The sequence below is a fragment of the Antechinus flavipes genome, chromosome 1, assembly GCF_016432865.1.
Source record: "Antechinus flavipes isolate AdamAnt ecotype Samford, QLD, Australia chromosome 1, AdamAnt_v2, whole genome shotgun sequence".
Classification (NCBI taxonomy): Eukaryota; Metazoa; Chordata; class Mammalia; order Dasyuromorphia; family Dasyuridae; genus Antechinus; species Antechinus flavipes.
The window spans coordinates 695,863,714-696,007,892 of NC_067398.1; the positions used below are offsets into that span (position 1 = coordinate 695,863,714).

Sequence of the window (144,179 nt, forward strand, 5' to 3'; positions counted from 1 at the left end):
AAATGGATCCCTGCTGACCACATATTGACTTAGAAAACCACAAATTAACATTATTTTTTATTGAATTTTTATTTGATTTGTGAAACATTTCTAAATGACATTTTAATCTGGCCCCATGAGAAAGAGAGTTTGAAACCTTTGTTTCTGGCTATCAGGATCCTGATTCTGGCAAAGCTAGTCAGTCAGGAAACATTTATTGAACACCTACTATGTTCCATTCATTATACTTAGCGTACAAAGATTCAAAGAAAGGCAAATGACAGTGCCTATTCTCAATGAGCCTACAATCTGAAGGGAGAAACATGCAAACACATATGTACAAAAATAGTTACAGTAGGTCTCTTCTCAGGGCAGAGAGTTGAGAAAGGCTGAACGACTTGTGCTCCATGATTAGGATTAGGATTAGGATATTATTGTTCTTTGGGAAATGAACAGGATGCTCTCAGAAAAACCTGGAAAGTCCTCCATAAACTCAAAGTGAAATATACTGTGTATAAAATAATAGCAACTATTATCAGCTGTGAGTGACTTTGTTATTCTCAGCAACACAAAGATCTACAACTGAAGGACTTATGAAAAATGCTATCCATACCCAAAGAAAGAAGCAGACTTTTTTGTTTTAAACTTTTTTTTCTTGAGAGTTTTTTCTTTTATTTTTTTGGGGGAAGATCTATGTTTTCTTTCATAACATGACTTTTTTTTTTTTCCCCTGAGGCAATTGGGGTTAAGTGACCTGCCCAGGGTCACACAACTAGGAAGTGTTACATGTCTGAGATCAGATTTGAACTCAGGTCCTCCTGACTTCAGGGCTGGTGCTCTATCCATTGTACCACTTAGCTGCCCCTATAACATAACTTTTATGGAAATATTTTGCATGACTTCACATGTGCCTTCTTACTGGGGATAGGAATGAGAAGGAAAGGAGGGAAACTGGAACTCAAAGTTTTTTTTTTTTTTAATGTAAAAATTGTTTCACATGTAACTGGGGAAAATAAAATTAATAATATTAAAAAAGAAAAAATAAATCAGAGTATGCAGAAAAGAAAGATAAGTACAAACAAACTAGATACATGATAAATTAGAAATAATTAATGGGGAAAGGCATTAGAATTAAGAGATTGGGCAAGGTTTTCTATAGAAGGTGGGATTTCAGCAGATTAGAAGGACATCAGAGGAGTCATTAAGCAGTGATAAGGAAGGAGAGCATTTCAGGGATCAAAGACAACCAGTGAAAATACCCAGAATTAGGAGAGAATATCTTGTTTGAGGAATGTTGAAGAGGCCAGTGTGATTTATGAAAGGATTGATGTTACAGGGAAGGGTGTAAGATATAAAAAGGCACGAATGCGGGAGGGAAGGACAAGTTGTGAAGAGCTTTGAAATCCCAAAAGAATATTCCATATTTGATCTTGGAGGTAAGAGGGAACCATTGGTGCTTGTTGAATCAGGGAGTGACCTGGTCAGATAGCATGTTAGCTCATCTTTCCAGGTTTGCATCATCTACAAAATTCCTGAGTATTTCATCTACACTTTTATCTAAGTTCTGGTAAAAGGAGTTCACACACAGAACTGAACACAAATGCTTACAATACCTCATTGGAACCTCTCAACAAGATGACATTGAACCATTGACGTGTTCAAAATTTATCAACTAGTTCTTTTCTCTTCTATCTTTTCCACTATCATAGTATAAGATACTTTATCAAATGTTCTGCTGAAATCTCCACCATATAAAGGATGCTTCCCCTGAGTTTCTAGGCTAGTAATCTTATCAAAAGAGAAAAGAAGATTGGCTTTTTTTCGACTTTTCTACATTGCCTCAATAAGAGAATGAATGAGGATTCTGTAGGACTTGACTGAATCCTTCTGTAAGAATTTTCTGGAGCTTAATATTATTTTGTGAGAAATCATAGAAGTGGTAGTAAGTCTTGATAGCCTCTAGATGTCTTTTTATCACAAAAAAGGGAGAAAGAAACAAATATTTCTCTTTTTTAAATTTAATAGTACTTTTCCCCAATTACAGGTAAAGATTGTTTTCAACATTCATCTTTTTTAAATTATAGCTTTTTATTTACAAGATATCTTTTGGGTAATTTTTCAGCATTAATAACTGCAAAACCTTTTGGTCCAACTTTTCCCCTCCTTCCCTCCACCCCCTCCCGTAGGTGGCAGGTTGACCAATACATGTTAAATATGTTAAAGTATAAATTAAATACAATATATGTATACATGTCCATATAGTTATTTTGCTGTACAAAAAGAATTGGACTTTGAAATATTGTACAATTAGCCTGTGAAGGAAATCAAAAATGCAGTGGACAAAAATAGAGGGATTGGGAATTCTATGTAATGGTTCATAGTCATCTCCCAGAGTTCTTTCCCTGGGTAGCTGATTCAATTCATTACTGCTCTATTGGAACTGATTTGGTTCATCTCATTGCTCAACATTCATCTTTATAAAATTTTGAATTCCAAATTTTTCTTCCTCCCTCCCTTCCTTCCCAAGATGGCAAGCAATTTGATATAGATTGCACAAGTTACAATCATGGTAAACATATTTCCACACTAGTCATGTTGTAAAAGAAGACAGAACAAAAGAGAAAAAGTACAAGAAAGAAAAAAAAACAAAGAAAAGTGAAAATAGTATCCTTCAATTTGCAGTCAGACTCCATAATTCTTTTTCTGGATGTGGTCAGCATTTTCTATCCCAATTGGAATTGGAATTGTCTTAGATCATTGCATTGCTAAGAAGAACTAAATCATTCTTAGTTGATCATCATACAATGTTGCTATTGCTGTGTACAATGTTCTCGTGGTTCTGCTCACTTCAGTCAGCATCAGTTCATGTAAATCTTTCCATGCTTTTCTGAAATCTACCTGCTCATCATTTCTTAGAGCAAAATAATACTTCATTATATTCATGTACCACAATTTGTTCCCCATTCCCTAGTTAATGGGCATCCCTTCAATTTCAAAGTTCTTTGTCAACACAAAGAACTGCTATAAATATTTTGTGCATGTGAGTCCTTTTTTTAATGATCTATTTAGGATGCAGACCTAATAGTGGTATTGCTGAATCAAAGCACAGTTTGATAGCCCTTTGGGCCCAGTTCCAAATTGCTCTTCAGAATGGATGGATCAGGACAACAAGCATTTCTTTCTTTCTTTCTTTTTTTTTAATTGTATTTTATTTTTCCAAATACATGTAAAAATAGTTCCCAAAATTCACCCTTATAAGACTTTGCTTTCCAAATTTTTCTCCTTCCTTCCCTCCCTTTCCTCCTCTTTCTCCAAGATAGTAAGCTCCACTATTCTCAGCACTTAGAGCAGTGCCTGGTACATAGTATGTGTTTAATAATTGTTTATTCACTGACTGATTAATTTTCCAAGAATTATTTTCCTTAATTGTAATACTAGGAAGTTGGACTAGAGGATCTCTGTGATCCCTTCCAACTCTAATTCTACATTCTTCCTCCCCCCCTCCCTCCCAAGGCAATTGGGGTTAAGTGACTTGCCCAGAGTCACATACCCAGGAAGTATTAAGTGTCTGAGGTCAAATTTGAACTCAGGTCTTCTTGACTTCAGGGTTGGTGCTCTATCTACTGCACCACCTAGCTGCCCCCTCATTCTACAATCTTAATATAAATCCATGATAATCTAGAAATCATAAGAGCTGAAATCATAGAGCTGAAAGGAACCTTAAGAATTCTCTAGTTCAAATCTCTTTAAAAAATACATGTATATGCATGTATATCTGCGCTTTTACTTTATATCACAGTTATTTGGATATATGTGTATATATATATATATATATATATATATATATATATATATATATATATATATATATATACACACACAGACATACATCTGTGTACATGTGTATGTGTATAATTTGTTTCCTACAATACCACGAGTCTTCCTTTGTTAAAACAATATCAACAATTAAAGCATAAGCAACAAATACATTTGAGAACGCATGCTGCATATCACATCCATAGTTCTCCATATCTCCACTGAAAGAAGAGAGATTCTTTATATCTTTATCCTCATCTCTTTATCTCTTCTTTGGGATCAAGACTGGTCATTATAATTAATTTTTTCATTTCATTGTTATCATTAGATCTATTCTTTTTCTGGTTCTGGTTCCTTTTTATCAGTTTAGTGAGTCTTCCTTGCTTTTTATATTACTTCTATTTGTCTTTTTTTTAATAGCATAAAATATGCCACATCATTTATACATTACAATTTGTTTAGCTAGCTCTCTATTTAAAAGACACCACAGATCAGCACTAGTTTCTCCAACAATTTATTTATCTTTCTGTTAAACCCACTTAAAATTGAGAGAGAAATGTCTCCTGTCTATGTCTTTTTGTAATTTTTTAATAATGTTTCTTATATGAATTTATATGCTAAGAAATTTGAAATATACACGTATTCCTTCCACATCATAAGGGTTAGGAGCACGGTGACCTCACTATCTGGAAAGTCCATGTAAAATTTTTGGCCATCATTTCATACCAGAGAAGAAGTCTGAATTATTATGGTATTAAAAGATAAAATATGTTGATGTTATACATTATTATGCATATATTTTATGCATGTCTGGTTTTATTTCTAAGAATATCTGGAATGCCTCTTATTATTGAAGTCTATCTTTTAAATTTATGGTTAAGCTCAGATTTGCAGGGTAGGTCACCCTGGCTGACATCCTGAACTCTCTTGCTCTTCAGAACACATTATTCCACTCCCTCTGATGTTTTATGATAAGGACAGAATAGTCTTATGTTATTAACATTTCATTTCTTTTATATTTTAAGGTCTTTCTCCTGGTTGTTTGGAGAATCTGTTATTTCGAAATCGAATCGCCAAATTCAATCACTATATGTTTTGACAATTATAGCCCTAAATATTTTTTTTTCCTGGAGGCAAGCCAAGTATTCTTTGAAATGGTATTTATTTTTTTGCCCTCAGAAGTTTTGGACAGTTTTCTTGAATTAATTTTTTACATTATGATGTTCAGATTTTTTGACTTCTCATGTTCTTCTGGAAGACCTAAAATTCTTAAATTGTCTCTGTGCATCCCATCTTCAAGGTTGACGTTTTGCTTAAATAGAGAGCGCATTTTATTTTAATATCATTGTTTTTTTGCTAGATTGTTTTAAAATTTTATTCATTTTATTTACAGCCAGATATTCCCTCCTTTCCCTCCCTCTTTCCTCTCTCTAGCCTCAAATTACCATCACAAATTTACATTTTTTCTATTTTGGTGATTATTTTACTGTGCAAGCCATAAATTGTACGCTCATAATTGTCATATCTCTTTTAAATCATTTAGAAACAGCTTATTGCAGTTTCATATTCTCTTCAAATTCCATGGTGTCCTCTGCCTCATTGAGTATTGTTTTATTTTCCTTTATTTTGCAGTATTTATTTATTTTTCTTTTTTAAATTATAGCCTTTTATTTTGAAAGTATACACATGGATAATTTTTGACATCTACCCCTACAAAACCCTATTCTCTAATTTTTTCCTTCCCTTCCCCAGTCCCCCTAGCCAGCAAGTAATCCAATATATGTTAAACATGTCCAATTCCTCTATACATATTTCCACAAATACCATGCTGCATAAGAAAACTCAGATCCAAAAGGAAAAAAAAATGAGAAAAAAACAAGTAAACAACAACAAAAAGAATGAAAATACTATGTTGTGGTCCAGACTCAGTTCTCACAAGCCTCTCTCTGGGTGTAGATGGCTCTCTCCATCACAAGATCACTGGAACTGGCCTGAATCACCTCATTGCTGAAGAGAGTCACATCCATCAGAATTGATTATAGTATAGTCTTCTTGTTGCCGTGTACAGTGATCTTCAGGTCCTGCTCACTTCACTCAGACTTATTTCATGTAAGTCTCTCCAGGTCTCCTGCTGGTCATTTCTTACAGAACAATAATATCCCATAACATTCATATACCATAACTTATTCAGCCATTCTCCAACTGATGGGCATCTATTCAGTTTCCATTTTCTGGCCACTACAAAAAGGGCTGCCACAAACATTTTTGCACATGTGGGCTCCTTTTCCTCCTTTAAGATCTCTTTGGGATATAAACCCAGAAGAAACACTGCTGGATCAAAAGGGTCTGCACGATTTCATAGCCCTTTGGGCATAGTTCCATATTGTTCTCCAGAATGGTTGAATCGGTTCACAACTTCACCAGCAATGTATTAGTGTCCCAGTTTTCCCACATCCCCGCTAACATTCATCATTATCTTTTCCTATCATCTTAGTCAATCTCAGAGGAGTCTAATGGTGTTCAGAGTTGTCTTAATTTGCATTTCTCTGATTGCAGTATTTATTCAGACACAGCTGAATTTGTTTACTAGATCTGGAGGATAAGTTTCCTTTTGCCAGGTCTTTGATTTTTCTTCTTCAAAGAAGAAGATTTTTGTTTTTTTCCCCTTATTATTCTAATTTTGATCTCCTCCCCTCTTAGGATTATTTCTATAGGGGCTGAATCTCAAAGTGTTTTAGCCTTATCCTATGCTGGATATTATTTCATAGTTTACCAGCCTCAGTCTCTGCCCCAGGTGACTTTTGGGGAGATAGAATTGGCTCCAGAGAGATGCTGGACTCCTTCACTAAGACTTATTAACATATCATAAGCCCCACACAGCCCCTTTCCTCCACACCTCCATGCAATGTGTTTGCTCCCAATCCTTCTGATTCCTCAGATCTTTCTCTGTAGCTGAGGTTAATTTCTATCCTTTGGAGTTTGTATCTGAGGCAAAATGATGGTGATAGTTGGGAAATGGGACAATATGTGAGATTGACCTTTATTTCAAGCCCAGATATATTTCCTGTCCCGTCCTCTCTGTTTTCCTGTAGAACTTTTTTGCAGCACAGAATGCTACAGGGACATTCATTGGCTCCTGAGACCTCAGTAAACTTCTACAGCTTGGAGTTCAGATTATGGCACTGGACAGAGGGAGGAAGGACAAGTATATGGGATTGAATTTTGTCCTTAGGGCAGTTAATCCAGCCTTATTGTTGCTAGCTAAATAGAGAGGGAAGGAAGGCTGAGTGAGCCCAAGGTGGGGCAGTAATTCATGGACTTTCATTTTACCTTTTGGGCGTCAGGAAGAACTGAGTTCAAATGTAGCCACAGACACTCTCCAGCTGTGTGACCTTGCAATAGTCATATAACCTCTGTTCGCCTCAGTTTCTGCATCTGTAAAATGAAAACAATAATATCTACCTCCCGGTATTGTTGTGAGGATCAAATAAGATCATTATAAAGTATATAGTGCAATGTTTGGCACATGCTAAACCTCACGTAGTTTAAAATTTATGACGTGATGAAGTTCATAGACAGACCTTGGAGAGACTCTAGAGGCCATTATATTCAAACCCTCATTTAGATGAGGAGACACTGAGGTCAAGAGAGATTAAAGAACTTCCCCAAATTATATAGGGAGATGTGCCAGAGCCAGGATTTGACCCAGGTCTTCAAAAAACAAAACCCCACAAACAAACCCTGCATTATACCTGGCTGCCATATCGTTCGATGTCTTCAGGACGGAACAGGCCAAGGAAGCTGGGGGCAGAGGGAGGAGAGGGAACAAATGAACAGAAAGCATTCTGAAGCATTTGTGAGTTTGTTCTATGCAATTATCTTGGGAGAAAGAAGAGCCCAACTGCCTACTTTTGGTCAAGGAGAATACAGGAGTGGCTGAGTGGGAGGGAAGCGTGTACAGACTAATAAGGGCCCGAGATTCCACTGGGAAATTCTCATCGTCATCTCTGGTCAGAGGATGTTTTCTGAGGCTTTTCGATAGTCAGAGCATGTAGGTAGGGATTTAAGGTAGGGATTCTTCAACATTTTTGTCTGCTGGAGTCGTTGGGCAATCAGCTGATGGAACCCACGGACCCCTATAGACCGCCTACATTCACAGCAGAAGGACATGATTAATTTCACTTGGACATCGGTGAACATCTTTTACTGGCCAAGTTCTTGGAATCCCGAAATCCATAAGAGACTCTACTTTAAGGAGACCCCTTAAATGATCCTACATATCCACTGGGACTTTGGACTCCTTGCTGGTCTAATGATTCCCTTCTTCTTCTCTCCACCTTTTATTTATGTGATGTATGGTTTCCTTGAGGCAGAGCTCTCCCGGTGAGGAAATTCCTTATCTAATACGGGTCACTGTCACTGCTGCAACTTACAGTTAGAGGGGAGTTACTTAAACCTCTGCTTGCCTCAGTTTCCTCAATTATAAAATGGGAATAACAACAATACCCACTTCAAGGGGTTGTTGTGAGGATCAAATGAAATAATATTTGTGCACAGTGTCTGGCGTATAGGTGCTTGATGAATACTGTTCCCCTCAACACAGGGAAGCACTGAGGATAAATGACTTGCTCAGTCACACAGACAATATGTCAGAGGGTAGACTTAATCCCAGGTCTTTGATTTCACTGGCCATACAGTGAATATGATATGTGATATATGATAAAATAATTCACCTTTACTTGATATCTTCTCTCATATCACCTGTATGAAGTAGGTCATAATGGATGACATCCAACATTTATTTCAAATTTCAAGGTTTCCGAAATATGCTGTCTCATTTTATCATTACAACAACCTGTAGAAGACCTACTACAGGTTTCGTTCCCATTTAACAGATGAGAAAACTGAGGTGGAGAAAAGGGAAAAGATTTCCACAGATCACACAGCAAGTGAGTGTCAGGGACAATATTAAAAACCAGATGTCTCCGCCTCATATTTAGAATGCTCTTCCCTCTGGTATCTTTCTTCTCTGCAGTTTTCCTTGCCACCATGCTCTGGCACAAGATTCCTGAATGTACCAGTCTATAACTCCCAATGCTGTCTGCCTGCAGTAACTCTGGTTCTCTCTGAGAAGTCAGTGTTCCCTAAGAAGAACAGGCCAGAAGGACTGAAGATAGTTCTTCTGGGAAGCTTGAGCACTTAGCTGGGGGTAAGCTCAAGAGCCAGGGACACAATCCCGAGATTGTTTTTGCCAGCTGGGCAGGGATTGCTGTTTTGATCCTGTCTTGATGGGTAATTAAGTTACATGCAAAGAGCCGGGTGTCGAAGGCTCCAGACAGAAAGGGAGTTTTGTTCTCTGGCTGGGCTCTCAGCTCTTTCCAATGCCCTGGACTTGGCATTTGCCGCTCTCCAGGCTCACCCTGCCATTAGAGATGGAGGGATGGTGAGGAGGTGGCTGGCTGTACAGATGGCCAGATGGTGAGAGATATTGGACTTGTTGTTGTTAAAAAGATGAACAATTTGGCAGCTCCGACATGAAACCAATCTGCTCCAGTTTCAACAGAACAAGTCGCTAAGTAGGGGAAGGTCACTAACTTTTTCTTTGTACTTACATATAGATACATACACATATATGTGCACACAAATATATACATACACTTGTGTGTGCGTGTGTGTGTGTGTGTGTGTGTGTGTGTGTGGTGAGTGTTTTTACAATGGCATTTCATCCCTGTTGTGAGTGGACACTTCCAGACAAGGGAAAAGGAAATTGGGTGATTCACTGAAAAATGGAAAGAAGTATCAGGTAAATAGAACCTTGAGCGTTCTCATTTTCTCTTTGATTGTCACTTCTCCATTGGTCAAAAAAGCACAGGGGGCAGAAAAATAGTACCTGCAGAACTGGATCTCCATGTCTTCCAAGAAGAAGCTTCTGAGTCTGTTTATCTCTCCAGATTGGAGGGGAGACCAGCCCATTTCTAAAAACAGGCAGATTTTGGAAAAATCAGTGAACTGGTGAGTTTGGGAAGAGTGGTTTCTTGATACTTTTTAGCTTTTACTGTCCTAATTTGGACCTAAGAACTAGGAGACTAGGTACAAACATCTCTCCTCTGTTACACTAATTTTACACTGATTTATTGTACTAATCCAATACAAATTCTAGCTATAAGCCCTTGATCTTCAGGAACAGCATTTAGAATAGCACCTGGCATGTAAGTGCTTAATAAATACTCATTCACTGATTGGACATTGAATGCTTTGAGACTCTACCAGGGGTCCTCAAACTTTTAAAATAGGGGGCCAGTTCACTGTCCCTCAGACTGTTGGAGGTCCGGACTATAGTAAAAACAAGAACTTTGTTTTGTGGGCCTTTAAATAAAGAAACTTCATAGTTCTGGGTGAGGGGGATAAACGTCCTCAGCTGCCGCATCTGGCCAGCGGGCTGTATTTGAAGACCCCTGCATCCTAACTCAAACCTATTCAAATCCTAACTCTAGTCCTAATTTTTATCTCTGTATACACTCGGAAATCAAATCAGGCAGGGCCGTCATGAGGATTAAGTTGCTGATCGGTTTCCCTCTGTAGTGCTAAGGGATTATGTCCCTTACTTCATGATTTCTGCTGAATTTTTCCAAATTGAAGAAACCATGACTTCCTACATCCTATGAATGCTTAAGGGAGGAGCAAGAGGGATGTCAGTGAATGAAAAGGGAAAGCCCAGGTAGAGGTTGGGGGCACAACCATAGAGTTTTCTGTATAATCACAGTAATTCTGAGGCATATTTCATCATCTCCTACTCTAGATTCAGAGTCTGGCCACCACAGTTTTTAATCTGCCCCAAACCTTCTAATCCTAATCAGTGCCTGGGATTTAGCAGGGTGGGAGACTTTCGTATTCTCCAATTACAGAGACTATGACACAATTGCTTGTCTGGAGGCTTGAGGAGAATGCCACCTGCTGGACAAATCAAATATTAAGGCAAAATCCTCCCTTCTTACATTTATAAAAGGGCAGCCCCTGAACTATTTTTATGCCCAGAATCACAGCTGTCCTCATCAAGTGCCCATAAAGCCCATTTTTTTTTTACTCACATACACATTAGCTGTGGGAGGGAAGAAGATTTGGAGGGGGAGAATCAGGAAACTAGATAACTCTTGAATTGATTTTTCAAGAAATTTAGAGATCCTGAGAGGTAGAGGTAAGGAAGGAAAGTCTTCTAGGGTTAGGGAACAACTTGTGCAAAGCTTCAGAGGATGGAGATTGAATGTCAAGCTTAGGAAAAAACAAAAATTTCAGTGTGATTGGGGTTTCTTTAATGAGATGGAGTAATGGGAAATCAGTTTACAAAGATAAATTGGAGCTATAAAGAGTTTTAAAAATCAATTCAAATCTGACTGCATGTCTCTGGGCAAGTCATTTAACATCTGTCTGACTCAGTTTCCTCAACTGTAAAATGAAGTTAACAATAGTCCATGTTTCACAGGATTGTTGTAGAGATCAAATGAGATAATATTTGTGAAAGATTTTGCAAACCTTAAAACATTATATAAATATTATCAATATTCTTAGTATGCTCAACAGAGGATCATAAAATATTAAATTTGGAATGGACCTCAAAAGTCATCAGCTAACCCTTGAATGTCCCCATTTTACAGAAAAGGAAATTGAGTCTCAGAATTAAGATTTGTCCCAATCCCTTCACTTTAGCCAAAAAAAAAAAAAAAAAAAAAAAAAAGGAGGAGGGGGACTGAGGCTCAGAAAGAGTTTAATTCCTTGTTCAAAGTCCTCTAATCCTTTCATTTAAAAGGGAATTGAATCTCAGGGAGGATTAAATCACCTATGTTGGCAATCAGATTTTGAAACACTTTTCCTACTTCAGATACTGTGCTCTTTTATTAGGCAGGGTGTGGCTGCATTAAGGGATCCCAGTGGAACATCCCAGTATAAACAAAATGCAGGCAATTTTTTCTTGCATCTCATTAGGGAGGTCCCTAGAGGAAGGTGAATAGAAGAGAGGGACAGCTGGGGGTGTGTCGAGATGAATTTTAAGGCCCCTCCCAGCACCAACATTCCATGATTTTATGACTGGAGAATATCTGAGTTTCCTGACCACTTTAGAGTTCTGATTGTAAGTGAGTTGAGAGGAAGCTTCCAATTAACTCAGCTCTGTTCAGTCTCTAAGATCTCATTATCGGGTTTGGTCCAGGAGGGCTCTTGTCTTAGTTCTGCTTGATTTTCCCTATATTTCCAACATTTCTTGATTCTTCTACCTAAACTGCTACATATAATTTATCCAATAGAATATAACCTCCATGCAGGCAGGAACTTTTTTCTTTTTGTCTATATAGCTTCAACAGCTGGCACATAGTAGGTACTGGAAAATTTTTATCTGGGGGAATCAAATGATTTTCTTTCCCTCAGGAGCCATATCTCTTCCCTGTCTGAGAACTGTCTATGGTGCTGATAAGCAGAGATGTCTCCTTTGAGAAGCCTGAGGTAGCTAAGAAGCTGATCCTATGTGACCTGGACTTCTCAATCTCAGTTTCCCCATCTGTAAAATGAAGATGATTGAACAGGATGTCTTACAAAGTCTCCAAATCTAGTATCCATGAATTTTTTTTTTTTTTACTTTCTGGGTCTCAATCTCCCTATTTATAAAAAGGGATTGGACTAGATGATCTCTAAGGCTCCCTTTAGACTCTTCCCCAAAAGATAGTGACATGATCAACTCAGATCCCTAGATTTTATGAGGCGATTTGGAATTGAGGTTTGTGGGTCTCCTAACATTCCCTCCTTCTGTGGAGGATAATGTGGAACAATGGAAAGAATGTTGGATTTAGAAGTTAGGAGATGGGTTCTAGACTTGGCTCTACCATTCATTCACTGAATCACTTTAAACAAGTCACTTTCTTCTGGATCTCAGTTTCCCCTTCTGTAAAAAGTGGAGGAGTAGGTCATGAGAAATGAGTAAGTTGATGAATTATGGACTATGAAGTTAGGGTGTTTGGGGGAGTATAAATATATAAATATATATAGATATAGATATATAGATATATAGTGTGTGTGTGGCTGCATTAAAGGTTCCTAATGGAACATTCCAGTTTCAACAAAAAAAGGCAATTTTTTCTTGCATTTCATTACAGAGGTCACAGAGAGAAAGATAAATAGAAGAGAGGAAGAGCTAAAGTTCTCAGGGATGATAATAAGGGATTGGGAAGGACAGATTATGAGCCAGGTCATTAATTCATTGAAGAAAGATGGGGAGTATCCTGAAAGAATATAGACAACAACAATCAGGATTTTGATTTTGGGTAGATATGGATTGTGTAAACCTCAAAAGATGAGAGGACATACAGTTAATAAGTGATAGAAGTGAGATCTGAACCTAGATTTTCCTGACTTCAAAAGCAGTGCCCGATCTGTGGGAGTCAGATCTTGTATTTTTCTTCAAGGTTTCTTTTATTGTTGTTGATGTTCAATCATTTTCAGTCATGTTTGATCACGTTATGGGGGTTTTCTCAGCAAGGAAACTGGAATGGTTTGCCATTTCCTTCTCCAGCTCATTTTACAGATGAGGAGCCTAGAGAAACAGACCCAGGTTCCCTGGGTCACACAGTAAGTGTCTGAGGCTAGATTTGAACTCATGAAGATGAGTTTTCTTGATTCTAAGCCCAGTACTCTCTACCCACATGGTGCTATCTAGCTGTCCCTTCAAGGTCCTTTGGTCTCCCAGAAAAAAATGAAAAGGTAGGGTAAAGGACCAGAACAAAAATCCCAACTGGAACTGGGAGGCAACATGCTCTCACTTAAACCTTTTGCTCCAGATTCCGGACTTTATTACGGATGTGTGGTCGGCAATAACACCCCTTTTCCCAGCCCCAGGTTTGGAACAGCTCCAGAGAGTTATATTTGTTCCTTTTTGGTCCTAGAGGGCAGAACTTGGAACAATGGGGTTGATGGGAGATGGAGGTGGGGAACAGAGTTGCAAAGGAACCGGAAACACTACCTAACAATTGGAAGTGTCAAAAAGCGAAACTATCGGTCGATCGCCTCTTCTGAAACCTTCAAGCACAGACTAGGTGATCCTTTATTCGGCCTATTATAGAGTGATCATAGATTTTGAATCTGAAGGGACCTTAAAAAGTCACTGAGTCCAATCCCTGATCATACAGATGAGGAAATGGAGGCTCAGACTTATCCGGGGGTCACAGAGCTAAGAAGTATCTGAGGCAGGATTTTGACACTGGTCTTTTTGATTGTGAGTACAGTGCTCCATGCACTATTCCAGGGCAAACTAAATGGCTGCTGAGGTCTTTTTTCAGCTCTGTTATTCTGCTGTTCTATGGATCCAAGATGTTCCTGCTAAACATGATTTGTGATGTCAGCTGGGTATTTAAAGGAAAGATATATCAGCCAGTTCCATACTTAGCCCAATGACTCACAGGTTTCAAATGTCAATGTCTGAAAAATGATTAAGTGCAATTATGCTCCAGACTCCTTATAAATAGGAATCCAATAGCAAGAATTTATTAACTTTACATCAGAGGCAACAGACCTCCGTGGCCCCTAACCATTGAAGGACAGTCATTTTAATTAAACAAAACAGCGATCCTTTTTGTTAAATGATCCTTCAGTATCTATCAGCTCTGGGCACATGGAGCCCTGTGAAGCATCAATGTGCCAATCCAGTGAGGAACACTGAGGCTCTTTGGGTAGCTGGCACTGGAGAAACTTGGGCAGGAATTATAAACGGGCCCCGGGAAGATTGGACAAAGTTGTTGTGCATAATGGGGTCTTGGCTGATAGTTTATCGTAAAGCTAATTTTTATACAGCACCAACTTTGTGCTAAAACACTTTACAAATAATATTTCTTTACATCCTGACAAAAACCCTGGGAGGCAGGTGGTATTATTATTATTCTGATTTTACAGATGAGGAAACAGAAATAGGCAGAGGTGAAGTGACTTGCCCCATCAGGGTCACCTAGCCAGTTAATAATAGAGACAATATAGTACAGTGGCTAGAGCACTGGATCTGGAGGGAAATACTCAAGTTCAAATCTTGCCTGACACATTACCTTGACGACCCTAAGCAAATTACTTTCGTTCAATGAATTTCAGTTTCCTTTTCTATGAAATGGAAATAATAGCATCTTGTTGTTGTTCGGTGTCAATTCTTCATGATCCCATTTGGGGTCGTCTGGCCAGAAGTGCAGGAAGAGTTTGTCATTTTCTTCTCCAGTTCATTTATTGATGTGGAAACTGAGGCAAACAGGGTCAAGTGACTTGCATGGCTAATAAGTATCTGAGGCTAGATTTGAATTTAGGAACATTTGTCTTTCTGGCTCCAAGCTATGGCACCACTTAGCTGCACTCCATGTTTATTGTAAATATAAAATATCATGATATTTCACAAAGCTCTGCCTTGACATGCTGTATAACTTGAAGTGTTATATAATTGCTAGCTATTCTTATCGAGATTTTTCCAGGTTTACAGAGTCTTTTGTAAACATTAACTCATTTGATCCTCATTAACTATCCAGTGAGGCAGGTAATACATACGATTTAATTGATGTGGAAGCTGAAGCGCAGATGATTCAGTAAAGGAATCGGAAAGACCCGAGTTCAAATCTGACTTCTGACACTCTGTGACCTTGGGCAAGTCCTTTAATTTTTGCCCACCTCAGTTTCCTCATCTGTAAAGTGGGCATAATAACAAGTCCTACATCACAGGTTTGTGGTGAGGACTCAATCAAATGATATTTATACCTGTACTTAGTAGAGTGCCTGGCACATAGTAAGTGCCTTATAAATGTTAGCTGTTCTCATTATCTGTAAAATGAGCATAATAACAACTCCTACATCCAGGGTTTATTTGAGGATCAAGTCAGATAATATTTATAAAGTCCTTAGTACAGTGCCTGGCACATAGTAGGTGCCCTATAAATGTCAGCTATTTTCATTATCTGTAAAATGGGATTAATAATTGCGTCTACATCACAGGATCGTTGTGAGGATCAAATGAAATAATAATTGTAAAGCTCTTAGTACTGTGCCTGGAACGCAGTAGGTGCTATATAAATGCTATCTATTAACAAGTGACTGGCTCAGGAGCCCAAAGCTGCTCCCTGGGATATCATGTTCAGATAGTGGCCACGGGATGTAAATAACCAAATGGATGGAAGAGAAACCATAGGCTCAGAGGGTTGGATCTAGAAAGGGCAAAGGTGGAAACTGAGGCCGGTGGAGGTTAATTGCCCCAAGGTCTCACTTGTAGCTTTAGAGAAGACATTTGAACCCAGGTCCTCTGATGGCAGAAGCTGGTGTATCCTCGGAATCTTTGGCTCCAAAATCCAGCATTTTTTTTTTTTTTTTTTTTTACACTGCAACACACTACCTTCCTGACATGGCCATTTTCCAGATGAGCAAGCTGAGGCCATAAACCCCTCATTTTATTTGCTCCCCCCAGTCACAAGGCCGGGGAGTGTGAAAGCTGAGATGTGAGCCTCTCCTCTCCAACTTTATCCGGGGTTTTTTTCTTTCCCCTTGCTCCTCTCCTTTCGGATTGGGTGGAACGCTGGGGACCCCCGGAGGAAGTTTGGAGGGGGCGGCAGGGGCGGGGAAGGTCGCGCGCGGATCACAAAGGCGGCCTGTTCCAGCCCCACCCCAGAGAACGCCCGGATTCCAGGAGAGACTGGGCCGCGGCAGCCACCGCGGAGGAGGGGCTCCTCGCCTGAGCCGGGACTCCAGATCCAGAGCCGCAGTCCAGCCGCCTCCTCCCTACGTTCTCGTGTAAGCGCAGCCCCCAGCTCTCCCACCTCCTCGGGTTCCTCAGCGTCCAGATGTGCTCCGCCAACATCCAGAGGTGGCCGGCCCCTCCACCGCCAGCTGCTGCTCTGGGCGCCCGACGAAGGAACAGGGAGGGTCGTCACCAGTCCCATCTCCATCTCAGACCCTAGGAAGCACACTGACCACCACTGTGCTTAGCAGCTTGCTTTCCAACCCCCCCCCTCCCCTTCTCTCCCTCCAAGAAGCACAATGTGTAATGGAAAGAGATTTGTCTCTGCAGTCAGAGGAGCCGGGTTCAAATCCTGCCTCAGACCCTTAATTACTGGTGAAGTCACTTAATGGAATAGCTAGCCTTTATATTGTCAATGCTTTGCATTTATCTCCTTTGATGCTCACAACAACCTTCTGAACTATTTAGAGCCATTTTACAGATATAACTGAGGCAGACAGCTTAAGTGACTTGCCTAGGGTCCCAAAGTAGTGTCTGAGGCAGGATTTGAATTCGGGCTTTCTGGCACTGTCTGTGCTGTATTTCCCTCAGTATTAAAACAAGGGCTTCAATACGATGGATCCTTCCAGTTCTACGTTTATGTTCTGTGACTAAGGTTCAAACTCTTCTTGACACTGCCTAAATGATCTTGGGCAAGTCAATTAATTCCTCCAACCTCAGTTTCCTCTTCTGTATGCTGAGGACTAGATGATCTAGGTCTATTCCGGCCTAGTTCTATTACCTTGGTTCTGCTTTCTGAAAGGCCTGGGTTTAGGGAGTCCATTCACCAAATTTATCTTGGGCACCTCCTGTGTGCTGAGCAGGGAGGCTCGATGGGCAGAGACAAGAATCAGTCAGGGTCTCATTTAGCTCATTGTCTATTAGGAGGAGAAGGCCCCTGTGCTGATAAGACAAAAAACATGGGGGAATAAAGGCAGGGCCTATAGGAGGATGAGCTGAAGAAAATGGGGATGTTTAACCTGGAGAAAAGAAAATGAGGTGATATTTGGGTAATGAGGAGGACATGAAGAAGGGAGAGGAAATTTGTCTTCAGGTACTTAAAAGACTGTTCTATGGAAGACAGGGTAGACTTCTTCAGCTTGGCTCTGGGGGGCAGGAGTAGGACCAATGGGTAGAAGATGTACAGAGGCAGATTTAAGCTTGATGGAAAGGAAGACTTTTTTTTTCTGATAATTAAAAAAATTTTTTAAACTATACATCATTTTATGAATCATGTTGGGAGAGAAAAATCAGAGCAAAAGGGAAAACTAGATTAAAAAAAACAGAAACAAGAAGTAGCATGTGTTGATTTACATTACGTCTCCTTAGTTCTTTTTCTGGATGCGAATGGCATTTTCTGCCCAAAGTTTATTGGGAGTGTTTTGTACATCTGAACCATTGCAAAGAACCAAGTCTTCCATAGTTGATTATCTCATATTTTTGTATACAATGTATTCCTGGTTCTGCTTGTTTAGCTTAGAATCACATGTAAATCTTTCCAGGCCTTTCTAAAATCAGCTTGTTCATCATTTCTTATAGAACAATAATATTCCATTGCCTATTAATTTTCCAAGTCTTTGCTACTTCAAAAAGAGCTGCTACAAACAATTTTGCACATGTGGGTCCTTTTCCCTCCTTTATGATTTCCTTGGGACACAGACCCGGTAATGGCACTCCTGGGTCAAAGGGTATGCAGAGTTTTCTAGCTCTTTGAGCGTAGGTCCAAATTGCTTTCCAGAATGGCTGGATCAGTTCACAATTCTACCAACAATTCCCAGTTTTCCCACATCCCCTCCAACCTTTATATTATCTTTGGAAGGGAGGACTTTCTAACAATGTGAGCTATCTAAATGTAGAATGGCTGGTCTCCTCCAGCACGGATTGTATGATCACTTAGGAGGATGGCTTTAGAGGGGGGGTCTGGGTTGGACTAGATGGCCCTGAGGTTCTTCCTAATTTGGAGTTTTTGCAATTCTGTTATGGATGCAAGACAGAAAGGCTATGTAGGATCTGAGAAGATCAGGAAAGGCTTCGAGTAGGAGGGACATTTGAGCTGAGTAGCCAAAGAATGAGGAAGAAAGAATTCAACTGATGAAGAGGGGAAGGGAAACTCGAAAGTTTAGAGATGGAAAAGATTTAGAGGCTTGCTTGTCCAACCTCCTAATTTTACAGAAGAGGAAACTGAGCCTGGAGAGGTCAAGTGATTATTTCAAGATAATATATATTGTGGGCATAGGAAAGAGTGTGAGTGAAGACACAAGAGTGAAAAAACATGCCCTGTGTTTGGGGGTGAGGGAAGGAGGAGAGTAGTCCAACTGGGTGCTAAGAAAGTAGAATGTGAGGAGAGAATTCTAACTAGAAAGGTGAGGTGATGCCAGATGGTAGAACTCCTTGAATGCCAGTTTAATGAGTTCAAATGTCACTTGTATATAATTTTACTTTGCTTAATATAGTCAAATTATCTCACTGTCTACATGCATCTTTCAACTGTCTGGTCTTTTCTTATACATGAAGTAGTTATTTAAATTAGAAGTTAGGTAGGGCAGTGGATAGAGCGCCAGCCCTGAAATTCAGAAGGACCTGAGTTCAAATTTGACCTCAGACACTTAACACTTCCTGGCTGGGTGACCCTGGGCAAATAACTTAACCCCAATTGCCTCATCCCCCCAAAATTAGAAGACAGAGATAAGTCTATCTTCAAATATCTGAAGGGAGGAATTATCTATCCATGGTCGCAGAGAACAAAACTTAATAAAGGTTAGATATTACCAAGAAGGTATAGATTTTATTTGCTCTGTAGTTTCCTAACTCTTGTTCAACATTAGAATGGGGCTGTCTTGTTAGACGCTAAGCTCTCTGCCATTGGGGATGGCCAAGAAGAAGCTAGGTGACACACTTGTAAAGGGGATCTTGTAAAGAGGACTACTGCAAGGGATCATCTTCCAGCTCTAAGGGATTGAAATAGGTATCATGAGAGACAGTGTGGTGCAATGGATAGGACACTCAACTTGTAACTGGGAAGACTTGGGTTCCAAGCCATTTTCTGACACCAGCTCAAAACATGGTGCCTCTCTGGGCCACATTTGGCCCATCTACAAAATGGATCAGATGGCTTCTAAGCCATCCATTCCCTTCCAGCTCTAGAGCTGTAGAGATAATTCTATGACCTAGAATCCTACAAAGTCTCTCTTAAGGCTTCTTTTTGCTCTTAGGTTCTATAACTTTGTGAAGTCACTGAGGAACTCCACTGTTGACTGAAAAAGTTCTTTCCCTTATAACAAGTTAGATTTCATTTGTTTTCCATTTCCCTTTGGTCCCCAAGTAGGGGAGGATTAGCCTGTGGCAACTATAGATGGCTGGAGAAGGAGAGAGTGTATTCTACCAGTGACAAAGTTGGTGACTTTGGATTCCTGAGACCGCAGCCTCAAGGGAAACGGTCAAACTTAGAAAGTTTCAGAGAAGTCTAGACAAAAGGGAAAATGTAAGTTTGTTTGAGAATGCTAAAAAGAATTATGCTGTGCAATATGACACCTGCATGAGTTGGATTAACAAAAAGACAGCATCTTCTGGCTTACTTTGGGGGAGCCATAATTTCTTTGAAAGTGGGTGCTCCCTCCAACAATGTAGAGCACCCCACAAAGGCCTTGTTATCCTGTGTGACTTTTAACTATGCCTTTTCAAATATCCTCTACAAAGGGTCTGTCCAACATGCTGAAAGCCCTTCTTTAAACCTTTTCATGGGCAGCTAGGGGGCTTAGAATCAGTAATATTCATCTCCATTTAAATCTGCTTTTAGAAACTTACTAGCTGTGTTATCCTGAGTAAATCACTTAACTGTTTACCTCCATTTACTCATCTGTAAAATAATCTGGAGAAGGAAATGGCAACCTATCTTTGGCAAGAAAATTCTAAATGAGATCAAGAAGAATTGGACACTATTGAAAAATGATTGAACAACGGGCCTTCTAACATCTCATGAATTAGCAGAAAAAACGCCTTGTTTGGCCATTGGTTCTCCTTCCGTCTTTTGGGGCTTTTCCTTGGGGCCAAGACGTATACTATTCATTCCTGGTAATACAACTTATATCCTCAAGTCATCTTTTCATTTTCTTTTGGATTTGCTTGACATTGGGATACTTTGGAGCTCTAATTGTATTTTGTGATCCATGATTCCATCTATCCATGCTTGGAAAGCAGATGCTCAAGAGATGGATTTTTATCCCATTGAGGGATCCCTGAAAGTGCTTGTACCATTCACATGGCTTTCTTTCTTCTTCCTAAGCAGTTCTAGACCCAGATTCATATTCAGTGTTTGTTCAACATATTCAAAGTGAAACTCAGTCTCTTTTCCCTCAGAGAGGCAACATACTGACTACAGAAGATCTGATTCAAATCTCACTTCTGACTCAGGCAAAGTCACTTTTATTCTTAATGCCTTTTGACTTTAAATGGCTGAGCAAGGACCCATTTTGTATTTCCAGGTATTTCCTCATCAGGAGTTCCTTATATTAACGTAATTAATAAGTTGATTTAAAAAGTTCTCCACTAAACTTAAATCTCCATCTTTCTTATTCCTTTGGAGAATACCACAATCCTTTTGGCCACCCTGGCTTGCAACCTTGGACCTATTCTGGACTCTTCCTTTAGCCAATCACTTCCAAGTCTCCTCCATTCCACCTCCATAAATCTCTTGAATTCATCTCCTCTTAACTTGCATGACTGTCCACACTACTTCATAGAGACGCAAAGACTCCCTAATTTCCACAGACTCCTAATTGGTCTCCTTGCTTCATCAAATCCACTTCAATCCATCCTCCATCTAATTTTCTTTAATGTTTATGTCTTCTCTCTATTGATTCTCACATTTATCATGTATGGACGTATGTCTATATCTATCTTTGGATATTTCTACATCCATCCCCCTCTCTCTCTGTCTCTCTCCGTCTCTCTGTATATGAAGGGCAGCTAGATGGTGCTATGGATGAGATTCTGAGCCTGGAGTCAAGACTCATTTTCATGAGTTCAAACCCAGACTCAGACACTTATCAACTACCGATCCTGGACGAGTCACTTAACCCTGTATGTCTCAGTTTCTCATCTGTAAAATGAGTTGAAGAAGAAAATGGCAACACTTTCAGTATCTTGACCAAGAAAACCCCAAATGAGGTCACAAAGGGTTGGACACAAATGAAAACAATTGAATGACAATTACACATGTATACATACACGTTAAAAATATACATAGATATACATTTATACACACACACATGTCTTGTTTATATACATAGTTGTTTGCACATTGTTTCTCCCATTAGACTATGGACACCTTGTGAACTGTCTTTTGTTTAAGTGCTTACCATACCCTGGCACAAGTACGTGCTCAGAAAATGCTTGTTGATCGATTGCCCACCCAGCCGCCAAGGTCTGGTCAAATAATTCCTTGTTTAGGAATAATCTGTGCCTCCTCATCGCCCACAGGTAAAATAGCCACTCCAGCTCAGCATGAAAGCCCTCCTTTGACTGGATAATATATCCTTTCACTTCCTTTGCTCTTATTCTTTAAACATTCTATTAAAAACCCCCGGACACCTATCCTTTCAGCCTGCTGTTGCATAACTTCCTGGCATTTCTGTTTCAGCCAAATTGGCTCATTTGGTATTCCCTTCCCTCCCCCCACATCTCCTGGACCACCCTTCTGTCCTCAATTCTGTCTGTCTCTCAGCAGCTTTAGCTTCCCATAAGGAAAACTTTCTTGATCTCCCTAGTATTCTCCTGCCTATTCAAATGTATGTGACATACCACACACACACACACACACACACACACACACACACACACACCCCAATGTATATATATTTGTTTGTAGTAGGTTCTATCCTCCAAGAGACTGTTAGCTCTTGGAGGGCAGAGACTGGTTCATTTGGGTCTCTGTATCCCTAGCAGCTGCCAGCATAGTGCCTCAAACATAGCATATGCTTAATAAATGTTTGTTGAATTGATTTTGTGGATTATCTTTATGATCTGTCTGTAAAATTGTACATCAAAATCTGAGAAATGGGTCTGTCTCTATCAAATCTTATTTTGTGTCACTCCCTCTAAGCCAAACCAAATCAATAATAAAATTTATAAAATGTTCTCTATGGGGGGGGGGAGGGTTATGATGTCTCAGTTTACAAAAAGAATCTGAATAGAATTTTTAAAAATTGTAAGTACTTAAAATTATTCCATTTACATAAAACTTTTTTTTTTCTCAAACATATCTGTTACATAAAGTGAAGTCTGCCTATTTTGCTTGGCATCTCTCTGCTAAACCACATGTAGCTGCCCCTATCTTTAGATGATTTCCTATTTAATGACTTGTGCCCTGGTCAGCATGGATCAGGCATTATATTATACATATGGGCAATTTTTGGCCATCCACATCCTACCCTCTGAGCAAAGGGGCGAATCCTATAATTCGGGTGGGTAGTGAGAGGGGGCCGTTTGTCCTGATTTGAACATCTCCACCTCTTCTTTCCTTTGGTTCAAGATCTCATTTCTGAAGAGGTATGGTCTCCAGGTCAACGGTCCCTACCTTCTGGGAGCTTGGCATCTGGAGTATTCAGAGGAAATCATCCAGGATGGAAAACGTCTTAAGTTTATGCCATATGAAGACGGATTGGTGGGGAATATGTACTGAAGAAGACTAAGGGGAGACACGATAGCTATCTTCAAGTATTCAAAGAACAATGAAAGGACAGAGAGGTTACACTTGCTTTGTTTGGTCCCAGAGAACAGAACTTATTTGTGTGAGATGAGACAGATGAAGATACAGAGGATAGAGGATTATACCCAGAGGCAGAAAGCTTCTTACCTGCCTAAGTCATTTTGTTTTTCTGTGCCTCAGTTTCCTCATCTAAAATGAAAGGATTGGATTCAGTGGCCTTTCACATTATTTCCAGTTCTAAATTTATGATCCTGTGAAAGACTCATAATAATGAGAGCTGATCCAAGGTGGAATGGGGTACTTCAAGAAGGAAAGCATCCAGCGTATCATTCAGATTGTGTAATAGTCACATCAGATATTATGTTTATTTTACAAGTGAGGAAACAGGCTGAGAGAGGTTTCATGACTCCATTGGGGTCACCCAGCAACTAATAAGGATCAGAGGTGGGGATTCGAATCTAGAAACTCCAAATTCTAAGTCTTTTTTTGACCATGTCTCTTTAAGGGTCAGTGAATCTATTTTATAGATGAGGAAACTGAGACCCGAGAGAATTGAAGCAATTTGCTTGCTGTCACACAGCATCTGAGACAGGATTTGAACCCTGATATTTCTGCTTTAAGTCACTCACTCAATCTATGCTTGACTATCTACTGTCTTCCCTTCCAGGAGAACTACGGGATGTCACACTGGGATGAACCACAGGAGGGAGGCAGTTGGAAGTGTAGTGGAAAGAACAGACACCTAGCTTTGAGTTCCACCTCTTTTATTTACTTGCTGCATAGACTCAGAGCTGACCTCAGTCTTCTCATCTGTAAAAATGAAAAGCTTAGCCAGGTTGTCTCAAAAATCTCTTCCAGCTTCCCTCAGATATTCTCTTATGATGACTAGATGACAAGCATCTCTAGCTCAGAGACCAGGTCTCCACTTTTCTTCTCCTCATATGGCTAGTCACAAGGGAGGTGTCCAATAGTATAGAAAGAAGAGAGTGGACCTGTGAGTGGGATGGGGAACTCCTACATGAAGCTAGTGCTCATCCAGGATCATACAGCGAATATTCATCAGAGAGGACTTGAAACATGATCTTCTTGGCTCTGAGTCTGTTCAGGTCAGTTAGATGGTACAGTGAATAGAATGCTGGGCCTAGAGTCAGGAGATCTGAGTTCAAATTCAGCCTCATATACTTATTAGTTGCATGACTGTGGGCAAGTCACTTCATCTGTTTGACTCAGTTTTCTCAGCTATAAAATGAGGATGATAATAATCAGCATTGTTGTGAGGGCCAAATGAAATAAAAACGATGAAGTACTTAATAGTGCCTAGCACATAATAAGTGCTTTAGAAATACTTGTTCCTTTTTCCCCTTCTCTAATCATTATTCTCTGATGACTTTCAGAGCATTTACAAAAGAGATCAAATATAAAGCTTTCTATTTGGCATTCAATGCCCTTCCTGACAGGATTCAATCTTTTCAGTCTTATTACACAGTAGATTCCTTTGCATATGATCCAGACATACGGCCCCGATGTTCCTCACACAGAATACTCTATTTCCTGCCTTTCCACAGGCTGTTCTCTTTGCCTGAAATGCAGTCCCTTCTTACTCTTCCCCCTGCCCTTTAGAATCCCCAGTTTTCTCTAAAGCTCAGCTTCAATGCCACCTCCTCCATGAAGACTTTCCTGGTTCTATCTGCTAGCCCCTCCCTCCTCAAATTACCATGTTGTTATTTTAATTATTTTCCCTATGGTATACTTCTAGATGCATACATTATCTCTCTCTCTAGAATGTAAGCTACTTGAGGGCTTATGTCTTTGTATTCCCGACAGAAGACTGAGGTCAGCTCTGAGTCCATGCAGCACAGTTCCTGTTATATGGATTGTTTAAATGAAATGAAGAGAGCCTCTGGAGTCTTCTGATTTGCAGACACTCAAACTGTGGTTTGATTTCATGACTCAGGATCATAGATTTAGAACAATCAGAGACCTCAGAAGCCACTTAGTCCAATGCCCTCATTTTATAAAGAAACTGAGGCTCTATGGCTCTAAGTGATTTTGTCCAAGGTCACACACATCATAAAAGGCTGAGTCAGGATTTGAACACAGGCCATTTGGAACCCAATCCAGAGATCTCTCCATGCTACTTCACCTTGTTCAAGATTTATTGTGACAAAGCTTGATTTTGAAATTAAAATGAATGGAAAATACTCTTTTTTAGCCCGAGACAATTTCGACAATTTCTCAATATCCCTTTGGATAATTGGAGATGCTTTGGAAGCTGCTGCAAAACTTGGTTTGGAAATTCTGCTTTAGAAAATCTTGCTTACCCCAAAGAAGAGGAATTTTACCAGAAAAGGGTATCATAGCTTTCCGCCCGATATCTGAAGAGTTATGGCATGGAAGAGTGTTCACCTTGGCCCCTGATTAAAGGCACAAGTAACAGCAATAGATAAAAGATGCAAAAAGGACAGTTTCCAGCTAGTTGTCAGGAAAAGGCCACAGGTGGAAGAGTAGTCAGCTTTTTTATCACTAGACTGAGCATTTTCACAAATTGGAGTTTGAACCTTGGGAGGATTGGGAACCTTCATGATGAGGGAATTGGAAATAAATAATGGAGGTTTTGTGCACATCCAGATTACCTCCGATGACATCACCCACATGGAAGACACTAGGAGATCTATGTCTGGAATACGGAAGGACTACCTTGTGGTTGATGTCATGTTGGGAGGTTTGAGCATACACCAAAACCCTCCATTATTTTTTATTAGTTTATTATAGCTTTTTATTTACAAAACATATGCATGGGTGATTTTTCAACACTGACACTTGCAAAACCACCTGTTCCAACTTTTCCCCTCTTTCCCCCCATCCCCTCTCCTAGATGGCAGGTAATCCAATACATGTTCTATATGTTAAAGTATATGTTAAATCCAATATATACATATACATATTTATACAGTTATCTTGCTGCACAAGAAAAATTAGATCTAGAAAGAAAGAAAAAAATCTGAGAAGGAAAAATGCAAGCAAAAAATAATAGAAAGAGTAAAAATGCTATGTTGTGGTCCATGCTCATTTCCCATAGTTCTCTCTCTGGGTGTAGCTGACTCTCTTCATTACTAAACAACTGGAACTGAAAACCTTCCATATTTAATAATAAAAATAATTAACATTTATATAACATCTCCTTTATGCCAGACATTGTGCTAAACACATAATTCTCCCATTTGATCCTTACAACAATCCTGGGAGGGAATGATCCCCGTTTTACAGATGAGGAAACAGAGGCAAATAGGTTAAGTAACTTTCCCAGAATCACACAGTTAACAAGCATCTGAAACTGGATTTGAACTAAGGTCCCCATCTAGCACTCTACGTTTTATTTCTTGTTGTCTTTTGGCTATGAATTATCTTGGACCTGGTAGATAAGTGGAATCACCTCTTATTGTAAATGCTATAGCCTGAAGGGATTCTGGGTCGAAACAAATTGGGTCCCATGGCCCCTGATGTATCTTTCAACGCTGAGATTCTGAGAAATTTATGCTGTTCTGTGAAAGTCAGAATTTGAAGGTCAGAGCCTTTAGAAATAAACGCATTAATACTGCTTTGAGCTCCTCAGATTATATAAGGGCAAAATGTGATCCAAATGCAGATTTTTGTAACAATGATGATCTGGGTTTGTCGGCAGCAGATTTAAATAAAGGAAAAATTAACACCCACGGAAAAAAATTAGACTAGCAGCAAAGAAGAGTTTCATGTTAACCCCTTTGAGACTGAGCCTACTTGGGATGTGTCCCATTGGTCTTGTCCCAGTGTTATGTGAGCATTCCTTCTTTGTGGGATCCCTGTTATTAGGAGGAGAGGCATCCCAGAGCCATCTGCTCTCTCCCTAATAAGAAAGTCAATAAGATGAGCAGATTTCACTCTTAATACTGATAAAAATGTGTCTCTTCTATATGCCCAGGGAACCACAGAGGATGTTGTTTTTATGAGCTAATCAGGATCTGAAGAAGGAAGAGTGGCCAAGAACGAAAAACTCTAGACCTGGACCTCAGCAGGCTTCTAACTGCTGACCTTTCTTCCATTCTCTTCCATTGCTGAGAAGAATTGGTTGGCTTTCTCTAGTCAACATTCTCAGTGCAGACAAAAAGTGAGAAATCTTCAAAATGTCCCAGGTAAGAAGAATAAATAACGAGAATAATTATGTAGGAAAATATACTTGACAGCCATCTTTGTTTTTTTGGAACCAGTGAGGTGGGAGGGCTATTTGGGAATTAAGGAGGGAATTTAGGTTTCAGTGAATGAACAAAGACATAATTGAATAAGTAAATAACTTTGATCTTTACCTCTTCTATTTTAGCAACCAAGGGGGCCATTCTCTTAAGTCAGGAGTTCTTAACCCAGCTGTCCATGGATAGATTTTAGGGGGGTTGTCAACTTGGGGAAAAATGAAATCTTTATTTTCCTAAACCTCTAACTGAAATTGAACATGTCTCCATTATTTGTAAGCATGATTCTGAAAAGAGACCCACGGGCTTCACCAGAGCGCCAAAGAGTCCACAATACCAACAAGGTTAAGAACAGAAACCCTTACTCTTAAGTGCAAACCCTACTTGGTATCCATAGGGAAAAGGTGGTGCAATCTCAGGATAGCTTCTAGGCACTCAGTCAGAGCCTAAGATAGAGCAGGATGGGGGATAGTCTGTCTTAGACTTTCTATGGATAGAGTCAGTATCACTCTGTTATTTTGTTTATCTACGCAAATATTTATATGGAGTCTTCTCTCTCTTAGAATATAGGTTCCTTGAGGCCAGGGATGGTTGAATTTCTGTCTTTTTATCTCCAGTTTCTGGGGCCTGGCACACAGTAGGTTCTTAGGAAGCACTGATTGCTTCATTACTTCTACCAAAGACTCAACTTGGCCCCTTTGAATGGTTCCTTTCTCAGTTTTGTCTAATTTCTTCATTTTCTGACCTCCTCTCCCATGTTCTCCCTTCCTTTCTTTATTGAAGGAAGTGAGGGAGAGAGAAAAGAAGGAACATGGAAGGAGATAAGATTAAAGGAAATTATTTTCTCACCTTGACTCCCTCCCGTGAGCCATATTAAAAGCAGAAATTTTGGTGGGGTTTTTTTTTTCTTATTCCAGCCAGCGGGGAAGGGTCATTCGTTTGCTTCTCCCAAGTCAAAACAATACTCGAGGGACTACAGTGGAAACCAAGACATAATAGAAAAAGAAAACCAGAAGATGGCTGAAGCGCAATTACGGACACTCCAGCAACAGTTCAGGAGAATGGTGGAGCAACGGAAGTCTTTTAGTGCTAAGTCTCAGCAGCAGATAATGAGCCAGTGGTAAGTTCGTTTGGGATTTTGTGACCAACAAAGGCCAATAAGATGTGGCCCTAAGATCATGATCCTGAAGGAATCAGGGACATTGAGTCTGGAAAAGAGATTTGAAGGGGGAATGATAACCAGAGTTGGAGTTAGGGTGAGACAGCTGGGCCTTGGCTCCAGGGCAACAAAGTGAAGGGGGGACATTGCAACTAAACTTAGTGCTCCAAGTGTGCTCCCTTCTGATCAAGCTCCCTCCTTCTCCCAAGCAGTAGGTTTACTCAAATCTCTGTTTTTCTCTCATGGGGGTCTTTCCTTTATTTCTCTTACAAGTGGATTTGTCCTAGAAGTTGAATCTATTTGTATTCAGAACAATGGGAAAAACACCCTTCTGGATTTAAAGACCTTTTCTCTGAGACTCTTCATCATGGAATGACAGAATGCAAGAACTGCTTTTTGAAATTTTGATAAGTTGTCTTCCATACAAAAGGGAGGTTTAATCTTACTGTTCTTGTCCCTAGAGTGCAGACCTCAGGGTTAGGGGTAGGGGCAATTAGAACTGTGAAGTCAGAATATGCTCTCTAGCCTCAGAATGAGAGCTGTCCAAGGTGGAGTATTTCTTTGGGAGGGAACAGGTCTTCAAGCAGAGGCAGATGAATATTTGCCAGGCAATGGATTCTTGTTCAGGTCTGAGTTGGACTAGATGCCTGCTGACATCCTTTCCTACTCTGAAATTCAGTGATAATCTTCAGAATCTGGACTCTACATGGTCAGACTCCTATTGGGATAGAAAGGAAACTGATAACTGGAATGCCTTTTTTGGTATGAAAAATCAGTAGCAAATGGAGTTTGTAGGTATGGGATTTAAGAGCTGGAAGGGAGGGGAAAGCTTGTTGGACCCAACTCCATTTTACACATAAGGAAATTGTTAGCCAGAAAGGTGAAGATACCCAGGCAGAAATAAATAGCAGTGTTTGCTCATGTTCCAATAACGTTTGAAAAGGTAACGTGACTTGTCCACAAGCACATAGTTAATCACTGAGTTAGGACTCAAATCTAGATTTTCTGCCCCGAAAAATCAAGCTAGATCCCCTGGATATGTTTAAATAAAAAGAGGAAAAAACCGTTCAGATTAGTGCCTGAGGTTCTGGGTAGTCTAGGTATTCTGAGGAATTCTCTGTCACAGCAAAATTTGAAGAATGAATGACACTAATACATACAGCCAATTCTCAATTACCCAGTGGGCAGGGGTTATCCAGCTGGTGAATTACCCAGCTTTGAAATGTTTCCCTGGCCCCCCTTCTTTCATTTCAATCCAATAGGCATTTATGAAGCTCCAGTATTATGCCAAGCACATTGCTTTGGTTGTTCATTTGTGGGACCTTTTGTGATACCATTTGGAGTTTTCTTGGGAAAAATTACTGGAGTGGTTTACCATTTTCTTTTCCAGCTCATTTTACAGATGAGGAAACTGAGGCAAACAATGTGAAATGAGTTACCCAGGGTCCTACAGTTACTAAATGCCAGAGGCTAGATCTGAATTCAGGTCTTCCTGACTCCAGCCCCAGCATTCTATCTACTGGTCTACCAAGTTGCCCTGGATTTCATTGTATTTGTATTGCCTTTTTATTTATTTGCTGTTCCTCAAACTTCGCCTCTGGTTCTACGCATTTTCACTGACTATCGTCCATATCTGGAATTCTCTTTCTCTTTCCTCTCCCTCTCTTGGTTACTCTGGCTTCCTTCAGGTCCTAATTTAAATCACACCGTGTACAGGAAGCCATTCCTAACCCCAATGCCTTCTCTATGGGATAATCTCCAATTTATTATATATCTTGCATATTGTCTCCCCCATTAAACTGCAAGTCTATAGCAAAAGACTATATTTTGCCTTTCTTTGTGTCCCCAGCATTTAGCATTGGGCTTGGCACATAGTAGGTGCCTAATAAGTGCTTGTCAACCTGACTTTACTATCCATTTGCATCTCCCAAAAGAGTGCATGTGGGTGAGGAGGAGAGAGAGATTAGTTAGGGAAGAAAATGGCATATAAACAATTTGGTAATTTAGTAGTCGAAGTTGATGACAGGTGGTAGTTGACATGCAGTTTTTGCCTATAGGTTTATAAATTTAATCTAAAGCCCAAATTGAAGTTTTTGTGTATGTGAGAAAGAGGCTAAGCTGTGTAACGTCATTAGAACGATATCTGGCATATAGTAGGTGGCCCAGTGGATAGAGATTTGGACCTAGAGTCTGAAAGACTCCTCTTCATATCAAATCTGTCCTCACTTATTAGCTGCCTGACCCTGGGTAACCTGTTTGCCTCAGTCTTCTCATCTGTAAAATGAGCTGGAGAAACAAATGGCAAAATCGCTCTAATATCTTTGCCAAGAAAACTCCAAATGGGGTCATGAAGAGTTGGACATCATTGAAAACACCTGCATTCAATAGGCACTTAATAAATGCTTATTGACTTGACATAGAGGAAAGATTTGGAATCAGAGGACAGCATCAAATCCTGTCTCTCTTGCTTGTTACCTATGTGATTTTAATCTCTACTCCTTTATATCTTCACAATCGGCACCATGTTTGGAATCAAATGGCTGGCTTTGGATTCTGACTCTGATGACCATTTCCAGGGTGATAGGGAAGTGATTGTCTATAAAATGAGAAGACTTTATCTTTATCTTTAAAGTTCCTTCATAATTTATGATGAAAGGTGCTATTCATCTTCAGAAAAAAAAAAAAAAACTGGTGGAGCCTGAATGCAGATTGAAGATAAACAATCTTTTTTTTTTTTTTAATCTTTATTTTTTATTTTTTTTTCTCTTTGTTTTGGGTTTTTTTTTTTTTTTCACAGCATGACTTACAGGGAAACATATTTTGCATGACTACACATGTATAACATGCTTGCCTTCTCAATGAGAGGGGAAGGGATCAAGGGAGAAATTTGCAGCTCAAAATTTGGGGAAAAATCATCTTAAAATTATTTTTACATGTTATTGAGGGAAAATAAAATATTAAATAAAAAGGTAAATAAAGTGCCTTCCTGCTGTAAGGATCTGTGGATCGGGGCTAGCCACAAACCTATGATTTTGCTGATATTTGCAATTTCTGAATGAAGAATCTTCCTCCATCAATGCAGGTCAGTCCCTCCCCTGAGACTTGGAACCTTAGATCCAAGAAGTGAGAAGTGAGATACTTCTCTCACAGTCCGTGTTGTGTCAGAGACAATATGGGAACCCCTGCCTTCCTAGTTTTGAGGATAGGTAGTTAACCATTGTGCCATTATTGTCCCTAAGGCTATGATAAACAAATAGCCAATGTAGCCAAGACGGAGCACATAATGCTTGATTTTGTTTTGTTGATTTTATTTTTGTTTTGTTTTGTTACAGTAAAGAGATAAATGTCTTGCAAGAGGAGCAAGATGAGATCACTCTGCTTTTGAATCTTGTAAGATCACCCAAGAACTTGAAGCTGGATGATAAAAATTATACTGAACTCAAATTTTTGCTACAAACCAAGGACGAATATGATGCTTTAATCAAGGCAATGAAATCCCTATTAGGAGAACTGGATGAGAAGGTGCAGTCTTTTTCTTAACAGCTAATCAGGACCTATTAATAGGGATGGGACTATGGGGGAGCAGGGGAGGCAGGGGAAGAAAGAAACCGAGGATGACTTGGGGAAAGACCCATTTCCAGAACTATGACCAGAAGAGGGCAAAAGATATTTTGGTAAAAAATTTGAAATGTGTAACATCTAGTTAACAAGAACAGTTAGTTAAAACAGAAAACTACAAGAGCTATAGAGGACAATTGTATACATCTCATTTCAACTCCCCATTCCTTCCTCTTAACCAAGGGCATAGTTTTTGGTGATTATCTTGGGTACAAAAATTTTAAGGTCAAAGACTGTCTTATTTGGTGATTATCTTGGGTACAAAAACTTTAAGGTCAAAGATTAGCATAGTGCTTGACACACAGAAAGACTTCAGTTCTGGTTTATTGATTAATTACAGAGAAAAGGGTACTGTCAGAACATCTGGCCTAGAATCCTGTGATTTATTCCCTGTGTGACCTTGGTCACATTTCACCTGTCCTAGGTCCTAATTCTCTTCTCTCAGATGAAGGGGGTGGGCAGAATGGAACAGTGGCAACAGTCCTAGATTTGGAGTTGATAAACCTGGGTTCAAATCCTGATTTGACTACTTACTGGAGTCAGCTTGGTACAGTAGAGAAAACCTTAGTTCAGGAGCCAGAATATCTGGGATTAAATTCCTCCTTTGGTGCTTACTTCCCAGGGGAAGACATTTAATTTCCCTGAGCCTTATAGTTTCCTCATTTGTAAGTTGAAGATGACTTATATAGCCACTGAGGTCCTATCCTGATCTAAATCTATGAACTTGGGAGGCTCCCTTTCTCTTTCCAGACTTCCAATTCTTTGTCCACAAAATGATGGCCGTGAACTAGGTGCCCTCTAGCCTGAAATCCTTGTGAAAGCTCCTGGAGTCTTCTCCATCCAAGAAGAATACAGAAGGCACTACATAAATGCTAGCTAATTTTGTTGAGAATCTTTGATTTAGTCTCAATCTTTCAATCTTGTGGTTGACTGTGGACCTCCATTTTTCAGAATGTATATTTGCCCATATTTCCCTTGGCACTGAAGCTGGGTTCTCCAACTTGTGTGGAGTGACATGGAGGCATTTCCTCTGCGAAGTGACCACTGGATGATAGAATGGATAGAACACGATCCTTAACTCAGGAACTAGCTGTTTTTATTTTTCAGTCATGTCTGATTTTTTAGTCATGTCTGCTTGGGGTTTTCTTGGCAAATATTACTGGAGTGGTTTGCTATTTCCTTCTCCAGCTCATTTTACAGATGAGAAAATTGAGGCAAACAGGGTTAAGTGACTTGCCCAGGATCACATAGCTAGTGAGTGTCTGAGACCAACTTTGAAATCATGATGATGTAGGTCAGGAAAACCTGAATTCAAAATCTGACTTCAGATACTTAATAACTGTAAGGGCAAGTTAGATAATCTCTGACTGCTTCAATTTCATCATCTGCAAAATGGGGATAATAATAGGATCTACCTTCCAGACTTATTGTGAGGATTCAATGAGATTATAATAGCAAAGCACTTAGCACAGTGCTTGGTGCATAGTAAGTGCTATATAAATGTTAGTTATTATTTTTATTTTCTTATAGGAGAAATAATAAGCTGGATATAGGGAACCATAGCTGGCTCAGGGAAGGAAAAAAAAGCCCTCTCTCTTTGCTGCAGTCTTTGCCAACATCCCTCATTGGCTGACAGTGTAATTATTCAGAGTATCCCAAGAGCAGTGCACAAGGATCGAGCTGCCCTAGGGGATAAACTTCAGAATTTAATCACAGGAGTCTTCAGAAAAATTGATGAGTCTGCAGTTTTCCTGGCTGAGGAACCTGGGCTCGAAGAGTCTGATTAGAAACAGTATGAAATGCTGCTGTTTCCTTCTTAGTCAAAGATGCTGCAAGCTGGAGACCCCTTTGGGGATGGGCCAAGGACAGAACAGAGGAGATGATAGAGCTACAGAGAAAAATGAAGACTGTTTTATATAATCACAAAATCTGGAAACAAACTTGGCAGCCATCTAGCCCCTCCCTTCCCCCATTTTACAGATGGGGAAACCGAGTCAGGGATGTTGACTGACTTGCCCAGGGTTCCATAGCTAGTTATGTTAAAGGTGAGATTTAACTTCAACTCTCTGATTGCAAATCTAGGCCCAATTCCCCTGTACCACATATATCTGTTTCTAGTGGTTGTTAACCAAGGTTTAAAACCTTGTTTTAAAAGATTTTTTTAAACTTTATTTCAATTGCATTTTTTTTTACTTTTTATAATCTTAAGTATTTTCTCTTATTCATTTAAAAACATAATTTTGAGAAGGATTCACTAGGCTGACAAAGGGTTAAGTTGAGTCGGCTAGGTGATGCCATAATGCCCAGAGCTCTGGACTTGGAGTCAGGAGGACTTGAATTCAAATCCAACCTCAGACATTTAACACTTGCTATCTATGTGACCCTAGGCAAGTCACTTAACCCCAATTGCTTCCTCAAAATAATAACAACAACAACAACAACAATAACATCTGTCTCTCAGGATTGTTGTGAATCTCAAATGAGATAATATTTATAAAGGGCTTAATATACATATATAACATAATATAATATAAAATAAAGGGCTCATTGACTGGCATATAGTAGGCACTATATAAATGCTAATTATTTTTATTAAGAACCTCTGATTTAGTCCAACTCTTTCATTTACATATGAGGAAACTGAGACTGAGGGAGTCTTCATTCCTAAGTACCTGTCCAAGGTCCCACAAGCAGTAAGTGTAGGTGATAGGATTTGACTGGAAGCTTTTTGACTCCAGAGTCAGTGGGTTCTCTAAAACCACATATAAACATTATCTATGTTTTATTGTATTTTGATTTTGTTAAATATTTCTCAGTCACATTTTAATCTGATTCCGATTTATGGGCCCAAGGCCACCATGTTGGAACGCTTCTCTTGGAGTAAAAAGAAGACTGGGCTGGGAGCCAGGAACCTGGATTGAAATCCTAGCTCTAAATTTCACTAGCTGTGTGACCATAAGCAAATCATTATACTTCTCTGTAGACTATAAAATGGAACCAATGATATTTGCCGCATTTGCTGTTCCAATATGGAGAAGGAAATACTTCATAAATTTCAAGCACTCTGTGAGTTCCTAGCATGGCCATGGGGCAAGCTTCATTACTGGAGAGAGTCTAAATGAGGAAGTTAGGAGAATTACTTCATCCTCCAGAGTATTGGCCCCTGACCCCAAGATCTGGCTGATAGCCTCCTTCCCTTAGAGAGAGGGGCAGGGTCACAGGTTAATGGAACATTCATATTCTTATAGCATTTTACAGCTTAAAAGTGATTTTAATAGCTAACATTTATACAATCCTTTAAGCTTTATAGACTGTTTTCACACATGCTAACTCAGTTGATTCTTAAAACAGCCCCTGTCAGGTAGGTGCTATTGTTATCCTAGTTTTACAGATGAGGAAACTGAGAGTGAGAAAATTTAAGTGACTTGCCCAAATAGCTACAAAATATCTGAGGTCAGATTTGAATTCTGGTCTTTCTGTTTCCAAATTTTATGCTCTATTTGCTACAACCACCTCCCTGCCTAATCACAATAACATTGTGAGATGGATAAGATTCTAGATTGATAGCTACAGGACACTGGAAAGATATCACTGTGTTGTATCTCCTCATTTCACAGATGAAAAAACTGAGACCCATAAAGGTGAAGCAACATAGTATCTGAAGCACAATTTGAACCCATGTTTTTCTGTTTCTAAGACCCATCTATGATATTATGATTCCTTGAGTAGAGATGGAACTTTTCCAAGATGTTTGCTTGTAGGAATGTTCTTGATAACTTTCTTGTCCGCATAACTCATTTTAATCATGGGAATTTGAAGTATCAGACATTCATAGCCCAATATTGAAAAATATTTCTCAGTCACATTTTAATCTGGTTCAGATTTATGGGCCAAGGTTGCCATGTTGGACGTTTATTTTGAAGGGGGAAAAATATTGGGGTGAGAGCCAGGAGCCCTGGGTTGAAATCCTAGCTTCCTGGGACCACATGATCCCTCTCAGGTAAACTTTCCTTATGCTGCATTCAGGAATCATCCAATTTATCCAATCTCCCTGGGCCATCTTTCCTTCCCTTTCCACAAAGCCCTCAATCCTAAATCCCTTATTACAATGCATAGGCAATCCCTCCTTATCACAGCTTATGATGCCTCATCTATCATTTTTGGAAGCAAGCTTCCCCCTTTCTCCTTGGGATTCCAGTTTCTCTTTTTAAATTAATGATAGTTATAACTCCCCATTATCCTCTTTTTTTTTTTTTTCTTTTTCCTCCCTCCTTTTCCCAGATCATCCCATTTAAGTAGCAATCAATCCTTAGGAGATCACTATATTTTCTTTCCAAGTCAGTGTTAGAAAGAAAATGGAAGAAAAGTTCTTTTAATTTCTCAAAAATCACCAGATATATGATCAAGTTTTATACCTTAAACTGAAGGTCAAATTAAAATAGAATTATACATAAGGGTCTTTGCAGGCCACATATTGACTTATAAAACCACATATTAACATTATTTATGATCTATTGTCTATTTATTTGGTTAAATAGTACCTAATTACGTTTTAATCTAATTTTTACCCCTACTCTGGAGAGTTGCTTTCTGATACCCCCCTACTCACCAGCTTAACACTTTGGCTACTATCATAGGAGGAAATCTTTTGAATATAATTGAAACGTTATGCTAAGAGGTTTGTCCAGAGGTGAAATGGGCCAGAACAGTAAAGAATTCATACTAAATATCTCATAAATGTAGTCTCTTCCTATCTTACCTTCCATGGGGATTCTTCTAACTCTTTTCTTTTGTTCTCAAGTCCAGAATACCATCCCTAAGCCCTACAACCAAAGCACATAACTTCCAACTTCACTAAGCGAATATCTGCTTTCTGCTTTGGTGGAATGTGTCCCCCCTAATTCTACTCTTCTGTTCAAAACTTGAACCGAATGGAAAGATCTCTGATTCGGAGTTTAAGGACCTGAGTTTGAAAAAACCTCTACTTAACAATTGTGTGACTCTGAAATAATTTCTTCCCATCTTCATTTTTCTCATCAGGAAGTTGAGGAATTGGAACACATGACCTTGAACATTCCTTCTAGCACAAAAAAAAACTTAGCTTAGACCCAGTATTTCTGACCTACATGAATTTTATTAAATAATGTTGAATTGAGTTGGTATGGGAATGCTATAGAGGAGACTCTTATTCAGTCACCAGTTGGACCTGGTGGTCCCTTTCAACTCTGTGATTCCATGACTCACACAGGACCCTCTATCTCCAGGCTCCTGGACTTTTTCTCTGACCAGAGTGCTCTCCCTCTTTATTTCTATCTCTTGGCTTCCTTTAAGTCCCAACTAAACTCCTACCTTCTTCCAAAAACTCTTTTCTGATCACTTTAAAAAAAAAGGTAATTAGGATTTGCTCAGGGTCACACCTAGTTAGTGACTGAGATTGGATTTGAACTCTGGTTCTCCTGACTCCAGAGCCCATGGTCAACTTGCTTGCCCCTCTTGATCACTATTATCTATCTATCTATCTATCTATCTATCTATCTATCTATCTATCTATCTATCTGTCTATCTGTCTATCCATTCATTCATTCATCTATTTGTCTATCTTTTTATTTGTTTGTTCATTTATTTATTTTATTTTGGTCACTCTTAAAGACAGTTCTTCCCCACTAAAATTCCTTCCTTTACCTTGCATACATATATACATAAAAGAACAAAAATATGCAAATCATACATATTCGTATATATATATATTTGCATATCTTTGTTCTCTGTTTCTTGTACATAGCTGTTGGCATGTTATGCCCCTATTAGAATGCAAGCTTCTCGAGTTCAGGGTCTGTTTTTTCCTTTCCCTGTGTCCCCAGCACTTAGCGTGTAACCTGGCTTGTAGTAAGGGCTTCAGAGGTGCTTGCTGGTGGACTGCTTGCAGCTACAGAAGAGGTTATAGGCACAGGCAAGGCCATTTTATTTGCAATTGGGTGTACCTATCCAGAATGAGGCTTTTAATCATGTCTACATGTGGAAAATAAGGGCTGGTTTCAAAGCAAGATTGATTAACTAAGCTTGTAGCACAGGATTCAATCTGGGAGGGGAAGACTCTCGAGGTTTCTGACCCAAACATAAACAATTGCTATTTACAATAATTCTGATGTAGGCTTAATCTGGGACCACTTTTGGCCAATCTATGCGAGCCAGAGGGACTTGGGTTTAAATCACCAGATTAATTTTTTTTTTTAGATAGGTAAAAAGGTCATTCTCTTTCTCATTTCTTACCTAACTTTAATCATTGGATGGGCACTGCCTCAGTGAAATTGAAACTTGTTAAAGAGCTTAGTTTTAAAAGACTATTGTATCCAGGGCCATCTCCAGTCATCCTGATCTATATCTGGCCACTGGACACTATATCTGGCTCTGGAGGGGAAAGTGAGGCAGGTGATCTCCCTCTCCCCCCACTTAAATTTAATTCACTTGCATGTCATAGCATCCCTCCCTGATGTCCCAGTCTTCTTCAAGAACTAAAGACAAAGAACAGCAACAACAAGAATAACAATAACAGAGAATTATTAGGAGTCCACATGTTGAATATTCACATTTGTGATTCACACAAAACAAGGACAGCAATTAAGAGTTACATGTGAGGAGATGTTCAGAAAGTGTTGCTGAGTCAGGAATATTGAGAGCAGCACCAGAATTGTTTACTACAGACTGGTCTTTGTTTCCCCTATTGGTTTTGAGTGGCTACTATTCGTTTGTTGAATAGATTCAAAGGTGCATCCCACTTCTAGGAACATTTTTGGCACTGACTGTGAATGAGCTAGTTTGTACCTGCAAGTCACCAGATATCTACACAACACAAAAATAAAATTCCGAGTTGCATAGGTTTTCCATTTTAATAGTCACTTTGGAGAATTCAGAAGCTAATTCCCCTTTCTACTGATGGCAGCCTTGGGGGATTCTGGCTTGAATTCCACTCCTACACTGTTTCTTTTTTTTCTTTTTGTGTTTGTCATACAGAATAAATCAAAAAAGGCAAAAGTGAGTTTAAATTTCTTTTATTTTCTCCCATAGCTCATAGATAAAGGACTGGATTTGGAAGACCTAAGTTCCAGTCCTCTGTCTGATATTTATTCCATGAGCTTCAGCAAATTACTTCTTTGAGTCTTAGTTCCCCCACCTGGAATAAAGGAGGGTATACCTTCCAGGTTTGTTGTAAGACTCAACTGACATCTGTAAGGGACTTTGCAAACTTTAAAGCACGATAGAAATTTGAGTTTGATGAAATAAAATGCATTTAGTAGAGGTCAGTAAGTGCTAATGATACTAATTGCTAAGAATACAAGCACAAAATCCTGTCCTCAAGGAACTAAAAAGTTGTGTACCAGAAAAGTATGCTTTGGTCTGGGAAGTGATCAGCATGGTGATGTGCATCCGAGTACCCCCTATCACCAGGAAGGTTGAATCTGGTCAATTTCTTGATTTTGTGTCCACGTTAGATCTAATACCAATGATATCCTTGGAGGGTGGGGGAAGATGATGTTAGGCTGCTTAAGGATAAGCACACTGCCAACTACACCCAGAGAGGGATTGTGGGAACCGAGTGTGGATCGTAAAATAGCAATTCACTTTTTGTTGTTGTTGCTTGCGTTATGTTTTCTAACTCATCTTTTTCCTTTTTGATCTGATTTTTCTTGTGCAGCAAGATAATTGTATAAATATGTATACATATATTGGATTTAATATATATTTTAACATGTGTAACATATATTGGAATACTTGCCATCTAGGGGAGAGGGAAAGAGGGGAAGGAGGGGAAAATGTGCAACAGAAGGTTTTGCAAGGGTCAAATGTTGAAAAATTATCCATGCGTATATTTTGAAAATACAAAAGCTTTAATAAAAAAGAATAAGCAGACTGAATGCCATCCCTGCCCTCCAAATGGAGTAGTTCAAAACTCTCTTGTCAATTAATCAGCAGTGGGATCTGGTTTATAAATTTCTGCTACATTTTCAGACTGAGTGAGTTGGGGAGACTTAGCCTCAGAAAAATTGGGGAGGAGGAATCTAATGGTAAATGGAACCATAGGGGAATAGACTGACATGCCTTTTATTGGAACAATGATCGAATTGATTTCATAATGGTTCCAGAATGGGAAGATGGAGGGGGCAGCATTAAGTCAAAGCAAAAGGATGTGAGATGGCAGATCTGGATATAGTAGGTAGCTCAGCTTCCCTCTCTCTCTTACCCCCATAACAAATATCAGGACATTACAGCAGGAAGTCCAAGGATACAAAGGCTAAATCTTCTAGCTTCAATGGATTGAGAGTTCACTTTAGAATTAGGAAGACCTAGACACAAGTTATTTTGGCACCCTGTGGCTATAGCCAAAGAATAGGCTTATTATTGATGAGAAGTATAATGCTAATAGCTGGTATTTATATAGTGCTTTAGGTTTAAAAAAACTCTTTCTTTAAAAATATTAACTCATCTGATTTTCATAACTCTGGAAAGTGCGTACTGTTATTACTGTCATTTTATAAACGAGAAAAGTAAGACAGAGGTTAAATGACTTGATCAGAATCACATAGCTAGTAAGTATCTGAGACTGGAATTGAATTCAGGTTTTCCCTTCAACACTTCTAGCACTCTATACACTCTGCCATCTAGCTGCCTTTTGGGAGCATTTCATTCTTTATCCTGCTTTCTCTCAATCTCTCTGTCTCTCTGTCTCTGTCTCTCTTTCTCTCTCTTTCCCGCTCTCCTTCCCTCCCTCTCTCTCCATTTATCTCTCCATGGTCTATCTAGCTATCCATTTGCCCATTGATCAGCCTACTTACTTATTATCTCTCCCCATCCATCCATCCATCCATCCACTCATCCATTTATCATCTATCTACCCATCTGCCTATATATTAATTTATTTATCATCTATTCATTCATCCATCTCTAAATCATTGATCATGTATCTATCCAGTATCTATCAAATCTATCCATCCATTATCTATGTAGCTAGCCATTTGCCTACCTTCCAGTCTATCAACTTATCTATCATTTATCTATCTGTCTGCTGTCTGTCTATCTATCTATCTACCTATCTACCTATCTATCCATACATTCATCTATCAGTCTCCTTTGGGGAACTTTGGGGGACAGAACTAACAAACTCTTTGGGTATCTTGTTTCTTATTTCTTTATTAACCTTCTCCCCTAACCGATTCCTGGTGCTTATAGTCATGTGTTTTCAGCAGATTGAAATAATCTTATATTTTGCATTTTCACTAACAAACAAAAGGTTTTTCTTCACATAAATTGAAAGAAGGAAGTTGGATATTTTAAAAGTTATTTAGCTTGAAGAATAAAATTCGAGTTCCTACCTAGCATTCCAGATCCTCCAGGATCTTGGAATAATCAGTATTTCTGACTGCACACTTTTCCCCACATTTCCCATATACCTTTATGGCTTGGTCTTTTCTGCCTCAGTACTTTTGTTCTCTTTACCTGGAATATTTTTTCCTCCAAGATTCTTAACCTGTGGTTCTTGAAACTTTAAAAAAATTGATGGCACAATGGGCTTCTTTTGTATCCCTATATATTTTATGTTATGAATTTAAAAATATGATTCTGAGAATGATTCACAAAGTTGCCAAAGGATCTAAACCCCTAAATGTTTAAGGCTAAGTGATCTATAAACTCCTTTCTAGCCCTCATCTTCTAGAAAAACCATAGTGGTCAACTCAGGATTTCCATTTGATGTTACAATTCCATAGATATGTGCTTAATCATAGAAGAATAGATTCAGGGTCTCCATCTTCCTTAGGTTGTCTGAAAGCATGAATAGTGTGCTAGGCTAGAAATATAACTAAGATGGGGAAACTGACACTCATGGGGTGCTGACAATCTTTATACTCCTTCAGCAAAGTAGATATGCTTCAGTTTAGCATCTTACCAGCAGGAATAATTAGTTAAAATTATAGACTTCCAGGTATATCATTTCCTTTAGGTCCTTTCCCTTGCAGTGCTATGGGTTTTCTATTTTCTTCCCCCCAGAAATGAATTTATCTTCAAGAGTTGATTTGACCCTAAGGGCATTTTGTAAAGCTTACTCTGAAGTGAAAAAACACTAGTTACAATTTTCTGCCTGGAATTATTGTTCCGTGTGGATTTGTCTTTGAAGCCCTTTTCCCCTTCTTTTGTCTTCTCTGCCTCATTCCCAGGCCATCAGTAACCCTGAACTCCAGAGTTTACAACCACATCCTTTCCCAGGGACTCAGAAGTCAGAAGGGATCTCAGCCAATCTAGTTCAACAAAGTATACCTGCTTAAGTATTCTCACCAACGTATCCATCCAGCCTTCAGAAGCTTAGAGACATAACTTAGAGAGGACCTCACAAACCATCTCACTTACCCACCCATCATTTTACAAATGAGGAAACTGAGTCCCAGGGAGGAGAAGCCCAATTTCACACAAGCATTATGTAGCAAAGTTGAGATTCCAAAACTAGTCTTCTGACTACTTCCCACTGTACCGAGCTACCTCTTAAAAAATGATTTAAAGGCTGCCTCTCACAGGAGAATCCACTTCCTCCCCAGAAGGCCCATTTTACTGTGGGATAGTCATCCTTATTAGCAAGCTCTCCTTTCTGTTGAGCCTAAATATGCCTTTGTACAACCCCTACTTATTCATTGTGCTTCTGTCCTCTGGGATCAAGTAGAGCTACTTGGATTCCTCTTCCAAATGTCAGCCTTTCAAATGCTTCAGGATGGTGTCCACGTACATTACTCCCATCCAAATTATCTCTTCTCTCCACTAAACATTGTCATTTCCTTCATTTGATTCATGTAAAAACTCAGAGCTCTTCACCATGATTTTTGGAGGCCTTAAGTGCTTAGTACATAGTAGGGGCTTAAAAATGCATAAGTGAACTTGACCATTTTGGTAACCCTCTTCTGAATGCTTTCTGGATAATTCATGGGAGCCCCAGACCTCTGTCTTAGAGACCTTATGTGTTTGGATGTTTTTTTTTTTTTTCTGTTCATAATAAAAATTTTCATTTCAAGATATGTCCCTTTTCTTTAAGAGATCACTAAGGGGTACAGTGGATAGGGTGCTGGGCCAGGAATCAGGAAGACCTGATTTCAAATTCTACCTCAGATACTTATTAGCTGGGGCAGATAATTGGTGCAGTGGATGGAGTACCAGCCCTGAAGTCAGGAGGACCTGAGTTCAAATGTGACCTCAGACCCTTAAAACTTTCTGGCTGTGTGACCCTGAGCAAGTTACTTAACCAGAAAAAAAAATAAAAAATAAAGATACATAGAACTGTATGACTCTCAAATCACTTAACCATGGTTTGTCTTAATCCACTGGAGAAAAATATGGCAATATGGCAAACCCCTCCACTGTTTTTACCAACGGGCAATATGATCCACCAAAAGATTTGAACACGATGGAACTGACCAACAATATTCCAGGCACTATGCAAAGCCCTGGAGATACAAAAAAACCATAGTCTCTGCCCTCATGGAGCTTACAGTCTCATGGGGGAGACAATACACAAACAAATATCTAGAAAGCAAGTGATATACAATATAAATAGGAAATAATTAACAGAGGGAAGGCACTATGGAGAAGTCTTTCTGGAGAAGGTGGGATTTTAGTTGGAAGCCGAAGAGGTCAGTAGTCAGAATGTAAAACCAGAGAAACTGAGGCAAGATAGAGATGAGAAATTTTTAAATATTTTATTAGGAGGAGAGTTTGGACTGGCCAAGCCATCTTAGCCAGCCGGCTAGATCAGACTCTTGTCTCAAAGCATCCAGCAATGAGGGAGGGATTCCAGAGACTCTTACAGGGCTCTAGCCATCAAGGAAACATAGGCAAGGTAGTAGAGCACTGGTGGATGGTACTTTCCAGGAAAGGACCATAAATTCAGTTCTGACAGGTTGGGGGTAAAGAGGAAAGATCATAAATTCTGGTAAGTTGGGAAGAAGCTAGAGACAGGACATCTGGACCAGGAGATGGAGGGGGGAGGTGCCATCTAGGTATTTGAGATAAGCCATCTGGAGTTTTATGACTCTTTGGAATGCTAGTGGCCAGGGCTCCCAGTCCTAATTATCTCAGTCCTAATGGCCAAGAAGGAGAGTTGTCACCAGGGAGACTGAGGCAGAATAATTCAGGAAACCGAGGCAGAACAATTTAGGGAAACCGAGGCAGGGAAACTGAAGCATAACATGAATTGAGGAAGGAGAGAGTTCTTGTAATGGGGTTCAACCAGAGAGAATGCTTGGAGTCTAGAATTAGAGTCTTATTAGTGAAATAGCCAGAGGTTGGTCACAGAATAGAAGAGTACATGGTAGGGAATAAAGTGTGAGAAAGCTGGAAAGGTAGGAGAGGGCGGGTTATAAAAGCTTTGAATTTGCTCCTGGAGGTGATAGGGAGCCACAGAAGTTTATTGAGGAAGGGAATGGTACGATCAGACTTGTATTTTAGGAAAAATCATATCGGGGCTAAATGGAGAATGGACAGGAGTGGGGAGAGACTTGAGGCAAATACAGCAGCTATTGCAGTAATGCAGGTATGAGGGGATAAAGCTGTACACTAGGATGGGAGAGGACAGTGTTAGAGGAGGGATGTGGCAAAGTAGAAATAGGTTTGTCTTAACAATAACTGTTTTTTACAATGCTGTTATCACTGTATAAATTGTTCTCCTGATTTGCTCATTTTATTCTTCAACGTACATATGTTCCCCAAATTGTTCATTTTTTAAGTAATATTGACGTTAAACCAGTTCTGCTGTAACACTTGTTTTGAAAATGAGAATTTGTTCCAATGCAACATAATTCCAAACTTCAAGTTTGCTCATGAGCAATTTCTTATTCAAGAAACAATGAGAACACAGAAAATAGCACAATTTGACAGCAATTCACAAGCTGTTTCCCTTCTGAAGCCCACTTCCACAAACTTTAGGTCTTTGTCAAGATAAAACACCATTTTTACCCTATGTCATCTGGTGCCATGAGGATTGTGGGCAGAGGAGGGCTGGACTGTATCACATTTCTTTTCACCATGGCTTTTGCCCTAAGACTCAGAGCTGTGGCCTTCCAACTCTGAGAAACTTTTCCAGCTCAGCCCTTCTGAGAATCTAAGAGCAGCAGCCAAGGCCACAGATGCAGCCATTAGTTTCTGCTAAATTACTGTATTTATTGACCAGTAAACATATATAAAACTACAACTATTTTAATTAGGTTCCAATCTTTTTTTTTTTTTTAAGTGTTACCAGCTAAATTTTGGAGCATTGTGTTTCTACTTCCATTTCTCCCCCCTAGACTCTGTGGTTTTTATTAACTAATATTGTCTCATGTTGTATTTTTGGGGAATGTATATGTCATGTTATAGCAGAACTTACCATAGTTTATATTGTTCTCAGGTTCAGTTTATTCAATATGTGTGTATTCCCATGTATTTTTGTCTTTTTAAAAAATCATTTCCAGGGGCAGCGAGGTGGTGCAGTGGATAGAGCACCAGCTCTGAAGTCAGGAGGACCTGAGTTCAAATTTGACCTCAGACACTTCCTAGCTGTGTGACCCTGGGAAGTCTTAATCCCAATTGCCTCAGCAAAAAAAAACAAAAACAAAAACAAAACATCCCCTTCACCATTTTTTAATAACAATCACATTCATTTAGGATAATCTATTTAGCTATTCCTCAAATGTTAGATTCCCTTTAGTTTCCAGTGTGTTGCTACCACAAAAAGAACTGCTATAAATATTTTTACACTTACATGACCTAGACCTAGCAGTAATAGAATTTATTCAAAACATATTCCCAATTTAGCAACTTTTTGTGTAGAAATCTGACTTACTTTCACAATGGTTATACCCATTCCCAGGTCCACCAGCAGTGCAGCAAAGTGCCTAATTTTCCACAGCCTCTCCAACATTTGTCATCTTTGCCAGTCTGTTGAGTGTGAGGTAGAATTTCTGAATTGCTTTAACTCGTGTTTTTTTAATTATTAGAGATTTGGAGCAGTTTTTCCCATTTCTAAAGATAGCCTTGTTTTTGTCCCTTAAAAATTGTCTTTTCATACCCTTACATATTATCAATTGGGGATCAGCTTTTATTCTAATAAATTTGAATCAATTTCATATATATGCATATGTTTGTATTCATACATATGTGTATATGTATATGAATAAAATAAGGCATTTATTAGAAAAACTAGCGGCAAGATTTTTTCCAGTTGTTTTCCTTTTGATCATGGTTTTATTTGAATTTTATACACAAAATCTTGCTACTTTTGTGTAATAAAAATTATCTACTTTATCTTCTCTGATCCTCTCTATCCCTTGTCTGGAGAGATCCGAGAGGTCATTTTTTCCATGTTTCTCTAATTTTTTTTTATGATGTGATCCTTTGTATCTGGGTCACACATCCATTTGGAGCTTATCTTGGTATACAGTGTGACGTGTTGGTCTAAATTTATTTTTTTTTAATACCACTGTCCCAGTTTTCCCAGCAGGTTTTTTTCCCCCAAATAGTGAATCCTGGTTCCATTTTATAGTTGAGGACAGAAAGAAATCGACAAAGATGGAGGAGTAATGGCTCTGGTGTTTGAGGGCCTGGGTTCAAATCCTTCCTCTGGCACTACTTTACTACTGATATTTATATGTTCTTGGACAAGTCACTTAGTCTCCTTAGACTTGTTTCCTCTTCTGTAAAATAGGGGTTGGACTAGAAGGTTTCCAACATCCCTTCCAGCTCTAAATCTACTATCCTATAATGAGACAAAATGAGAAAGAGAGAGACAGAGAAAGATACAGAGAGAAGACAGAGACAGCTACACATTGAGAGATGGGCAGAGAGAAACAGAAACAAAGAGACAGAGACAGAGAAAGATGGACAGAGAGAAACAGAGACACAGAAAGAGAGAGTCAAAGAGGGAGAAAAGAGAGACAGAGACAAAGAGAAGACAGAGATAGAAAGAGAAAGAAGAGAGAGAGACAGAGACAGAGACAGAGAGTCAAAGAGGGAGAAAAGAGAAACAGAGACAAAGAGAAGACAGAGATAGAAAGAGAGAGGAGAGACAGAAACAGACAGAGATGGACAGAGAGAGACAGAGACACAGAGTCAAAGAGGGAGAGAAGAGAGAGAGACAAAGAGAAGACATAGACAGAAAGAGAGAAGAGAGACAGAGACAGAGAGAAAAACAGAGATGGACAGAGAGAGACAGAGACACAGAGAGAGAGTCAAAGAGGGAGAAAAGAGAGACAGAGACAAAGAGAAGACAGAGATAGAAAGAGAAAGAAGAGAGAGAGAGACAGAGACAGAGACAGAGAGTCAAAGAGGGAGAGAAGAGAAACAGAGACAAAGAGAAGACAGAGATAGAAAGAGAGAGGAGAGACAGAAACAGAGATGGACAGAGAGAGACAGAGACACAGAGTCGAAGAGGGAGAGAAGAGAGACAGAGACAAAGAGAAGACAGAGATAGAAAGAGAGAAGAGAGACAGAGACAGAGAGAAAAACAGAGATGGACAGAGAGACACAGAGACAGAGATATGCAAAGACAGAGACAAATAGAGACAGAGAGATGGGGGTGGGAGAAAGAAGGGAGAAGTTGTAGAACCGATGGAAGTGAGGTCTTAGGCTCATATTATAATGGAGGAATGAACATTCTGAAGGTTGTACTGTTCTTATCCTTTAAGACTCAGCTCATCTCTCTAATGCATTTCCCGATTATCTCTAAAGCCTTCCATCCTCAAACATCCTCCGAGCACTCTGAGTGTCTCCCCCCTTCCCCTTGTATCTTTGATGACAAAAAATAACATTTTTAATCTTCACTGTCCAAACCTGGAGCTCAGTGACTGGCTCTGAATGAATGTTTGTTGAATCGATTTGGGGTTGAATTTGTTTAAACAACAGTGGTCTTGGGCTGTCCCCTTCCCTATTCTTTTCCCATTATGTTGCTTCTCCATAAGCCTTTCATTAGAAATCTTCAGGCAGAGGAAGAATGACCACACATTGAGGAGGCAGGAGGGGAAATCTTCCTCCTAATATAGACTGGATTTAGATGAGATGCAGAGTCTCTTACAACTGAGTATAAACCTGAATTACTCTATCCTAATCCAGTTGCTATAATCTCCCAATTAGCCACATGACTACATGTAATTTAGGAAAGTATACTCTCCATTATGATTTAATATTCTCCTTCATGCTCTTTCTTTACTTTTTAAATCTAGGATCTCATTTTTTGATTCTGTGAGTGAGCCCCTTCTCACCAATGCTGATCTCCTCCATCACTCATGTTTATGGCCCAGGATACCTGTGGAGAAGATGCTGGATCCAGAGGGAAAGGATCTGAGTTCAAATTCCACTCTTGCCACTGTCTGCTACAGTCTGGCTTCTGATCTCATCATTCCACCAAACTGTTCTTTCTCCAAAGTTACTAATGATCTCTTTGTTCCCTGATCCAAAAGCCTTTCCTTAATCCCCATTCTCTTTGACATCTCCCTTTGACACTGTTGATCACTCTCTCCTCTCTTATACTCTCTACTTTTTAGGTTTTGGGGACTCCAAGGCCTCCCTCCTTTTCTATCTGACCCTTTCTTTTCAGTCTCCCTGGCTTCCTTCAAGTCCCAGCTAAATCCCATCTTCTCCAGTGAAGATTCTTCAAAACTTTGTTAATTCTAGTGCGTTCCGTCTGTTGATTATTTCTTATTTATCTGTATATTGTATGTATATAATTGTTTGCTAGTTGACTGACTGACTATATAGTCCAGGGGTCCTCAAACTACGTCCCGCATGCCAGATGCAGCAGTTGAGGACGGTTATCCCCCACACCCAGAGCTATGAAGTTTCTTCATTTAGAGGCCCACAAAATAAAGTTTTTGTTTTTACTATAATTTGGCCTTCCAACAGTCTGAGGAACAGTGAACTGGCCCCCTATTTAAAAAGTTTGAGGACCCCTGATGTAGTCCCTTCACCTCTTTGGGATTTAATTTCCTCACCTGTAAAATAAAAAGGCAGGGGGTTGACTAGATGACCTTGAAAGTCCTTCCCTTTTGTAGATCTTTGAGCCTGGAATTTTTACTACAGTGTCTTATATTTCTTATCACACCTTCACAAAACTCACCCCAGGGTTACTGTTGCCATCTGCCTCTCCTTTGCCTTTGTTTGCTGATGAATAAAGTGATAAAAACTGTGTAGATTATGTCCATCCAAAAGCATGTTACATATCATCAGCTCAGCCTTCGCTGTGGCAAGCCAACGCTCTTACTCGTTCCAATTTAATTCACTATTCCAATCCACACAGTCTATTCCAAACCTTTTTGTCTACCCTCAAGTATTCCACCCACCCTCCACCCTCTAGGCTGAGGACTTCACCTTACACTTTACTGAAAAAAAAATTGCTGTCTTTCATCAAGAGCTAGCTCTTCTCTCCTCCTACTCATCTTGAATCACTCAGACATCTGCCACCATCTTCTCTTTTAGTCCTAGCTACGATAAAGGGGTGATTTTTCTCCTTGCCAAGGAAAACTCCTTCACATGCATTCATGATCCCACTCTCTCTCATTTTCATCAACAAATAGCTCTCTCAGTCATTCCCACTCTCTCTTTGTTCTTCAGTATCTATCTACCAATTCCTTTCTCCATCTCTATAGACATTTCCACCATCTTAAAAAAAACAAAACAAAACTTCTCTTGACCTGATCATTGCCCCATGGCCATTGTCTTATATATCTGTTCTCCCCCTTGATGCTAAACTCCTTGGGAAACTTGTTCATAATTGGGGCCTCCACTTCCTTCTCACTCTCTTCTAAACCTCTGCAACATGGCTTTCCACTTCCTCATTCTACTCCCTCCAAAGTTTCCAATGATCTCTTATTGCCAAATCAAATGGCTTTTTCTCACTCTTCTTTACCTCTTAGTAGCTTTTGACACTGTTTATAATAATCTATCTTCTCTCTCTATTTTTGTATTTCCTATCCTGGTTCTCCTAGCTGTCTGATCACTTCTCATTCTCCTTTGCTGGATCTTCATCCAGATCCCTTCTGCTAATTGTGGATGCTCCCCAAGGTTCTGCCCTGGACCCTTTTTTTTTCTTCTCCCTCTATATTATCTTGCTTGGTAATCTCATCACTCTGTTTCCTGTCACCTTATCACCTGGATTTAGTTATCATCTCAAAGTAGATGATTGATTTCCTTGGAATTTCTAGTCTTATTCTCTCTCCTGAGCTCTAGCCCCTCATCATCATCAGCCTCTTCAACATCTCCTAGATGCCCTATAGGCTTCTCAAAATCAACATGTCTAAAACAAAATCCATTATCTACATTCCCCCCAATTTTCTGCTTCTCAGCCCCCAACTTTCTCTCTTTCTAACTTTTCTATTGCCCTTAAGGTACAATTATCCTCTTAGTCACTTGGCCTTGCAAACTTGGCTTTATTTTTCTTTTCTTTTTATTTCTTTTTCTTTCTTTTCTTTTCTCTTCTCTTCTTTTCTTTTTTTCTCTTCTCTTCTTTTCTTTCTTTTTGACTCTTCACTCACATGCATCCCACCTACTTAATCTGTTGCCAAACCTCATCATTCCTATCTTGAGCACATCTCTCCTAAATGTTCTCCTCACTCCCCGGGCAGTGTAAGAAGTGGTGGCAGCTTTGCTACCCTGATCCAGGCTCTCATCACCGTGTGCTTCCACTTTTGCAATAGTCTGCTGACTCATCTTCCTGTCCTTACTCTCCCTATTCATATCCATATTTCACATCAAAATAATTTTTCTAAAGTAAGGTCTGACCATGTCACTGACCTACTCACTCAGCATTGACCTAATACCTGTAGGATTAAATGTAATCCTCTTTTGGCATTTGAGGTCCTTGACCATCTGGCCTCTTCCTACCTTTCCTATTTTTGTATATGTTATCCCCAAGCATACATTCATATACTCTATGTATGATAAGCTCCTGTGGACTCCTTGCTGTTCCTCAAACAGGACTTTTCATCTTCTGATTCCATGTTTTTGCACTGGCTGTGACCCCTACCTGAAATGCTCTCTCCCCTCATTCCCCTTTCTGGCTTCCTTTTAAGACTTGGCTCTAATTCCATTTTCTGCAAGGGGCCCTTCCCCTGTCCCCTGCTACTATTGTTTTTTTTTTTTTTTTTCTGGGATAACCTTCTTTCTACTCCGTACATATCCTGTATGTATCTAGTTATTCACATTTTGTCTGTCCACTAGATTTCCCTTGATGCCAGGGATTATTTTTAGTCTTGCACTGAATGCAAAATTAATTAGAATGCTAGGCCTTCAGATATTTGATAGTTGTGTGACCCTGGGCAAATCACATTATATCTGCCTCAGTTTCCTCGTTGTAAAGTGAGATAATAACACTCACATCTCATGGTTGTTTGAAAGGCAAATTAGATATTTATAAAATTCTTGGCATAGTATCTGACAAAATTTGTGTGGGCATCAATATAGCTGGATTTTTTTCTTCCTTTCCCTTTCCCTCTACCCGCTCTCTAAGATAATGGACATAGAAAACAAAATCTTGGAACAAAAACGGATCTGGATGAGAAAACAGGAAACCCAAAGCCCCCGAAAGTTACAAAAGCAAATTTCTCTGCTGGAGACCCATTTAAATCTGGTAAGTGACACAATTAACCTCACTACCCAAACCACCCTTTTCCCCTGCAATGGGAATAATGGGATATAATAGGAAAAGAACAACATTTGGAGAGTTAGAGGACCTGAATTCAAATTCTTTCTCTGATAGTTACTATCTGTGACTTTGGTCAAGTCCTTGGGTCAACAGGGATCTATAAAAGCTATAGACTATGACTTCTGGAGTCCTAGCTCTAGATCTGGATTCCCATGATCTTTTGACCAGTTTGAGTCTCATTTCATTCATTTGTAAAATTGGGGTGATCCTACTTATCCTCCCCACTTATAGGATTGTGAACTGTTAAAGTACTTAGGGAAATCAACTCTCAAGGAACTTCTTGGGGAAGAGAGAGGGGTTCATGGAAATATACACTGAGCTATTAATTTTGGGGGGCCTGGAGTTGAATCTTAATGCTCTGTAGGGAAAAAACTTTCTCTGTAGACTTTCATCCCACATTGGTTGTCTCTAAAGGGTGATGCATAAAAGGTATGATCTCAGGGTCCCTGGAATTTCCCTGAATTCCCACTAAATTGTGTTCTTATCATTTTCCTGGTACCCAAAATATGACTCTCTCTCTCCCAGGGAACAATGATTTTAAACTTTCCAGTCATCTATCTGGCTTAAAATGCATCTCTTTGGAGACATGGTAGAGAGAGGTGGGGGGGAAGTCAGGGAAGGAGGGAGAGAGGGAGGGAGGGAGGAAGGAAAAGAGGAAGAGAGAGAGAAGGGGAGAGAGAGAGAGAGAGAGAGAGAGAGAGAGAGAGAGAGAGAGAGAGTAAGAGCCAGTCTGCAATAGTTGGGTGAACTTTCTCCTTGGAAATTCCCAATTCTGATTTAATCATGGTTCTGGCCCCTAAAAATAAAGCCCCAGACTTGCCTGAGCAGCACCCCTTCTCCTGTTCATTGGCATAGGGAATGAACTATTTGGCACCACACTTGAGAAAAAGACATTGATAAGTTAAAATATGTCTAAAGAAAAACAATGAGAATGAGGAATGGATTCAAAATCACTCCATGTGGAAGGTCCATAGAAGGAAGTAGTTTTGTTTAGCTTAGAAAATAAATGGTGAGGGGTCTGGGTAGTTGCTGAATGGGGATATGAGGGCTCCACAAAAGTTAGCATGTGAAAGAAGGGATTAAACTCATTCTACTTCTCTCCACCGAGTTAAAACTAACAGCTATAGGTGAAAGTTATCAAGAGACTAGTTTGGGGGCAAAAATAGGAAACACTTTCCCATGATGGGAGCTGTCATCATGTGGATTGGTCTGCCCCAAGATGAGGTGGGATAGAAAGGAGATTCTATTTCAGTTTGGGGTAGATGACCACTGGGAATTTCTGCAATTCCAAGGATGGAGTCATGGCATGATCAGAGAGACCGTAACACTTTTTTATGACAGAGTGACCATGAGATCCCAGATCCATTTCCAAAAGGGAAACTTCTTGCAGAAGAGGTAGCTTGATAAGGAAAAGAGCCCTAGATTGGGAGGCAGAGAAGCTGGGTTCAAAACCCAGCTCTACTGCTTATTTCCAGTTGACTTTGGGCAAATCTTTTCTTTCTTTGGTCTTCAGTTTCTCCCTTTGTAAAATGAATGAGTTAGAGTAGATGGTCTCAGATCTTCTCTTGATTTAAAATTTTTATTTTGGTACTTGAGAACCACATACTACGTTTCCATGCAGAGCTGTCTCTTCCTTTTCCCACTAAACCCTGACAGGTAGTCTCTTGGGTAGGTCACTGTCCACTTTGACAAAATGCTAACCACCAATTCCAAGTACCGGCATGCCATAGAGGATCTGCGGTTTGAGAAGGCAGCATATGATCATGTCTATCAGCGGCTCCATCGTCGGCTTATCACGCAGAAGAAAACGATGAATGTAGCCATTGAGCAGTCTACACAAGCTTACAACCAGCGGTAGGCAGGGAGGGGAAAAGGGCAAACTGGGAGGAGGACTTTGGGAGCTTGACTGAAAATCTGGTATCCCTTTTGGGACTGAGAGGAAAAAAATCTATCTCCATTTTGGCTAGAGAGGTTGTATCTCTTCCATGTGGAAAGATTTGTGTTGCCAATAAATCAATGTTTTGTTGGGGTTTTTTTGAGAGGGAAAGTTGACTTTAGGACAAAGGACTTCTATAAAGAGAATCTAATAGAACTCCATAGAGTTCTATGGAAAGATAAGAGATATGTTTGCAAAGGGGAAAAATGCCCCTCTATACTTCTAATGCGAGAACTCATGATCCTATCTATTCCTCTCTCTCTCTCTCTCTGTCTCTGTCTCTTTCTTACCCCTTACTTATCTATCTATCTATCCATCCACCCACCAATTCATTTATGCTGGAAGCCTGCAATGCAGAAGAGTGTGAATCTGGTGACCAAGCTTATGAGTTCCTACATTTCATTGTTTTGGGAGTATCTAATTTTGGGTTCTAGAAATAGTCTGTGTTATAGTTCAAATCCAGATTTTGTTGCTATTTGTGTGACCTCAAACAGGATAATTAACCATTCTAGGTCTCAGGTCCTTCATCACTAAAATGAAGGAGTTGGATTAGATTTCTTCTGAGATGTCTTCTAGCAATAAGTCTACAAAAATATGATCCTTTTTAAAAAATATTTTAGAGACTCTTGGGCTCTGCGCATTCCTAGCACTTATTCATATATGAGAAGAGTGTGATGGTGTCAGTACAAAGAGGTCCTGATATGGGAACTCCCTCCATCAAGGCATATAGAGATCCTAGAGAATGGCCTTGCAACACTGAGAGATTAGTGACTTGGCTAGGGTCATAGTTAGTGTCAGAGCAAGTATTTGAAATCAAGCTTCCTGACTCTAAGTGTGTTGCTGTATAGGAGGTCCTTAATAAATATTTAGACTATTTATTTGGATATTTAGGGCTTCCTGGACTCCACTGGGCTCCCAGTTTCTGGAGCTTAGTTCTCTCAACTTGTACCTTTTTTTGAATTTAGAATTAGAGTACTTCATGGAAAAGGTACCTTTAATGTTTACATCCCATCACCTCTGATGGTTAGTCCCTATGTGGTCCTGGGGCAAGTCACTTAGACTCATCATTTGGTCCAACTTTCTTATTTTTTTGGTAAAGAAACTAAGGATAAGGAAGTCAAGTGATTTGTCCATGGTCACATGAGTAGTTAACCAATATGGGATCATATCTATTACCTGAAAATTCAGACCAATTAGAGATTATTTTATTATATATTTATTATAAATATATCATATATTATATTAGGTCTGAATTCTGTCTAATGGAACTTACTTAAAATGAAGAAATACTTTAAAACCATTTATAATCATTGCTATTTGTTGTTTAAAAAAGGAAGTAGTGGGGTAGCCACTGGGTTATATCTATGGTTTTCAGTTTTCCTTTCTTACAAAAGGGTCTTGAGACATTCCATCAGTCTTATAATTCCTCATTTTTCTTTTCTGTCAAACGGGGATAATCATCATTGTTCTCCATCTACTTCTCAAGCTGGGCATGGAATCAAATTCAGAAATTTGCTGCAGCCACCTTAAGTGAGAGACACATGCTCCCTGTATGGCATTTTTCTCATCATTAGCTATTTCACAATGTCGGAGCTCTTGTCTTTGTTTTTTTCTTAAAGGAGCTCGGCTATAAGTTTAGGAGGTTAGGAACTCTCCATTTGTCTGTCAAGTCTGGATAACTTGAGGTACTTTGGATTTAGGATACAGAAACAGTATAGAAGAAACTTGCCTTGTAAGTGACTTGGTGTTATGACAGAAATAGTCTGACTGAATCCTCCACAAGGAGTGGCAAATGCTACCTTGTTTCCAGACTAACAAAGAATCTTCTTACTAAGATCTGAAGCTTCACTAAGAAGCCCTACCAAATGTGGGAGAAGAGATATCAACAGATTCTTCCATTTCAACCATGAAGGCTAGAAAGTAGCATACCATTTTCCAATAGAAAAGTTTATGGCTACTGGGAAGAGACATGGTCTAAGGTCTGAATTTGGACTGAAAAATAATAGAATTAGTTCTATCTCCTTATTTTCACTGTGTCTATATTTCCTATATATTTTTATGTATATTGTACATGGTTAGGGTTTTTAAAAATCAATTTCATCACTTTTTTTTTTAGTTGGGGAATTTGGTCCATTTACATTTATAATCATAGTTGTTTAAGCCTGTATATTTTTCCATTAAATTCTTTTATGTTGCTTTTTCTTCCCTGTTTTCTGTCAGCACTTTGTTCCTGTGGTTTGTTATGATTATACAAATCTGATCCAGGTCTCCTCCCAACAAACATGGAAAGAGATGTAATAATTCTCCTATTATCCAGTCAACCTCAAGTTCTTTTAGTTGCTTTTATTATTCTCTCATTTTATCCCTCCTTTTTCTAGTTATGAGAAGAGAGTGACATCTTCCCATTTTCCATTTACTACCCTCTTACTTCTATTGCTCCCATCTTCTCTTAATTTTAATGACATCAATTTGTAACACTCTTTTCTAAACAATGATATTTTTATTCTACCTCTATTTTTAAGTCTTTTCCCCTTCTATGATATGATCAACTGATGGGATTTTGACATGCTCAGAGAGATGGAAATGCTCCCTTATTTTTGTATATCTATTTTTCTCCCCAATAGAATGTAAACCCTTTAAGGAAAGAAACTCTCACTTTATTTTTGTATAGCCAAAATCTAGAAGAGAACGCCCAGTACATAGTAGTTACTTAATAAATACTTATTGAATTATATTAGCTACTAATGAAGATGTTTTTAAAATTCTGAACAAATCTTGACTGGTTCCAGTGAGTACTGAAATAAATTTGGGAGTAATCGATTCTATTACATTTCTGTTAAGAAATGATAACATCAAGACTATTTTGCAAAGGACATTTCATAAATGAAAAAAAGTTAAGTAGGGGCCTTGGTTCTAACTTTACTTTTAGGATTTAGGGAAGATCTTTTCAGCACTCTGGATCCATGTTTATTTATGTGTAAAATGGAGTGGTAAGAATTGATAAGATTTTCTAATCTGATATTCTCTGGTTCTTTTCTTAGATCCTCTAAGACTGATAGAGCATTGAATGAAATGATTCTGTGGTGGGAATAAGAGCTCATTGTCTTCTCACATACCCTTGTCAACCACACTATGTCAACCACCATGAAGCAAAACATTTCAGAGAATTGCAATTCAAAACAAAGCCAAACAATCCAATCCAATTTAACCATTTTTGAGGCCTCCTTTGTATCATCCAACATGCATAAGTGCATAGGCACTTAGGATGTGAAGACAAAAATGGAATTCTTGCCCCCAGGGAGCTTATATTCCAGATACAATGTAATAATAGCTAACTTATAGCCCTTTATTGTTGGCAAAGTACTTTTCATAGGTTATCTTCATTTGATACTCATAATAATTCTGTGAGATAGGTGCTATTATTCTCTCCATTTTGCAAATGAGGAAACTGAGTCTGAAAATGATAAACAAAATGACTTAGAAAAGATCATTCGGCTAGTAAAAGTCCAGGGCAGAATACCAGCCCAGGTTTTTCCTAACTCCATCCTCTATAACATCTATCTAGAAAGTTGATAAATATAGAACATATAAGATAAAAATGGAACCTGTAATTTCATCAGCATAAGAAACCATTTTAAAGGAAACATCCTTTATCAAAAATAGTGCTTTATATTTACAGTCTTATATGGTACTCTAGATGTAAAAATAATTTTCCAGTGTGAATATGAAGAGGACTAATAATCCATCCGGGGCTTAGGGAGAAAAATCAGGAATGGCTTTACGTATAAGCTGCTAGTATCTAAGTTTGAATTTTTATGTCAACTTAGGTGGTACAATGGATAGATATAAGACTTGGGAATTGGGAAGACTAGTTAAAATCCTGCCTCAGATATTTGCTATCTCTGTGATCCTGCAAAAGTCATTTCATTCAACATTTTCAGCCTCAGTTTCCTCATCTATTAAATGAGAATAATGATAGTATTTTACCTCACAGGGTTGTTTTGTAAAGATCAAATTAATTAACATATCTATTTTTAAAGCCCTAAAGGGATATATAAATTCCAGCTATTATTAACTATTAACTAGGGATTTAAAGAGAGATGTGGGAAGAAGATCCAAATAAGAGACAAACAGATCACTTCATCAGGGATTCTAGGCAGGAGGTACAAAGACATGGAACTGAGAGATGCCATGTATGGAGATTAGCAAGTAAGTCTATTTGGCTGAAACCCAGAATATGAGCTGCAGATAAAACCACTCTGCAAAGATAGCTGGGAAGGGCTTTTTATAGGCCAAACAAAGGAGTTGTCATTTTATCCTAAAGGCAATAAGGAGCTTCTGAAGCTTCTTGATTTTCTGTGTTAGAAGAGCTAGCATTCACCAGGGACAAAGCTGGGTCTCTCTGATCAGTGGGAAGGAGATCTCTTTCTTCTAGAGGAAGACAGGGATGAGGAGAGCTACTGTAATTTCCAATGGAGATAGGATGGAGGAAAGTTGCTGAGGTCCCCAGCTTTGCCTTTCTCTCTGCCTAGGCAAGAAGCATTGGCTCGAATAGAAGCCATGAAGGAACGACGGGAAAAAGACACCTTCCAGTACAAATTGGAGTTTAGGGAGCTGGAACGCATTTATGATCATGAAGCAAAGCTGAAGTCCTTCTTATTCATCAAACTTATGGACCGAAGTGAATTTGAAGAAAAGGCCAGAAAGGAAGAAGGTATAGTTCCTCCTCAGAGATAGTCTGTGGATTACTGCTAGTTTCTAATCTCTTGCTAACATATTATGGTGTAATGGAAAGAAAGACCCTGGAGAGATGAAGGGTTGGGTTCTTACCAGTTCTGCTGGTGGTGCTGGTGAGAGACAGCAGTGGCTAGAGGACTGGACCTAAGTTCACGTTCAGACGCAGACACTTATACGATCTGTGAGATTCTGGGCAAGTCACTTCATGCTGTTTGCCTCAGTTTCCTTATCTGTAAAATGGAGATGGTAACATCACAATCTTCCAGCATTGTGAGAAAAAAATGAGATAATATTCATAAAGTATCATATAAATTACTAGTCATCATCATCATCATCATCATTCTTGTCATTATAGCTAGTAACAAGAATGTGCTGGCCCTTAAAGAGGTCTGAGCAACTTATTATCCACATCTAGGTCATTCTTATGGTTGATGACAAAATGATAAAGAAATAAGAACTTTGAATCCAGCTTTTACTACCAGGTTCTAGGCTTTATATGCCTGTCCTCAAGCATCTTCCCCAACCCTCTTATTAATTTTTTAGCTGACCTCTACCTAAATTTAAGTGGCTGCTGATGCATTGGAAGCTGGAGGGAGATACAAAGTGGAGAAAAGATGAGGTCCCTATTTTTATGGAGGAAAGGGGTGGCAGTGGATGGTGATGAAATGGAATGAATCCACAAATATTTATTTAGCCCTAATGTGTAGATACATAGGTGGATAGACAGCTGGTGTCCCGTTCTGGAAGGCTTGAGTTCAAGTCCACTTAAGACACATACCAGCTCTGGGACCCTGGGCAAGACACCTAACCTCTCAATGATCTAGGTAACTCCTTAAGACTATTATTGTTTATCCTTCCTTCTCCAAGAGGACCATGACATCAGGAAGGTGATGCCATGACATGCAAGTGAATTGGATTTAAGTGAGAGAGGCTGTGCAAGGTCACCAGCCTCACTCTCTCCTTCCGAGCCATTTGGGTCCCGTGGCAAGACGACTTCAAGATGACTGGAGATGGCCCCGGATGCAGTGGGAGACCCTGGCCTTTTTAAACTAAGGTCTCTAACATCTCAGTTTGACTGAGGCAATGCCCATTCAGTGATTAAGGCTAGGTAAGAAATGAAGCAAAGAATGGCTTCTCTTATAAGTAAAAAACAACAACAACAAAACCCAAAACAAAAAAACTAAAATCAATCTGAGAGGGAAAGACCCTCAAGGTTCTGGCCAAAACAGAAACAATCGTTATTTACACTCACTCTGAACCAACAGGGCCCAAACAAAGACCAGGTAGGGCTTGGTCTGGGACCTACTATTGGCCAGTCAATAAGAACCAGAGTGATTTGGGCATAAGAAATGATCTTTAAGAAAGAAATCTAGCCTGTGAACCCCAAGATAAGGTTTCAGCAACCAAAATGGACATTCCTTTGGGCAGAGCACCCACAGGTAAGGATATGATACTAAACATGGATAGATGGAAAGAAGGGCTTACATGGTCAGTGTTTCATTTCACTGTTTTCCAGGAGAATCTCCACCTCCCTTACTTTAGGGTTCCCCTGGATAGAGAAAGGAGGAAGGCCCTCTAAGTTTAGGGTTCTTAACTTCAGGTGCTGGGAATCACACACATACACATCTATATATACACACATGTTATATATATAAACTACATATAGTACATATACTATATATATAAAGTATATATAAACTATTTCCATATTGTAATCCAATTTGGTTTTATGTATTTAAAAACACTATCTTGAGGGGTGTGGCAACAAGGTGGTGTCAGGAGGAGCTTAGTTCAAATTTAGCTTCATACACTTACTACCTATGTGACCCTGAACAAATCACTTAACCCTATTTATCTCAGTTTCCTCATCTGTCAAATGAAGTGGAGAAGGAAATGGCAAACTAGTCCAGGTTTTAGGGAAAGAGGAAGTTGGAATTATCCCAGGGTTCAAATCTTTGGGAAAAGACCAACGAAGCCCATCTCCACAGCTATTCAGGGTCTTGGGAGGTAAGCAGGAGTCCTTCAGGGTAGGGACTCTCCTTGAGGGGAGGATAGAGGCCAATTTGCTAGGATTATAGGCGTGCAAGAGGTATCCTTCAAGGCAAATAGTCTTTTCCAACGGTAGACTCTCTCCTAAAAGAATAGAAAAAGCTAACTAGGGCATGCACAGGCTCTCTTTCAGGTAAGAAGGGAGGCAAGCTCCCCTCCTGCAGATGGTGGGCTATAAGAAGTGCCTATAAGGACTTAGATCTTGTCGGGATTACAGCTTCTCATTCTGGGGAGAAGGAAAGCAGTTCCCTCAAGAGGCAAGGGTCCCTCAGGACCATAGGCTCTTTTTCAGGGGAGATACCCCTCTCCTTGAGGTGTTTACCCTCAGGGCAAATGTTCTCTAGACCATAGATTCTCCCTGGGGAGAATGGAAGACATTTCCCCATACTATGGGTCGGCTCTCCTTCAGGGGAAAATGCCAGCAAGGGCTGAGCTCACTGTCTTGTGCAGCTCTCAAGGCCAGCAAGCCCAAAAAGAAGCTTAAGGAGGAGAGCTTCCAGAGCTACGAGGTAGCCCACATGCGCCTGCTCAAGCTGTCCGAGCACGGGAATCTGGAACAGTTGGTGAGAGACTACCTGGCAGAGGAGGAGAAGAACTTTGCTCGATTCAACTACGTCACAGAACTGAACAATGAAATGGAGATGCTGCAAAAGAAAATCCAGAATATCCAGGTCTCTGCCCTTTCCCAGATCCCTTTCCCACCTTGGGGGTCCCCCAAAGTTCAGGGTTACATTTCACTCAATCACTATGTGCTGGGGGTAAGAGGGAAGAGCATCCATCCATATAAGATCTATAATGGTCTGTAAAGGGAAACAAGTTTAAAACAATCCAGCCACTCATCCACATCATGCCCCTCTAGAAACAAGTTGCATCCTGGCTAGTAATATACTTTGAGTCAGGAAACCCTGAGTTCAAATTCCACATTTGATACTTATTAGCTGGCTTAGAGAAAATCCTGTCACTTCTCTGAGTCTCACTTTCCTCATTTGTAAAAAGAAGGGTTGGATTCGGTGGCTTTTGCGGCTCCTTCCAGCTCCAAATCTCTGATTCGGGCAGTGCCATCTGCTGGCTAGCATGTTTTAGGAGAGGTTTCTTCACTTGAAAGAAGCCTTGGCTATTACAGACTATGGGATGGGAAGGGACCTCAAATGGTCAGCACATTTTCCCATTCTACAAATAGGAAGTGGGTTCATTTTTGCCCACATTGGAGGAAAATGACAGCCTTTGGCCTCAAAATTTCGCTTGGCCACATTGAGCTAAGAACTTTGATCATGAAGTTAGGAAGGTAGGAAGACATGGGTGTGAACTCTGCCCCTTACACTGTGTGACAATGATTAAGCTGTTTGAGCTCTCTGAGTCTTAGGCAACTATCTGAGATTGTAAAGTGCATTTGGATTGGTACAGCAAGGAAAGCACAAGTCCTGAGATCATGAGTCTGCCTTGATGAGGCTACCCAATCCAACCCCTTCATTTTACAGATGGGGAAACTGAGGCCCAATGAATTAAATGGCTTGTGCTCAAGGTCACATTGTTAGTGATGGTATTTGAACCTAGGTTCTTTGATTCTAGAATGAATACTCTTTCCAAAGTAAGACATTACCTTCTTGAGATATTGACATAATGTCGGGCAAGAGTTCTAATCGTTCTGTTGGTTCCTTAATGCCCTACCTAGCCAGCTAGGTGGTGCAGTGAATAGAGCTCTGGGTCTAGAGTCACGAAGACCTGAATTCAAATTTAGCTTCAGGTGTCACTTCACCCCATTTGCTTCAGTTTCCTCATCTGTAAAATGTTTTGGAAAAAGAAATACTAAACCACTCTACTATGTTTGCCAAAAAAACCTCATATGGGGTCACAAGAGTTGAACACAACTGAACAACAAGAACAACAAATTAGTAAAATCTCAGAACAGCAGTAATGGGAGGGAGCATGTCTGTATATAAGATCAGAAATGCCATTGTTGAAAAAATAATTTATTTTATTTTTTATTGATACTCTCTATTTTTATATCACTGTCATTCTTGATATGTCCCTCCTCTTTTAGCCCTATCCCTACCCTCAGCCTTCCTGGGAAAAAAACAAAACAAAACAAAAACCAAACAAAAACCCCCCACAACTAAACAAAAGGAAACAAATAGCAAATATACCTGGCAGTCAAATGCCACATTCTCCTTCTATAGATTCTCAGCTTTGAAGCAAAAAGAGGCAGTTAAAGGATGAATAAAATGATTGAAAAATATCTATTCATCATTTATCACCCATATTTATCTAGCATCTATAGCTATCTACCTATCCATCTAGCTATTATTTCTTTATATTTATCTATTCATATCATTCATATCTATCTATCCATCTACTTATCAGTCCATCTCAATCCATCATCAATCTATATATCCATTATCTATCTATTCATCCATTTGTATCTATCATCCACATCTATCTATATCTATCTACCAATTAATATACCTGCCTATCTATCCATCCTTCTATCTATCTATCTATTTATCTATCTATCTGTCTGTCATCTATATCTACCTACTTATCTGTCTGCCTGTCTATCCACCTATTTATCCATCCATCTAACAATCCAGCTATCTATCATCCATATCTATATGTATCTATCTGCTGATATGTCTTCCATCTATCATCTATATCTGTCTGTCTATTATCTATATGTATCTACTTACTTATCTATCTATCTTTCTTTCACCTATATTTGTCTATCTGTCTGTCTATTCATCCATCCATCTATATCTGTCATCAATATCTATTTATCCTTCCATCCATTCATCATCCATATAAGTCTATCATCTACATCCTTCTGTCTATCCATCTGTTTGTCTGTCTATCCACCTATCCATTCTTCTATGTATCTATGTATCTATGTATCTCTGTCTACCATCTCTTACTTGCTATTACAAAATATCTGTCTCATTTGGGAAAGTCAGCTCTTTTTGTATGAAAGTGGAAACTGGGATTTGGAGTAAGGAGGCTGCAGGGTCCAAAATCAATCTTATTCCCTTTGTGACTTTAGTTAAATCACTTTTATTTCTCTGGATCTCTGTTGTTCATATAGGAAATGAGGGAGCTGTATTAGATAGCTTCTGAATTTCTCATCTTCTAATAGGTACTTATGATAGATAATTTAAGTCTCTTCCAGATCTAGATTTCTTACTAAATTACTCTGCTTTGGGCTGACTCAGTTTGCTCCTGTTTAATAATATCAACTCCTATTTATTGTCATGATTATCACTAACATCTGTAGAGTGTTTTGAGTGCAAAGCCCTCTTTAAACTTCTCATTTTATCTTCACAACCAGCCTGCTATTATCCCCATTTTAAAGTTGAGGAAACTGAAACAGACAGAAGGAAAGTGACTGGCCCAGTATCCTACCATAAAGTGTCTAAAATGGCATTTGAATTCAGTTCTTGTTGACTTTAGATCCAGTACTGTACCCACCTAGCTGTCTCTAGTACCTTTCAGCTTTTACACAAATCACTTCCTTCACTTGAACTTGAAGAAAGATGTCCATGTAGGACAAGTTTATTATATAAAATAGAGATAGCTGGTAACACATTGGGGAGCACAATAGACTTGACACCAGCAAGATTTCAGTTCACGTCTAACCTCAGATACTCAGTAGCTGTGTAAAACTGGGGAATCCACTTCCCCTCTGGCTGCCTCAATTTCCTCCTCTATAAAATGGGGTTAAAATACCTACCTTCCTAAGAGATAAAGATCAAATGAGACAACATATGTGACATGTTTTGCAAATCTTAAAGCACCATATAGATGCTAGCTACTATAACTACTTCCTTTTTACATAAGGAAACTGAGTCTCAGAAACAATCTACCTGGGATTACGAGATGGAATCTAAACTTAAGTCTCCTAAATTAAGGACCCAAACTTTTTTCTAAACTGGTTTCCTCTTTGGAATATGAGAGGATCAGACTGGATGCTTTCTAAAGTTTGTGAGCCCTGGATCCCACGAAAACAAGAACAAGTGTCCCTCTCCAGTTACAATATAAACAAACTGTTTCAGGAGGCAACATTGTCTCCTAGTTTTGCTACTCCTATCTGTAGAAGTAATAATTAAATAGTATAAAATCCATAATCACACTCAGGTTTACTTTTAGAGGGATATTGAGGGTGGGTAGTGGGTAGTGTGCTATAATCACTCTCCCAGTATGTTTCTCTTTGGTATAGGATGAGATTTCCCTGATGAAATCTAAGCAGCAAGTTTCTGATAATGAAGGTCAACAGACTGTAAAGGAATTGGAGGTGAGAACCGTTGTGGGTAAGTTGAGGCAAGGTAGGAATCACCTGGGGAGTCCATTAGCCAGTCCCTTGACCAGTAGATGTTAAAATCTCTAGTTCTGTTGTTGGTCTATTCTGTTACTTTGGGCAATTCATACCATTTCCCTGGACCTCAGTTTCCTCGTCTGTCAAATGAGCTGGAGAAGAAAATGGTAAACCACTCCAGTATCTTTGCCAAGAAAATCCCAGAAAGGGTCACAAAGAGGCAGACAAGACTGGGGGAAAAAAAACTTCCCAAGACTGCCACGCTAATCTGGGACATGACACTAGAGGGCACCAAAGCATCAGTTTCCACGCTCTTCCAGCTCATGTATGTATGGCATGGAAATGATGGAAACTTTAACCTAGGATCTATCATAGAAGCATGGGCTGTGGGAGTTGGAATCTCAGCCCGATATTCCCAGGAAAATTTGCCTCTTAAATACAATTCCTGGAAATCTATGAACCTGCACTTGGTCAGACTTTCAAGGAGCCAGACCCCGTGCTTTCCTGATGAGTCTTTGGGGGTTGAGAGGCCCCTTTCCCCCACAAAAAACTGAGGTTCCCTGAAATCTCAGATGTTGGAAGTAGGAAGAAAGGCTTCTCTGGCTGTCCAGTCTACTTTGTACTCTTTGACTGGACAAGTCACTCAACAAGTATTTATCATGTGCTTATTTTGAAGAGATATTGTTTGTATCTAGTCAAATAGAATAGGCGCTTAATAAATGTTTATTATACTATGTGGCAGCCATTGTTGCTAGACATTTAGCATATAAAAAAAAGACAAAACAGTCCTTGCTCGCAAGAAGCTTACATTCTATCGAGGATAGAGCATGCAAACAACTATATATCACAGAACTATGATTGATACATATATATCACACATGTGTACATGTATACATACACATACTTATATACATATATGTACACACACAATAAATTGGAGATAATTTTCAAATGAAAGCACTAGCATTAAAGGAGTGACTTGCAATTTTCATCTGACCCAGGCTTCTACCTTTTTGGTAAGAGCATTCCTCCAATCAAGAAGCTTTAACGGCTCACACTGGCCTTTAGGAACAAAAGACAAACATTTCCAATAATCACTTAAAGCCGATCCCACTCTGGCTCCAATATTTACCTTTACAGACTCATTATACATCACTCCTCTTCATCTACTCTTAAATTTCAGCCAAATATATCTATTAACAGTTTCCACAACTTGTATAATACTTGTATGCAGGGAAGCCTGTCATGTTCTATTTCCTTTACCTCTATGCCCGTAGAATACCTATTCTAAAATCCTAGAATCCACTCTCCCACAGACAGGATCCTAAAATTCTAGAATCCACTCTCCAACAGACAGGATCCTAAAATCCTAGAATCCACTCTCCCACAGACAGCATCCTAAAATCCTAGAATCCACTCTCCCACAGACAGCATCCTAAAATCCTAGAATCCACTCTCCCACAGACAGCATCCTAAAATCCTAGAATCCACTCTCCCACAGACAGCATCCTAAAATCCTAGAATCCACTCTCCCACAGACAGCATCCTAAAATCCTAGAATCCACTCTCCCACAGACAGCATCCTAAAATCCTAGAATCCACTCTCCCACAGACAGCATCCTAAAATCCTAGAATCCACTCTCCCACAGACAGCATCCTAAAATCCTAGAATCCACTCTCCCACAGACAGCATCCTAAAATCCTAGAATCCACTCTCCCACAGACAGCATCCTAAAATCCTAGAATCCACTCTCCCACAGACAGCATCCTAAAATCCTAGAATCCACTCTCCACAGACAGCATCCTAAAATCCTAGAATCCACTCTCCCACAGACAGCATCCTAAAATCCTAGAATCCACTCTCCCACAGACAGGATCCTAAAATCCTAGAATCCACTCTCCCACAGACAGGATCCTAAAATCCTAGAATCCACTCTCCCACAGACAGGATCCTGAAATCCTAGAATCCACTCTCCCACAGACAGCATCCTAAAATCTTAGAATCTACTCTCCCACAGACAGCATCCTAAAATCCTAGAATCCACTCTCCAACATACAGGTCATCCAAGTTATGCTTGAAGACTTCCTTTAAAGGACAGGAGTGGGTGGAGGAGGTGGGTGACTCATTACCTGATACAGCAGTAAAGCAATTGGCTTCCCTTCCTACCTTTGATATTTATAATCGATATGACCTTAGATACTTATCTCATGCCTCAGTTTCTTCATCTATAAAACGGGAGAATTCTTACTCCTGGAATGCCTCAACACAAGTGCCGCTATCTTTTCCCAGTTCTTTTCCACATGTTAGAATTCAATATTATTTCTGATTCATTTTGCATGTATTTCCCATTCACTTATCAGTTTCTCCTCAGGAAAAGATAAGTTGCTAAAAGGGAAAGACTGTTTCCTTTACTGTCTTCATATTCACATTACCTGGCACTTCATAAATGTTTGTTATATTTTTGAAAATGATCTTTGAAATAAGAGTACCTCTTTAGAGAGCTTGTTAGATGGGGCCTCCTGGAGAACTGGGAACAGAATAGAGGAGGAAATGAATTGGAGTAAGAGTGAGATAGCTGTTACTTTGGACAGGTCATGTCACTTCCCTGTGCTTCAGTTTCCTGCTTTGAAAAATCAACAGATTGGGGAAAAGGAGGTTATGTGGTATAGTGGAAAAAGCCCTCAAAGGTTAGAGGGCCTGAGTTCAAATCTCACATAGGATGAGAAGACGGAGGCAAGACAGCTAATAGTATGTCTCTTTTGACATGCCCAGAACTTAGCATAGTGCCTGGCACATAGTAGGTGCTTGATAAATGTTTATGGATTGATTTCTTTTTTTTTTTTTTCATCCCATTTAACCCATATATCTCAATTTTACATATATGTTTTACTTGTTTTCTCCTCCATTAGACTTTGACTTGCTTGAGGACAGGAAGTGTCTTTTGATTTATTTTGCATCTCCAGGCTTAGCAACTGCCATATAATAGGTGCTTAATAAATACATGCCACATAGTAGGTGTTTATTAACTGATTCATTATTCTAGGACAGAGAGAGGTCTGAAGTGATTGTCCTATATTGTCCTTCAATCACCTGGTTAGATATTATCCCTATTTTACAGATGAGGAGACTGAGGCAAAACACATAATAATATGTGAGTGACACAGCTTTTGAGCATCTGCTGACTAAACTTACTGACTTCAGGGTCTCAGTTTCCTTTTTTGTCAAAATGAAAGGGTTGGGCTAGATGGCCCTTTCAGGTCTAGCTCTAAATTCAGATTGACCCTTAGATATCAGATTGCCCATTTTAAGAAAACAGCAGAACTCTAACTAGAGTGGGGTGATGGGCTCCTCCCCAGCAGCAGCCTTCTGGCATCCCAGGTTGCAAAGCTGATTTCAAGGCACATTTCTTGCCTTCGGGCATGTTTGTGCTGGCCTAGGGGCACCAGTGGCCAATTATGGGGATCCAAATGATCTGGCAGCATGTTTAACCTATATCGATGGTTTGCTATCTTGGGGAGGGGTAGAAAGAAGAAATGGAGAAAATTTTGGAACATAAGATTTTGCAAAGGTGAATATTGAAAATTATCCTTGCATATATTTGGCAAAAACAAAATGCTATTTTAGAAAAAGCCTTCACAAGGAAAAAAACCAAAACAAAATAGAAAACAAAAAATACGGCAGCTTCTAGTGAGAGGGAAATCTTTGGTGTTGGTGGGGAGCCCTTTCTAATCAACAATAATCGATTGCCTCCTATTCCTGATGTCCTCAAGCCAGATGGCTTGCTGAAAAAGGGTCCTATAGTGTAGCTTTGCTCCCATGCTCTCTAGGAGCTAAGACCCAACAGTGGAAGGAAGAGTGTACTTATTGGGAATTTTTGTGCTCCGGTAGGCAAAACTGAAAAAGACTGAAGAAGATGCCGACCGAATTGAGAACACCAACAAAGAGATTAACAAGACTCTTGACCAGCTCAAATCTTCTGTGGAGTTACTGTTCAAAAAGATCAACTGTGATAGTACCAAGATTATGGAACACTTAGGGGAAACAGGGTCTATCACAGACATTAATTTGATACAGTACTTTGGTAGGTGGGGACCCTGTTCTGCTTGTCTTTTAAAAACTCATATTTTTATTAATTTTTTTTTACAATAGTAGCTAACATTGGAGGTGACTGGGCAGCTCAGTGAATAAGGTGACTATGAAGTTGAGGCCCTGAGTTTAAAAATGAAAAAGAAAAGAACCCATATCTAACTACAGTGGGCAAGTCACTGAGCCTTAGTTTCTCTAAAATGAAAGGGGATGTGGTACATCACACCTCTTCTGGGGTTTCTTCATCCCTCCATCTCAGAAAACTTGTCTGGAATTTCCCAGAATTCAATGTGTCTTGATGATATCTATTTCTTTGTCCCTCCCTAGGGATCATTGAGCAGAAAACAAATGCTCTCCTATTGTTGGAATCCTGTATTCGCTTACTGGAAAAAGAAAAGAATCCAAAAGCCAAAGGTTTGGGAAACCCTTTCTGGGGTGGGGCACCACTCCTGAAGTTGGCAGAACCCCTCAAGGGCTTGAGCCCATTAGTGATGACTGAAGGCACAAGTGAAAAATTGGAGGAATGTAAGTAGGGCTCCCAGGACCTCCCCATGCATCCTGGTGCCATCCCTTAATCTGTACCCTGGTCTGTGTTTCATCTGGTTCTGGGAGTCAAGGTGGGAAGACTAATTCCAACTGAGCATGGAGACTCATTTCTAGGGCCAGGACCAGGGAATGAAGTATTTGATCATCCTGATAGGCAAGAAACAAAATGCATTTCAGCATGATTATTTTTTCTGTTTGTTTTTCCCAGTGGAAGCACCAACTCTTAGTCCTTCCCTTGGGTGGCAACTTCACTGTGCCCCACAAACCTTTCTGTTTGTTTGTTTGTTAGTTCAATTTAATTCAAGTCAACTCAGTTTAATTCATCAAACATTTATTTACTACAAGTTATTTACTACGAGTTCTAAGCTGGACTGGGCCAATTTCAAAGGACAGTAGGGAGCACAAGAAAAAGTATTGGCTTTAAGTCAAAGAGGTTGGGTTCAAATCTTACTTTAGTTACTATTTTTATGATTGAGCAAGTCACTTTCCTTTCCTCTGCTTGAGTTTTCCCATCTCTACAATGAAAGGGTTGCCTTAGATGACTTCTAAAATCCCTTCTCAGCCCTACATGTTTATATTATATTCTGTATATCAAAACACTTCCCTTTCCTGGGTCTCAATTTCCTCATCTGTATAATGAGTAAATGCCCCTAGTTGACCTTCAATTTCCCTTCCCAGCTTTAGAGCTATGATCTTTAAATCTTATGCAGAACCCTAACCTCAGGATGCATGTAATCTAATATGATTGTCATCAGATTTTGGGCAGGGGCACAATTGTCCGACTTATGGTTAGGACTATTGTCCTAGCTTTTAAAAATCCTGGGATATAGCTGGGAATCAGATGAGACCTGGATGAGCGTCTGTCTCCTGTTGAAGGTCAGGTTCATGTTTGGCACAACCATCTAGTTTTAGCTGCTGTTACCACTCAGCCAAAACCCTGGCCCTTTGAAGACATAAAGCAGTTCCTTTTGTTCTAACATATTTGAAAAAAAAAAAAACAACTTCTTGTTTTTTATCCTTCATTCTCAAAGAGATCTCTGAAATCTGGGAGGTAATGCTGTGACATGTACACACACACACACATACACACACATACACACACACACACACACACACACAACCTTTTTTCATGCTTTCATTCCCTTCTGGTCTTTTAAGAAACAAGAAAGTGCTATGATAGAAATGTAAATACTTGTATCCTGCACATAGGATTTTTAAATTTAAAAAGAAAATCAACAAGAACAAAACCAAAGACTTTTGTCCTTTGCTCCTGATGTGTTTGCAGACAATCAGAACAAAACTTGGGAAGGATGACCAGAAAAAGAATTTTTCAAATATAATTACTTTCAGACAGTGATTGGCTATCTCACCCTGGGCAAGCCACTTAACTCCTTAGCTTCCCATTTTCTCAGTGGTCAAATGAAGGGTTGATGCAGCTGATCTCTGAGTTCCCTTTTTTTCTCTGCATTTGGGATCTTTTAACACTCAGTCTCACCAACAAGTCAGAGAAGAGTTTGAAGGAACTTCCTGTCTAACACCAAGAAATAGAATGGTTTAATGTAGGCATGAGTTCAGATCCCTGCTCACTGACTACCTAGTAGTCTTGGGTAGGGAGACTAACCTTCCAGGCCTCAGTTTCCTGATCTTTAAAAAGAAAGAGCTATATTTGATTGAATTCTTAGTTTTCCTTCTATGTAGAGGAATGAGCTAGTGAAAATACAGAGTAACAGTGTGAACTTGTTACACTGACCCAAGAAATCAAGATTAAAACCACTTGAAATGTTTGATGGTTATTTCAGGCAAGAAATTCCAGAGAATGGATCTTATTTAACCAGACTTCATGGTGTTTATGTGTGAGATATGAATGTGAATATGTGTAAATATACGTCTGAATTGAATATGTGTTTGTGTGAAATATGTGTGAATGTGAATATATGAGTATGAGATGAATGAACATGTGTACGTGAAATATGAGTATGAGTGTGTGAAATGTGACTGTGAATGTGAGATATAAGTGTGAATATATATATATATATATATATATATATATATATATATATATATGAAGATGAGTGTGCAGGAGATAGGAGTGTGAATGAATATGTATATATGTGAATGTGAATGGGTACATGGTGTGAGATGTGAATGAATGTCAATGTGTGCATATATATGAGTGTATATGAGATGTAACTGTACATATGTGTGAAAATGTGATTGTGTGAGAGTTGAGAGCGAATATGAGTATATGAGTGAGTATATATGAGAAGTGAATGTGAATGAGTATGTATGTGTGTAAATATGAGTATGAATGAGTGAGCATGTGTACATATGAGTATGAACTCATGTGTGTGTAATTTGCTCATATCTCTCATCATTAGTCTGAATTTCACTCCCTGTTTTCTTGCCTCCTCTCCATTAATCCCAACTACTAAATTTTATAGCCCATGTATTTAGAAGTTGTTTGAAACTTTAGAATTACTTTTGACGACAGTATGATTTTTTTGGTGGAGGAAGCTTCCTCTACTCATACAGATAGGGGACATCCATGATGCCAAGATGGAGGCCAGCAAACCGATATGTGTCTGAGGTGGGATTTGAACCTAGAGCCTCCTGAATCAAGACTAGCTTTTTTTTCTACTTTGCTGCTCTGTCTCTCATTTTAAATTTAGATGAACAAATATTTCAATAGAATGTAAGAACAAGAGGGTAGGTGCTATTTTACATTTTTAAAAAATTCTTAGCCCTCATCATAGTGTCTGGCCCACAGCAACAACAACAACCATTTAAGTTCTGCAAATCATTTTATAACAATCTTATTTTATCTTTACAACAACCCTAAGAAGATCAGTGCTATGATTATATCCATTTTATAGATGAGGAAATTGAAGCCCCTGGGTTATATGATTTGATTAGGGTCACACAACTAGTGTCTGAGGCTGGATTTAAATTTTTGGGTATATGCATACCTAGGTGGTGCAATGGAGACAGGAGGTCCTGAGTTCAAATTTACCCTCAGACACTCACTAGCTAGTTGATACTAGGCAAGTCACTTCTAGGGAGAAGGGAAAACAAAGAAATAAGTATTTGTACAGTATCTATTGTGTGTCAGGTATTTGACAAATATCTTATTTGATCCTTACAACAACCCTCCAGGAGGTATTATTATTATTCCAATTCCACAATTGAAGAAACTGAAGCAAACAGACATTAACTAACTTGCCCAAATATAGAAAGTATCTGAGGGAGGATTTGAACTCAGGTTTTCCTGATTACAGATCCAGCACTCTATCCACAGTGTCAGTTGCCTTCTTAAGTACTTGTCAAATTGAATTGAAATCTGTTTGTTTTTTATAATAGCTTTTGATTTTTCAAAATACATACAAAGATAGTTTTCAACATCCACCCTTGCAAAACCTTGTGTTTCAAATTTTTCTTCCTCCCTCCCTGCCTCTCCCCTAGACAGAAAATAATCCAATATAGGTTAAACATGTGCATTGAATTGAAATTTATGACACCCCCATTAAAGATACATTGGGACATCCAGATCTGGGAAACTTGTTCATTGGCAAGAAGTAATTAGAAAAGTCCCCTTTTAGGGAAAAGACCCTTATTTAAATATCTTGGCTAATTTTCATTTTCTTTGAAACAGCTGACCAACTTCTAGATCACAGTGATCTTCGTAAGATGGTGGCAGAAAATTACAATTTCAAAGTTTTATTGAATGAAAAAGATGATATCAAAGGCAGGAAGAAGACATTGACTACATAGGCTTTGTGTTGATGTGCTGGGTCGTGTGTGTACCATAGCTATGTAAAATAAACATTTTATTCATAAATCTGCTGGTGCTTTTATTCACAAATCCTCCCAGAAACACTTGGGCCAGCAAAAGTCAAAGTGTAACAAGGAAAATCTCATCTTGATGCCAGGAAAAATCTGCTACCAAGGAAAGCTCTCCCAAAGAGGACTAAGCTGCTTCAGGAGGCAGTGAGTTCTTCCTTTGGCAGCCAAACTATGAATGACTATTGGTTGGGGATATTCGCACAGTATCAGCCTGAAATTACTACTTTAGTCTATAGTAAGTCCTGAGTCATTAGCTTATATCATAAATCCTAAATTCATTCATTTATTTACATGGTAAACACTAACTAAATGATTTTTCATTTATTCCTTCCTTCATTTACTGAATCCATAGTAAGCCTTGTAAAAATGAGATTTAATTCATTCATGTTGTAGAAAAGATTCTTTTTTATTATAGCTTTTTATTGACAAAATACATGCATGGGTAATTTTGCAAAAAATTTCTGTTCCAACTTTTCCCCTCCTTCTCTCCACCCTCTCCCCTAGATGGCAGGTAGTCCCACACATGTTAAATATATTAACGTATATGTTAAATACAACATATGTGTACATATTTATACAGTTGTTTTGCCACACAAGAAAAATTGGACTTAGAAAGAAAGTAAAAATAACCTGGGAAGAAATACAAAAATGCAAGCAAACAATAACAGAAAGAGTGGAAATGCTATGTTGTAGTCCACACTCATTTCCCAGTATTCTTTCACTGGGTGTAGCTGGTTCTGTTCATTACTGATCAATTAGAACTGATTTGGATCTTTTCATTGTTGTAGAAAGGGTTCTTATTTTGGGTAATTCTGGGATATTGAGGTCAACTTCCTCATTTTTTCATAGTTTCAATAAAGTTGGATGGACCCCTAGAGATTATCTGGACTAGGTCCTTCATTTCGCAGATAATGGGAAAATGAAGTCTAGAGTGACTTGGCTTTGTGAAGTGAGTGGTTTTTTGTAAGTGCTTTTCCAGCAGAAAAAACATTTACTTGGTGGTCACTTGTTAGGGACATATTAGAAGGAATTCTCATTCAGGGTGACTTCATTGGCCTTGAGATCTCTTTCAGGTTAGAGATTCTGTGAAAAGTCACATTTGTCCTACTCAAAAGCCATATATGGAGGAGATATGGAAAAATAGAGACACTAATGCATTGTTGGTAGAGTTGTGAACTGATCCAATCTTTCTGGAAAGTAATTTGGAACTATACCCAAAGGGCTATCAAACTGTGCAAACATTGATCAAAGAATACTGCTACTAGGTCTGTATCCCAAAGAGATAAAAAGAAAAAAAAGGTAAAGGGCCTATATGTACAAAAATATTTGTAGCAACTTTTTTTTTGTGGTGGCAAAATATTAAAGATTGGAAGGAAATCACAGAATGACTGAATAAACTATAGTGTATGATTGTAATGGAATACTGTTTATAAAAAATGATGATCAAGATGCTTTCAGAAAAACCTTGAAAGACTTATTTGAACTGATGCAAAATGAAATGAGTAGAACAAGAGAACATTGTACACAGTTAACAGCAATATTGTATGATAATCAACTGTGAATGACTTAGCCATTTCTCAGCAATATATGACCTAATACAATTTTGCTATCTACCTCTAGAAAAAAGAATTGATGGCAAATCAATGAAGATTAAAATATAATTTTTTAGCTTTCTTTATTCTTGTTTTTGCTTTGTTTTTGTTTTTGCAACATGTCTAATATGGAAATATGTTTACATGACTTCACATATATAATTTATATTAAATTGCTTGCCTTCTCAGGGGAAGGAGAAGAGAGAATTGGTACCTCGATTTTTAAAAAATATCAAAGTATTTTGCTTACATGTATTTGAGAAAAAATTAAATGAGAAAAAAAATGAGATAACAGTCTTCAGGCAGTTACAAGATACAATGGAGAAAGTATTGGGCCTGGAGTCAGCAAGACTCATATTCTTACTGGTCTCAGACACTTAGTAGCTATGTGATCTTTGACAAGTTACTTCCCTCTGTTTGCCTAAGTTTCCTCATCTGTAAGAATGAATTGGAGAAAGAAATTGCAAGCCATGCCAATTGTCTTTGCCAAGCCATTGGCAAATGGAAGCCATTAAGAGTGGGACAACTGAACAACCAAACTTTTCATCTAGATCAGGAGTTGACAAACTATATCCTTTGAACTAAATCTAAGTGTGATACTTACATTTTTAGATGGTAGACAAAAAATCAAAGGAAGAATATTTCATGGCACTTGAAAACTATATGATGTTCAAATTTCAGTGTCCATAAATTAAATTTTATTGAAACACAGCTATGCTCATTCATTTCTCTATTGTCCATGGCTGCTTTCACACTATTCTGGCAAAGTTGAGCAATTGTGATGGAGACTGGCACTTTCTTTACTTTGCATTATTGCTCAGCTACGAAGGATTGTGCTGTAGTTATAACTCAACATCATTTCTAGTATCACATGTATTTCTGTGCTGTGACTATATTTTTATTACCATTACCATTAAGCAAGAAAAGAAAAAGTATAATTGTGATTTTTTTGAGCTCAGGGCTAAGTTTGAAATTTTGCTGAATGAGAAAAAATCTTCCTCAACTATTCTTTTATCAACATTGAATGGCTTTGAAAATTAGCTTTTGCTGAAGACTTGAAATGTTTCTTAATGAATTCAACCTAAAATTATAAGGTAAAATAGTGCTTACATACAAAATTTATGCTGCAGTAAAGTCATTTTGACAATAATTAATGTTGCTTGACTCACAAGTAATATTAAACTGTTTTATATATACTTCTGGCAGTATCATAAGTGAAAACAAGCAGTGAGATTTCCATTCTTACACAAAGTTGCAGTGGGTCTACTTTCTGAGCACAAACTACAGTTCCAGCAACATTGTTCAACCTGGATGCAAGCACAAAAGAAATTTCCATGTTTTAAAATCCATTTAGAAGCTTCCACATAATTTTCAATTGGAAGCAGTTAATTGGGAATGTAATAACTTCTAAAAGGCAAATATCAAGAAAAGAATCCAATGGAATTTTATAAATTTTTAGATGCATTCCAAGTAATGAGTTTGCTCAACTAAAACATGTTTGTTGATTGATAATCAATATTTAGCAGTACCTATTTATGTGAAAAGACATGTAAAATCTCATTACTGATCAGCATTAACAAATGAACATATGCAATTGATTTTGATCTTAAGAAACACTAACTTTGAACTCATAAGTATTATCCCCTAAAATTCTTCTATTCTCATTAGTAAATCTATATGACAAAAAATTATGCTCAAATATTATTATATTTTGAATTTCATCAATTAAGAGACATGGAAATTTTTCTCTTTTGTTGAGTAAGTCTCCATATAACATCCTTGATTTTATGTCTTAGCTCAAAGCCTAAAATATTTATTATGTGATTCTTTATAGAAAGAAAAATTTACCTACTTCTGATCTAGCAAGGGAGGAATATAGTGTCCCCTCCCTCCATGGGACATGGCTGGTGATAAATGGGGCTCGGGAAAGATTGAATAATACGGTATGTATTCACAGAGTCATACAATTTCAGAATCAGAAGGGACCTCAGTGGCCATCCAATCCAAGCCAGATTTAAGCAAGAATCCTAATAGATCCTGAACAAGTTGTCATCCAACCTTTGCTTGAAGACTTACAGAGCAGAAAAAACCATCTCAGTCCAGAGCCCTTTGTCCCACTTCTAGATAGCCTTAATAGTTGAAAAATTTCCTCCCGTATATAGGTCCTAAATCTGCCTCTCAGACATTTCAACCATCACTTTTTTTTATTATAGCTTTTTATTTACAAGTTATATGCATGGGTAATTTTATAGCATTGACAATTGCCAAACCTTTTGTTCCAATTTTTCCCCTCCTTCCTCCCACCCCCTCCCCCAGATGGCAGGTTGACCAATACATGTTAAATATGTAAAAGTGTCAATTAAATACAAAATAAGTATACATGTCCAAACCGTTATTTTGCTGTATAAAAAGAATCGGACTCTGAAATAGTCACAATTAGCCTGTGAAGAAAATCAAAAATGCAGGTGGACAAAAATAGAGGGATTGGGAATTCTATATAATGGTTCTTAGTCATCTCCCAGAGTTCTTTTGCTGGGTGTAGCTGGTTCAATTCATTACTGCTCCATTGGAACTGATTTAGTGTGGTGTTTTCTCCATTTGTATAATATATGATGGTTCTCTGTGAGCAGGTTTCTTGGGGAGGTTTTCTGGAGGTAGCCTTAGTTTCTGTTCCAAGTAATAATCACTTCAAATACAGCCAGGAATTAAAATTCAATCTTTTATTGTCTCTTCCAAAATGGCCCTGTTAGTTTTCTTAGAGGCCTATCTCCTTCCTTGATTCCAAGAACTCTTGCAGATTGTCTGCCAGCTTCAGCCTCCAGCTCTCTCTGAATCTTGGTTCTCCTCTCCTGAATCCCCAGTTCTGCCCGACTGCAGTCTCTAGCTTGTCAATCTCCTTAACTCACTGACTTCTGGCTTTCAATCTTTTTCAACTGACTTCTCCTGACTGAACTTAGGTCTTTTTATGCTCTTTTAGAGGTATAAACTCAAAGGTTGACTTCTCCTCTGAGAGTGGGATTATGGGAAGTATGAATTCACAAAGTTACAAAGTTAACTTTGTGAATCTCTCTTACTTGCAAACACTTGTGAATCTTCCAAACTTGTGAACTAATGTGTGAATTCTCAAAGGTGCAAACCCAAGCACACAAAAATTGCTTCCATCAATTCCATTGAGTTAACACTAGGATTCTAACAATTTAGTTCATCTCATTGCTGAAGATGGCCAGGTCTATCAGAATTGATCATCATATAGTATTATTGTTGAAGTATATAATGATCTCCTAGTCCTGCTCATTTCACTCAGCATCAGTTCATCTAAGTCTCTCCAGGCATTCATTACTTCTTATGAACTCTGGGGGCAGGAAGGACAATTCTAATCTCTCTTTCAGAGTGAAGACAGCTATCATGTTCCCCCATAAATCTTCTCTTCTCTAGGTAAATATTGGTTCCTTCAATTATTCCTCATTTGGCATCAACTGGAGGACAAGTTCTTATGGTTATTTCCCAAGTTATTTAATGTTTTTCCTAAAACATGGCCCAAAAAGAACTCCACACCCCAGATGTGATCTTACCAGGACAATACAATAGGGCAATTTCTTCTCTAGTATTAGATACTCAACTTCTCTTAATACAATCTAAGGTATTTGCTTTTATGGGGTACCATATTATATTGTTGATTTATATTGAGCTTGTGTTTTACTGAAAACCGGAGATCTTTTCAGAGAAACAGCTACCAAATAATGGCTTACCCAACTTCTCCTTGTGATGGAAAAAATAGATCTGGGGAGAGAAAGCAGTGACTTCCAGAAGAGACAAGGTTCTTCATCTTGTACTGAGGAGATGCGGCTGGTTGATTGGTTGCTGTCTTTTGCTCCCAAAGAGAGCCAAAAAGACGTCATGATGTTAGAGTCAATTTAGCGTGTCCAACTGTGACTGATCAGATCAATATAAACTTGGAATGCTTGCCACAGGGTAGGCACAAATACTCCACGTGAACATTTTGGGTGGATTCTCTAACTTTGCACCCTTTGTGTTTCTTCTGGGTTAACTGAATCCTGCTTTGCTTATAGAGCACAACACCTTCTCTGATGAGGACACTCCAGACTGGATAACCCTGGGCCAGTGTTTCCCATGTCATACAATCAATTCTAAAGTGCTTAAGAGAGACCTTGAGAGTGTCCTTGCATCACCTTTTCTAAGAGACTAATTTTTTTAAGAGATGGTATTGAAAGATTGGAAGGTAATATAGATAGCGATCATCCCTACCTGGGAAACTAGTGACAATGTGCTACTGGAGCCAGGAAGGCTGGAAGGTGGGAAGAAAGAGACAGATACAGACACAGACACAGAGACATAGAAGGAGAAGGAGGAAGAGGAAGAAGGAGGAAGAAAAGGAAGAAGAGAGGAGACAAGGAAGAGGCAGAAGACAAAGACAAAGGGGAGACAGAAAGAAACAGACACAGAGACAGACAAAAGAGAGACAAGAACAGACAGAGTGAAAAGGGAGACATGGAGAAAAAGTGGGGAGAAAAAGAAAAGAAGAGGAAGCAGGAAAAGAGTGAGAGAGAGACAAGGAGAGATATAGATTAATAAAGACATAGACACAAGCAGAGATAGAGACACAGACCATCATCCCTTTTAAGTAGTCAGAGTAGTGAGCCCATTAAAGAACTATGGAAGTCTTAGGGTGTGACTTGAAATATTCATTTTTGGAACCAATTGTAACTTTAAAGTGCTATTCAAATGTTTCTTATTATAATTGTCATAAAGGAGAAGAAAACAAACCTATTATGTGCCAGATAAGTGCTTTACAAATATCTCATATCACCCTTACAACAAGCCTGGGACCTAGGTGCTATTATCCCCATTTTACAGATGAGCAAATCGCAGCAGAGAGAGTTTAAATCACTTGCCCAGGGTTCCACAGCTAGGAATTATTGGAGGCTGGATTTGAACTTGGATTTTCCTGCCTTCAGGCTCAGCAAGTATTCTACCTAACTGCGGTGGAGATATTTTAGTGTCCTGGCTGTCCCCTAATATGCTGATTTTCTCTTCTAAATTCTTGTCACCTGCAAATCTAGTAGAGATGCTATCTACCTTGATCTAAATCTTTGAGAAAAGAATCACAGATTGCAGGGGCAGGAAATCAGAGATCTTCCAAATAATAACGATACCAGCTCCCATCAATACTTTAAGGTTTACGGAACCCTTTATAGCATCCTAGTTGACCATCACAATGATGCTAGAAGGGAGATACTGTAGGCGTCATCATTTTCAGAGTTTATTCCTACTGTCTCAGAGACTCTAAGGTCTCACAGCAAGGTGGGCTAAACAGCGGGTTTACCTGACTTCATGCCCCACTGCTACTTTCCCCCACTCTATCACCTTCAGCTGATGTTGACCCATTAATGCCTCTTTTTCAGATCCAGTAACTTAAGAGATGACAAATCTCACCTAACATGCAGCTCTCACCTTTCCATCTTGATGACAAGGGCAGCATGAGATAGCTTTGTCAGATTCTTTGCTGAGATCCAGGTTGTGGTTATGACTGGCCATTTATTTATCACGTTTGACTCTTTGGGAGCTCATTTGGAATTTTCTTGTCAAAGATATTAGGACTGATTTGCCATTTTCTTCTTCAGCTCATTTTACAGATGAGGAAATTGAGGCAAACAGAATTAAGTGATTTTCCCAGAGTCATACAGGTAGTAAGTGTGAAATCTAGCTGTAATGTCACTCTCCTTGGCCAGCCCAATTCCTTTAGGCTGGATCTAGGAGTTCATCATTGTGTCCAAGTCCCTCTAGCCATCTGCTGCTCTGTTTTGTTTTGTTTTGTCTCAGAAAGCTGCTTGGGGCACAGAGAGAAGTCACTTTTACAGGATCACACAGCCAGTGCATGTCAATGGTGAGAAGTGAGGACTTGGAAGTCCAACTCGAACTATTCTGCTGCTCTGTCCATGAACCCACCTGGATGAAGCCATTCAGGCTCTTGGGGGTTACTGTTTTCCTTTCATCATATCTCCAATCTCTTGCTTTCACAAAGCATTCAAGAGTTTTGCCCGAAATTGAGTTAAGTCTCCTTGACCTAGAGTTTACAGACTCCAATTTCCTTCCAATTTCAACCAATCACTCCTAGTTATGCCCTTTGGGACCAAAAACAATAAATCTAAACTCTCATGTGACAGACCCTCTATGGGAAGACAGTTTCAAGGCTGTAGAGTGAGCTGCATGAGCTAGCCCCTCAAAGGTCACCTTGTCCAGATCACTCATTTTGTCAATGAGCCAATGCTGTGAGGGCATTTCAAGAGGTCTTGGGGATAAAGAACTTTGGGAGAAAGAACAGGAGATGTGAGACAGAGAAAGGAGATGTGGGTCTTTTTTTAAATCTAGCTCTGCCACTTAAATTCTGTGACCCTGCACAAGTCATTTCCTCTCTGAGCCTCAGTTTCCCCATCTATTAAGTGAGAGGTCTCTGAGGCCCCTTCCAGCTCTAGAACCAGGATCCTATGGACTGGGAGATGTGATTAGTAGTCAGTGGGCAGGGACTGAAAGGTACAGGGAGAATATATTCCTTGCCTCCTGACAGCAGGAGATGTGTGTATTCCTTCCCAGACCCTGGTTTAAATAAAAGATGAGGGCAGAGGGGAAGATTCTGCATGCTGTGCACAAAACCCTTGTTCTCCTTTAAACCTCAATATCTTCAAACATTCAAAGAACATGAAAACACCGTAAAGAAAAGAATTCAGTGCTCCCAGAATCCTAACATAGGCAGCTTGGTCTCCTGGGCTGACTCCAGTGGGTCATTGTTTTTAGAGAAGCATGCTATAATTTGGTGTAGTGGATAGAACTCTGGACTTACAACCAAGAGGCCCCAGGTTTAAATCCTGCCTCAGACACTTCCTAGCTGTGGTACCCTGGGCCAGCGAGCTAACCTTTGTTTGCCTCATTTTCCCCAACTGCAAAATGGGTATTATAATAATAGCACCTACTTTTAACAGGGTTGTGAGGATCAAATAAAATAATGTATGTAAAGCATTTAACACAGTGCCTGGTATATAGTAGGCACTATATAAATGCTAGCTGCTATTATTATTATTATCAAGCTAAGATGAGATGATATATACAAAGTGCTTTGCAAATTACCTTCTCCTCTTCCTTTTCCTCCTCCTCCTCCTCATTCTTCTCTTCTTTCTTTCTTCCTTCTTTTCTTTCATCATCATCATCATCATCATCTTCTTCTTTTCTTTCTTCATCTTCTTTTCACTTTCTTCTTCTTTTCTTCTTCTCCTTTTCCTTTCCCTTCTCTTTCTTCTTTCTCCTCCTCTTCCTCTTCTTTATTTTCTTCTTCTCATTTTCCTTTTCCTTCTTCTTTTCCTTCTCCCTCTTCTTTCTCCTCCTCTTCCTCCTGCTCCACTTCCTTCAATTTCATTGGTGCATATCACTTCAGTATCTTTGCCAAGAGAACCCCAAATGGGGGAACAAAGAGTAGGATGGGATTGAATGACTAAACAACAAATGTGAGTATAAGATAAGCCATTTGAAAGGCATACCATTTATAGACTTCATGGATATTAATAACAGAAAGACCCATGTGTGCTAAGATGTTCACAGTGACCCTTTCTATGATATCAGAGAACTGGAGACAATATAGCTGCCCATCGTTTGGGGAATGGCTCACCAAGTGGTGGTCCCCAAATATCATTGTTCTCAAAGAGATGATGAGTGTAACGAATACAGAGAATCATAGGGAGACTTATATGAAATGATACAGAACAAAACAAGCAGGACCAGAAAAAAGTAATAATGACCATAATGTGAATGGAAAAAACAATAAAATAAAAAACAAACAAACAGCCCATTTCAATATCTTATCGAGCGAAACATTTGAGATACTCTCTAGCAGAAAGGGGTCATGACCACCAAAGTGATAATTTCACTTTATTGAGACAAGTTTGAATCTCATTTTGTAAAAGGAAAGCTAGAGTCAGGATCCAGGAGGGGGCGGGACAGAGCACATGGGGTTGGGGTGCCATAGAACTAACTGATGGGAGAAGGTGTGAGCACAGTTAATAAATGGGAGTAAGATTAGGGATGCAGGGTGGACCAGAGCAAGTGGGTGGATGGGGCACTTGCTAACCATGGAAGGCATGAAGGAACAGGAGAACCCCCCCTCCCACCCTTAATCTTTTTCTTCCCCGTGAGTGATGATATGCACGAGATTCTTATAGTCTAGATTTCCGGTCACATCTGGAGGAAAGGCTGCAAACATCTGGTCAATCTGTAACCAAACACATTAAAATATAGGATGAAAGGATGTATTCTGAAGGAATGGGGGCCACGAGTGAGGCAGGCCAGTTAGCTCAAACTCTTAGAGACAGGGAAAGCAACTGATAAATGTCCACCAAACCAACACAATCCCTATTGCCTCCAGAACGAAGTACAAATTTCTTTAACTTTTAAAGATAACCTTAATGTGGCTCCGGCTTACTTTTCAAGGACTATTATTCTCCACTCATTCTACATTCCAGACAATCTAGTTTATTTATTGCTGCTCTTATATAACATTCTATCTTCTGTCTCTAAACTTTTATAGACTAGAAGAATTTGTTCACCTCCATCTATTAGAATTTCTAGTTTCTAGCTCAGACCACATGCCTACTTTTACATGGAACATTTCATGATCCTTCACCCCTGCCAGTATATCCTTACATGTTATCCCAAAAGTATCTTGGATTTTTACATACATTTCACTGTGTGTGTGTGTGTGTGTGTGTGTGTGTGTATGTGTACCTATTGTTTCCCTTCATAAAATATAAGATCCTTGAGGGCAGAGGTGCTTTAATTTTTGATTTTGTATCCTCAGCCTTGAATAATACCTAGTGTAAAAGGGCTGATTGATAGAACCGTGATTATATTTTTCTATATATTTAGCCCTCTGATTTCCTCATGATTAGTGGATATAAAGGTATCTAATCTACTTACCCAATGAGAAGGATATTGGTGAGAGTTCTCTGTGTCTACCAGAGTATAAAACTGCACAGCCCCTAACTCCTGTAGGTCCTCCAGAACTGGTCAGTTATCTGCTGGAAACAGCTACCTAAATTTCAGCTATCAAAATGCATAGATTCCCTTCTCTGAGTCAAGTCAAGGTGATTAGTGAAGGGGAGTGCACAGAGAGTGGAGCTAAAGCCAGCTCATACCTGTCTTGTGAGAGAACATTATTATTTTTTTGGGAGGCAATTGGGGTTAAGTGACTTGTCCAGAGTCACACAGCTAGGAAGTATTAAGTATCCGAGACTGGATTTGAACTCAGTTACTACTGACTTCAGAGCTGATGCTCTATCCACGGAGCCATCTAGCTGCCCCTCAAGAAGACATTATTAAATTTTCAGCCTGAGCATTTAAAACTTGAAATTTGGCAAATACTACAACTCAGGGATTGATTTATTGTTCTGTTGATTGTTTAGACTTAAAAAAGTGATGGGAAAATGTTAATAATGCATATTAAACTTAAAAGTGTATTATGCATACATTTCTTCCCCCACAGAGTTGTATATTAAACATTTACCAGCACATCATGGGATTCTTCTCCTATGAAGTATGTCCATAAAATTTGTATGCTATCAATAAACCCACAATAGAGAATTCACACACAGATAATAAGTACTAAACTTGAGACTTTGTCTATGGTTCTTGGAAATTCATCGCTGACGAACCCAAAAGATCTAGCAATTGTCTGATAAGGAATAGAGGGAGGAAAGAGATGGGGACAGGAGACCTCTTGAGACTTAGCTATGGAACATAAGGAGAATGGGACTCTTGGACTTAATCTCTATACTCAGAGCTGATTTTCCAGCAAACTAGATTATTTGCTGTTTTTTTTTTTTTTAAACTCATGGACTGTCATCCATTCCTGAAATGCATTTCTCTTCACTGTCACTTCTTAGAATCCTTTTCTCCAGATCAATTCAATTTCTACAATTCATGGGGAATTTCCCCTAATCTTATATTTTTGTAGATGCTTTCCTTAGATTATCCTTTAGTTATTTATCTGGTTTTTATAGTGTATCCCTTCCAGTGGAATATAATCTCTTTTTGGGCAGGGACTATTTTTCATCTTGTTTCCATATCAGCTCTTCTTGTGGTATAGTAGATGCTTAATAAATCTGTGTTGATAATGAATATGGAAATATGTTTGGAAGAATTGCACATGTTTAACCTATATTAGGTTGCTTGCTATCTTGGGGGAGGGGAAGAAAAATTTGCAACAAACGGTTTACAAAAATGATTGTCAAAACTTTTGCATGTATTTGAAAAAATAAAATACTATTAAAAAAAAAGAAAAAATAAACCTATGTTGAAGTGAATTAAAATCATTGTGGTCCAATGGAAAGAGCAAGCTCGAAAGTCTGAGAACCTGAATTCAAATCTGATGTTTATTATTGGTATGTCCTTGGTCAAGTGACTCCTCAGTTTCCCCATCTGTAAAATGAAAAGATTAAGCTACCTGGCCCCTGACTTGTCTCCTAGCTCTGAATCTACAAATCTATGACTATGCACTGTAGGAAGTGTGAAATATGTCTGTGGACTTCAGATAGATATCAAAAGGAATCCTGTTTCAGAAAGTCTGGGAAATAGGGGATTAAGTAACAAACGATAATGTAGTTTGTATTCAATCACAGCAAGCAAGGAGAAGAATGGAGCTCACGACTGTTCTTTATCATCGCTTGAGTTCTTAGGAAGAAAGGACAGCAGAATTCGAGCTAATCAATATGTAAAGTATAGCATTTTCTAGACTCCATCCTGGGAGACCGAGTGCTATTTTTTTTTTAAGAGGAAGATCATGGAGCATATCAATGCTAACGTCGGTCCAAAAGGAAAGTGACAGTTTCAGCAGGTCTCCAAAGGCATTTCTGAATCTATTTTTCTATCCCTATAAGACAGAGTGAATAGCTGATGGCCACCTGTGTTATGGGGAGGATGACAATAATAATTGAAATTTATATAGCCCTCTATCTACATTATCTCACAACAGTGCTGTAAAGCTGAGTGATACAGCTTATATATATATATATATATATATATATATATATATATATATATATATATATTCTATATCAGTCATTTTATAGATGAGAAAACTGAGGTGGGTGATATGATACAGCTTATATATATATATATATGTATATATATATATAATATGACTATTTTATATATATATATATATTCTATATCAGTCATTTTATAGATGAGAAAACTGAGGTGGGTGATATGATTTGCTCAAGGCAGCATAGTTAGTTGTTAAGGACCATGTCTAAGTGAAGGGGCAGGTCAATTCTCCGAGAGCCTCCACAGCTGTGGATCATAACATCTGAAGGAATTGAAAAGCAGCCTTTACTGACACAGGTGTTGCTTGTGGACTGGGAAAATAAATTGGAGGCAGAGGGAAGAGGAGAGAGGTCAGAGAACAAGCAACTGCCTCTCGGTCTCCTTGAGTCACCATCATCCTCTCACAAGAAGAAACGGTCTACCAGAGGTAAAACAAAGTGAGATATTGTGTTCCCCAAAACTAGTAGTATGTATGGGTATAGTAGTCTGTGGTTGGCTTTAAACTCAGGCTTTTTAAGCCCTTAATATCCCACCACCATTTATTTCAAATCTAATCAGCATTTATTAAGCACCTATAATGTACTGGGTTTGGTGCTAGGTATAAGAGATAGAATGCCCCCAAACAAATCCAGAACTTTCCTTCAAGGAGCTTACTTTGGTGTCTATCAGGCTGCTGAGGGTGTGAGTCTTATTGTCCCAGGTCCCAGGTCTGGGGACCTGGGAGGTTGACGAGCACAAGAGATGGACACTTACCTCCTCTTTAGAAAACCTCTCTGCTTGGGTGGTGAGCATTTCCTGGATGCTGTGAAGAGAGAAAAGCATCCTTGTGACTCCAGAGGCAAGAAGCTAGGAACCAAAAGGGGTTAGAGAATGACCCCCCAAAAAGTGTAGAATTGGATTTTTAACCCATTCCACCATTGAAGATCAGCAAATCAGCTATAATTTATAGTCTTAGAGATTTGCCTATGGTACTGAAAATCTAAATAATGTGCTGAGTTATCTGGCCATTACAAATCAGAAGCTAGACTTGACCCCAGCAGCTAAACTTGACTTGACCCCAGCAGCTAGACTTGACTTGACCCCAGCAGCTAAACTTGACTTGACCCCAGCAGCTAGATTCTGACTTGGAGGCAGTCCTCTGTGTATCCACTAGATCAAGCCACCTCCACAAATAGAATGAGATGTAATTTCACTCATATAGGGGGACACAATAGGGGAATATCCAAGGCATAAAAAAATTAAATCCAAACAACAATATACTGATATCATCATCATGAAAAATATGCGTGTAATAGAAACTTGAGAACTAATTGGTGCCCTGGGATTCATAGTTCTGAGGCTTTCTCCTCGCAGTCCTGAGAACTATTTAGGGCTACCATGATGTTTGAGAAAGAATGTGAACTGGAGTTATACCTACAAACTTTTAAAGAGAAACAGAATAGATAAGACAAGGGAGAAATTGGGACTTTTGAAAACTGAGCAGATGCAATAGCTGGGGGAGGCATTTCTGTTCAAGAATTAAGGTGCTAAGAAGGAAAAATTTGGGAACAAGAAGAAAGTGAAAAAGAGAATCCATAGTCTCTTATAGATAGCAAAAAACAGTTGATTAAGGCTGAATTTACCAGTTGTACTCGCCTCTTTAAGGACTGAAGGAAGTTTAAAAAAGTTTTTTTCCTCCATATCCTCCTTCTCATGCTTGTGTATAACAATCTCTATAATAAATGCTGCTCATTTTAAAAAATCTAAATGTTTTTGTGTCCTAATTTTCCTTTCAAGCATTGGCACTCAGAGGGTTAGCTAGAGTTTTTGTTATTGTTCAGTCATTTCTACTTCATGACCCAATTTAGGATTCTCTTGACAGAGATAATGGAGTGGTTTGCCATTTTCTTCTTCAGTTCAATTTTTTTTTCTTCAGCTCATTTTACAAATGAGGAAATTGAGGGAAACAGAATTAAATGACTTGCCTAGGGTCACACAGTTAATGTCTGAGGCCATACTTGAACTCGGGAAGATGAGTCTTCCTGATCGCAGGCCCAGTACTCTATCCACTATACCAACTAGCTGTCCCACCTAGGGGTAGACATAATAATAAATTGAAATGAAAGACCCAAACCTTGACTTGAATGTTAGGAATTTTTCCTAACTGGGGGCTCTGAGTTATTACCATCATACTATACTTTTTTGTCAATTATAAACTCCATAAAACAGCAGACTGTTGATAAAGGGGTTTATTATTTTGCTATTACAATGAAAAAGATGCTGCTTGTTGTAATAGGGTATAACAAATTAAATTTTCAGTGAGGAAAGAAAGGAAGAAAAGTTAGTGACTAAAGATCATATCCTATACCCACTCCACCCAGAGACAGACAAAGCCTGGGAAGGACACAAGACTGTCCTTATTCCTTAAAGAGGGGGAGCAAAAAGAATGGAGTATCAATGGCCAACATTCACATGGTACAAAGACATCCACATGCATTCAAAAGAAAAAAATGATATGAAGAGAAATGGAAACATGGAAACAAACTGGAGAATTTGTCCTGGTCTATATCTGGTCTATATAGTTTAGATCCTAAGGAATTTTGTCAGTGTGGCCCTTCTTTTCAGTGAATATCAAAGGTTCAAAGATTATAGATTTAGAATTTAGAAGGAGACTTAGGGGACAATCAGTTAGAATCCCTCATATTAACAAAGGAAGAAACTGAATGGCAGAGACCTTTACTTCATACAAAGTATGAACCACAAACAGATCCAGAGGTGGATGAATCTTTTCACTTTAAGACAGTTCTATTCAGTAGGAAGTTTTTCATTATATCCACACTTTGTGCCCATTTTATAAACTACAGAGACTGAGAGTCATAAGGAGTGTCACATGACTGACAAAAACCCATTTTAATATCAAATCTAATCCATCTAATCCAAATTAATTCTGGCAATTCAGATTCCAAATTCATCATTCTTTCCTCTGATATTATAATTCATCTGTAACTGAATTGAGATTATAGCTAAAAAATACATTAGTGATGAAATCCTCCAGATTTAGTTATAATGATCTTTAGAAAATGGACCCATAATCCATCCCTGGACCTATATTCTTTCAAGATATGTAGGACACGGCTGAACTAGAGCACAGAGCAAAATCTTTGCTAACTACAGTCATCTTCATGCCAAGATGAGTCAGCAAAGGAAAGTTTTAAACTTGGATTTTGATCATATACACTTTTTTTTCTGAACACACTATTAAAAAATGGAAGTTTGCTGTTTTATATTTAAGCTTTGAAAAGATTCTCATTGACATATTTGGATAATTGTGTTGGTAGAAGGTTACTAAGATTGGAAATCTTTTTTTAAGTTGGGAAAGATCAGAATTTATTCCCCACTTACTAGTCAGACTTTAGCACCCCTTTGCCTTCTGGATCAAACACTTTGAATGCATTAAGAATAGTTTCTTCTGGGTCAGCACCTGAAATGGAAGGCAGAGACCCCCATGGTCATAAATAAATGGGAAGCACATTCAAGCCAGCAGATATCTTTGAAAAACAACAAATAGTATCTCCAAGAGCAGGAGAAGCTAGGGGGGTCAAGGTGATGAGCTGCCTTATATGGAAGAAGCTCTACAAAGAGAGAGCAATAACTGGGATGGACTCGCCAGGGTTTATAGGGATTGAAATCCTGACAGTGAGTGTTGCCGTCCAACAAATAGAAATTTTTGTTTCTTAATACCTAGTTAGTAAGAATAGTTAGACTAGGAGTAATGTGCCCTCTACTCCTTCCTCTTCTTCCTCCCTTCTCCCCTCATCAGATACCATAGTTTAAGTTGAACTTTTCCTTTCATCATTCTTAGTAATGATTTCTCAGACATATCTGGTGTTCCAGCCTTCATCTCCCGATTCCTTATGATCCAAAGCTCTCCAAGTCTCCTCCTCACCCCCAACTGAATTAGTTTTGAACAAAAACTGATTTCAAGGCACTTTTTGAGTTACTTGGTCCGAGCCCACTTCATGGTCTTTGTTCTGAGCATCAGAGTTTTCAATTTCCAATTGATGCAAAGATTTGAAACAAAGCTGGTTCTCTGTACCCGAGGGCTTCCCCTGGGAATGCTACACCTGCTGATTTTAAAAGGAAAACTAGGCCTAGAGACATGAAGTAAAGCCTGGAGATCAATGCGTGTTGAGAATCAGTTTTTCAGTGAAATCTCGGTGTCCTTATACCTCACTTCTGATGGTCACACATACTGCCAGCCTCCTAGTCCCCAGGAAATGGCTCATCCCCACATTATCTGAGTGTACAGGACTTCTCTCTCCAACCCATCCATGAATGTTGCAGGTCAGCCTGATCCTCATGCCAAGGCTACTCACCTTTGAGCTTTTCCCCAAACATGGTCAAGAAGACGGTGAAATTGATTGGTCCTGGAGCCTCCTTTATCATTTCATCGATTTCTTCATTTTTCACATTCACACGACCTGAGACACAAACCAAACTTTGGGATCCATAATGAGGAAGTAATGGGATCAGAGGATGGATGGGGTAGTCACAAAACCCGGATTTGTCAAGAGTATGTGACCATAGGCAAGCCCCTTTTACCTGATGGATCTTACAGTCCTCCTCCCTAAAATGGGGGACACTTGTACTTAAGAGAATCTCTGATTTCCTCCAACTTTGATGTGATATAGTCTAAGGCCCTCCAAGTTCTGATACCCCTATTTAAGGTATATAATAAATATACCTTCCAAGCCCTGACACTCATATTCTAAGGCCCCTCCCAGCCTTTACATTCCCTATTCCAAGGCCCTTTGACACTTCCTGTTCTAAGCTCCATCCCGACCCTGATATTCCCCGTTCTAAGCCCCTTTCAGCTCTATCACCTCCCATTCTAAGATCCTTCCGGCTCTGATGTCCCCTGTCCTAAGGTCCCTTCCAGCTTTGACGTCCCCTGTCCTAAGGTCCCTTCCAGCTCTGATGTCCCCTGTCCTAAGGTCCCTCTCAGCCTGTATAAACATTCTATGTTCCAAGACCCCTCCTTATTTAGAATCCTGTGGTTCTTAGCCTCTAAAGTTTGTCTTCTTAAGATTCTAATGAAAATTACAACATTCTAGAGAAGTTCATAACATCTTATTCAGAGCAGACTCACAGAATCTCAAGCTTAATAAGGGCTCTCTGAGGCAATAATTCAATCCCTTTCTGAACAGAAATCCTCCCTTACAATATCTCCCATAAATGACAGGCATTGTAGCCCCATGGAAAGAGCCCAATATTATGAATCAGAGGGCCTGAGTCAAATCTTGATTCTGCTAATGAATGTCTAGGGGACGCTAGATCAATCACTTTACTTTTAGGGACTTCAGTTACCTTATCTATGAAAGGAAGGGCATAGAACTCAGTAAGTTCTTAAGACCTTTCCAATTGTAAGGTCCCTCTAAGCTCTAAGTTGATGAATAGCTTCCAGCTTCTACTGGAAGACCTCTGGTGATCATTACTTCCCATAGTGGTCCTTTTCACCTTGGGACACTTCTATTCATCAAATTATTATGCCAATTTATAGGCTGATGAGCCTGGAGTTCAGAGGGGATAAAGACACGTTGTGAATGTCATTGTTCAGGCACTACTGACTCTTCATGATCCCGTTTTGGGTTTTCTTGGCAAATATATCAGAGTGGTTTGCCATTTCCTTCTCCAGCTCATTTTACATAGGAGAAAACTGATACAAACAGAGTCAAATGACTTGCCCAACATCACCTGGCTAGTCAGTGTTTGAGGCTTTGAGATTTGAGATTTGAATTCAGGAAGATGACTCTAAAAGTCATAGCCTGATTCCAAGGCTAGTGCTCTATCCATTATGGTGCCACCTACATGTGAATATCATACAACAGGCCAAAAAAACCCCACTTTCTTAGCGAAGATCATGTTTAAGGGTTTCTTTCGATACTGTTTCCATGATCTATAATATAGCCTATGTTAAATGATTTTTTATTACACATCATCAAGTTCTAAAGACATAAGCTTTACTCTTGTACTATTGTTGTTTTTCCTTCCCCCCATAATGAGATATTTTTCCTGTCTCTCAATTGATGGGGCTGGGGAGTGGATTATGGATACAGCAAAATGTTGCATATACCATCAAAGTTCCTTCTCTTTAATCATTTTTCTTTGTAACAAAAAGCAGTTCTATGCCAATACAAAAGCAAACATCATTATCAATAAAATAAAAATAATATAAATAATAAAAATAATTCTTATCACCACCCTATCATGCATGCTTGGCACTCCTCCACTCAGAGCAGGTAGGAATCCGACTCAACTAAAGACCTACCAAGGGCAGCAAACGTATCCCTTAGATCTGCTTTGTCAATGAATCCATCCCGGTTCTGGTCCATGATGGTAAATGCCTGTTGAAGCAGTGTAGAAATGAGAGGTGGTCATTCAGAAGCCATGGGGAGACCAGGAAAGATTTAGGGTAATTTTTGACTGACTTGCCCAGGATCACAGAGCTAGGAAGTGTTAAATTTGAGGTCAAATTTGAACTCATGTCCTCCTGACTTCAGGGCTGGTGCTCCATCTACTACACCACCTAGCTACCCTAGATTTAGAGTAATTAAGTGCATCAAGAACCAATGAGCAAACAAGAAGAGTAGAAAGATCTGTGCTATTTTTAAAATCTTTCTTTGTGAACCCTCTCCCTAAACATCTTGTTTCTTCTGCAAATACCGTCTCACAGCATCCTGAAGAGTTGATTCCCCATTCTAGAGATTGGGGCAGAATGAGGAAGAAGAGTAGTAGGAAGTAACATTCTTCCTGGGATTTAGCTAGATATTCTCCCCAACAGTCCCTGCCCTTGACTAAGATGGAGTTTAAAATAGCTAGGAGACAAGAAAGTCAGTGATTTAAAAATGGCTTCATTTACACCAAAATATTTACAGCAGCATTTTGTGTAGTATTAAAAAATGGAAACAAAGTAGATGTCCATCCATTGGGGAATGTCTAAATAAATTGTAACATAAATGTAATGAGATAGGGATGAACTTAAAGTGATAAATTTGGGGCAGCTAGGGGGCACAGTGGATAGAACACCAGTCCTGAACTCAGGAGGACCTGAGTTCAAATGTAGTCTCAGACACTTAACACTTCCTAGTTGTGTGACCCTGGGCAAGTCACTTAACCCCAATTGCCTTAGGGGAAAAAAAAGAGAAAGAAAGAGGGGGGAAAACTGTGATAAATTCAGAGAAGCATGGAGAGACTCTTACAAACAGATACAAAGCGAAGTAAGCAGAGCCACTAAGAAAATGTGCCATAGGACCAGGAGATCATTATATACTTCAACAACAATACTATATGATGATCAATTCTGATGGACGTGGCCCTCTCTAGCAATGAGATGAACCAAATCAGTTCCAATGGAGCAGTAATGAACCGAACCAGCTACACCCAGCAAAAGAACTCTGAGAGATGACTATGAACCACTACATAAAATTCCCAATCCCTATATTTTTGCCCACCTGCATTTTTGATTTTCTTCACAGGCTAATTGTACACTATTTCAGAGTCCGATCCTTTTTGTACAGCAAAATAACTGTTTGGACATGTACACTTATATTGTATTTAATTTATACTTTAACATATTTAACTTGTATTGGTCAACTTGCCATCTGGGGGAGGGGGTGGGGGGAATTAGGAGGGGGGGAAGGAGGGGAAAATTGGAACAAAAGGTTTGACAATTGTCAATGCTGTCAAATTACCTGTGCATATAACTTGTAAATAAAAAGCTATAATAAAAAAAAAGAAAAGAAAACGTGCCATGACTTTAGTAACATGAATGTAAAGGAGAGCAATTGAAACTGAATGATATAAAACTATAAAGGTTGTTTGAATCCAAGAAAGAGATGAAACATGTTTATGTAGTCCTATGGATATGGAATATGGCATATAATAAAATTTCCCCAATGTGTTGGTTTGTTTTACTGAAATATTTTTTCTTTTTCTTGTATGTTTGATGTGAAAACAAAAGATTTCTTTAAAAAATTTTATTAAAACTTTTTTATTTACATATATGCATGGATAATTTTTCAACATTGATCCTTGCAAAACCTGCTGTTCCAAATTTTCCCCTCCTTCCCCCTAGACCCTCCTCTAGATTTTATTCAAAATTAATAGGAGGAAATTTGGAGAGAAGGAAAGTACTAGTAACTGGGCCTATTCAGTTGAATACAGGATATATCTGAATCTCTACAATTCTGGATGTAGCAGGAGCAATCCATTTATTTATTTTAATAGCTTTTTATTTACAAGTTATATGCACAGGCAATTTTACAGCATTGACAATTGCCAAACCTTTTGTTCCAATTTCCCCCCTCTTTCCCTCCACCCCCTTCCCCAGATGGCAGGTTGACCAATACATGTTAAATACGTTAAAGTATAAATTAAATACAATATAAGTATACATGTCCATATAGTTATTTTGCTGTACAAAAAAAGTCGGACTATGAAATAGTATACAATTAGCCTGGGAAGGAAATCAAAAATGCAGGCGGACAAAAATAGAGGGATTGGGAATTCTATGTAATGGTTCTTAGTCATTTCCCAGAGTTCTTTCCCTGGGTGTAGCTGGTTCAATTCATTACTGAGGAGTAATCCATTTTTAAGAAGCCCTGTTTGAAAGCAATAGTATTCCTTCTCCTTAAGCTTCCTTAGACCATTAAAATATGGTCACTCGCATATAAGGACTTTATATAATGTTCCTAAGGTTCTTTCTCCTGACACTTTTCAAATAAATTTTTATTGAAACCTTTTTGTTAAATAGTTTCTGCCTTTGAGGATTTCATATTCTACTGGAGGATCAACTGTAAAGAAACATCATATAAACCGGATCAATACAAAATACAAATGAATACAAAATATCATTCTTGAAGAGGGAGGAGAATTGCTAACAACTGAGAGAATCTTTAAGGAATCTAGGAGTTCTAAAAGAGAAAAATGAAGTGGGAGCCTTTCCATGGTTGGGCCAAGGTACAGAGGCAGGAGGTGAGGGGGATACAATGTCACATACACGAAACATTGCTACTGTCATCAGTAGTAAAAGATAGATTAGCATCAGCTGTTGGAGGACCTTAAATTCACATCACCCAAATGTTCACTAATGCTTCTAGGAATCATGGGGAATAAATAGCCCCGTGAAAAGGCTGGAAATTTTCAAGTACGTCATTCATTTCAAGTACGGCAACTTACCTCCTTGAATTCCTGGATCTGGGTTTGCTCGAACATGGAGAAGACATTGGAGTTGGCTCCCTCTGCCCGCTTCTTGGCTTTTTTGGGTGCCTGTGAAAAAGATAGCCATGATTAGAAAAAGCAACGGGCTGGAATCCAGGAAAGTGAGGTCTCATTCTGGCTCTGTCACCAGGAGGATGAGTGAGATCTGACCCATTGTCTACTTGAATCTCTATATGAAAAGCAGGATATTTCCTGCCCTACTTACCCTCAAAGAGATCATAAGATTTATGGCTGAAAGGAGTCTTAGAGAGTCAATCGGGCAACCTTCTTCTTTTATAAAAGACCCAGAGAGGTTAAGTTCAAGGTCACACAGTGAGCAGAGAGCAGAGATGAATGTTGTAGAGATAGAATGAGATCATAGATGTGAGAGTTTTGTTAAAATTAGTATACTCTATGAAGATAAGAAATGATGCATAGGAATAATTATGGTAGTAATTATTATGAGATACTAGGACAATTAGGTGAGTCAAGCCTACAGTCAGGAGGACCCGAGTTCAAATCCAACCTCAGACACTTTCTAGCTGTGTGACCCTGAGCAAGCTACTTAACCTGCTTGCCTTGATTTCCTCATTTGTAAAGTGAGCTGGAGAAGGAAATGGCAAAACCAGTCTTTGTCAAGAAAACCCCCAATAGTCACAACTGAACAATAGTTATAGAACTGCACAATTCCATAGATTCTCCTCAATGACCAGTATTTGGCATATAGGAGGAGATTAATAAGTGCTTGTTGTTGATTGACTGGCTAACTATTTATCCTTAATTATAAATCTCTGCTGATAGGTAAGCTGTTCCCTTAGCTGTTAAGTAGAATTAACTCACTTTGCTGCTGCCTCTGCATGATTCAACTTAATCCAAAAATATCTTATTGGGTGTGAAGAACTGTGCCGGGCACAAGGATACAGGAACCAAATTCCAGATTGCCCTAAAACTAACATCCTAATGTCTGTGGGTGGGTGACAGGGCGGACAGATAAAGAGAATCTAAAGCTGAGAATTGTGGGGTGGAAGGTAGGAGCCAGAGCGATATAGGACTGAGAGGGGGAGAGGGTTGTGGGAAGGACAGAGAGGCAGTGCTGTAGAGAGACATGGATTCAAATCCTCTCTATTACTGTTGGAAGTATAATCATCTGTCTCTGGGTTGTGATGCTCTAATGAGGCACCACGTGTGTGAAGCAGGAATAAGAGGAGAGCTGTGAACCTGCCCAGGAGAGAGCCAGTAGAGGCTTCTGCTGAACCATTGGACAAATAGGACAGTCAACGATCAAAGGAGCATTGATTGGGAGACAATCAAGCCCGTGAAACTGGAACACATGGGGAGATGAAAGGAGAGTTTTCACAATGAAAATAATGTCTCTCTGTGTGTCTGTCTGTCTGTGTCTGTTTCTCTGTGTGTCTGTCTGTGTGTGTGTGTGTCTGTCTGTGTGTCTGTCTGTCTGTCTCCCTCTTTCTCTCCTCTTCTTTCTTCCTCTTGAATCCACACAGTCAAGAAACTCTAGTTCAGACAAACAAATCGGTGGTCTTGATAGAGAGCTGGAATGGAGGCAGGAAGACCTGATTTTGAATCCTACTTTCAACAGTGACTAGCTGTGTGACCTTGGGCAAGTCACCCTCTGAGCCTTAATTTCTCTGTAATAGAGAGGCAGAAAGACTCAATGACTTCTATCACTAAGTCTCTGAATCTCTGAATTAGGGGCAGGGCAAAACCGAGGAAAGAATGTTGGCATTAAGATGTTAGGATGTGATGACAATCTGGTTTTAAATCCAAACAGTGACATTTAAAACTTGTGTGACTTCAAACAAGCCTCTAGCTCTCTAGTCTCCAGGATTCCCAGCCTGTAGATCCATAGCTATTCCTGCTCACCTGCCAGATCCTCAGTTTCCTCCCTTTTCCAGACTAGATAGCTCCTTTCCAGCTCTGAGTCCAGCCTCTTTTTCTTAGAGTAGTTGCCAAAACTTGCTACCATCAGATTAATGCCTCGATACACCATTTCCAGACATAAATTTGCATTTTCTTGTACTGCCTACGTTGGGGGAAGCTTCCAAAAAGGATCGAAGAGTTTGAAAGTTTACCTTTCAAAAGGAATATATGTATATCTTTTTTCTAAATATAACTTTATATATTTGCATATATGTGTAATTATGTGTGTATATACATAAGATTTATATATAATTATATATTCATATATAGATATGTGCTTATATAATTATATATAAATATATTATATACAATATATTGTATATATTTCTACTAAATATAATTATGTATAAATTATATGTATGCATATGCATATAATATACACATTAAAATGTACATATGGATATATAAAATATATACATATATACAATAAAATTTACATATAATTATATATGTGTGATAGATGTAATAAAATAGGTATGTATATATCAAGTATAATATATTTCTACTAAATATAGTTATATATATGAATATATATGCATATAACACATATTATAGATGGACAGTATACATACATAAATTTATATATACATGTATGGATAATATGTATGTATAGTTATATTGCGTCTATTTCTTTTAAATATAATTTTATTTATAAAATATGCATATATACAAATTAATATGTAATTATATATACATACATATATGAAAACACAAATATATGTGCATATATAATTATATACAAATATATCATGTATAATATATTTCTACTAAATATTTTGTATAATATATACTAAATATTATTATATATAAACATTATATCAATACACTTAATACACATATAGATATAGTTATATGTACACATAAATCTATATACATACATATGTTTGCACATATAATTATACTATGTATAAGATATTCCTACTCAATATAATTACATTTGTATATGCACATACACGTGCATATTATATTTGTATGCATATGTAATATAATAGGCACATATATATGTGTATGTGTATATCTATCCATATATATATATATATATATATTTTTTTTATTCACCCCCCTCCAGGTGCCCAAACAAGAAAAAAGAATTACAATTTGATCCTTAAAAGCACTCAATCCCATTTTGCAAGCCTTGGGAGTTATTGATTTCGAGAGAGGTCAGTCGACAACCTATAAAAAAAGCCTAGCTCTTTCTTATTCTGTTTTTCTTCTTCTATTCCCTGGGAGCCTGCATTATTTGTGGCCCGTCAGTGTATTGACTGGGGTTCCATCACGAGAAGCAATGAATCGAACCTCGTGCAGTCCGAGTACTGTAAACTGTGTCCAAATGGAAAGAGCCTGGACGTGGAGCCCTGCCGGTTTGGGCTTCCCTCCTAGCTCTCTGCCTCTGACTGGGTGACCTTTGGACAAAGCCCCTTTTGAACCTCAGTCTTCTCGTTGGAAAGTGGAGGAGTTGGGCTAGACAAACTCAGAGCTTCAAGAATGATAGTCTGGGAGTGGTGGAGGTGGGGGGTAAGGGTGGGGGAGGCCGGTGAAAACAGCTGAAGGTGAATCTAGGGCAAGTCCTCAGACTTCTGGGAGAACAAGGCTATCACACCTTGGGTACCTTGGAGCAAGCACCTTCACTTTTCGGGGACCTCAATCTCCCCATCTGTAAAATGAGGGGATGGCAACAGCTGATTTCTAAGGTTCCTTAGAGCTCTTAAAATCATGATCCTATGTCTTTCCTGGGCTTTGTTTTCCTCATCTGTGAAATGGAGAGTTTGGACCCCTGAGACCGCTTCCAGTTCGACATCTGTGATCCGAAACAGGATTCTTTACCATGTTTTTGGGGCTGGGAAGTATAAAGACCCCTTTTTAGAGTATATGCAATAAAGTATATAAAATTATCAAAGAAACTTGTTAGATTGAAATGTAGCTGTCAAATGAGTAAAAGAAAACAAGTTTATGGAGTTGAATCCCCCTGTTTTTTCTCAGTTTCTTCATCTGTAAAATAAGGGGGTGGGACTAGCCAAATGACCCCAAGGGTCTGTTCCTCTTAGCTCTAAATCTGCAATCTCCAGTAGCCAGAGAGACTCTCCTTTGTAGAAGAGACCCATTTGGTGTTTGGGGTCTCTTTAGGGCCGCCGCCTTGACCCTCCTCCTGGACAGACCCGGTCCCCACTCACCATGGCGGAGCTGGCCAAGAAGTCCTCCTTCGCTCTGACAAGTGGGATGCCGACTGCTGCCCCTCCCTCCCCTTCTAGCCCCGAAACAATAAATACTTCCTGCCTGGGGTTAAAAATAACCTTATGACCACTTTTGGCAGTAATAGGTAAGAGGCCCCACCTAAGCTATCCCCCCATCCCCCCCCCAAGTCCATTCTATTCTGTTGACTCTTGTTCTGGAATAACTGCTCATATCACTGGGTGACATGTGAGACCCAAAGGCTTTCAAGGTTACCCAGTCCCACCAGTTGTGTCCGGGGCGGGGAAGATGCTGACAGGGCGGCATTCTGCAGGACTCGGCCAGGGGACACATGAGCCCGGCGGGCCCCGCAGGAGGGCAGCCAGCAATCTCAGAAGCCCGCCATTGCAGAATGGGAAGGTCACCCCGTACCTAGGGGAATTCCCATGGTCCCGGTGTTCTCCAGAGCTAATGGAAGGAGCAAGGGACCAGGGATGGGGCAACCCTAGTTCTCCACCGGGCTCTGGCAGTGGCTAACAAGGGGACTTTGGGTGAGACTTTCCAGTCTCAGCATATTGATGGAAGGCAATGAGGTGGTTCTGTGCGTAGAGTGATCTGAGTTCAAATCCAGCTTCAGATATATATTGATGGGCCACACTAGGCAAGTCATTTACCCAATGGAAGTTAACATTTCTACAGTGCCTACTATGTGCCAGGCACCATATTAAATGCTCATATTTCTGTAGTAGTAGTAATAATAACTAACATTTCTATAGTGCCTACTATGTGCCAGATACCATATTAAGTGCTGACATTTCTGTAGTAGTAGTAACTAACTAATATTTCTATAGAGCCTACTATGTGCCTGTGAAACCTGATGCCATGTCAAGAAACAGAATTTCTTCCATTTGAATTGTCTCAGGAAGATGCTGAAGATCACCTGGCAGGATGAGATCCTGGCCACTGGGGTCCTTTCTCCAACTAAACTGCCAGGCTCCCGCTCTCCTGCAGAGAGCACAACTCTGGTGGGCTGGCCATGTTGTTCAAATGCCAAATATACACTTGTCAAAAAGTTATTTTATGAAGAACTCACACAGGGCAAGTGCTCACGAGGTGGTCAGAAAAGGCAATACAAGGACACTCTCAAAGTCTCTCTTAAGAACTTTAGAATCAATTATATGACCTGGGAGACCCTGGCACAGGACCACCAGCATGGTGTGCCCTCATCAGAGAAGGGGCTGTGCTCTAGAGAAAAGCAGAACTGCATTAGTTTAGAAGAAACACCAGATGTGCAAAGTTAGAGAGTTCACCCCAAATGTTCCTATGGACTATCTGTGTCCAACCGGGGAAAGCACTCCAAGCTCATATTGGTCTGATCAGCCACAGGTGGACACACTGTGCCTCAACTCTAACACAGTGATGCCATTAGTTGTCTTTGAAAATGGACAACAACTATGTTTTGGGTACCACGCTAAGTGCTGACATTTCTATAATATTAATACTCGTAGTAATTAATATTTCTTTAGTGTCTACCAAGTACCAATGCTAAAAATTACTTTACAATTTACAATTATTTACTTTACAATTTACAATTATTAACTCATTTGAGCCTCATAACAATCCACAGAGGAAGTTGCGGTCATTAATCTCATTTTACAAATGAGGAAACTGAGACAAGTAGCATTTACCACACAAAGTTGTTTTGAGGTTTAATCTATTTATCCCTCTGTTGGGGAGGGAAGGAAGAGAGAGAGAGACAGAGAGAGAGAGAGACAAAGAGAAAGACAGAGACAGAGAAGAGACAGAAAAACAGAGAGGGACAGAAAGAGAGAAAAAGAGAGACAGAAAAGTTGATAGATAGAAGGGTGGATGGCTAGGTAGGTAGAGCCCATGCTTTGTCTTTTACCTTTCTTTGTATCCTTAAAACTTTGCACATTGGGTGTACTCTGTTTTACAGAGATAGGTAAAGAGACAGACAGATGGGAGAACTGAAAGGAAGTTTAATTTTTCATTTCACAGAAGCAAAAATTTAGACCCAGACAAGTGAAATAATTTTCCCCAGTTCCCAATGTAGTAACCAATCAATTAGTCAACAACAAGCATTTATTTATCACCTACAATATTCCTGGTGGGCAGCTAGTTAGCACAATGGGTAGAGCAGTGGGCCTGGCGTCAAGAAGACTCCATTTTCCATGGCTCTTCCTTGGGCCTGGAATGCTTTCTCTCTCCTTATTTCTACCTCATGCTTCCCTGGCTACCTTCCAATCTCGGCTAAAATCTCACCTTCTATAAAATCCCCTCCTCAGTGGTGGTCCCTGCTCTCTGCTAATTATCTCCAATTTATCTTGTCGGTTGTTTGTTTGCTTGCTGTGACCTTGAGCTCTCTGAGATCCTTCTCTGTCTTTTGCCTTTCTTCGAATCCCCAGCACTTAATTCAATTTCTGGAATAAATATTTGACTGACTGACATGAGGCAACTTTGTTTCCTGCAAGGACCTTACATTCTAGTAGCACTGTAAGCAGGAGACAGTGTGGTATCTTGGAATGGTCATAGACTCTATCATCAGAGGGATCTGGGTTCAAATATTACTTCTAACACTTAGTAATTTTTTATGCTGGATAATTCATTTCTCCACTGGGAGCCTCCACATCTCGAAGGTCTCTTTCACCTCCAAATCTGTGATTCTAAGTGTATTTTGTTGAGAAACCCACTTCCAGGAAGAGTGATGACAAGGAAAGGAAAAGATCAACATGAGAGGAAGTTTGATTTTTCTTTGGTTTGCTGGTCTGCTACTGGAATGGTTTGCCATTTCCTTCTCCAGAACATTTTCAGAACGCTACTCAAGTTTTCCTAAGTGACATCATTTCTTTATCCATTAAACCAATCAAATGGGATGATATTTACAAATTACTAGGCACAGAGCCTGACACATAGTAGGTACTTAATAAATGTTTGTTCCTTTTCCCTTCCCCCTTTGAGGAGAGAAAAGTGAGCCAAAGATTTCTTTGGTCAGCTTTCTATAAAGAATTTTTCCTGAGATGAAATTTTGACCTACTCCAATAGAGTTGTTGACTTTTTCAACTACGAAACTGCGAGTTTCTTGAGGGCAGGACCTATTTTCATTTTGTCTCTGTACGTCCACCACCTAGCATAGCACTTGACACACTTTTATTAAGAAAGAAAAGAAAGAAACTTGATTAAGAGTTTGTTGGGTTGAATTGTGCTCACCCATCACAAGGGACATCAGCAGGGCTTTGGAAAACCAAGGACAAGTCCTTACGAGCGTGAGAGAGACAGCATTTATATCTCACGAGGGGATTTCTTTTCTGCCCCCAAACTCTCTGACATTCCTAGAATTAGAGCTTCCTGAGCTAATGAACATGCCATGGATTTTCTTTAAAACCTCTCGGGGTGTAGTCATTAACTGTAAATGACCAAGTGAAAAGGTTGTTTCCTCCGGAGAAGATGCAGAATGAGCCGGGCAGCCAGAACTGAGGCAGGATATTGCCTCCTCCACCCCCCACCCCTGGCCATCCTGATGCTACATAGCTCATCAAATGGTTGGGACTAAGGAGAAGCACCTGGAGGGTCTCTGGTTCCCACTTGGTGACTGACTTACAGTGTGCTATTTCTCAGACCTGTTTCTTCATCTATAGAATATGGATTTGGCAGAGGTGGCCTCTAAAGCACTTGGACATTCCATGTTCTAAACTTCTCCCAGCCCTAACATTCTATGGTCTAAGGTCTGTCCTAGCTCGGACATTCTCTGTCCTAAATTTCCTCCCAGTCTTGACATTGTATGTTCTAAGCTCCCTCCCAATTCTGATAGTCCCTGTTCTAAACTCCCTCTTAACTCTGATATTTTCAGTCTTAAGGCCTTTTCCTAGTTCTGATATTCCCTGTTCTAAGGTCCCCTCCCAACTCTGACATTGCCTGTTCTAAGGCCCCTTCCAGCTCTGACATCCCCTATTCTAAGGCTTTTTCCAATTCTGATAGTCCCTGTTCTAAGCTCCCTCCTAACTCTGATATTTTCACTTAAGGGTTTCCCCAGCTCTGACATTCCCTGTTCTAAGGCCTTTCCCATTTCTGACATTCCCTGTTCTAAGGCCCCTTCCAGCTCTGACATTGTTTTACTGTACCACTGATTCTCATATTATGATTCCCATATTTTATAACATTATTTGATGAACAATGAAAAATATAAATTACCAGGGACTCTACTTTGTCTTTTCCAGGAACCTTGCCCTTTCTGCAGGGCTGGAGAGTACCGGAATCAATTCTGGTATTTCTGGCAACTTCTGGCCCACTATTTTTGTGGTTCAGAGGCTGGTGATTCCAGGGAGGCCAGAATCCTGCTACCAGGATTCATCCTAGAGCTGAATGGGCTGGCTACAGCAATCTAGCTTGGAGCAATTGGGTTTTCACTGCCGGTGGGAAAAACCCTGAGGGAAAAAATCAATCAGATGCCCCAGAAAGACAAAGAAGAGCACAAAATCCTGTCGACTTCTGTTTATTTTGGAGCTTGGGGTGTATGGGATGTTACAGGAGGACTAGCACCTCTGATGTGACGGCTGCTCGGTCACCTTTGGTGTCCACCTGCTGTCCGATGCTCACCTGTGAGTCTAGGAAACTGTAACATACTCAGCAGCCACACCCAGAGGAACTGCCTTGCCAGATGGACTAAACCAGTGTATGGGTAACCAACAGGCCTCAAACAAGTCAGCCGAGTTGGGGGGAGTTTTACACCAAGCATTCAAAGTGGATGGTGGAATGGGCGAACGAGAACAATTTTTCCAGTGGCCACGAGAGTACTGTGAATATGTAGAGCTTAGTTAAACATGGAAGACACCATGGTCATCTACTGCCTCCTTGACCATTGCGTATTCTTTTGTATTTTTAATACATATTGCTTTATGAATCATGTTGGGAGAGAAAAATCAAAGCAAAAGGGAAAGACCATGGGAGAGATTTAAAAAAAACAGAAAAAAGTGACATAGTATGTGATGATTTATATTCAGTTTCCTTAGTTCTTTTTCTGGATGCAGATGGCATTTTCTGTCCAAAGTTTATTGGGATTGCTTTGGATCGCTGAGTCACTGAGAAGAACCAAGCCTGTCATAGTTGATCATCTTACATTCTGGCTGTTTCTGTGTACGATGTATTCCTGGTTCTGCTCGTTTCTCTGAGCATCAGTTCATGTAAATACTTCCAGGCCTTTCTAAAATCAGCTTAGTCATCATTTTTTATAGAATAATAATATTCTTTTGCCTTCATATACCACAACTTAGTTAGTGATTTCCCAATTGATGAGCATCCATTCCTTTTCCAATTCTTTGCTACCACACTAAAGGACCAGGAGATCATTATATAATTCAACAACAATATCATATGGACGTGGCCCTCTTCAACAATGAAGATGAACCAAATCGGTTCCAATAGAGCAGTAATGAACTGAACTAGCTACATCCAGGGAAAGAGCTCTGGGAGATGACTATGAACCACTACATAGAATTCCCAATCCCTCTATTTTTGTCTGCCTGCATTTTCGATTTCCTTCACAGGCTAATTGTACACTATTTCAAAGTCTGACTCTTTTTATACAGCAAAATAACTGTTTGGACATGTATACATACATATATTGTATTTAACTTATACTTTATCATATTTAACATATATTGGTCTACCTGCCATCTGGGGGAGGGATAGGGGGAAGGAGGGGAAAAGTTGGAACAAAAGGATTTGCAACTGTCAATGCTGAAAAATTACCTATGCATATATCTTGTAAATGAAAAGCTTTAATAATAAAAAAAATAAATTTCCTTTGGAGAACAATCTTACTAAAAATAAAAGATGACTGAAATTCAAGAAAAAGGGCTGCTACAAGCATTTTTGCACATGTGGGTCCTTTTCCCTCCTTTAGGATATCCTTGGGATATAGACCCAGTAATTTGCCAGTAGTCTTGACTTTTGTCCTGCCATTGGACTCTGATGTCTCAGGAAGAGAGGGTGGAGCTGATGACTTTGGGCAGCTCTGCCTCATTTAAATCTAATTTATGCTCAAATCATCACCTATGATGTCATTAGTCCTCTTTGAAAATAAACAGTAAACATTTTGGACTTTAATGTTCTCAATGTGGAGCCAGAAGGGACCTTAAAGCTGTCATGGCCAATCTGTCCATTTTACAGATGTGGAAACTGCCCAAAGTCTGGCCTTAGCAGATAGAAAGAGAAAGTCTCAATATTCCCAGTATTGTCCATCAATGTCCCAAAGCCTGGAGTCAGCAGGAGAAGCGGGCAAAGCTTCAAAGGAGGCAACTCTCCTGGCAGGACACTTAAAACTTACTGTGTGGATCACAAGTCACTTAATCCCAATTGCTTTAAGGAAAAAAAGAATAATTCTTCCTAAACTAGAATCTCCTTTTATCTCTCACTCCTTCCTTAGAGTCCTGACTTCTGGGGCCAAAATAGAAAGAGGAGGATCCCTTTTCAGTCTCCCCCTAGGTTCAGGTGTATGTCAATTTCAGAAGAAATTGACTTCACTAGCTCTCGTTTCATTGACTTCTGGGAGAAAATGAGATTGTAAAGATGGAGCTGTCCCCTGCTGCCGGAGCCCATCACTCACCCCGAGGTTCTGGACAGCAGAGGTATCGACACCATTCGGACCCACCAGGAGAGAACCGGCTTCCCCACTTGAAATCTTAAATGGACAATACTCAATCCTTTTGTGACCTTCTCTCTGGAACAAAAAGATAAGAAAATGGTACTTGTGCAATTTTGTCTGTTTTTTTTTTTTTTTTATCAAAGGAAAGGTCAGACACTTCCTCCATAAATCCTCCCTTTTCCCCAGAAAGTGTTTTCTCCCTATGAAATTTTTTTTGGTATTTAGTCTCAATCTCTCTTTTCATTCCCTTATATTTCATTTTATTCATTTATTTATCACTAGAAGGTTAGCAAAGCATTTTATAAATATCACCTCATCTTCATAAACAACTCTAGTTGGGAGGTACTATCATTGTGCCCATATTACAGATGAAGAAACTGAGACAGACATTCAGGGTCTCCCAGCTAGTAAATGTCTAAGGCAATATTTGAACTCATGTCATCTTAAATCTAGGTCCAATGCCACTTAACTGGTTCTGGCTATAAATGCCAGATAAAATACTTATATAATTTTTTCCTATGACAAAGACTGGGGAAACTGAGGCTGAGTAAGAAAGAATTTACGTGTCCTCCTGGAAGAGTCCCAAAGGTGGATTCCAGAGCATGATTTATAGTATAAGGAGTTGGAAGAGGCCTTAGAGATCCTTTAGCAAAATCTCCTCATTCACAGACTAGGAAACTGAGGTCCAGGGAATGTCCTTGCCCAAGGTCACAAGCTAACAAATAGCAGGAGTTATGGGTTCCTGATTCCTGATACCCTGCTCTTTCCAACACACCATGTGTCTGGCTGTTTTTTCCATCTCTCGGTTCCCCATTAGCTACAGCTGTTACCTGACCCCCATGCTTCTACTCCCCAGAGCACAGAGGAGCCCGGGTGGACATGGGACATACCCAGAATGGCTGTAATGCCTGTTGGAGGCTTTTTTCTGCCTTCATATTTTTAGATCTTGGGCTCCTGCCTAGAGGTCCAAGCATGGTTGACAATGGAGCCCAAACAATCCTCTGGGCTTAATAATATCCTGCAGTAACCCTGCCTGTCCCTCCATAGTGATTTCAGCTGTCTCCATGGCACGCCCAGACTTGGGGAGGATATTATTTCTCCTCCCACTGCATCCCAGGTTGGAACAACAGCTGCCGGCTGCTCCCCCATCTCTCCCCTCCTCCCCCTGCTTGCTTTCACTCTACCCCCTACCTCATGTGGCCCTGTGGCCTCCCCAAGAAAATGACATTGTTTCAGCTGGATCAGCTTGTCAAGTGGTGCAGTCTGGAAGCTATATAAAGGTCCTGGTGGGGGATTGTTAATCATTTGACATGGGGCCCTGGGTTAAGGGCTTTTCAACACTCCGTCATCAGGTACATGAAGGTTTCAGGGACAGGGGCCCCAGCAGAGACAAGGCAGCCAGGGAGGCTGGTCCTGATGGGAGAACCACAGAGCGGGAAGAGACCATTTTACAACTGGGTAAACTGAGACCTATGGTTTTTACAGCTAAAAGAGGAAAGAGCCTTAGATATCATACAGTCCAAAACCCTGATAGTTCTCTTCTTCCTGCCATTTTATAGGTGAAGAAACTAAGGCCTGGCAAACACTCGGAAGTGGAAGGAACTTCAGACATACAATCCAATACTTTTCTGGTCATTTTTCTATCCACCATATTACAGAAGAAGAAACTGAGGTCCAGGGAGGTAGTATTTGGAATTGTCCAATAACTACAGATGAGGAAACTGAATCTAAGAGAGGATCATAGAACAGAACTGGAAGGGATCTAAAAAATCACAGATCGACAGAATGATTGAATTTAAGAGTTAGAAGGCACCTCAGTGGCCATCTTGTAATAGTCACTAAACATTCTCCTTCATAACAATCAAATTGATTGTTCAGCCTTTGCTCAACTATTCTTAACGAGGGGTGACTATCTCCAGAACCATCCCATCCCATTTTTGGATAATCTACTCCATTGTCATCCTCCATTTTGTTGTTGTTGTTGGATTGTTCCAGTCGTGTCCAACTCTTCAGGAGTTTTCTTGACAAAGGTATTGGAATGATTTGCCATTTTCTCTCCAGCTCATTTTACAGATGAGAAAACTGAGACAAATAAGATTAAGTAACTTGTCCAGATCCACACAGCTCCTCCATTTTACCCATAAGGAGCCTGAGTACCACTGAACAGAACAGCTATAGCCAGGGTAATGAGTAAACTTTGCCTAGAACATCACTGTCCTGTAGCCTCATAAGGGACTTAAGATACTGTGTAGTCCAATCTCTTCATTTTACAGGAAAAGAAATTCAAACCCAGAAAGGGAAGGTGGTTTGCCTAAGAGCACAAGTTAGTCAGCAAGTCAGTTGGCATTTGAATACAGGTCTTCTGATTTCCTATCCAATGTTCTCTTTCCTTATGTTCCACAGCTAGTAAGGGGCAAAGGGTCTAGCTCCTGAGGTCCACGGTGATTTTAGTTGTCTGAATGTTTTTTTTTTTTTCCCATCCATCTGGTTTCAAGCATGGGGTTCTGGGCATAAGGTAGGGCAAGTTCAGTTCTCCTCCAGAATCCCCTACCTCCTGTCTTCATAAACATTATCTTCAAATGTGGAAAGGGTGGTCCATCTTTCACTCATTCATTCACTCACTCATTCACTCCCTTCACTTGGTGTCTAGGATATCTAATACTGGGCTGACCCCTGAGGATAAAACAGCATGAGAAGATGTCTGGATTATCATTCTTTGTAAATGTTTTAGAGGAGATTCTTGTTCAAGTATGGCTTGGACCAGACTGACTCATGGTCAAAAGATTATAGCTCTAGAGCTGTCATAAATCTCAGAAGTCACCCAACCCTCTCATTTTACAAATAAGGAAACTGAGCTACAGAGGGGATGTGGTATGCTCAAAGTGAGAGGTAGCAAATTTCCGAGGTAAAATTTGAACCCGTTTCCTCTATCTCAAAAGAAAGGATACTATTTCCCCAGCACCAAGAAGTACTTTATCAATATTATTTCATAAAAAAAATATTATTTCATATGCTCATCCTACTATCCTTGTGAGGTAAATGTCATCATCTGTGTTTTGTAGATAAGTCAGCTGAGTCTCAGGGAGATCCAAGTGTCCTGCTGTATAATCCTGTATGTGAAGCTCTTTATATATCATAAATACAATAAATATCACCTGCTGTATTTTTGTTGTTATCGTTATTCCCTTTTGGATCTACCTTACAGAGTTTTCATGAGGGAAGCTCTTTGTAATCCTTAAAACAGTATAAAAATGTGAGCTATGGTTACTGTTATACAATATTTTATACTAAGTACAAAGTATTATGTGAGCTCTAAGAGGGTAGAGAGATCAAGGAAAGCATATGTTACAATGGAAATGAGCCAGTGGGGAACTGGATTCAAATCTTATTTCTTCTACTACCCATATAAGCTAACCTCCTTGGGTCTTTTTCCTCTTGACCTAGAGGGCCCCTTCTACAATCGTAGCTCAGGTCACACATAGATGCAGATTCATTGTGTTTCCAAAGAAGGGATCCAGGCTTTCTCTCTGGGGCTCATTGTTCGCCGCCATGGAGAGGCTCAGAGGAAGCTTTTAAACTAAAGATTAGATATGGCTCATGTCTGAAGTCCTCCCAAAATGTGGGTCACAGGATCCCTTCTTCTAGAAAATTCCCTCAATGTACAATACCAATCAATTAGCAAAGATTTGTTAAATGTTGATTTTGCCAAATATTGTGTTAGACTATGGAGAGAGAGAGAGAAAAAAATCAACCTATATAAAGATAGCTGTACTTAATTGTAGCTTTCTTGGAGGGATAAATGGGGAAAAATGAAATAAAAATGCACGGCAGAAAACAAAAGAAAACCTGTAAGAAAGCAGAGATGGACAGCTCTGAACATATTGTGCAGTATTTATTATATAGACTTTCTAGAAATGAAAATGTATTACTTTATATTTTGAATCCTCTCATGTTCTGGTGCACATGCCAATGTTTTTTCTTTTCTTCTTTTGCATTTAAGTTTAAATTTTAAAAAGATTTAAAAAGAGTAAAGCATAACTGATGTCCTCTATACGCTTTTAAAATTAAATATTATTTCATTGGTTGAAAAAGAAACCAACTTCTGCCCTCTAAAAGTTTATATTCCAATGGAGGAGACCGTAGTCTACAAACAGATGCATAGATAATACACACAGAATAGATGGATAATAATCTTAAGTAGAAGATACCTGCTCCTAGGGTACCAGGAAGAAGCCTTCTGTAGAAGGTAGAGTGGACTCTTTTTTTTTTTAATAGCTTTTTATTTCCAAGAGATATTTATGGGTAATTTTACAGCATTGACAATTGCCAAATCTTTTGTTCCAATTTTTCCCCTCCTTCCCCCCACCCACTCCCCCAGATGGCAGGTTGACCAATACATGTTAAATATGTTAAAGTATAAATTAAATACAGAATAAATATACATGTACTAACAGTTATTTTGCTGTACAAAAAGAATCAGACTCTGAAATAGTGTACAATTAGCCTGTGAAGGAAATAAAAAATGCAGGTGGGCAAAAATAGAGGGATTGGGAATTCTAGGTAGTGGTTCATAGTCATCTCCCAGAGTTCTTTCTCTGGGTGTAGCTGGTTCAGCTCATTACTGCTCTATTGGAACTGATTTGGTTCATCTCATTGCTGAAGATGGCCAGATCCATCAGGATTGATCATCATCTAGTATTGTTGTTGATATATAATGATCTCCTAGTCCTGCTCATTTCTTGAGTGGACTCTTGAAGGATATCAGAGAGATCCTGAGGCAGAGATAGGTATATGGTTTTCAGTACGGGTATCAGATACAGGACAGCACAGAAATGACTTAAGACCCAAAAGACTCACAAGCTTGCATTAACAAAATTTTGTTATTGTCCAATCATTTCAGTCTAATTCTTCATCATCCCATTTGGAATTTTATTGGCAAAGATATTGGAGTAATTTCTTATTTCTTTCTCCGGCTCATTTTTACAAATAAGCAAACTGAGGCAAATAGGGTTAAATGACTTGCCCAGGAACATATAGTATGTATCTGAAGCTGGATTTGAACTCAAGAAGATGAATCTTCTTGACTCCAGACCTGGCACTTTATCCACTATGGCGCCCCCTAGCCGTCCAATTTGCATTAACTGTGGAATCGGTATTTTCCTTCCCCAGTCATCCTACACCCTCAAGGTACCCTTCTATGAGGGCTGGAAATATTTACTTTTTACAATTATTGGTTAGAAGGAAATAAAGTCAGAAAAAGTCTCTGGGGACTCAGAGACCATAGTCCCTACCATAGGCATTAAAATTGGAAGGGAGAGAAATGCTCTTCTCTTCCCAAAACTCTAAGGGGAAGAAATTCCTAGAAAAGTCCCAAAACGAAGTGCCTCAGAGAGGCAGGATCTGCCTACCCGGTCTTAAAGACTTCCAAGTGAGCAGTTTCTTCTGACTCCATCAACCAGTTTTCCTTGACACAACAGCCTCCATTACAGGAAGTTATAAAATTCCAGCAAAGCATCTGTCCCCAGTGTTGCACCATCATGTAGGTCCATATCTCTTTAATAATAATAAATAATACATTCTGAACTTAGTAACCATTCCCACACATAAGGCAGAACAGGAAAAGCAGATTATACATGAAACTGTTCATCTCTCTTGTATATCCCTTGTTCTTTCTTTTATTTATGTTATTTTATTCATAATAAATTTAATACATAACTTTCAAAACTAACCTGATTATTTGTGTTCTATTTTGTTCTCTTTCATGATTCACAAATACTTCTATGACTCCTTTTTCTTCCTTTGTTTGTTACCTCTATCCCTAGGCACTTTCTTTGTTCCCAACTGAAAAAGAAAAAAATTATAAGAAAATGCAAAACAGACAATTATATTGACTGTGTCTGAAAACATATGTTTCATTCTGCAATGGCCCTTTCTGTCAAAGGTCAATATCTGGCAATTTCCTCAGGTGGATTGGGGAGGGGAGACTAAATTGATCTGGGACCCCTACTATAGTACAGTGCAGGAGATTTGATTTCTAAGATCCTTTTTAGCTCCGCCTATCACAAAGTGGTAGTGCTATCAGCCTGGATTTACAAGAGGGGTAAAAATTCAACCTTAGAGAGAGGGATCACAGAAAGAGCACAGTGTGTATGTCTGAAGGGCAAAAAGAATGGGCAGGTGTGATGAGGATTCATAGAGGAATTTTATATATATAACTCCTGCCCCTGCTTCCCTCCTCCTCTCTTTCCATCTATCCCCCATGAAATGCTAGATGGTCACAACAGTCTCACGAACCCAAGTGAGCCTGGAGATTTTCCAAAAATGAGTTCAAGATCACATTCAAGGTCACACCCAATATCCTTGCCTGCTACTGAACTGGATGGACTTAAATGGAGAAAGAAACTCCAAATATTTCAGCCCTCGGTGACCACTTTTGATGTATTCGATCTCGGCCAGTCTTGGGACCAGTTGAGCTTGCAGTTGCTGGAGTAAAGGACTTGGATCATTTAAGAGGCAGAAAGGGACCTAAAGCAAAGAGTCCTAGTAGAGTGTCTGTCTGTCTCTCTCTCTCTCTGCATGTCTCTCTCTCTCTCTCTCTCTCTCTCTCTCTCTCTCTCTCTCTCTCTCTCTCTCTCTCTCTCTCTCTCTCTCTCTGTCTTTCTCTCTGTCTCTGTCTCTCTCTGTCTCTCCCTCTCCTCCCTTTCTCTCCCTCTCTGTCTCCCTCTTTGTCTCTCTCTGTCAATCTGTCTGTCTCTTTCTAGAATACTTTCTGAGGCTTTGCGGTAGGTCCAAGAGGGATAATAAGTCAACATGTGACTTAACAGCCATCCTGGGGCCATAACTGGGGAATGCAAGTGAGTGTCTTCTCCTTCACCAAAAAATCCTGCTGGACAAAACCCAGCTGGCCAGCTCCTCCGAGTGCCTTCAGACCAAGGAACAGAGGTTATGAGATTCAAAAGGGCCAATAAAAGGGGTGCTAATGTTTCATCTATTCTGGCCAGGGGCCAAAGCATTTAAAAAGGGACTTAAATAGACAAGCTGTAAGAAAATGTAAGAGGCGGACTAGAGAGAGCAGAACAGTTGCTGGAGTAAAGGACTTGGATCACTTAAGAGGCAGAAAGGGACCTAAAGCAAAGTCCTAGTAGGGTGCCTGAGGATGTTCCAAAGTGTCTGTCACAAAGTAGGAAGGAAATTAGTTAGATGGCCCTTTGTTGAGTGAAATAGTGAGAAAAAACTGAATTTGGAGACAGAGAATCTTAGGATCATAGATTGAAGGCTGGGAAGGGACTTTAGGAGCCCAACCTTATATTACAGATGGGGAAACTGAGGTCAAGAGACATGATGTATTTGCAGAAGGTTAAATAGGTAGGAAGTGGCTCAGTAAAGATTTGAATCCAGATCCTTTGTCTCCAAACCCAATGCTCACTGCACTTTGCTTGGGAAGCTCAGTTCTATGAGAAAAACATTGGAGAATCCTGCCCGGGTATTCCAGCAGGGCCTCTGGGTCTGGATCCCCTTGAGTTAGCAGAGCCCTCCAAGTGCCTCCTTTGGCTGAGGATACATCTGTTCTCCCTCCTACCCTGTGTGCCTTGTCACTCTGGTCTGCTTAAACCAGCTTCCTTGGACTCCAAGGAGAGCCTGAGTTCCACTGCACCCTCTGCTACTGTCTAGTTAGTGCCTCCCTTGTGCTTGCTAACTACAAGGGAAAGTCCAAGGTCCTTCAACAAATTTCTGCCGGATCCAAGAATGGGAAAGGATCTTCCAAGCTAGGGAGGGTGATCCCCACTAACCCAGATCCCCTCTGCTCCAGCCCTGACAGCAGGGAAATGTTCCAAGTAAAGGTGTCCTTCATTAACCTGATTCAATCACCCCCAGACTTCTAATCCCAGGCACTGGTGCAGTGAGAGCTTTTGGGAAGTGGGGATATTTACCCCAGCCTCCAATAAATTCCCAGTTCTTTCTCCATTCATTCTCTCTGTCTCTCTCTGTCTCTCTTTCTCTCTCTCTGTCTCTCTGTCTCTCTCTCTCTCTCTCTCTCTCTCTCTCTCTTCTCTCTCTCTCTCTCTCTCTCTGTTTCTGTCTCTCTCTGTCTCTCTCTCTCTCTCTCTCTTTCTCTCTCTCTCTCTTTGTATGTCTCTCTCTCTCTCTGTATGTCTCTCTCTCTCTCTCTCTGTCTTTCTCTCTGTCTCTGTCTCTCTCTGTCTCTCCCTCTCCTCCCTTTCTCTCCCTCTCTGTCTCCCTCTTTGTCTCTCTCTGTCGATCTGTCTGTCTCTTTCTGTCTCTCTCTGTTTGTCTTCCTCTCTCCTCTTTCCTTCACTTAAATTTAGCTTTGACTCCTCTCTTCTATTCTCTTTTCCCTTCTTTCCCCTGCTCTCCTTACCTTCCTCAGTCTATCTTCTCCCTGTCTCTATCTTTGTCTCCTTTGTCCCACTCCATCTTCCCTTTCCCTCCTCCTCTTTCCCCCTCACTCTCTCCTCTTCTCTTTCAGTCTGTCTCTCTCAGTCCCTACTTCTGCCTCTCTCTCCTTTCTCTCCTCTTCCTGCCCTCTCTTTCCTATCTCCCCTTCCCTCCTTTCCTCCCTCTTTCCTCTCCTCTCTCACTCTGTCCCTCTCAACCCTCACCTGTCTTCCTCTCGCCCTTCCTCCTCCCCTTTCTCTCCTTCCCTCTATTCCCCTCTTTTCTCCTCTTTCCCTCCTTTCCTCCTCCTCTCCTCTCTCTCCCTCCCCCCTCCCTCTGTCTCTTTCCTACCACAAAGACTGTTGCATAGTATCCCCCTCCCAGACTACACAAAAAAAAACAGGTGGAAACATCCACCCACCCACACCCACACACCCACACACCAATTAACCCCTCTCCCCTCTTGCATTTCCAAACCTCCAGTTCTATTTCTGAGACCCAAGACGAGGGCTGAGGGCTCCTTTTTGAAATCCCCTCACTGACCACAAGGGGCAGTGCTATTTCAGCCTTCATATTTTGCTCTTTTCTGGCAGGGAAAGAAGAGGGAGCAGACACAATCTGGACACTTAGTTAGGGAGTTTGGGTTTTTTTTCCTCTCCCCACCTGTTCCTTGCCCCTTATGCCAACCTGCTCTAGATGAGATGAGAAAAAAAGTTGTGTTTCTATCTTGGAGATTTAACTCCTTATACTTTCATTTCTCGGGAGGCAGGGAAGTATCATGGAAAGTCCACCTAGTTTCAAATGCTGCCTGTGGGCTGCCCCTCCGGTATGACCCTAGGTCGGTCACTTAACCCCTCTGGATCTGTTTCCTTATCCATAAAAGAAGGCGGTGGGATTATATGGAAGCCTGTGGGTAGTACAGGTGAGCCTGGAAACAGGAAGACCCAAGTTCAAATATTGCCTTGGACACTTCTAGCTGTGTGATTCTGGGCAAGTCATTTAATTTCTTCCTGCCTCAGTTTCTCCAACTGTAAAGTGGGGATAATAATAGCACCTCCCTCCCCAAACTGTTTCAAGAACCAAGAACAGATGAGGTGATATTTGTAAACCTTTAAGTAATAGATTAAGGCTAGCTATTATTCAGAGCCCTCCATAACTCAGTCCCTTCCTTCCTTTCCAGACTTCTTACACATTAGTCCCCAGTACATAGGCTTCTATCCAGTGATCTCCTGGTTGGTCAGATGGGTACCAAGTAGTAGAAAGAGGATTTGAACTCCGTTCCTCTGCAACTTTCATTTGGGATCAAAGAACCAGGGTTCCAATTTCAGTTCTTCTACTACCTGTGTAGCTATGGACAAGTCCCATGATCATGTGCTTCATTTTCCTTCTTTGAAACAGGAGGGAACTGGACTGGATGATCTCTAAGATCCCTTTTTAGCTTTAAATCCGTGAAAGCCAAGTGCCTGCTGCTTCTTACAAATGCCATCTATCTTCAGGCTGGGGGCACAAACTTAAGGGCTTGATCTGCTCCTGCAGCTGTCCTAAGTGTGAATTCATTCTAAGGCTAAAAAAAAGAAAGAAAGAAAGAAAGAAAGAAGGAAGGAAAGAAGGAAGGAAAGAAAGAAGGAAAGAAAGAAAGAAAGAAAGAAAGAAAGAAGAAAGAAAGAAAGAAAGAAAGAAAGAAGAAAGAAAGAAGGAAGGAAGGAAAGAAACAAAGAAAGAAAGAAAGAAAGAAAGAAGGAAGGAAGGAAGGAAGGAAGGAAGGAAGGAAGGAAGGAAGGAAGAAAAGAAGGAAGGAAGGAAAGAAAGAAAGAAAGAAAGAAAATAAAATTTCTTCCCAAACTTGTGCCTAGAGACCAGAATTTCACTTCTGCCCCTTCAGTGGGGCCTTGAGCTTTTCTCTTAGATGGCTTTTTCCTTTTTGGGGTGAAAAATACCTATTTTACTTAAATGACATTTGCTAAAATTAAATAGTACCTATTTTGCTTTGGATTAGCTGACATAAAGAAACAGGAAAGTAAAGGGAGAGGGGCCACTAGGTGGTGCCATAGTGCATGGAGTGCTGGGTCTGAAATCAGAAAGACTCATTCAGAGTTCAAATCTAGACTCAGATCCTTATGAGCTGAGTGACCCTGGGCAAGCCACTTAACTCTGTTTGCCTCAGTTTACTCATCTGTAAAAATGATCTGGAAAAGGAAATGGCAAACCGCTGCAGAATCTTTGCCAAGAAAACCCCAAATATGGTTCCAAAGAGTCTGAAATGAATGAAATAGCTGAATGGCAATAACAAAAAAGTGAAGGGAGATTGCCAGGGTTGTAATCAAAAGAGTTGGTTTCAGATTCCAGCGCTGCTCCGTACTGATCAAGCTGGTACGTTGGGCAAGTCAGTAAGGTAAGGTAAGGGGTTAACTAATGGCTCTTCCTCCTGAGAAATTCTATGAAATGTCGACATCCAAAAGTCCACGGGACCCTAGACCTAGAAAGGAAAGGACCCTTGAAAGTCACCCAGCCCTACCTGCTCAATTTCCAGAAGAGGAAACTGAGACCCCAAAGTCATCCGTGCAAGATCAAGATTTGAACCCAGATCTTTGGACTCTAATGTCAGTGCTCCATATACCAAGCTGTTTGGGGGAAAAAGAAAGTCATCTTATAAGTACGTGACGTATTAAGGAGAAATGAGCCGAGCTGAGCGGGCACTGAATTTGGCTGCCGTGAAACATGGCTTTTGCCATCAGATACCCAGAGTCTCTAGTACAAGCTGATCTGGTTGAATTCCCAGAGGAGACACCATGGCATGTGGTGCTTTATGCTTAAACAGATTTGGAGGAGCTTTGAGATGTGAAATTATTTTTCCCTGTATGATTGTGGTGGAATCAGTTGGCCACTTTGGGAGGGATGCAGTGTTAATGAAAAGAGTTAAGATTTGAAGTCACACCTGGGATTTGATTTTGACTTTGCACAGGATCCTGATTAACCTTAAAACTTTGGGGGGTGCAGTGGACAGAGCACCAAGCTTGAAATCAAAAAGACTCAGTGAATCCTAAAGTTCAAATGTGGCCTCCGACACTTCCTGTCTCACTTAATCCTGTGTGCCTCAGTTTCCTCATTTGTAAAACGAGCCGGATGGCTCATTTCTACACGGATCCCAGATCTTGAGTCAAAAGGAAGCCCTTGGAGGTCATCATCGAGGCCCAAGGTCACACCACTAGTAAGTGATGGAAGATCTACTAGCTGTGTGACTTGGACAAATCACTCAATCCTGTTGACTTTAGTTTCTTCTGAGGTCTCTCTGACTCCAAGCCCAAAGCTCTAATACACTTAAAGGATGCATCGACTCTCATGCAAGTTCAGAGCCATTAACTCCTCCCCAGTTTGGCGCTCACATTGCAGGGTCCAAGTCCACCCTAGTTACAGAAAGCCCCTTTCGGGAAGCTCCCGGGGCAGAGGACTCGCTGCACTGAGTGATTTCCAGGATATTTCCATGGGCCCTTGACTGCCTCTCTTCCCTTGGCAAGGGACCCCGGCAGCCTCTCCCTCTCATCTCAGTGTTTGGAACACCCTCTGTTGGCGAAGCTGATTAATTGTGTCCTTGCCATGAAAGCTGAGATGTGTGCAGCGCCAGGCTGAGGTTGCAAGGAGTCGATCCCGCAGGATGGCTTCGAACAAGGCTTCAAGCTAATTTGCCAAACTGGTTTCTCAGCCCAGGGAGGTGTTTGCAGAATGTAACAGGGCGGGACGCTGGGGAAGATGGCAGCCAGGCTGGCAAAGGGGAAAGGAGAGAAAGCCGGGACTCATGATTGGGAGCAGACACAAGCGACCGTGCAGTGCACCTCGGTCTGGTGTCCAAGGGCTTAGCTTCAGCTTTTGGCTTTTGGAGCTTATTTGCTGTGTGACCTTGGACAAATCACTTGTGCCTCAATTTCCTTGTCTGTACGATGAGGAGATTGGATTAGATGATTTCCAAAGGCTTTTCCCACTTTTACATAAGAATTATTATAAGCTTTAGTATAAAGGAATAGGATATTATAACAGTTGGTCTCCCCATTCCTATCCATTTTTCATTTAGCTACCAAAGTGATTTTTTAAAAGGCTAGATCTGATTGCATCACTCCTTACTCTATAAACTGCAGTGGCTCCCTACTTCTTGAATTCCTTTGTTTTGCATTTAGCTCTTCACAATCTAGCCTCTGCCCCTTTTATCTTTTCAATCTCTTTACCTTTTCCTCCCCTCCACACATTTTATAATTCGGGTTCATGGGTCTCTCACATAAGACCCTCCATTTTCCAACTCCAAGTTCTTCAGGACAAAAAAGCTCTCCTTCCTCCCCTCTGCCTCCTGGCTCTCCTGCTTCCTTTAAGACTCAGGTCAAATCTCACCTTCTATAAAAAAAGCCTTTCCCAGAACCTGTAAGCTTATTTTTCATTTGTGCTATATCTACCCTGTAGGTACATAATCATCTGTTTCTTGTCTCCCTCATTAAGGTCCTTGACGGTAGGTACTAAGTTTTGTATTCTTTCAGTAGTTTGTGCTTAATAATTGCTAAATAAATGCTTGTTCACTGACTTGGGGAGGATGAGGAGAGAAGTCTCTTCCCCTGTCTCTCCCCCTGCTTGCTACTCACTGGTAGGTGTGCTCCCAAGATCTCCAGGACTCCCGCAGAATCCTACTCTTCTGTTGTAAAAGAAGATGGAGATAATCCTCTCTCTGGTAATCTCCAAGACACAAATTCTGGCTGGTCTAACCCACTGCCAAAGGCTTTGAGTTCAGGGATGGAGAGCATGTGTCTAGACACTTATAGCAAGGAACAAGATCAGAGCAGTTTGCCTCCAATATTGCAGCAAAATGAGGAGAATTGGATCCCAATGACTCTCAAAGATCATCTTAGATCACAGAAGACGTGTCATTGTCTTTGATTTTGAATAAGGAGGACCTATAAGGGTGAAATCACATGTGCTTGAAGTAAATATAACAGACAGTCAATAAGCATTTATTAAGCACCTACTATTTGCCAGGTCCTATGCCAAGTGCTGTAAATGTATACTAAGGGACACAAAAAGAGGCAAAAGAGTTTACAATCAAATGGGGAAAATCACAAGCAAACCAAAATTGAATAAATAGGAAAAATTAAGAGTAAAGGTACTAGAAAGGACTATATACCAGCCAATCATTAAACATTTATTAAACATCTACTATGTACCAGGCTAAATATTGGATTAAAAAAGGTAAAATACAGACCCTGCCCTCTAGAAGCTTTCAGTCTAAACCCTGTTCTGTACCATGTTCATTATTGAGGATCTGAGCTCAGAAAAGACTGAGGTCAGCCATAGGGATTTCCTTCTACCATTTTCTCATGTGTTCCCTTGAGAACATTCGAATTTGTTTCTTGTCTAGGCTTCCTCTTAAAAGAGCAATGTATTCTCATTTTATATGCAAGAATTCAAGCAAATAAGGTAGCAAATATAGTGCAGGTTTTATTTAACCTTTGAAAAAACCACAAAAGGTCTCAAACTCAAACTAATAAACAGTCTTTACAACTCATCTTCTTTCCCTAGGGCATCTAGGGAAACCTATAGAAACCTATAAAGTGCCCAGGACTTAATGACTACTCTGGAAGGTAGGGGTTCAGCAAAAAAAGGGTTTCCTTGACAAGATCAACCCAAGGGGTATTTTTTTGCAGGGGAGGCCCCCCCAAGGCAGAACTATACATCTGATGGATAGTAGGGGAAGATAAAGGCTCACCAGACAGAAAAAGGGAGTTGTTTTGGGTTACATGTAAAGACAAATTTTAACATTTATTTCAAAAAATTTTTGAGAACCAAATTTTTTTTCTCTCTCCCTCACCTCCCTTTCTCCCTGAGGACAGTTAAGAATTTGTTATGGGTTATTACATGTTCAGTCACACAAAATATATTACCATATTAGCTATATTTTAAAAGACCCAAAGGGGGGAAATAAATATACAGAAAATGAAAAATATTCTGCTTTGATCTGTATCCAACCTCCATCAGTTCTTTCTCTGCAGGTGGATAGCATTTTCCATCTTTGGAAATATCTTCTAGAGAAGAGCTAAATTATTCACAGTCGATCCCTGTACAATATTGCTGTTACTATCTACACTTTTCTCTTGGTTCTGCTCATTTCACTCAGCAGCAGTTTGTGAAGATCTTTCCAAGCTTTTCTAAAATCCTTATTTCTTATGGCACTATAATATTCCATTATAATGGAACAACCTGTTCAGCCATTCACCAATTGATGGATATGTGTTGGTTTTCAATGCTGAACAAAGCTTATTTATATTTGATGTCTGGTTAGCCCAAGTCCCTCGGGAAATGAAAAACTTTTCCTATTTTCTTTATTAGTTTCTTTTCTTTTTTTGGTGGAGATTTAAATTCAAGCCAAAGCCAATGTTCCCAAGAATACTTACGAATTTGATTGTGAATCCTTTGGTTATTTTCCCCCCAAGGTTGAATAAATGCTGTCCTATATTGATGTTTTGTTAACCTGAGCGCTCTCTGCATCATGACCTGTCCTATAAAATATATGGCCCTAGGAATGGAGTAAGGTAAGCTTGGATTTGAATCTGATCTTCAAGCACCTATTCTATGACCATGGGCAAATTACTTTTCTTTTAAAACTTCAGTTTTCTCCTTTGTAAAATGGGAATCATCACAGCAATATGTTTATTGTGAAGTTCAAATGAGATATACATAAAATAAAGCACTTTGCCACCTTAAGGCCTTGAGCTGGAAGGAGACCCAGGGGTCCCCTGATCCCCTGTATCTCCCTCATGAGGAAATCGAGGTCCACATATACATCAGCAGTATGATTTTACAATTCAAACTGATTTGAATGAACATTTTCTGATTTACAAGTTCAATAGTCTATATGAATGGAAATGAGGGTGATTTTTCTCTTCTGATGCCAGTTGGTTTCTAAAACTTTCCCTGCAGGATTCATAATCACAGAGAAGTAGTTACTTCTTGGCTAACCCCTTCCTGACTCACCCAAGCCTCCAAATGACACCCCAAAACAAAGCAAACCAATCTTCCTCTGAGGTCTTTAGTTGAACACTTCAAAGTTCCAAGGCTTCCTTCAGGTGAACACTCTTTTCACTGACACAATACAAACCCCTGTTTTAATTTACTAGGGACAGGTAGGTGGTGAAGTGGGTAGAATGCCTTAAGTCAGGAGGATCTTGACCCTAGGCAAGTCATTTCACCCTGTTTGCCTTAGTTCCCTCATCTGTAAAAATGACCCGGAAAAGGAAATGGCAAACCACTTTCTTTGTATCTTTGCCAAGAAAATGCCAAAAGAAGAATTGGATACAATTAATTGACTTAATAATCATAGTGATAATTTAGTGGATGGCCCTAGACAGTTTTTGTGTCCAAACTATCAGTCAGTCAGTGAGCATTTATTAAGCACTTATCCTGTGCCAAGGACTGTGATGAGCACTCAGGATACAAGGAAAGGCGAAAATAGTCCCCGTCCCCAAGAAGCTTTCATCCTAATGGGGGAAACAACATGCAAAAAACTGGATGGAAGTTTTTGAATTCTATGTCTGACTTGACGTCTTCTTGGATGGTTCAGTTCAGTAACATTCAGAGTAGCTGGAGGGCCCCACAGGCTATTTTGGATTGAACTCCCAAGCAGCTCCAGAATGGACCTCTGACAGCCACTGTGCTTTTGGCTTCTGACAGCCTGTGCTCAAAGCCTTTCCAAGCCAGCAGAGCTTTGTTCTCTTTGGTCCCAGAGGGGTAATGGACAGAATTTGTAGAGAGGCAGATTTGGGATCAGGGATAAAGTGTGTTTTGTGTGTGTGTGATTTTTTGTTTTGTTTTGTTTTGCGGAGGGAGTTGGTTTGTTTTTCCAATGAGAACTATTCCAGAGGAGAATATTGGTTTGGAGGAGGCAATTCATGGAATTTCAGAATTGGAATGAACCTTAGATGCTACAAAGTCATAGGATCATAGAAATCATAGGAATCAAGGACCTAGGGAACCTAATCCCCTCATTTTACAGATGAAATCGAGCCCCCAAAAGGGGAAGATCATTTGTCCATGGTCATAAGCAGGATCTGATCTGAAGCAGCTGAGTGGTACAGTAGAGAGAGCACTGGTTCTAGAATTTAAAATTAATTTCAGACACTTTCTAGTTGTGAGTCCCTGGGAAAGACTTTGCCTCAGTTTTCTCATCTGTAAACTGGGAATTATAATAGTAACCTATCTCCCAAGATCAAATGAGATCATATTTGTAAAACACTTAGCATAGTGTCTAGCACATAGTAGGTCTTAAGTGCTTGTTTCCTTCCCTGGTACATGCTAAGTGCTTTCTTAATACTGATGAATTAATTGATGCACAGCTTTAGAGAATCCAAAGACCTCTCCACACCAGAATTCCAAGGCAGCGAGATGTGAACATCATTCATAACAGAAAGGCTAAGAGAAGACAAGGTGAGCAAGGAAAATGGAACCAAACCTTTGGCACGGTCCCACTGATAAAATCTGTTTCTTCATTATTTGATCCTTCTGATCAAGCTGAAGTTGAGCCCTGGTTTAGGGGAGACCATGAATTTGAACCCAAATGTCCTGGATTCAAATCCCAACTCTGCCATTATCTACTTGTGTTGCCTAGAGAAGTGTAACTTCTCCAGGATGCTTAAAAAAGGAGTTTGGACTGGATGACCTCCAGTTCATATGATCCAGTGAGCCGAAACATGTGTTAAAAAAAACTCTAAAGAATCAGGGTCCCTTTAAAGGTCCTCATCTCTCCCAGTGGTTGGAATACAGTCCCCTCAACCATGTGCTATTCTTTCATTTGAACCGCATGCTGGAGATGAAGAGAAAAATTCAAGAGTGATCAAGGGCCAAGGAGGAAAGACAAGATTTCAGCAGAGATTTGAAAAGAGATGAAGAATCATCCAGGCAGAGAGATCCACGGAATTTCTTTCTTTTCTTTTTTTAAATTTAATTAATTAAAGAGTCAATGCAAAGTAGGGCAGAATTCTATGGAGGCCACAAGGCTTTGTTTCGGTTTTGTGGGTCATTTTTGTGTGTAGCTAAGCTTCACTAACCCTAAAGAATGTAAATCTCTCCTGCCCGCTGCTTTGCCCAGTCCGGTTCCCTTTTTTGGCTGGAGGAGACCAGTTGGAAGAGGGGGAGAGGGAGGACAATCTCTTTGGGGCGTCTCTGCCCAGGCTTTGCCAGAGAGGAGCTAGGAACAGAAGAGCAGAGGAGCCAGCGTTCCCTCTCATTTAATCAAGGTCGGTTTTCTGTTCATCCTAGAAAGTTCAGCACATTAATTGGACCCCAGTGCAATTATCTTAATTTACATCATTAGGTAAAAATCTATAGCTGTCAGACCGTGATGCCCAGAAACTGCATGGGGATTGTCATTGATGCCGTAGCCTCTGTTTCCCTCCTGCCCCAACCCCTCTGAAACTCCAAATTGGAGCAGCCCTGGGGAGTGTGGGAGAACCAGGACACATAAAGTCCTGGGAAATGTACAGGGATTGTGGGAACTTGGGCAGGGGACTCTTTGTAGCATTTGCCAATCTTTATCCTTGGAGCTGCCAGGTGGCGCCATAGTGCACGCCTGAGTGTGTGCCTGGAGTTAGGAAAATTGATTTTGAGTTCAAATCTGAATTCAGACATTTCCTAGCTGGGTGTGACTCTGCCTCCGTTTCTTCATCTGTAAAATGGAAATAATAATAGCATCTGTGCCTCAAGGTGGTTATGAGGATCAAATGAGATAGCAGGTATAAAGCACTTTGCTAACCTTAAAAGTATTCTATAAATACTAATTACCATTATCATCATTATTTTTATTAATAGCTGAGTCACTAGAGAATCATTCCCCTCCCTAGGATTTGACTTCCTCATCTATCAAATGACAAAAAGCTGCATTAATAATTTGGCAGGACTGTTGTGAGAGACGCATGAGTGTAAGGCATCTTACAAGTTTTAAGGAGCTACAGAAATAGCAATAATCATAATTTTTATATCTTAGGATCATGGGAAGATAGGTATAGAGCTGGAAAAGATCTTGCCAATCCCTGAATCTAATTCTTTCATTTTCATAGATGGGGAAACTGAGGCTTAAGGAGGTCAAGTACCTAAGGTCACCCAAGTAGTAAATGGCAGAAGGAGTCAAATTCAGACAGCTTATTGGAGAGAAGTGGATGGACGGCAAACCTTGGAATTAGGAAGATTTTGGAGTTATGTCTTCCCTCTTATCCTCTTTAGGATTCTAAAAATTCTTTCAAACAGAAAATTACAGGTTAATTGTCAATCAGCATTAATGGAGTGTGGTTCCCATGCTGGGGGTTTCCTTGGACTGAGCCCCAAACGGACAAAACAATATTCATCCTCAAGCACTTATTCACTCCTCTGGTCTGAATTTATCCTCCATCCATCGTGTTTGTACAATGCTTCCTAGGTCAGAAGGCATGTATCCTCAGCTTTGCTTTAACAGCTAAAAACTTATCCCTTACCCCCTCATCAAAAGCCAAGCCAATATTAGAATTTAAAAACTTTGACTCAAATGACTGCTCTGATGCTTATTACCTGTAGGACCTGTATAGGTCTTTTCCTCCATAGTGCTCAGTTTCCTCACCTGTACAGTGAGGAGGTTAGACTTCTGGCCTCTGAGATTCTCCTCCTATGATCCTCCAAGTCTATGATCTTTCTCTTTTATCTTTGGTCCTGATTTGACCACTTACTAGCTGGCTAGTAAGGCTAGTGACTTCCCAGTCTGAATGAGCCTCAGTTTTCCAATGAGTATAAGGAGGAATGGGGGACTTGATGATCCATAGAATCCCATTCACTACTCTGTCTATGGTCCTACCTCAGCTGGTGGAGCATTAGAGAAGGGAGACGTAGTTCTGTTTTAGGGGTCTGCCTTTCTTTATTCCTTTCAGCTTGTGGAAGCTCAAGGATATTTCACTGGACTTTAGACACAGTGATAACAGGAAAGGCAGGGATCCTGGATTCTCTCTGGGGAGGGATGGTGGCCCTGCATATGATGACAGCGGTCAAGAGGAGTCAAGAGCTCTGGGTCAGGAGGCTTTCCAGGATCAAGAGGACGAGATTGACAATTTCATTTCTGGCTCCCTGTATGACTTCCTTATTCTTTTTTTCTTTTGCTTTAGTTTCCCTATTTGTTATTGATACACTCATTCATTTATTCATTCATTCGTTCAAAAATTATTTACTAAGTGGTTCTGAATCACCACCTGTCTGTAAGACATCTCCACTTGAATGCTCCATAGGCATCTCAAACTCAACATATCCAAAACAACTCACTAGCTTTTTCTACCACCAACCCCCATTCCCAACTCCCCTGTTTCTGTTGCAGGTATCACTGCCACTCTGATTACAATATTTAGCATTTATTATGGTGCTTTGGGGTAGCTGAATGGCTCAGTATGAACAGCCGAGCGCTGGGCTGGGAGTTCAATCCAGCCCCAGATACTTACTAGTTGTGTGACTCTGGGCAAGTCAGCTTTCTCTTGCTTACCTTAATCCAATGGAGAAGTAAGTAGCAAAAACCTCTTCAATATCTTTGCCAAAAAAAACTCCATAAACAGCATGGTTCATAGGGTCCCAAAGAGTTAGATATAACTGGGTAGCAAATATAGTGCTTTATAAATATCACCCCATTTTACTCTTATAACCTTGGGAAGCAGTTATTACTACTACTACTGCTACTACTACTAACTACTACTACTACTACTACTACTACTACTACTACTATTGCTACTATTATTACTACTCCTACTCCTACTCCTACTACTATTACTACTACTCCTACTCCTACTCCTACTCCTACTACTCCTACTACTACTCTACTAGCACTATTACAACTACTACTCACTATTACTACTACTACTACTATTACTACCACTGCAATTGTTGTTGTTGCTAGCAAACATTGATATGGTAGCTATTATGTGCCAGGCACTGTGCTAAGCACCTTACAATTACTATCTTATTTGATCCTCACACACAACTCTAGGAGATAATTGCTATTATTACCCCCATTTTACATTTGAGGAAACTGAGGCTGAGATTAAGAGACTTATTCAGCTAGTTAGAAAGTAGAATTTAAACTTAATGTTGAAAGAAACAAGGGATTTTAAGAATCAGAGATGAGGAGGGAGAACATTAGGGGTATAGAGACTCAGCCAATGCGGAGATGGAGATGGGGGGAAGAGGTCAAGGGAAAGAGCTGGGATTTGAACTCACATCTCCAGGCTCCAAAGTCAGAACTCTGTCCCAGGTCTCTGAGGGAGCTGCTCAGCAAAGGTGTCATAGGCTGCTTTTAAAAGCAGAACTTCCTCTTTAGTCTCACTGAGATAAGTCCTAAGGCATTGCCTGAGGCCCAGAGCTATTCCTTGACTTGTACATATTCACATAGGTAGTAAATTGAAAAGCTGAGATTTGAACCCTAGTCTTAAGACTCCAGAGACCTTACTTTTTCTACTACTCCATGTGGTTTCCCTGTGAAGTTCTCAGAGACTCCCACCTTTCCCAGGGTCACCCAGCAGGTGGGTTCAGAGCCCCAGCTCCAGCTACAAGCTCTTTCTCCCATGAGCCTCTAGCTGCCTCTTTGAAAGGTATGGCAGCAACTCGCTACCTACCCCAATCCTAAAGGCAAGCTCAGGGGACGCCAGCTCCCGCCTCTCCTTCTCACTTCAGAAACACGGGCAGGGACTATGCTAGCAGGCACTTCTGGGCTTGGATCACACATGTGCTATATGATGGATTGGGAGACATTGACAGGATGGATCAGATACTAAAAACATATGACTACATATGGAAGGCCATGGTGTGGGATAAAAATCCTGGATGGCTGTAGGCTGCAGATGGCTATGTATAATTCTCCGGTAATTTGTAAGACTATACATCTGTTACGTTGCTCATTTTTCAGTTGTCAGACAGACATAATCCTGAGGATCTTATTTTATGACACAGATTTGCCAAAAGGAATGGGGAGGGGGAGCTAGTACTTGGAGACAGAGCCACTGCCAGGAAAACTCAAAAATAATCTGGGGCGGGAGTCCAGTGTGGCAGGGAGAAAGTTGCCCCATACCAGTCACCCTCAAAGAGACGCCAGGAGACACCTTGCCAGGCCTAGGGCAGGAAGCTTAGAAGCTAGAATGAGTAATCCCGTCCAAAGAGAATGTACAGAATAAGCGGGTATCTTCCGACAGAAAGGTGGTCTCAAGGATGGTACTTTGGAGAGAGCCCTAGATTTGAGGTCCCAGATCCCGGATTCAAAAACTGCTCTAGTACTTATTGTCCATGGGACTCGGAGCAAATCATCTTACAGAGCCTGAGTTTTCTCCTCTGCTAGAGGAGGGATTTGCAGCAGGTGATTTCAAAAGGTTTTTTCCATCCCTAAATCTTCTAACTCATTCTATGAAGTGTCACCCCTCTGGGAAACCTTTTTTGATTACATAGAATGCCAGAGCTGGACAGCTCCTGAGAGGCCCTCTAACTCCAGCTATAATTGATCATCAATTTGCCCACCCCACCAAGTAGTTTTCTCCTACAATGTAAGGTTGTCAAGAACTAGGACTATGTCATTTTTCTATCCCTGGTATTTAACATTGTGCCTGACATATATGAATGAATGGATCAATCAGTCAACGAAAAAACATTAACTAAGGCTATGTGCCATGCACTGTGTTAAAGCATTAGAGACACAAATAGAAAAATCTATTGATGTATTTTTGTTGTTCTTCAGTTATGTCCAATTCTTCATGATCCCATTTGGACATGCTAGAGTAATTTGTATTTCCATTTCCAACTCATTTTTACAGATAAGGAAACTGAGGTAAACAGGGTTAAGTGATTTGTCCAAGGTCACGTAGCTAGTAAGTATCTGGGGGCAGATCTGGACTCATAAAAATGAGTCTCCCTAATTCCACATCCAGAGCTTTATCCACTGCACCAGATATTCAGTTTCTTGTCTCAAGAAGGTCACATTTGTGGAGAAAACATGTACCAAAAAATTCAATTACAGGGTCAATGGAAAAGGCCAGAAAACTTAAGGTTTCATCATCAGGCCCAGATGGGAAATCACAGAGATCTTCTAACTCTGTTAAATTCCTGATTTTATGGACTACTTCTCTACTTCTATCCCAGAAGTCTTCTCACATGAGAGAGATACCTCTACTCCTGGGACCTCTTCTTCCTCCTTTGGAGGGACTAATCAAGCCAGCTAAGCTCACCTCTAACCTGGCTTAGCTCCTGATTCTCTGAACAATTTTTCTACTTTGTCTCTGGGTATCTTTATGCAGGGGGATATTCCCCCTTGCCCTTTGGGTCTCTTTTATATGTTATCTTCTTCCATTAGAATGTAAGCTTCTTGAGAGCAGGTGATTTCAAAAGGTTTTTTCCATCCCTAAATCTTCTAACTCATTCTATGAAGTGTCACCCCTCTGGGAAACCTTTTTTGATTACATAGAATGCCAGAGCTGGACAGCTCCTGAGAGGCCCTCTAACTCCAGCTATAATTGATCGTCAATTTGCCCACCCCACCAAATCCACCAAAGACGATCAATTGTCTTTCCAATCAATCAATCATGCATCTGTCTATCTATCTATCTGTCTGTCTGTCTAATTGTCTAACCAATCATCCATATCTGTCTATCTATCTCTCTCTCTCTCTAGTCGCCTATTTATCCAATAATCCATCCATCCATCTATCCATCTATTCATCCATCTATTTATCTATCTGTCTGTCTGTCTATCTAATTGTCTATCTATCCAATCACCCATCCATATCTATCTATCATCTATCTATCTATCTATCTATCTATCTATCTATCTGTCTAATTGTCTAACCAATCATCTATCTATCTATTTATCTCTCTAGTTGCCTATTTATCCAATAATCCATCCATCCATCTATCCATCTATTCATACATCTATTTATCTATCTGTATGTCTGTCTGTCTAATTGTCTATCTATCCAATCACCCATCCATATCTATCATCTATCTATCTATCTATCTATCTATCTATCTATCTAATTGTCCATCTATCCAATCATCCATCCATATATATCTCTCTCTATCCATCTAATTGCCTATTTATCCAATCATCCATCTATCTGTCTGTCTGTCTAATTGTCTATCTATCCAATCATCCATGCATGTCTGTCTGTCTATTTATTTATCTATCTATCCATCCATCCATCTATCTACTAGTATAGTAAGTATACTATCCAATCATCTATCTGTCTATCTATCTATTCATATTGTCTATCAAATCATCCATCCATTCATTCATTTGTCCATTCATCTGTCCGTCAGTCCATCTACCTGTCTGCCTACCTGCCCAATCATCCATATATCTCGTCAATCATCTATCAATTTATCCATCTATCTATACTGACATAAGTGCCCCTTTGTTCTAGGAATGAGTTATCATATCTAGAGCTAAGATTTTATGATGTCAATAATAATAATTGCTAACATCAATATAGCACATATTTAACTAATCGAATCCTTAAATTGTCAGTAGCTAATATGTCTGCAGGGGACATAATCATTTTGAGACTAAGTTTTAATATGCCTTGGATCATGCTTCATGCACATCCATGGTTGATGCTTAATACATGCTTCTTGGATTGAATGTCTTTTTCTGATTTTTATGGGAGACAGTTTTGGGGAGAAGAGAGAAGAGTTTAAGCCAACTAAATTCTTTCTTTCTTCTTCTGTTTTTTTTTTTTTTTTTTTGCTGAGGCAATTGGGATTAAATGACTTGCCCAGTGTCATACAGCCAGGAAGTGTTAAGTGTCTGAGATCAGATTTGAACTCAGGTCCTCCTGACTCTGAAGTCTCTATCCACTGCGTGCTGATGCTCTATCCACTGTGCCACCTAGCTTCCCCTTGAGCCAACTAAGAAGGAAATATAAAGGTGATTTGGAGGGGTTTGTGTTTATGAAAAAGGCTAGAGGGTCAATGGGGATGCTCCATAATGTGGAGCATTATGGGAGAAATTAGATAACAATTTAAAATAACCATGTCCAGGTCTCCATTCTACCTTTGGCTTCCATGTATGAAAGTCTAAGGAAGAGGAGGATCAAGGAGAATCCAGGGTACCTGGAAGAATTAAAGAGTTAAGAGCTCAGGGAAAAGGTAAAGGAAAGATTTCCAAAATGGCAAGACAAGTGAAGCAAACTCTTAGTAAGTGAGCCAAGTTGGTGAAACCAGTTGTTGTTGTTGATGATCCTTCATTTTTTGAAGTGGTGAAGTCTTAACTTGGATTTAATTGTGAATTGGATTTAAGTGAGGCAGTTACACAAACCCCTCGCCCTCCCTCTCTCTTCTGGAGGCACTGAGATCCATTATCAGGATGACTGGTGATGGCCTGGGATCCAGCCCATGACTTTGGTGTCCTTGATGTTTGACCAAGCCCACAGTGCCTCCTTTAGCAATAAAAGCTGAGAGAAGGGAGTGGAAACTGGAATCAAAGGATGGTTGATTTTTCACACCCATTCCAGTAAGGCAGCTAGATTGTTCAGTGGATAGAGGGCTGGACCTGGAATCAGGAAGAGTTGAGTTCAAATCCAGATTACACACTGACCCTGGCTGGGCAGATCATTTTATTTGTCTACTTCACTTTCTTTATCTGCAAAATGGGAATAATGAAAGTACCCATCTATTAGCATTGTTTTAAGAATCTAATGAGATATTTGCAAAGCACCTTGAAAACCTTAAAATGCTCTATAAATACTAGCCATTATTATTGATATCACAAACTTATAAATGTAGATATGACCTTAAAATGTTCTACAAAGAACTGATGATTATTATTGATATTAGAAACTCATAGATTTAGATGTGGTTACTTATTCCTAGAGCAAGAAGGACACTCTTATGAGAGCATCCGGGAACCGAAAGGTGGAATTATAATGAAGAATATTTGGGAAGATCAATGGAGGGAGAAATAGCAGAAATTTTGTCAAATACACCACAGTCCACCTGCACAGAAGAGGAACTAAATGAAGAGTTTGGGAAACAGATCACAAGCCTGACACAGACATGAGATAGGAGTTATGGAGGACTCCATTTTTTCCAGACATCTGCTGGGCGTTCTCTCTCTTTCAAAAACAGAATAGCAGATAATGTCTTGATTTGCCTTAGTGATGCTTTTATCCTTCAAAAGTTGTAGGAACCAGCAAGAGGAAGATTCTATACCGAATCTGATTTTTGCAAATAGGAATTAGTTGCTAGGGTAGAAATGATGATAATTTGGGGAAAATTGACTACTCCCCTCCTACCATTATGATAGAGGAGATGAAAGCTGGGTACTGTCTGACATACACCCTAGATTTGGGGCAAACAGATTTCAAAGCATTCCGAGAAAGAATAGGTCATGTCCCAGGGATCTAAATGCTGTGGGGAAAAGTCAGCTGAGGAGAGATGGGATATGCTCAAGAATGAATTCGGAAGGCATAATTCCAATAAGGAGAAACAAGAACAGGCTGCACAATGAACTCCTTAACCTACTTGGATTGAAAATGACTGTACTATGAACCAAGACAATTCCAAAGGACTCATGATGAAAAATGCTGTCTACCTCCAGAGAAAGAACTGATGGAGTCTGAATGCAGATCAAAGCAGACTATTTTTCACTTTATTTTTGTGAGGTTTTTGTCTGTATCTTCTTTCACAACATGACTAATATGGAAATATGTTTTGCTTGATTGCACATGTATAACCTGTATCTGGTTATCGTCTCAAGGTGGGGGGGAGAGGAAGGAGGGATAGAATTTGGGACTCAAATTTTTTTTTTAAATGAATGTTAAAACTTGCCTTTAGATGTAATTGAGGAAAAAATAAAGTGTTATTTTAAAAAATGGATGTGCTCCTAATAACAAGAGCTAACATTTATATAGCACTCTGTAAAATGCTCTACCTACATTTTCTCATTTGATCCTGACAACACGAGAAGAAAGCAAGAACTAGTAATGGAGAATGAATATATGAGGATGGTAGGGCCAGGAGAGCTAAAGCTCAGAGTGAGTTAGGTGGGCAAGGGAAGTCAAAGGCAACACCTGGATTTGGAGTTTCTTGGATTATTTTATTTCTCATTTCTCAACCAAGGAAAATGATATTTCCCAGGAATAACAGAGCAAAAATAGCAAACACAATTGATACCCAAGATAAGTCAGGTTATAATAAAAGAGTACCCTTTGGTGAATTCAAGTCACCTGGCTCAGACAAATGAATTACATCATCCTGTATTGGAATAAATAGCAGGAACAAAATCAACAAGCATTTCATAAGCACCTACTGTATGTGCTAAAATAGGGCAATTAGGTGTCTTTGTGGGTAAAGCATCCAGCCTGGAATCAGGATTACCTGAATTCAAATTCAGCCTCAGATACTAGCTTTGTGACCTAGAGTCACTCAAGCTTGTTTGCCTCAATTTCTGTAAATGAGTTGAAGAAGGAAATGGCGCACCACTCTAGTATCTTTGCCAAGAAAATTTCAAAAGGGATCACAGACATGACTGAAAAATGACTTAATAACATTACATGCTAAACCCTGATGATACAAAGAATTGCAAAAAACAAAAAACAAACCCCTGCATCCTGGGGGCTCACAGTCTCCTGACAGGCAAACAACTATATACACATAGGATATATAGAAAATAGCTTGCAGATAATCTTCAAGGGAAGACACTTAATATTAAGTTGGGAGAGACCTCTTATGGAAGATGGGATTTTAGTTCAGGCTCAAGAGAAGTTATCAGTGATATTTGAAAGACTATGAAGAATGGGAGGGATAAGGCAGGATTGAAAGAGGACAGTTCTCTTTAGAACTTTATAGTAGACCTGAGCTATCTTGGCTGATGAGTGGATGAGGGCCCCCTTATCCACTATAGCTAGTTGGCCATACTTCTCCTCCAGCCCTGCCATCCCATAACCCTCTCCCCTACAACCTACAACCCACCTTTTGCTTTGGTAGCAAGTAATCCCTTCAAGATCTACAATCCCAGAAAATCAGTCCTACCATTGATTCTAGAAAAAGTGTGGAAAACAATTGCTCTGGGTCACCATCCAGCTTTCCGTGATTTCCAAGTTAAAAATTCTCTTTCCTAGCCATCGACTCCTCTCTATGTTCTATCTGTTCATTGAGGCTGGGATGTAATTCCAATTGCGATTGGGATTCATTGGCATGTAAATTTCTTGAGACAGCCTGTTTTTTGGTTGTGAATTATTTTGTTTATTTGCATCCCTACCACCTAGCCCAGAACCTAGCACAAAATAGATGCTTAATAAAGGTGTTTTTTTTTCAGGTCTTCTCAGAACTTGCTCTAATTAATCAATAAACAATTAATTTCTTAGGTGTTTACTAGATACCTAGGGACAACTAGGTGGTGCAGTGGATAGAACACCAGGACTGGACTCAGGAGGACTCATCTTCCTGAGTTCAAATTTGGTCTTAACCACTCCATCTGTGTGACCCTAGGCAAGTCACTCCATCTATTTGCCTCAATTTCCTCATATGTCAAATACACTGTAGAAAGAAATGGAAAACCACCCTATTGTCTCTACCAAGAAACCCCAAATAGGATCATGGAGTGTCAGATAAGACTGAAGTGAATGAATAATAATTCAAACAGAAAACTACGCCTGCTCTCAAGAGACTTCCTTTCTTATTCAGGAGTCATCAGGAAAATTAATAAACACTTACAAGATAAATAGAGAAGAGATCATGGTTTCTTAGTCTTTTTTTTTTGGAGGAACCCTAAACTCCTGGGGTAGTCTAGAAAAACCTATTAGAACTCTTCAAAATCATGTGTTTTGAAAGCACTTTAATAATGTATTTTACATAGAATGATCAATGGAAGGAAATTAATTATATTAAAATTCTTCTATTGACATTTTTAAAAAGTTCACAGACTCCAGGTTAAAAAGCCCTGAAATAGATTGAAGTTAATTTTCAAAGGGAAATCTCTACAAATAAGGGGATCAGGACCAGAAAAAGGTCTTCTACAGAAATAATATGGTGTTTGGGCTGAATCTTTTTTAAAAAATTAAGAATTTTTAAAATTATACATAAAAACAATTTAAACATGTATTTTAAATTTTTTGACTTCTGAATTCTCTCTCCCTTCTTCACTCCCTGTGAAATCAAAATATTTTTAATATTAGTCATATTGCAAAAGAAAACATAGATCAAAATAAAAAGAAAGCTAGAGAAAATTTTAAAAAAGGATGCTTTGATTTGCATTCAGTTCTTTCTTTGGAAATGGATAGGATACTTTATCATGAGACTTCTGGAATTGTCTTAATCATTGTCTTGCTGAGAAGAGTTAAGACTATCGTTATTGCTGTTACTGTGCATAATGTTCTCCTGATTCTGCTCACTTCACTTTGTATCAGTTCATATGAGTCTTACTACACTTTTCTGAAATCTGCCTGCTCACCATTTCTTATAGCTCAATGGCATTTCATTAATTCATATACCACAACTTATTCAGCCATTTCCCCATTGCTGAGCATCCCCTCCATCTCCAAGTTTTGGCCACCCCCAAAAAGGGCCACTATAAATATTTTTGTATATATCGGTACCTTTCCTTTTAAAAAAATTTCTTTGGGATCCAGACTTAGTGGTGGTATTATTACAGTTTCATAGTCCTTTTAGCTCCAGATTTTGAACTGAGTCTTAAGGAAGTGAAAGGGACAGCAATGTAAGCAATCTAAATAATGAAAGTTGGATACAACAAAATAAGCTAGTCACATTCATAATGAACCTGTCAAGTAGATGGTATTATTATCCCTATTTTAGAATTGAGGAAATTAAGGCAAGTAGAAATGAAGTAACTTTCCCAAGATCACATAGTCAAGTATTTGAGAATGGATTTAAATTAAGGTCTTCCTGAACACCAGGTCCAGCGTGCTGTCCCTTGAACCACCTAGCAACGAAATGGAGTGTTTTATGTGCAAGACAGCAAATAGATCAATTGGGCTTTCAAGGAAACCAGTTGCCTAGACTTGGGGTCATGTGCCTAGACTGATGGCTTAGGGCAAAGAGTAAGCATTTGTTAGAGCCCTTAATGTGATTTTTCCATTCTTTTATCCACAGAGTCACAGGGTTTAGAGCAGCAAGGAACCTTCAAGACCACAGGATTCAGCCCCTCCATTAAACAGATATGGGAACTGAGACTCAAGGAGAGAAATTAAAATCCCACAGAGCAGAGCCTTTTAGTTTCTCTTAATCACCATTGTTTAACACTTTTATGCTTTATGTTTCAAGAGAAGAAAAATATCAGGGCTCTTTTCAACATCATTTGCCATTTTAGTGACCAATAATCATGTTAATAAAAACTTGTATTTGCATATGAATGAATGATTGAAAAATCAATCAACAAGCATTTATTAAGGTCTTATTATGTACCAAGCTCTGTTTTAAACACTGGGGATACAAATATAAGGCACAGCCCTCTTCTTATGTGGATATTCCATTTATTAGAAGGGGAAGGGAAAAAAGACATTTTGTGTGAAATAGAGAAAAACAGCTTGCAGAGATGAGCAACAATCAGTTTCTCAGATCAAAATGCTTAAGGAGAGACACATAAAGTTCTGAGATGACCAGAGGGAAAACATGCTCCTAAGAGGCAAAAAGATATTGACTGATGGCAAAGATAGCTATAGTGTATGGTTTTCTGGAACCTAACTTTACTTGCATAGGGCTGTTTTTTTACCAGGTAGAAGATTTTTTTTTTTGTATGGGAAATTCTGAACTGAAGAACTGTTTTGGGACTATGGGACTGTTGTATAATAACTATTTGTGTCATAGCTGATAGATATGTGGATTTGGGTATTTCTCAATCTAAGTTAGAGCTGGGTCACTGTACATGATTTGAGGTATCCAGAGCCTGATCAGAAATCAGACAGAATGACCAGAAGGCACTTGAGAAGAGCAATGAAGTAAGTTGTTTATAGAAGGAAAAATATCAGACAGAAAACTGAACCTGGAGCAACTCTGTTCCCCAGGGGCAGAGGCAGAGAGGTGCTCCAATACAAAATATAAAAGGAGCTCCTCAAAATATTTTTATATTATTTGGAACCTTTTTGTCCATCTTTGTTCTCTTTGAGGAATAGGTCTAGTAGTAGTCAAGGGATATGCATAGTATAGTAATTTTGGGGAACTTTTAAAACACCAAAATGTTTAGAGCAGTTCACAAGTTCACCAACAATGTATTAATGTACCTATTTACCCAGAGGGCCCCTTTTCAACATTATTCATTTTCTTTCTGGTCATAGGATTCTGATCCAATCCTATGGATATGAAAATTGCCCTAATTTGCATTTCATTGATTGTTAATAATTTGTGGCATTTTTTGTATTTGGTTATTGATGGCTTGGATTTCTTAAAAAAAACTACTTATTCATATCCTTCGGTTTTTTATCTCTTAGGAAATAGTCTTATTTTCATTAATATGGATCAGTTCTGTATATTTTTTGAAAGTGAAAGCTTTACCAGAGGAAATTGCTGCAAAAATTCCCTCCCTCATTAATGATTTCTGCAGCTGCATTGATTTGGTTTGTGCAAAAACTTGTTAATTATATGTAATCAAAATTGTCCATTTTATCTTCAGCTATTCTTTCCATATCTCCTATTTTACCTGGAATTGTTTCAGTTTCCACAGAACTTAATAATAGATAATTTACTCCTTGCTTTCCTAATTTGTTTACAATATGCCTTTTATATCCAAGTTATATATCCATTTGGCACTGTGTATGGTGTAATCTATTGACCTAACCCTAATTTCCAACACTGTTGTCTAGTTTCTCCAGAAGTTTCTAATCCATGATACCTACTCAGCTATCCTTCTTATCCTCCTCATCCCCCACTCACTGGAACATTGAACCTTATTCCTGGGACCCTGAGCTCTGAAAAGTGATCTCTTACCTTTTTTGACCAGAACAAGGCTTCTACATCACTTTCTGGTCATTTTAAAACTATAATATAGCAAATTTACTTCTCTAATTTTCTCTTTCTAGCTCTCCTTTATATGTTGTTTTTTCCTATCAGATATAAGTTTCTTGAGACTGTTTTACTTGTATTTTTATCTGAGCAATCTGATTCACGGTATTAAGTACTTTTTCATTCATTCATTCATTCATTATTCTGTAGATATCTTAGTTCAATCCCTCACCTCAGCAGTGTTGTGGCAAAGCAGAAGAAGAACAAGGCTTTTGAGGATGGGGCTAGGGAAGAGTCACAGTTTTGACCAAGTAAATGGGTGAGTAGTTGCTATTATTATCTCTACTTTGCAGATAAGGAAACTGAGGCTGAGCAAACTGGCCCAGGGTCAGACAGCTAATAAACATCTGAGGTAACATTCAAACTCAGGTCTTGCTTATGCTTCTCAATTGACAGATATTGTCACAGGATGTTAGAGATGAGATTCTTTTATTATCCAGTTGAATGATTCTCCTTTTCCCATGCCTGAAATGCTCCTTGTCTTTACTTTCCAGGCTCAGAATCCTCTTCTTCCTTCCAGGTTCCACTCAGATACCACTGGAAGTATGTCAGAGGTTAGACTCAAGCTTACATCTTCCTGGCTCTTAAATCCAGCACTATAAGCACTAGGCAACATTGCTTTTTGAGGTTAGTAGCACAGGAAATCTCTTTATCCCAGGCAAACAAACTAAGATTGTAAGTTATAGAGCAGATGCAGAGTAGGTGGACTTTCCTCACTGGAAATGCCTTATATTGATGAAATCACAGGAAGTCTGGAAAAATTAAAAATTATATGAATACCCATACATATATATTCCTTATGTATACATATACTATGTATACTTATATGTGCAGACAGTGATATACATATAGGTATATATGTACAAACGTGTATATATCCATATACAGAAGCATACACACACACACAGAGACTTTCTTTTTTCCTTTAATAAAGACGCATAGAGAGACAAAGAGACAGAAAGATAGAGATGGAGAGACAGAAAGACAGAGAGAAACACAGGGAGACAGAGAGGGAGAAACAAGAGAAACAGAGAGACTGACAGAAAGATTAAACCATATTAAGATTTTAGGGACATCCTATGTATAAACTGACAGATACACACAAATCCCATACACAGAAGGGTGTATGTGTGTGTGTGTGCATGTGTTTATATATACACACACATACTTTATATGTTTTTAAGCCTCTACTTACATATATCGATGGTCAGACACTATGGGGAAACTGCAGATACAGACAAAGCACAAACAAAATGTTCCCAACCCTCCAGGCCTTCATTTACATCTATTGTCTCCAAAAATGGGAATGACAAGTGATCCAAGGAGTAATGGGAAGGTGGATGGTTGGTACTAATAGGTTGAAGTTCATTATCATTCCTGATGTGTACAGCAAGAGTGGGAGGGGGAGGTCAGAGTGTTCACTGGCTTTGGAATTAGGACTTGGGTTTGAATTTCAGCTCTGATATTTACTACTCATTCATCTCACTTCTCTGGAACTCAGTTTCCTTCTCTGTAAGATTAGAAGAGAAAAAGAGAGAGAGAGAGAGAGAGAGAGAGAGAGAGAGAGAGAGAGAGAGAGAGAGAGAAGAAAACATGGCTTTGCCATCTCAGTTTCAGCAAGAAGGAAACATAAATTTGGTAACTTGAGGGACTTCAGCATCATACAGCCAATAAGTAACTAAAGACATGAGTGGAGTCAGGTCTTCTGAGCTTATCTAACACTCTATCCCTTCTTCTTCCCCTCCTTCTCCTTCTCCTAGTTTCTGTAGCTTCCTTCAAAAGTTATTTTCTATTCCCAATCTCCCAAGATGCTGGTGTCTTCCATTGGAGATTTTCTTTGTCTACTCTTTATTCATCTCGTGCGAGGGGCCCTATATTCAGATAGATTTCACCATTAGCTTCTCCAGGATCGGGACCAATTGTGTCTTTTTCTGTATTCTCAGTATTTAGTACATTTTGAGGGTACACAGTAAGTACTTAATAAATGTTCATTGGCTGATTAGGCCACATCCCCTCTCTGCCAGTGTGATCATGGACTAGTGGTATTTCCCAAGAAGGGGGTTTGGTCATCTGAGGGCATTCTTGCTTTCTCTCTCCTTTCTAAAGGCTTGGTGTGCATCCAGGTGAGCCTGGCGCCCCAATGGGGGCTTTTTCTTCACAGGCCCCCACCCCGCCCCCTGTCTCGGTTGGGATACGCAAGGAGAGATGAATCCAGATCGCACGGTGTGATGGGAGGGGAAGGGAATGAATGTTATCGCACCAGAGCAGGGCCCCCCTGCCCAGGCTCGGTTTCAGGGACCACGTTTCACTCATGCAGAACGCACCAAATTGAAAAGATCGCGGGTTAATCAAATCCTATTTTGCTCTGTTTTTATCAAACTCAAGAGGGGCTGCCCTATTAATTAGAAAAGCTTTTTCATGTAAAACACAGGGCGCTTTGGAGATAAGAAGGGAAGAGACTTGATTCTCTTGGTCCCAGCGATGTTTTCGTTATTTCATTACAATGCGCTACATTCCCTCCCTGCACCGCGGCTAAACCTGGCAAAGGACTCCCCTTTCCATCCTCTGCCCCACCCCCCAAACCCATGCACATATACACAGGGGTCAACTGGGGAAGAGAGACACATCAAAACGGAGACACAGAGAGAGACAAAGAGACAGAGACGGAAAGACAGACGGAGAGACAAGAAAAATAGAGAGAGAGGGAGAAAACAAGAGAAACAGAGAGACTGACAGAAACAGAGACACAGAGAGATTTATTCTAGGTGAGATACACTGAAACCATTCCACTTAGTAGGCATTTAACTGACTGATGTGTGTAGGAAACTCTGGTTCGGAACTAAGCATAAGGGATCAACAACTAAGTAAAATGGCTATCCAGGAAATCCTTGTAATAATAACAGTAACTGACATTTATATAGAATTTAAATCTTTTTTTTTTTTTGGAAAATGTGTATTTTTTCCTTTTAAACTGGATGTAAGGTTATAGCTATAGCTTTTTTATGGTGGTATTGGAATATGCAGCATTACTGGATTACAAAAAATGACAAATACGATAAATATAGAGAAGTAGAGATCCACAGGAACTGATACAAAGTGAAGCGTGTAGAGTCAAACAAATAAACCCCAATATACAGAATAAATACAAAAAACCAAATGTAAAGACCTACCACAAATATGCAAAATGTTGCAAAATCACAAATAACCAAAATGGTCTCAAAAACACCTTCCTCTATGATTTCAGAAAAGCCTGGAGAGACTTACACGAACTGATGCTGAGTGAAATGAGCAGGACCAGGAGATCATTATATACTTCAACAGCAATACTATATGATGATCAATTCTGATGGACATGGCCCTCTTCAACAATGAGATGAATCAATCAGTTTCAATAGAGCAGTAATGAACCGAACCAGCTACACCCAGAGAAAGAACTCTGAGAGATGACTATGAACCATACATAGAATTCCCAATCCTTCTATTTTTGTCCACCTGCATTTTTGATTTCCTTCACAGACTAATTGTACACTATTTCAGAGTCCGGTTCTTTTTGTACAACAAAATAACTGTTTGGACATATAAACTTATATTGTATTTAATTTATACTTTTAACATATTTAACATGTGTTGATCAACCTGTCATCTGGGGAGGGGGTGGGGGGAAGGAAGGGAAAAATTGGAACAAAAGGTTTGGCAATTGTCAATGCTGTAAAATTATTCATGCATATAACTTGTAAATAAAAAGCTATAATTAAAAAAATACCTTCCTCTTTTGCACAAGTGTTTCTATCTATTGCTACATTTTTTCTTATTTTTCCTCTGTCCTCTTTTTTCTTTTTTTCTTTTTTTTCATTTAGCTTAACCATTTCATTTTCAATATTCACTCTTGGAAAACCTTGAGTTCCAATTTTTTTTCTCCTCTTTCCCCCTCTCCCCTTCCAGCAAGTAATCCAATATAGGTTAAACATGATAGCACTTAAATCTTGCAGAATGCTCAATATACACAATTTTCTTCGAAAAGCTTGAGAGGAAGTTGTCCGGTAGGTTGGGTGCATCCCCTATTCAGAATTTATGAAAAGTCATAACCATTCTATCAAACAATCATCCATCAGCAAACCGCGGTTTTTATTTATTAATTGACTACTATGTTCCAGGTACCGGGGATACAAAGACAAGAATGTTATTGAAATGCACAGCATTGCAGCATTGAGCTCCCTGATCCAGCCAAAGTTCTTTTGCATCAGTTCCATCTTGCATGTTTAGAACAAGAAGGGATTTTGGAGGTCAGTCTAATCCATTTAAAATTAAATTTTCTTTTTTTTCCCAACCATTTTACAGACAAGGACACCGAGACCCAGAAAATGAAGTGATTTGCCTAAAGTCATAGAAGTAGTAAGTATTAGAAGCAAAATTTGAATTCAGATCCTTTGAGTCTAGAAGGAGCACTCTTTCTAGTGTATTGCACACACTCAAAGTCACGGAACTATTAAGTGTTCAGGAGCAGGATTTGCACTTTGGTCTTCCTAGCTCCAATTCCAGCTTTGTTTTCTATGCAGAGCTGTAACAAGTAATTCTGATGTCTGAGGAAACCATAAAAGATTCCTTCAAATCAATTTTTTCCAAGTCTAAAAAATATATGTCACTCCATTCTCTAAGTCTTTCACTTCTGTATCAGAAGGGAGGTAGCATGGTGGCACATTACAATCCCCTAGAATTGTGGCTGGTCATTATGATGATCAGAGTCCCTAACTCTTTCAAAATTAACTTTATTTATATTGTTGTCGTTATATAAATTATTTTCTTGTTTCTCTTTACTTCACTTTGCCTCAGTTCATATGAATCTTCCCAGGTTTTTCTAAAACAATTCATTTCATCATTTTTTTTACAGCACAAGAGAATTCCATCACATTCATATGCCATACCTTGTTCAATTATTCTGCCAATTGATAGGTATCTCCCTGAGATTCTCATTTTTTTTGCCACCTCAAAAAGAGGTACAGATATTTTTGTTCAACCTTAAGTAGAACTTGTTTTGTTTAGGAATAATCTCTCCCTTAATGTGTCTTTTCTCTAATTCCCTCTTCTCTATTCACTGCTTTCCATTCTGTTAAGTGAAATGTATTTCTATTCCCAGTTGTCTCTGTATGTGTTTGTGTGTGTATGTATTCTTCTTTCTTTTGACAATTTAGATAGGAATAAGGTTCCACTGTCAGCTTCTTCCTCTACCTCCTTCCTCTATGTTTGTTTAAAAATCTACTTGCACCTTTTTATAATATAGGAATGATTTTCCTTAACCTTCCTTCCCCCCCCCCCCACTTCTCTCCTCTTCCACAATATATTCTTCCTTTTTCATTCCACTCTGTTAAGAGCAAGAACCACTCTCAGACCTTGTCTAATTAGATTTCTTCTATGGCCCCACATAGTGATAGGATTTGGAAAGGAAACATATAGCATTTCCCTATATTAGAATAAAAATGTATTCTTATTTAATCCTTTATGATTGTTTACTCATATTTATTCATTACCTTTTGATGTTTCTCTTGACTCTTGTGTTTAGACTTCAAAGATGCTATTCAGCTCTGGTCTTTCCATCAGGAATGATTGGAAGTCCTCTATTTCATTAAAAGATTTTCCCCTGTAAGATTTATTCAGTTTTTCTGGCAATTAATCCTTTGCCTTCTAGAACATTGTATTCCAATCCTTGAAAATGATAGCAGCTAAATAATATATGATCCTGACAGTGGCTCCTCAGTACTGGAATAATTTCTTTTAGCTACTTACAAATAATTTATTTGATTTGAGAGCTCTGGATTTTGGCTATAATGTTCCTGGAGTTTTCATTTGGAGGTTTCTATTAGGAAGTGATCAGTGGATTTTCTTCATTGCTACTTTGCCTTCTGGTTCTAAGAAATCTGGACAATTATCTAGGATGATTTTGGCATTTAGGTAGTCCAGTGACTTAAGTCCAGGCAAGTTGTTTTTGTTATGAGATATCTTACATTTTCTTTTCTTTTTGGAGTCAAAAGGCTTTGGGTTCATATTTCTTCTTGTATTATCATAGTGTAGTGCCTGGGACGTAAAAAGTGCTACAGAAATGTTAGCTATCGTTATTATTATTAATTCAGAAAAAAGTCTGTTCATTGTTCTGCTGATCTGAGTTCCAGTTCCTGACCTGTATTTGGGTTTGAGCTATAATAGATGCCCACTGGACTTAACCACTATCAAACAGGGGAAACTCTACTGGTTCAGAGTGAGACAACTATAGCTTCTGCTTTGGACACGGATTCCTACCCTGGTTAATCTTCTTGAATTTTAGAATGGGCTAGAAGCTGGAAATGAGCCCCTGCTCTGTTCCTGAAGTCTGAACCACACTCCCATTAGTTACTTAGGAGGGAATTAAGAGCTTAAAGTGGTGGGAATTGAATGAAGCACACTAATTCCATCTTGTGACTCTATTCTCGATGTAGCTTAGTTCCCTTATTATTTATTCAATTATGGGTCTAGTCCAATTTCTGTCTTGTGAGAAAATTGTGGGAATTATGAGAAAGCATTATTGTATTGTTTGAACTTCATGGTTAGGAGCTT

The 144,179-nt window shown here is 39.5% G+C and overlaps 2 protein-coding genes across 2 annotated transcripts; one reads left to right on the top strand and one right to left on the bottom strand.

Moving 5' to 3' along the window:
* Positions 1–27,256: 27,256 nt before the first annotated feature.
* Positions 27,257–73,401, top strand: CCDC63 (coiled-coil domain containing 63). Its single transcript, XM_051969906.1, has 11 exons — positions 27,257–27,445; positions 28,417–28,619; positions 31,991–32,180; positions 51,784–51,903; positions 53,651–53,832; positions 58,447–58,628; positions 61,151–61,371; positions 64,905–64,979; positions 68,890–69,082; positions 69,415–69,612; positions 73,283–73,401. Exons 1-11 carry the CDS (start codon positions 27,437–27,439, stop codon positions 73,399–73,401), a joined length of 1,692 nt encoding a protein of 563 aa, XP_051825866.1. The 5' UTR covers positions 27,257–27,436.
* Positions 73,402–82,990: 9,589 nt separating this feature from the next.
* On the bottom strand, positions 82,991–99,587 carry MYL2 (myosin light chain 2). Its single transcript, XM_051972779.1, has 7 exons — positions 99,521–99,587; positions 95,391–95,480; positions 92,482–92,557; positions 90,530–90,634; positions 89,556–89,634; positions 86,928–86,976; positions 82,991–83,343 (listed from the first exon to the last, which is right to left on the bottom strand). Exons 1-7 carry the CDS (start codon positions 99,521–99,523, stop codon positions 83,245–83,247), a joined length of 501 nt encoding a protein of 166 aa, XP_051828739.1. The 5' UTR covers positions 99,524–99,587; the 3' UTR covers positions 82,991–83,244.
* Between the last annotated feature and the right edge of the window lie 44,592 nt (positions 99,588–144,179).

Coding starts and splice junctions, on each gene's coding strand:
- CCDC63 (XM_051969906.1), top strand. Junction 58,629..61,150: donor AAAGGCCAGAAAGGAAGAAG/GTATAGTTCCTC, acceptor TGTCTTGTGCAG/CTCTCAAGGCCAGCAAGCCC. Junction 69,083..69,414: donor TAATTTGATACAGTACTTTG/GTAGGTGGGGAC, acceptor GTCCCTCCCTAG/GGATCATTGAGCAGAAAACA.
- MYL2 (XM_051972779.1), bottom strand. Junction 92,558..95,390: donor AGATCCAGGAATTCAAGGAG/GTAAGTTGCCGT, acceptor CTGCTTCAACAG/GCATTTACCATCATGGACCA. Junction 86,977..89,555: donor GGGGTGCTAAAGTCTGACTA/GTAAGTGGGGAA, acceptor CTCTCTTCACAG/CATCCAGGAAATGCTCACCA.